Source organism: Heterocephalus glaber, unplaced genomic scaffold (genome assembly GCF_053883595.1).
Source record: "Heterocephalus glaber isolate CG9 unplaced genomic scaffold, H.glaber_assembly_v1.0 deba00000621, whole genome shotgun sequence".
Classification (NCBI taxonomy): Eukaryota; Metazoa; Chordata; class Mammalia; order Rodentia; family Bathyergidae; genus Heterocephalus; species Heterocephalus glaber.
In genome coordinates, this window is record NW_028258153.1 from 8,487,167 (window position 1) to 8,618,058 (window position 130,892).

A 130,892-nucleotide genomic window follows, 5' to 3' on the forward strand; every position below is an offset into this window, starting at 1 on the left:
ATTTGTCTTCAAAAACCTGAGGAACCATCAATTATAATGTGACACATTATGAAAGTAGTTTTCCAAAGTCAATAAACAAAAAGCAAATATGATATACATGCAATAATTATTGCTTTCTCATGTGAACATACAGCAAGGTTTAATGCCAATTCAGTGAACAAAATGGAATAGCAAATCACAAAGGGTTTGGTTTTAATTTGGCATTATTTTTTTTCTTGCAGTGATTAGTATCTATTACTGTGACATTTTGAGAACTGAAATATTTCTTGACATTTTAAGAATTAAAGGCTTTATAGAATTATTTATGATTTAAAATTTAACTAATTCACGTTTTCTATTGTGTAACGATCCCAACTTTCTGAGTGGCCTTGTTCATTGGCATTGGCCTTGTAGATTTTTATCAGTTCCTGATTTTCCCTAGCTAGTGTTCCTCTTAAGTTCTTCAACTTGCTCTTCAAGAACATTTTCAGAGACATCAGTATCTATTTATCCAATGTTTAGTATCTTCATCAGTGGCCCAGAAATGCTGAAAAAGTGTGAACACATTTTTTCCATATGTTTAACAATATAAATGTCCCTCTGTCTCTAGCAATATTTTTGCATTAAAGGCCTCTTTGTCAGATATTATATAGCCTTCCATGGGTCATTGTTTACATGTGGCACAATTTCCTTCCTTTTACTTTCAACTTTTCTGTATCTATATGATTTTCGTGTCTGTATCCTAGTATTTTATTAGTTACATCCAATTCCTTATACTTCAAGTCTTTGCTTCTCACACATTGGGTATGTAATGCAGTTTGTCTTTATCTTTCAATTGAAACATTTAGTCTATTTATATATAATATTATGGACAAATTAATGTACATATAATGTGTGCATAGATGTGTTTAATCCACCATAATATTCTGTGTTGGGCTGGGGATTTAGCTCACTGGTTTCGCCGCCTGCTGCACAAGGACCCAAGTTCGATCCCCGGTACCAAAAAAAAAAAAATACTCTGTGCTACTTGTCCCACCAGTTTTCCTCCCTCTTCTGAGTTCTTTTAATTCTACTTTTGCTGTATTGAGTTATACATTTTCTATTCTTTTAATGATTATCAGGGATTACAACATATATTTGATTTGTAATTTGGTCTCTTCCTGAATAACATACAAATCTTAGAACATTTTATCACTATTTACCCTTTCCCAATCTGTATGCTGTTGTTTTAATACATTTTAGAATTACCTCCAAAGCCAACAGTAACTTGCATTTACTTATTTCCCCTCTTCTGCTGGATTTCATTCCTACCTGAATCTTCATATGTTTTCCATGAATTATTTGTGATTTATGTGGGCGTGCTAAAGGTGGTGTTAGTGGGTTGTTGTTGTTGTTGATGTTGTTTTGAGGCATGGTTTCACTGTGTAGTCCAAGAAAAACTTTAGAATATGCTAGTGGTGGAATTGTAGTGGTGCTGGTGGGTTATTGTTGTTGTTTTTGAAGTAGAGTCTCACTGTGTAGTCCAGGTCAAATTTGAACTTGCTGTATAGCCCAGGCTAGTCTCAAATTCACGACTCTTCAGCCTTGGCCTCCCAAGTCTTGGGATTATAGGTGTGCATCACTGTAGCTAACTCATATGTTGTCGTTTTTGGAAACTGTATTTCATATTCTAAAGGCATGGCCACTGAACATAGAATTTCAGGCATTCTGAAGATATAAACCTATTGTGGTCAAGAAGCCAACTATTTGTCTTTGTTCTGTTTCTTTATTAGCTCTCAAGGCATTTCTTTTTAGTAATTCAGAAATACTGTGACATTTTTTGGTGTAGGTTGTTCTTGGTGTTTATTTTATGTAAGGCTGATAGAGATTCTTGAATCATGCCTCAATATTTTTCATTGATTTTAGTCTTTTCCCTTTTTCTTTCTTGAACTCCAACTGCACATGTATTAGAATTCATCACAGTAGTTTCTGTCTCTTACACTTATTTGTTCTTTCCCATTTTATTTGCTCCTTTTAGGATTGATTGATTTAGAGATAGGGTCCAGTCTGTCTTCAAACTCTTGGTGACCTTCCTGCCTCAGCCTCTCAAGTGCTGGGATTATAGGTATGCACCACCACACTCAGCCTTCTTTCTGGATTTCTTTTGATTTATTTTTCTATTCTGTTAGATTCTTTTTTTTTCTGTTTGATTCTTTCTTAAATTGTATCTAATTTACTACATACATCTATGGAACTCTAATTTTGTTACTGAATTTTTTAATGCAAGAACCATTTTTTAGATAGGAGGAATAAGTACTAGTGTTCTATAGTATCAATTTACAAAAGCTTATTAAATATTTTATAAGGAATTACAAAAGAGGTGCCGAAAAGTGCTCAACACTAAGGAATGTTGAAGGAAATGGAAATGCTAATTGGCCTAATTTGATCATTATACATATGTATGTGTATTATCACACTGTACCCATAAATAAGTACAATTTTAAAAGATTTTAAAACAAAAAATAAGAATTGTGGGCCGGGGATTTAGCTCAGTGTTTCTGTTGCCTGCCTTGCAAGCACAAGGTCCTGAGTTCAATCCCCAGTACCAAAAAAAAAAATTGTAATTTTTTGTAATGAAATTTTCAGTCTCATCTTTTATCTCTCAATTCATATTAAGTAGTTATTTTTAAGTCAATATTTATAACTCCATTATTTGGATATTCTGTGAGTCTATTTCTGTTGTCTATTATTTCTCTTGGTTTTCAAATGAAATTGTCTTGTCCCCTTGTATTCTTGATTTATTTTCCTTGGGTGCCAGACATGATACATGAAAAATTATTATAGCAATACTTCTGTGAAGATGGTGGAGTAGTGAGCAGCAGAGAAAGAGTCTCTCCAAGATTTGGTGTCCTGACACTGGAAATATAGTGGTGTGAGGATAAAAAGGAGGAAAGTGGCTCCCTGAAACCCAGGAAGGATCTGAAATGAGAACAGAAGTCCATAGGGGGAGCAAAGAGAGAGACTTCAATGAAGAGGAGGAAGATAACAAGCAGCACTTTCTCCCAGAGCCCAGACTCATGTCATGGGAACAGCAGGTCGAACCTGCAGATGCACTGTGACTACTGGCAACTCCAGAGACCTCCACAGAGAAACCCACCAGTGGAACAGAGCAGTGGACACAGGGGACTGCAGGGACTCATGAGTTATTCAGGTTCAGACATCGCCCAGGAGAGAGTGACTGGCCAGTAGCCATCTTGGAGAGGGGCCAACCGAGCTCGGAACTCAGAACAGCTACAGGCCGACTCCATCTAGTGTCTCCTCATGTCTTGGTGAAGGTGCCAAGTTCAAGCCAGCAAGGAGCTGAGTTCAAGCCAGCAGGAAGCACATGGACTGTTGCATGCTCAAAAAGCCAGGTTCTAGCTTCTTAGGCAGAAACCAGCCTAAATTTCAGTGGAATTAAAGGTGCAAGCCTACCCCAATGTAAAATTATGGCTGGCTTGCTGGGATTACTCAATTTGCCTTTGGACTCTGTCTACCCACATTGTTTATCAAGTGACAGCAGAGACACACCTTGAATTGGACATATTTTTTCTCTTTTTCCTCTTTTTTCTTCTTTTCTGGTTCTTGTTGATTTGTTTTGTTTGAACATGGCTTCTGGTGTAGTTGTTATTGTTCTGTTCTGTTCTTTTTGTTTCTTCCTCTTTCCCTCCTATCTTCTTCAGCAGTTTCCCAAAGTCTGTACAGTCTTGCTTGGTCCTCCAGCCTTGATTCTAATCTCTTCCTCTTCTATCTCTCTGTCTTCCCCCCAGCCCTCTTAAATCTTCTCCCCTAAGAGTAAAAATCACCTTATTAAGGGTTTATATATTGCATACAATTTTCTGATGCGTTTGAGATTTTGTTATATAACCACAAATCTAGTTCATATGGTTAAAGGTGGCAAATTAATAGTTACAGTTTGTCATTTTCTAGGCTGTATTGGATGCTATTGTTATTGCTCATTATACTACTTTCACCAAGGTGGCATAATTGTGCTAATCAATTGTTCTTCCTGGTACATCAAGACAGAGTGCCTAAGTGTCTTCAGGGGAAAAAAAAAACGATAGGCTGTCAAGGACCAGAGGAGAATTAAGGCCCAATTGGCCTCCTCTGTGAGCACAAAGGACAAAGGCTGCACTCAAGGATGACCGCATATTAGGGAAAAGTTAAGACAGCTGAGGTTGTTTACCAAAGAATGTACTAATGGATACTGGAAACCAGATGAATCTTGTGTTAACTTGATTGCTTGTGGTTGTGTTTGGATGAATAAAAGTGAGGTGAGCAAAAGGCTTAGGGCTACTCTACCTGCTAGAGGTACAAGCCCCTGGCTGCCCACAGGCTGAGCTGACTCTGTATCTCTTTATTATTCATCCTCGTTCACCCCCCAGGTCAGGAAGGAACAAAGCAGTGGTTCTAGGTCCCAGAGCAAGGCCAGCCAGATAAGCCAGCTACAGGTGGCACCCCAATGTGGGGCCAGGGACTCAGGGTTGCCTACAATAGGCCAGTGCCAAAGATCCAGTGGCTGGGCCAAGTAGACAGAAACTTCTCATCCCCAATAAATTGAACAGGTAGGATCTTGTAACAGACTGAAAACCCAAAAGCCAGCTATACCTGGAAAGCAAATCTGAGAAGTAGTGATTTCCTAAGGTTTCAGAATACTGGCATTAAAGCTTCTCACCATAAACAATTTACAAGTATCAACACAGGAATTAAACTTTAACCAAATAGAAAATAAGACACCTAAATGAGATACACCTGCCCCAGACTTGCAGTTCCCCAAAGGTAAGGGGACAATAAGGTGGAAAAATGCAAAACCCACACACCTGGAAGCCCTGAAGTGGTAATAGCAGAACAAAGCAGATGAACAAGGTTCTAGAAAAAAATCAAAGCAGAAATAATTTATCAGGTAACTACAGAGATGGTGACCAGAATGAAAGACATGCTTAGTGACTCTAGAGCAGATACAGATTAAAAAAAAAATACAGGAGCTCAGGAAAATAATGGAAACCATGAACGCCCAGTATAGGAAAGAAATGGAATCCATGAAACAGATTCAAACAAATATCCAGGAGATTAAAAACTACATTAAAAGTATATGCAGGAGAATGAGCCAATGTGAGGACAGAATATCAGATATAGAAGACAGGATCCTAGTTAGCAATCATGAAAAGAAAGATTTCTTAAAAATAGCAAGGAACCATGAGAAATCAATCCAGCAGCTGCTAGATGATGTAAAACTAAAAACATATTGATTCACTGGAGTCAATGAAAAAGCAGGAGATAGTGCAAATGACATTTAAAAAACTTGTTCACAGAAGTAATGGCAGAAAACTTCCCAAACAGGGAAAAAGAATAGTGAGACATATAGAACTCCAAGTGCCCATAATAAAAAAAAAAAAATCCTTCCCAAGGCATATAATAGTCAAGATTGCAGAAATTCCACACAAGAACAGGTATTATAAGCTGTTAGAGAAAAGAAACAAATCACTTATAAAGAAAAGCCCATCAGAATCACTTCTGAGAAGCAGTCTTCTCAACACAAACCCTTAAGTCAAGGACAGCTTGGAGTAAAGTATTTCAAGTCCTGAAGGAAAACAAGCTCCAAACCAGATTGATGCACACCACAAAACTACCTTTCAAAATTGATGGAGAAATAGGACAAAGATCAGCTGAAGAAATTCATGATCAACAAACCAGCACTCCAAAGGGTTCCGAAGGATATTCTAAAAAGATATAACAAGGATTGCAACTCCATAAACCCCAACAGAATGAATCCACTAGACAAGATATTAAATAAAAGAGGAAAGAAGGTAGCCAACAACAGGAAAATAACATGTCAGGGATAAGTCAATCCATATCAGCTATAACCATCAATGTTAATGGTCTCAATTTGCCAATCAAAAGAAACAGACTGGCAGAATATATCAAGAACCAAAATCCAACAATATGCCGCATACAAGAAACACATTTAATTAAAAAAGAAATTCATAGACTTAAAATCAAAGGATAGAAAAAAATACTCCATTCAACAGAAACCCAGAAAAAAGCAGGGGTAGCTATTCTGTTTGCAGACAAAGTAGATTTCAAGCCAAGACTGATTAAGAGATTAAAAAAGGTCACTACAGCCTTATAAAGGGAAGAATCCAAGAAGAGATAACAATCATGAATATATATGCACCAAATAGCAGCACACTCAAATATTAACAGACATGAAAAATCAAATAAGCACTAATATAGCTGCAATGGGGGACCTCAACATCCCACTGTCACAAACAGATATATCAACCAGACAAAAAATCAACAATGAAATATTAGAAATGAACCAAGCTTTCGAACAAATGGACTTAGTAGATGTCTACAGAGTGTTCCACACCACATGAGAATAAATATTCTTCTCAGGTGCACACGGGACCTTCTCCAGAACAGACAACATAGAATATGCTTAAGTAAATGCAATGGAATTGAAATTATCCCATGCATATTATCAGACCATAGTGCAGTGACATTGGAAATCAATGGCAAAAGAAACCACAAGAACTTCATAAACACATGGAATTTAAATAACACTCTTCTGAACAACCAATGGGTCACAGATGAAATTAAAGAAGAAATCAGACAGTTTCTGCAATTAAATGATATGACAATACAACATACTGGAACTTATGGGATCCAATGAAAGCATTCCTACAAGGGAAATTTATAGTAATGAATACTCATATATCAGGAAAACAGAGCAAGCTCAAATAAACAACCTAATGTTGAACCTCAAGCTTCTAGAAAAAGAAGAGCAAGTCAGGCCCAAATCTCATATGAGGGAGGAAATTATAAAAATCAGAGCAGAAATTAATGCAATGAAGACTAAAAAAGCAATACAAAGAATCAATGAATCAAAGAGTTGGTTCTCTGAAAGATTAAATAAAATTGGCAACCACTTAGCCAACCCTTATTGACAAAAGAAGACTCAAATCCATGCAATTAGGAATGAAAAGGGTGAAATCACAACAGATCCTGCAGAAATCCAGAAGATCATCAATAACTACTTTGAGAATCTGTATTCTAATAAGATGGAAAACAGAGAAGAAATGGACATTCCTACCTACATATGAAGCCGAATCAAAAGGATATAAAAATTCTAAATAAATCAATATCATTCAATGAAATTGAAGATGTAATTAAAAACCTATAAACAAAAAAAGGCCCAGTCCCTGACATATTCACTGCTGAATTCTACAAGAAAGTTAGAGAACACCTAATACTACTACTTCTCAAACTTGTTAATGAAATTGAAATGGAAGCAATACTTTCAAATTCATTCCAGGAAGTAAGCATTACCCTGATACCAAAACTAATGAAAGAACCAACCAAAAAAAGAGAACTATAGGCCAATCTCCCTAATGAACATAGATGTAAAAGTCCTCAGTAAGATACTAGCAAACAGAAGGCACCAAATCAAGATTATACAACACGACCAAGTAGGATTCATCCCAAGGATGCAGGGATAGCTCAACATATGCAAATCAATAAATGCAATACACTACATTTAAACAGAGCCAAGGACAAAAACCATATGATTCTTTCAATAGATGCAGAAAAAGCATATGATAAGGTCCAACACCCATTCACGAAAAAAAAAAACCTACAGAAAATTGGTATAGATGGTCTTTATCTCAATCTGATAAAAGCCATCTATGATAAACCAACAGCCAACTTTATACTAAATGGACAAAACCTGAAAGCTTTCACTCTAAAATCAGGAAGAAGACAAGGATGTCCACTGTCACCACTTTCATTCCATATAGTTCTGGAAACATTAGCCAGAGCAATTAGATAAGAGAAAGAAATAAAAGGAATAAGGATAGGAAAGAAAGAATTTAAATTATGATATTTGCAGATGATATAATACTTTACATAGAAGTCCCCAAAAAGCTCCACCAAAAGACTTCTAGATTTAATAACCAAATTCAGTAGCACAGCTGGGTACCAAGTCAATACTTAAAAATCAGCACCTTCCTGTACATGAATAACAAACTCACTGAGACAGAAATTAAGGAAACAACCTTTCACAGTAGCATCCAAAAAAAAATGAAATACCTAGGGATCAATCTAACAAAGGAAGTAAAAGACCTCTACTCTGAAAACTACAGAACTCTGAAAAAGGAGATCAAAGAGGATATCAGAAAATGCAAAGATACCCCTGATCCTGGGTAGGAAGAACCAATATAATCAAAATGACCATACTTCCAAAATTGTTATACAGATTTAATGAAATTCCAATCAAAATTCAAGGAGCATATCTCACAGAATTAGAAAAAGGAACCCTAAAATTCATTAGGAACCACAAGAGACCTAGAATAGCAAAGGCAATTCTGGGCAACCAAGGCAAGGCTGGGGACATCACAATCCCTGACTTGAAATTATACTACAAAGCTACTGTGATAAAAAAAAAAACCAGCATGCTACTGGCAAAATCACAGACCTGAGGATCAATGGAATAGATTAGAAGATGCATAAACAACTCCAGGCATACTCAGCCACCTTATCATTGACAAAGGAGCCAGGAACCTTTACTAGAAGACAGACTCTTTAATAAATGGTACTGGAAAAACCGGCTTTCCATGGGCCAAAGATTGAAACTAGACCCATATCTTTCACCATGCACTAACCTAAAATTGAAATGGATTAAAGATCTAAATATTAAAAGAGAAACACTAAATCTGCTAGAAGAGAGAATAGGTAGGACTCTATAAGACATTGGTACAGGAAAACACTTTATGGACAAAACCCTGATTGCACAGGAACTATCACAAGGAATCAACAACTGGGATCTCTTATTAAAAAGCTTTTGCAGGGCTGAGAATTTAGCTCAGTGGTTCCACCACCTGCCTCACAAGCACAAGGTCCCCAGTTTGATCCCCAGTACCAAAAAAAAAAAAAAAAAAAAAAAAAAAGCTTTTGCACAGCAAGAGAAACTGCCAACAGAGTAGAGACAACTCAGAATGGGAAAAGTTTTACCAGTTATTCATCAGACAAAGAACTACTATCTAAAATATATTAAAAACTTAAAAAAGCCAGATCCTCCCCAAATTCAAACACATAATCCAAAAATGGGCATCTGAAATGAACAGACACTTGGCAGATGAAGAAGTAGAAACAGAAAATAAATATATGAAAAAATGTTCAATAACACTGGTCTTTCAAGAAAAGCAAATTAAAACAACTCTGAGATTCCATCTCACTCTAGAAAGAATGGCTATTATCAAGAAATTAACCACTAACAAAAACTAGAGGGACTGTGGGGAAAAAGGAACGTTTCTCCATTGTTGGAGGAAGTGTTAGACTAGTGCAACTGCTGTGGAAATCAGTGTGGAGATTTCTCAAAAACCTGAAACTAAAGGTTTCATTTGACCCAGGTATTCCCCTTCTTGATATCTTCTTGAAAGAATTAAAAGCATCATACCACAGCAATATATGCACACATATGTTTATAGTGACACAGTTGGTAATAACTAAATCTTGGAACAGCCCAAATGCCCATCAACTGAGGCATGGATAAAGAAGATGTGGGGTTTTTTTTAATATAATGTTGTATTACTCTGCCACACAGAAAGATGAGCTTCAGAAATGTACAGCTAAATGGATGGACCTTGAGACCATACTCTTAAGTGAAATAAATGGGACACACATGGACCACTGCTCCCAGCACAGAGGAGGTAAGCCTCATGGGTACCAACAGCACACCCACCTCACCCCCACCCCTGTCAAAATGAGAAGACACATAAACAAGCCTTAAAACCAGACATCCAGATCACCTACAGCAACCCCAAAGGGAAAGAGATGGAACACTCTGATACTCAACCATTTAGACTCCCTGGCAACAAAAGAGGATCTGGGAAAAATGAAATCAGAAATAATTTCTCACATAACAGCAGAGATTGTGCCCATAGTGCAAAATATGATTAATAAATCTAGAGAAGAGCTGAGGAACATGATGGAATCCCAACATAGGAAACAAATGGAATCCAGAAAACAGATGCAAACAGATTTCCAGGAGATTAAAAAGTCCATTGAAAGTCTACATACCAGATGAGCCGATATGAGGACAGAATTTCAGATATAGAAGATAAGACTGCAATTAGTGACTAGGAAAAGAAAAACTGCTTTAAAATTGTAAGGGACCATGAGAAATCAATCCAGCAGCTGCCAGACAATGCAAAGAATAATAACACAAGACTGATCAGAGTCAATGAAGAAACAAGAGAGAATGCAGATGACATAAAAAAAAACTGTTCACAGAAATGATGGCAGAAAACTTCCCAAGCAGGGGGAAAGAGCTTGACATACAGATAAGTGAGGTACATAGGACTCCAGCTAGCCTTGATCAAAAAAAAAAAAAAATCTACACGTAGGCATATAATTGTTAAGATTCCAGAAATCCAACAACGAAACAAAGTCCTACAAGCAGTTAGAGAAAAGAAACAAATCACGTACAAAGGAAAGCCCATCAGGATCACAGCAGACTTCTCAAGGCAAACCCTCAAGGTAAGAAGAGCTTGGAGTGACATATTCCAAGCCCTAAAGGTAAATCAGCCTCCAACCCAGATTGATGTACCCTGCAAAACTAGCTTTCAAAATTGATGGAGAAATAAGATACTTTCATGACAAAGAGCACCTTAGGAAATTAATGAATACCAAACCAGCACTCAAAAAAATCTTAGACAATATCCTAGCAAAAGACAACAAGGATGAAAACCCCAGGAAGCCCAGCAGAATGAATCCATTGGGCATGACAAGAAATTAAGCGCCAAGGGGGAGAATCCAACAAAAAGAAAAAGTCACGACAATGATAACTCAATACATATCAGTTATAACCATCAATGTTAATGGTCTTAATTCACCAATCCAAATAGACTGGCAGAATGGGTCATGAAGCAAGATCCACTTGATACTGTAATTTAAAAAATGTGTAATTGATATTGTGTAACAGGAAGAAAAGGTCTAAAGGAGCAGGGGAAGTGGGAGGGGTAGGGGAAAGAAAAAAAGGGAAAAGAAAAAATATGAGAAAAGGAAAAAAATAGAAACAAAGTCTTTGCAAATAGGGAAGGGTGGAGGGGGTGAAGGGAGGGCAGGGGAAGGGGAAAAATGAAAGAACCAAGATACTCACGTAATGGTACAAGATCCCAGTGATGTTTGTAACTGTATTTTATACCTAAAATGTACCAATAAACTTAATGGGGAAAAAAAAAAAAAGAAGCAAGATCCAGGGCCGGGGATTTAGCTCAGTGGTTCCGGAGCCTGCCCTGCAAGCGCAAGGTCCTGAGTTCAATCCCCGGTACCAAAAAAAAAAAAAAAAGCAAGATCCAACAATATGCTGCATACAAGAAACACACTTAATTCAAAAAGAAACTCACAGACTGAAAGCTAAAGAGTACAAAACAATACTCCATGTGACAGGAATCCAAAAAAAAGCAGGAATTGCAGATCAAGTGGATTTCAAACAAACACTGATTAAGAGAGACAAAGGACACTATATCCTTGTAAAGGGAACAATCCAAGAGGAAGAGATGACAATCATAAATATCTATGCACCAAACACTAGTGTGCCCAACTATATATAACAAATACTAACAGACATGAAAAATCATATAAGCACTAATACAATAGTAGTGGGGGACCTCAATACCCCACTGTCACAAATAGATAGATCAACAAGACAAAAAATAAGTGATGAAATACTAGAACTCTATCAAACTCTTGAACAAATGAACTTAACAGATGTTTAGAGTGTTCCACCCCACAAAATCAGAATACACATTCTTTTCAGCCACACACGGGTCATTCTCCAAAATAGACCACATATTTGCTCATAGAACATATTTAAGTAAGTGCAGATCCAGAGGATCATCAATACCTACTTTGAGAACCTCTACTCCAATAAAATGGAAAACACAGAAGAAATGGGCAGATTCCTAGATACATATGAATTGCCAAAGTTAAATGAAGAAGATATACAAATTCTAAACACCCCAATTACAATGAGTGAAATTGAAAATGTAACAAAATATTTACCAACAAAGAAAAGCCCAGGTCCGGATGGCTTCATTGCTGAATTTTATAAGACATTTAAAGAAGAACTAATGCCATTACTCTTTAAACTCATCAAGGAAATTGAAAGGGAAGCAATACTTACAAATTTATTCCTGGAAGCAAGTGTTACTTTGATTCCAAAACCAGGGAAAGACCCAACCCAAAAAGAGAACTACAGGCCAATCTCCCTAATGAACATAGGTGCAAAAATCCTCAACAAGATACTGGCAAACAGAATACAGAGGGTCATCAAGAAGATCACACACCCTGACCAAGTCGGATTTATCCCAGGGATGCAAGGATGGTTCAACATTCGTAAATCAATAAATGTAATACACCATATTAACAGAGTCAAGGACAAAAACCATATGATCATCTCAATAGATGCAGAAAAAGCATTCGACAAAATCCAGCACCCATTCATGATAAAAACCCTATAGAAAAGTGGAATTGAAGGTCTTTATCTTACCCCGATTAAAGCTATCTATGAAAAACCAATAGCCAACATCATACTAAATGGTCAAAAACTGAAAACTTTCACGCTAAAATCAAGAACAAGACAAGGATGCCCACTATCACCACTCCTGTCCAATATACTTCTGGAAACATTAGCCACAGCAATTAGAAATGAGAAAGAAATAAAATGAATAAAGATAAGAAAAGAAGTGAAACTGTCATTATTTGCTGACGATATTATACTTTACATAAAAGACCCAAAAAACTCTGCCAGAAGACTTCTAGACTTAATTGACAAATTCAGTAGAGTAGCTGGATACAAGGTCAACACTCAAAAAACAATAGCCTTCTTGTACACAAATAACAGACTCACTGAGAGAGAAATTTGGGAAACAATTCCTTTTACAATAGCATCCCAAAAAATGAAATATCTAGGAATCAATCTAACAAAGGAAGCAAAAGACCTCTACATTGAAAACAACAGCACTCTGAAAAAACAGATCGAAGAGGATACAACTAAATGGAAAGACATCCCTAGCTCCTGGAGAGGAAGAACCAATATAGTGAAAATGGCCATACTTCCAAAACTACTATATAGATTCAATGCAATGCCAATTGAAATTCCAACAATATACTTCACAGAACTAGAGAAAACAATCCAAAAATTCATTTGGAACCCTAAGAGACCTAGAATAGCTACAGCAATTCTAACCAACAGAGACATGGCTGGGAGTATCACAATCCCCAACTTGAAACTATACTACAAGGCTACTGTGATAAAATCAGCATGGTACTGGCAAAGGAACAGACCTGAGGATCAGTGGATTAGAAGATGCAGAAACAACTCCAGACATGCTCAGACACCTCATCTTTGACAAAGGAGCCAACCACCATCATTGGAGGAAAGAGCCTATTTAATAAATGGTGCTGGAAAAGCTGGATTTCAACCTGTCAGAGATTAAAACTAGACCCATATCTATCACCATGCACTAAACTAAGATCTAAGTGGATTAAAGATCTAAATATTAAGACAGAAACACTAAACTTGCTGGAAGATAAGTTAGGTAGAACTCTTGAAGACACTGGCATAGGAAAAGACTTCATGAACAAAACCTCAGCACCACGGGAACTAGCAGAAAGAATCAACAACTGGGATCTCACCTTATTAAAAAGCTTCTGCACTGCAAAAGAAACCACTAACAGAGCTAACAGACAACCTACAATATGGGAAAAAAAGTTTAGCAGCTGCACCTCAAAGGACTACTATCTACAATAAAGACTTGAAAAAAATCAGACCCCCCAAATTCAAAGACCCCATTCAAAAATGGGCATCTGAAACGAACAGACATTTCTCAAAGAAGTAAAAGCAGCAAACAAATAGATGAAAAAATGTTCAACATCACTCGTCATTCGAGAGATGCAGATGAAAACAACACTGAGATTCCACCTCACCCCAGAAAGAACGGCTGCTATCATGAAATCAACCAATAACAAATGCTGGCGGGGGTGTGGGGAGAAAGGAACCCTTCTCCATTGTTGGTGGGAGTGCAGACTGGTGCAACCACTGTGGAAGTCAGTATGGAGATACCTCAAAGAGCTAGGACTAGAGGTCCCATTTGACCCAGCTATTCCCCTGCTGGGGATCTTCTCAAAAGAATTAAAAGAATCATATCAGAGTGATATATGTGCACCCATGTTCATAGCGGCACAGTTTGTAATAGCTAAAGCTTGGAAGCAGCCCAAGTGCCCATCAACTGGAAACTGGATAAAGAAAATGTGTTTATTTTATAAAATAAAGTACTACTCAGCCATAAAGAATGAAAAACTAGTCATTTATAGCTAAATGGATGCATATCGAGGCCATACTCTGAAGTGAAATAGGACACACATGTAAATACCGGTTTCTCTAGTGTGAGAAACTGATAGTGTAAACAAGGGTTAAAATGATTAAAATGAATTGATAATTTGTAATAGGAAAAAAGGTCCAAAGACGAAGGAGTGAAGGGAAGGGAAGGGAAAAGGAAAAGAGGGAAAGGAAAAACTAAGAAAAGAAAAGAAGAAATGGAAATGAAATCTATGTAAATAGGGAAGGGCAGAGGGGGTGAAGGGTGCACAGGTAATGGGGAAAAAAATAAGAACCAAGATATATCATGTACAGGTACAAACACCCAATGATAAATGTAAACGAATTGTATACCTAAAATGTACCAATAAAAGAAAAAAAAAAAAAGTGGGACCTTAAGGGGTGTTCAGACAACAGGGCTTTACGGATTAATGCGGGGAGGAGTGATGTTCCTTTCCCCTTGGGCCCAAAACAAACCTCAGAATTCAGGTTCCTTAGCTTGAACTTCTTTTCCCCAGTGTAATTCACACTCTGGCCATAGGCAGTTTCCTTCCAAATTCCTTCTCCTTTAGCCCTCTATCATTATTCCACCACCATCCACCAAAAACAAAAAAACAGCAGTGTGTTAGTTCTTTCTCTTCCCAGACATAGGGTCTCTAAGACTACAGTATCAGTGTTCTTGGATCCAAATTTATCTACCTGGTTCTGTCGGGGAGGAGGACAGAGACCATTATATTTTCTAGGTGAAAAAAATAAAGAAAAAACTCACCCAACATGACACTATACAGCAGAGTAAAATTTGTACTTCTGATTCTAGAACCCACCTTAATTGCTATGCTGCACTTTCTTGTTCCCTTCTCCAATTGTTATATTCCCAAATAAATTTAAAACCATTTTGTAGTGTTTCGGGAGAAAAAAAAAAAAATCACATTTTGACTGAACTACCTCTTACCAGTTTTCCAAAGTCATCTGTAAGTTTCATGAGGTATGCTACTTCACCTCTAAGTTGTGAGCTTTGAGACCAGTGACCATATCCTATCCACACTGCCAGGTGTGATCAACAGGTTAATTAATGGTCTCTACCTTCAACTAACGCCTTCTTCATTAACTGTGCCCACAAAAATGCCTGTAGGTTTTGGGCATCAATCCTGGAATATTCTGAAGGGTCCTAGCCTGTAAGATTGACTGTGACATGAAATCTGATTCATCACACCCAAAGCACATCATCAAAGTTTCCCTCCCTGTCCATAAACTTTGGACTGAAAAGCCACCTTTAACAAAACAGCTTTTAGTTTCTTAAAGGGAGAAAATATCAACTGTTTTAACTTTGCTCCTTCAGCTTCCAACATTTCACAATTGCTAATGTATTGTTTCCAACTTTATCCCAGTGCTCTAGAATTTGATCTGTGGCTCTCACAATGATAATCCTTCAACAAGCTCCAGTGTAACAATCCCTCAATCCACACCTAAAACAATTTTGCAGTAAAATGCATTTTCTTGGTTTCTGGCTACCTGCCCCTTTATCACAGCATCCACTCAAATATTTAGGATATGAAATAGCCTGTAAGCTTAGTCTAGTAAGAAACACATACCCTGCTCATTTTTATGTCCCAATGCAATGTCCAATATCTTAGAACCAAAGGCTCAGAAAACCTCTGAAACCAGTAAAATGGTGGGAATCATTACAATGGGAAAAGAACATAACGAGCCCTTAAATGTAAAGCAGTCTAATACTGTTAGAAAAACATGGAGCAGGAAGCATGTTTAATTTTCAGCCTTAATCCATGAGCTGCTTCCCTGTGACCCAGGGCAAATCACCATTTCCTTAGCTACAATAATGTATTTCAACCACCTTAAAAACTTTTAAAATCTTTATCAGTACATATTTGCAGTACATGGTCACATTCACCATGCAGTTCAACCACCTTTTAACTGGTGTCACACTCTGGGAGGCTAAGGCAATAAAATTGTAGGTTTGAGCTCAGCCCAGGCAACTTAGCAAGACCCTGCCCTCCTCCTGCCTTGAAGAACTTAAAATGTGCCCAATATGTAACATATCCCTAAACAGTTGAATTAGCAAAAGCTAAGATACACACTTAACCTGTAAGATTTATCACCTTATGCTATATTTTCTGCCTACTGGAAGAAAAAAAAAAATCTCAGTAACATAACTCAAGGCAATTTCCAACTCTAAGACTTAAATTTTCAAATCTTTTCAAAAGGCAGTATTAATGCAATGTAAATAAAAATGTCTAATAAAACACATCAAAAGCAATTTTATTACATAAATTAAGCCATTTATTATAGGCTAGGGATGTCTCAAATAGCATAGCTTTTACTGGTCTTTCAATTCCTTCAGTCTTCTGATGGCCGACTTGACTGTGACCGCAGAAGTGGTACTGTTAAAAAAAAAAAAATTCAGTTTCCAACACAATTAAACATGTTTACACATGAAATGGTAAATCAATCATGCCTCACTGTTATAATCATACAGTCTCTTTCTGAATTTCTCCTGAAATTATATGGAGACAGACTATAAATACTTTGCTACTTAATCCAAAAATTTAACATTAAGACTACTACCCATGCTGGGTGTGGCGGCACAGGCCAGTAATCCTCCCAGCACTTGAGAGGCTGAGGGGACCTGCCATGATTCAAGGCCAGCCTGGAACACAGTGAGACCCCGTCTCAAAAAAGCCCACTGCTGGGTCGGGGATGTAGCTCAGCAGCACAACACCTGCCCAGCAAGCATCAATCTTGAGTTCAATCCCTTGTACAAAAAACCCCCCACTGCTCAGCACCATGTCTTATGCTGGCGTGGAATAGGCCTGTAATCCCAGTACTGTGGGAGCCTGAGGCAGAAGGATCACAAGTTCAAGATGAACTTAGGCAACTCAGCAAGGCCTTGTCTCAAAATTTTACAAAATGGCTGGGGATGTAGCTCGGTATGAAGGCATTGGGCTCAAGTACCAATGCAGGGGGTGGGGGCTATATCGTCAAGCTCTTGCAGAATTAGCAATCTCATGTATCTTATTTTCTTCAATACTTAAAAAGGAACAGCTGCTCCAAGAGCCCAAACTAGCCTCATTAAAAAGAAATGGAAATCTGCCGCCAGCCCTGCAAGCCCAAGGACCCGAGTTCGATCCCCAGTACCAAAAAAAAAAAAAAAGAAATGGAGAATGTCAAAAGAAGCTAACAAATTACCAGAATGGTACAGTAAGATATGAAGTTCTTTTTTGAGACAGGGTCTCACTATGTAGTTTAAACTGGCCTTGAAGTTTTGGCAATCCACTGCCTCAGCCTCCCAGGTGCTGGAATTACAGATATGTGCCATCACGCCTGGCTGAAGGAGTCTTTTTTAAAACAAAGCAGCACATCAAAGTGCCTTTTGGAAATACAAGTATTAAAATGAGAAAAAAAGTTTTTACCATAAAACCAGGGACTTCAGGATGTGATGGCACATGCCTGTAATCCCAGCAATCAAGAGGCTGAGGCAAGAGGATAGCCTAAGTTTGAGACCAGCCTGGGCTAGGTAGTGAGTTCGAGGTCAGCCTGAACTAAATAGTGACACCCTGTCTCAATTTAAAAAAAAAGAACTATACCAGAAAGCCAGTGGATATATACCAAAATGCTCATTGACATTTCCATCAGAACCAAAAGAACACACTTGCCCCCCATTTTCCTTTCTGCTAACACAAAACCTCCCAACAAGGTGCTTAAGTTATATATATGCATATTATTTCATTTCCCATGGTTAACTGTAAATAAACTAAAATTTAAAATTCAATTTTTAAAGCACACTAGCCATTTATCAAATGTGACTAGTACTTTGGACAGCACAGGGATAGACACCCAGACTCTCGAGCTTCAAGGTAAGCAAAGAGCTCCAAGACTAGATTCCTTCAAGGTGGCCATTATTTTCAGAAATGGGTTAGGCTGAGTCAAAGCAAGCAGTAACCATATAAAGGTTTATCTCAGCAATACCATGGTTCCTTGTCATGATCACAGCACTGAGAAGTCCAAACAATACTACAGTATTTAGAAAGACAGGAATGAGTTGGTCCAAATAGTAGTTACAGTTTTAAACAAAGTGACATTTTTTTCTCAAACTATCTCTATTAAAACAACCTGCAGTGCAAATCAAAGTTCAGTACCAGGTCAGATCCCATTAATGTAACTACACAATATAACTTTTATCTCTGTAGTTTTCTATTAACAAGTGAAAATAAACCGTAACTCTGAAGAAGCATCATTACTGTCTTGGGCTTGTGGAAGAATTTAAACTAGCCCACCCGGTGCCAAAACTCTAAATGGCTTATGTGTAGCCCACAGTCCCAAATACCCCAAGAAATGAACTCACTTGTAGGTCCAGGCACCACCAGCCACTGTTTTCATGCAGGAACCACAGTGCCAGATCCCTACAGCCCTTCTCTTCATCTTGGTCTGTAAAATTAGAGAATCCATTTTCATCATGAATCAAGACTAAATTACATAGGAAAACCAACTTTAGCACTTTCTATATGGTAAAACATTAAACAAAAACTTCTACCAAAACAAGTAGGATGTTAGATGCAGACTATCCTCTTGACTGATACAGAAATACCAGTAAAAACAAACTGACAAGACTCATTTCCCCACAAAGCAGGGTTAGGTTAGGCTGGGGGTCTTTACTAGGTCGCTTGTTTAATTCCTTAGTTGTTTTCTTCAAGTTAGGAACGTTTCACAAAATCGAAAGTTAACAACAATACTATCTCGCAACTGATAAGCAGCAGTGTGAGCAACATGAAATCCTCACCAGAATACACATTTCGGAAGGAAACCAGCTCTCCTCCTTTCCCCCCCTCAACAGAGACCACCATACCTTGCCACAGAAGGAGCAGGTGTACTTGGCGTGCTGGCTGATTTCAATTTTTTTCACCATTTTCCGGAGGGAGGCACCATAGCGGGTCCCATATTTACCGACAATGCCGACCTTCTTGGTGCGTTTGGCCTGTAGAGACGCAAGAAAGGTGAAGACCAGCGATGTTTAAGAGTAGGAAACCTGGTCCTGGCATCTCCACATCCCGGTCCCCTACATCACCTCCGCCGTGACCTAGCTCTCAAGTTTAACCCGGCAAAACCAGTGTCCCGGGCGGACCCCATGCTCCAAAGGTCCTGCATTAAGCAGGCCCGGGTGTGCCAGGCCCTGCCAAGGCTCCCCCGCCCCTCCGCCCTGGGCTTCGTCCCAGAGTGCAATTCCAGGACGCGGAGACGGCACGGAGGCTGGAGAAAATACAAGTCAAGGGAGGTGGGCAGATGTAGATGGGGACAAAAAAAACGGGAGGACAGATGCGGATGGATACAGATTTAGGCCATGGACAGATCCGCACTCACCATGTCAATTCGACCTAGGGCCAAGCCCAGAGAGAAAGACACGGTGCGCAGGCGCGGTTTTAGGCCGGCGAGCGGAAGTGACGATAAGGCCTTTCTAGGAACTGAGCTTTATGGTCTGGAGGTTGGTTTGAAGTTTGCCCTACCTAGAGTGCCTCCCTGTGGCCTCCTGAGAAATGTTTGGGGAGGACAAGTCTTTCCCATGGGTTAACCCTGAGTCACAAGCTGTAGCGACAAGCAGTTTCGGCAGTTGTACGTCCACATTATCTTATATATATCACAAAATAAGGGCACACATTTTAAATGACTTGCTTAGGGCACTTGGCTTAGAGAAGTGCTTGTGACTAAATTTCATTGCTTTCCGCGCTACTTTATACTTTCTAATATGGTCAGACCCTGCTCAGGATGCTGGCGACTGGTGACCAAAATCCAAGGCTCCACTCTAAACAAACTGCAGTCTAGCTGGGAAAGTCATGTTAATCATATTGAGTTATGAAATTTCACTGATCAGAGCTCTGAAGGAAAGGAAGATGGTTACATGAGGCCTGCATACAGAAAGCCTGAAATTCTGAGAAAAGTCAGATTCGAAGGCTGGGAAGAAGTTAACAGTCTCTGTGGAATTTGTCTTTCTAGCTTCTTCCTGGGTCTCCGTTCTGATGGCCTGACTTTGCCTCATTGCAGAACCTCCTCTCCAAACCTCAACCTGGGCTGTAAGGCAGGTTCCTGGTTCGGGCCTAAACCTAGAACTCCAACATCCAGACTGTAACCACAGTCAATTGCCTGTCTCCAAGGAGTCAGCAAGAAAGAGTCCGTTTTCTGGTTCAGGCTGGGAAAGGAGTTTAAACAAATGATATTATCTCTTCAGCTAGAACTCACACTGGAAAATTTCATTGCTTTTTTTTTAGGGATGTCCAGAGGACAGGAAGCTCAGAGAACTATTGCTATAACAGTATAAGAGAGAATCCACCACTTCAGAACCAAAAAAGACTGTGACAGGACTGCAAGGCATTGTGCCATGTTTCCAGTCAGAAATCTGGAGAAAAGTATCTGTTAGTTCACAGAGTTAAATATTAACTATCTCAAATAATTTTGCATGTGTTTATTGCTTTTCTCACAATTATACTAAAAGCAACATGTAAACAGTCACACAATTCACACAGTCATTTCCTTGGAGAAGTGACTAATCCAAACTTTGAATTCTTCTTGATTTGAACACAGTGTTGTATGGGAAAATCATGGTGCCCAAGGGCAGCAGAAGGAGCACTTGAAAGATAGTAGGCACAGTCTATGGTTTACATATATGTTCCCATTTCGTTTTTATTATGCGTCTTTAATAATTATTCCCTTCATTATTAAGATAAAGAGAGGAATTCTTTTTTTGTTTGTTTGTTGTTGATTTTTAAAATTTTTTCCCATTAAGTTTACTGGTACATGTTAGGTATAAAATACAGTTACAGTCATCATTGGGATCTTGTACCATTACATGAGTATCTTGGTTCTTATTTTTTTCCCCTTTCCCTGCCCTCCCTTCACACCCTCCACCCTTCCCTATTTCCAAAGACTTTGTTTCCATTTTTTTCCTTTTCTCATGTTCTTTTCCCTTTTTTCCTTTCCCCTACCCCTCCCACTTCCCCTGCTCCTTTAGACCTTTTCTTCCTGTTACACAATATCAATTATACATTTTTTAAATTACAATATCAAGATCTAGGAGACAGTACCACAGATTTTACAGAATTTAAAAGGATATAGAAAGTATATTTCAAAAATCTGTTTTGAAATAAATTTGACAACTTCTAAGAAGTACCTTGGAAGACAAATTAATGAAACTAACTCTGGAAGAAATATAAAATTTGAATAGCACCTATTAAAGAAAGTATATTCCTAGTTTGAAAACCTACCTATATGACAACAGCAGGCTCATAAACATTTTAACTGATAAATTATATCAAACAATTAAAGCAGAAAAAAGAAGGAACACATCTCCCCTCACTTGAGGAATTCAACATTGTGCTAATCCTAAAACTGGATAAAGATAATAGAAGAAAAAAGTATGAACGTGGATAGAAATTTGTTTAACAAAACAATTAGAAGTCAGATCTGGCAGTATGTAGAAAGTGGTTTTGTTATAGGGATGCCAGTGTTGGTTCAGCATTGGAAGATCCACCCCCAAAAGTCATCATTTTAACAGAGGAAAGGAAAAAGCCATATGATCCTGTCACTAGTTGGAGAAAAAGTATTGGACTAAATTCCACAGCTGTTCATGGTAAAAGCTATCAGGAGACTAGAAGTAGAACAGAACCTTCTCAACAGATTAAAGATGTGTACTCCGTACTTCCAACAAAAACACCTTATTTGAATGGAGAAGATACAATGCTTTCTCCTTAAGGTGGGGAACAAAGGCAGATATGCTTAATCTTTATCTGTCCATTAAACTTTGAAACCTAAGCCCCAACAAAATAGTCTGGCAATAAAATGACACAATTAGGATAGGACTGGCAAGGTAGAAGCAAAATCTTTATATGTAGATGAAATGATCATCTACAGAGAAAATACTAAGAAATCTCTAGGAGCCCCTAGAACTTGTATTTGAATTTAGCAGGATTAGAAAACACAAGCCATATATAAAATTCAAGTCTGTGTATACTTGCTATAAATGAAGAATTTAATATTGAAATTTAAAAGTTACGTAGGAGAACAAAGGACCTAGAAAAGTTAAAAAACAAAAACAGTGTTGGAAGATATTTAGTACCTAATTTTAAGACTTCTTCTAAAGCTACAGTAATCAAGGCAGTGTTGGTGTAAGGAAAGACATATAGATCATTTGAATAAAACAGAGAATCTAGAAATAGAACCACACATATATGGTCCACTGAGTTTTGAAAGATTATTTAACATTAGCATTTTATAGAATATAAACTCAATTCAAGAGCCGAGGAAGAGATAGTGTTTTCAGCAAACAGCACTAGAACACCTGGTATCCATATATAAAAAATTAACCTCAACCCTTTATTTCCATACATGAAAATAACTTCAAGGGATCTATGAACCTAAATAAGAAAGCCTAAAAGTATAAAACTTTAAGAAGAAATTATAAGGGAAAATGTTTATGAATTCAGGGTAGGCAAGAACTAACTAGGATACAAAAGACATGATGTATAAAAGAAAAAAATTGAGAAATGAGATTCCATCAAAATTTAGAACTTGAAATGACATCATTAAAATGAAAAGTAGTCCTTAAACAGACCATATTTACAATGCATATAGCCTATGAGCAGAATATGTAAAGAATTCTTAGAGCTCATTAATAGACAACCTAATTAAAAAGTAGACATAAGAAGATGATAAATAGCCAGTATAGCACAAGGAAAGGTGTGCAACTCTAGAATAAGAAAAATACTAATCAGTACAATAACAAGATTGAATTATACACTCATTAGGGAGATGAAGTTAAAAGTTTTAAAAGCCTTGTCATGACTTTTTCTTTTTGTTGGATTCTCCCCCTTTGTGTTTAATTTGTCACACCCAATGGATTAATTCTGGTGGGTTTCCTGGGGTTGTGATCCTCATTGTTTTTTCCTAGGGTATTGTCTAAAATTTTTTGGAGTGCCAGTTTGATATTCATGAAGTTCCCGAGGTGCTCTTTATCACCAAAGTATCTTATTTCTCTATCAATTTTGAAAGATAGTTTTGCAGGGTACATCAATCTGGGTTGGAGGCTGTTTTCCTTTAGGGCTTGAAATACATCACTCCAAGCTCTTCTTGCCTTGAGGGTTTGCATTGAGAAGTCTGCTGTGATTCTGATGGGCTTTCCTTTGTATGTGATTTGTTTCTTTTCTCTCACTGCTTGTAGAATTTTGTTCTTCTGTTGGATTTCTGGGATCCTAACTATTATATGCCTATGTGTAGTTTTTTTTTAATTAAGGCTAGCTGGAGTCCTATATGCCTCATTTATCTGTATGTCAAGTTCTTTTCCCTTCCTTGGGAAGTTTTCTGCCATCACTTCTGTGAACAGTTTTTTTATGTCATCTGCACACTCTCCTCTTTCTTCATTGACTCCAATCAGTCTTAATGTTATTCTTCTTTGCATCGTCTAGTAGCTGCTGGGTTGATTTCTCGTGTTCCTTTACAATTTTAAAGCAATTTTTCTTTTCCCAGTCACTAATTGCAATCTTTTCTTCTATATCTGAAATTCTATCCTCACATTGGTTCATTCTGCTGCACAGACTTTCAATGGAGTTTTTAATCTCTTGGATATCTGTTTGTATCTGTTTTATGGATTCCATTTGTTTCCTATGTTGGGATTCCATCATGTTCCTCAGATCCTCTATTTTTTTTATCTGTGTCCTCTCTAGATTTATTAATCATGTCTTGCACCATGAGCAAAATCTTTGCTGTTATCTGAGTAATTATTTCTGATTTCATTTTTCCCAGATCCTCTTTTGTTGCCAGTTCAGAGAGTCCAGGTGGTTGAATATCAGATTTTTCCATCTCTTTTCCCTTTAGGGTTGCTGTAGGTGACCCGGAAGTCTGTTTTTGAGGCTTATTTACATGTCTTCTCATTTCCACGGGGCAGGGGCAGGGGCAGGGCGGGGGGGGGGGAGGAGTGGGTGCTTCTGGCACCTGCATAGCTCACCTTCTTTGCCCTAGGAGCTTGGGATGCCAGTGGGGGAGCTTCCTTCTGGGTGCTGGAAGAGAGGAATTCTTATGTAATGGTTAGGAACATGGGCTCTGTAATCAGATTGTCTGACTTCAAAGCAGGGCCCTGCTACTTACTATCTATAGGACTCCTGATGAGTTATTTTACTTTTCTGTGGGTCAGTTTCCTCAACTACAGTCTGGATAATAATACCTACACTGAAGAGTTAATGAATTAAATACATGGAAAGTACTTGCTGCAGTGCCTGCAAAATAATAAACACTGTACAGCTGAAACTATTACTATTCCAGATGAAGAATATAAGGCTCAGAGAAGTTAAGAATCTGGCTCCATGTCACACAGAGGTGATAGGACTAGAACTAAAGTGTAGATCTGCCTGGCCCCAAAGTCAGTTCTCTTAATTGCTGGTGTGTACTAAATCAAGTTATTACACTAAAAGAGCAAAGTAGATAAAGTACTTGACTTGGAATCAGGTCCCAGGCACTTGGACCAGGGCTGGCTCTATGACTACCTTGTGGTATCACTTTGGGTGAGCCACAGTCCTTTCTTAGAGAACCCTCTCCCCAACTTCCCAGCAACCAGTATCTTTATTTACTGGGGGGTGTTAGACTAAATGACCTCCAAGTTCCCACTCACTTTCTATCTTCTGTGGTTCCAGGAAGAGCTTCCAGATTTTGTGTATTGTTAGGGCAATGACTGACCATACAATCACATTATCACCATCTTGGGCCAGGGATTTAGCTCAGTGGTTCTGCTACCTGCCTCACAAGCAGAAGGACCTGAGTTTGACCCCCGGTACCAAAACAAACAAACAAACATTATCGCCATCTTAGACATTTTAATGGATCAAAAGCAGTTCTATTTTTAACCCCCACTTCCCATTGTGTTACTCATCCCTGGCTGTGGAAATCCAGGGAAGAGGAAGAGGAGTCTACTTTTTATGGTAACACATAGTAGAAATAGTTAAATTGATTTTTGTCTATATATATATTTCTGCAACTTCTAATTATTTTATAGTGAACTTGTATTTCTTTTATAATCTGAAGAAATTACCATTTCAAAACAATGCCAGCAGTCCCAGTGGCACCAGAACACCAATAAAAGGAACCAGAACTCCTTGGAGAAATGGCTGAGTCTAGGACTGTGGCAGGAAATATGCAAATAAGCCTGAGCATCTTGAAGTGCCAGAAAGTAAGGAAATGTTCAGAAACATAGAAAACACTACATTGATGGGGAAATATCAAGGAGACATGGAAGCCAACTGAAAGACCTCCCAGTGGTCAAAGCTGGAAATTTTTTAAAGCACAACATTTATTGGTACATTTTAGGCATACCATAATGTTACCACTCATCATAGGGAATTTGCACCTGTGCATGGTACATCCTGCCCCTTTTTTCTCCATGCCCCTCTCCTCTCCCTATGTACAAAAGCTTTGTTCCCAGTTTTTCCTTCTATTTTCACTTTTTTCTTGTCCTTTCCTTCCTTCTTTCCCTTGTTCCCCTTCCCATTTGAACATTTTCTTCCATCTCCCAATATCTGTTATACATTTTGGTCCTTATTTCCACTGTCATTTTCTCACACCAGAGAAACAATATGATAGTTAAACATGTGTGTCCAATTTATTTCATTTAAGAGTATGGTCTCAAGGTCCATCCATTTAGCTATACATTTCTGAAGCTCATCCTTCTTTATGGCAGAGTAATAATACAACACTATTAAAAAAACCCCACATCTTCTTTATCCATGCATCAGTTGATGGGCATTTGGGCTGTTCCAAGATTTAGTTATTACAAACTGTGCCACTATAAACATATGTGTGCATATATTGCTGTGGTATGATGCTTTTAATTCTTTCAGGAAGATATCAAGAGGGGGAATAACTGGGTCAAATAGAACCTCTAGTTTCAGTTTTTTGAGAAATCTCCACACTGATTTCCACAGTGGTTGCACTAGTCTACACTCCCTCCAACAGTGGAGAAGGGTTCCTTTTTCCCCACAGTCCCTCTAATATTTATTAGTTGATTTCTTAGTAACAGCCATTCTTTCTAGAGTGAGATAGAATCTCAGAGTTGTTTTAATTTGCATTTCTTGAAAGACTAGTGATGTAGAACTTTTTTTATATATTTATTTTCTGTTTCTACTTCTTCATCTGCCAAGTGTCTATTCATTTCAGATGCCCATTTTTGGACTGGGTCTTTAAATTTGGGGGGGGGTTCTGGTTTTTTTTTTTTAGTTCTTTATATATTCTAGTTAAGAGTCCTTTGTCCGATGAATAGCTGGTAAAAAACTTTCCCATGCTGTGGGTTATCTCCTCGCTCTGCTGGCAGTTTCTCTTGCTGTGCAAAAGCTTTTTAATAAGATGAGATCCCAGTTGTTGATTCTTTGTAGTATTTCCCTTGAAGGCTGGGTTTTGTTCATGAAGTCTTTTCCTATTCCTATTTCCTCAAGCGTTCTACCTATTCTCTTTTCCAGCAGATTTAGTGTTTCTATTTTAATATTGAAATCTTTGATCCACTTCAATTTTAGGTTAGTGCATGGTGAAAGATATGGGTCTAGTTTCAATCTCTGGCATGTGAAAAGCCAGTTTTTCCATCATCATTTATTAAAAAAGCTATCTTTCTTCCAGTGAAGGTGTTTGGTTCCTTTGTCAAAGATTAGCTGGATGAGTGTGTCTGGAGTTGTTTCTGCATCTTCTAGTCTCTTCCACTGATCCTGAGGTCTGTTCTTTTGCAGTACAATGCTGTTTTTATCACACTAAAGCTGGAAATTTTTGATCAACAAAATAAACTAGTATTGATTTATAACCAAAAGTATAAAATAAAGTATAAAAGTGTAAAATAAATATCCATGCAGTCAAGCTGACATAAATACATGATTGACTAAATAAGTAAATGAGGGAGAAGAGGCAAATCTCTTTTGCAGAAGAATTCCAGATAATTTATGTAGATACTATGGGCTTTACATAGCAGCCTCTTTCCAAAGAGGACACCAATACTACTCAGCCAGGTGACTGGAGGTCAGCATCTATAGTTATAAATCATGTTGACAGTATGTGTCTTTGATATGATGTGATGAAAATGGTACTTTACCTTTGTGATGAACTTCCTTCTCCAAACCCAGTCTAGTCATGAGAAAAATATCAGATAAATTCCAACAGAGGGGCATCCTATAAAATACTCGACCAGTACTTCTCAAAACTGTCAAAATCTTAAAAAACTAAAAAAAGCTCACAGAGCTGCCAAAGCCAAGAGGAACCCCACACGACACTATGATTTAAATGTACCTTGGTATCCTGAAACAGAAAAAAAAAGAGACAGGTAAACACTAAAATCTAAGTAAACAGTGAAATTTAGTTCATCATAATACATCATTTCTGTTTCATTCATTGTAACAAATGTACCATACCAATGTATGGGTGGGTGGGTACGTACAGCAACCCTCCTGCTGGGGCAGCCAAGGTGGAACTAACCTAAGTCTGCTTATTCGGAGCAACATGTTTGCGAGTTTACTGGGGGCCGGGGGGAGGAAGAGGAAGAGGAGGAGGAGGAGTACATGAAGAAGAATGCCACAGAGCAGTTGAAAATGAGACACTGTAATAGGAAGAAATTGTTTTCACAGCAGTTTTGTCAAAGCTGAACAATCCTCTTTAAATAGCAAGAGGGTGCACAAATCGCATTCTCGTAAAATCAGCTCTAAGTGACTTCAGAAAAGTATGCCTCTCATAAAGTCTGAATTTGTCTTATTGATGGGCCAATAAACCTCTGTCCCCATTAGAGGACCATCAAGTGTAGAGAATGATCTCTGTAATGAGTCTCCATAAAAGTCTCCGTAAAAATCTCTGAGTTACCTTGTTCTTCTGGAGCACTGAAAGTTCATTTCTCACTTTTAAAAAATTAAGTTAAAAGTCGCCTTCAGAGAGGAGTTCATTTAGCTGTTAAGCTAATCAGTTCTCTTGGAGAATATTGAACATCTTATTCTTGAAAGAAATTGGGAGTACAAGCATGATTCCCAATTCATCTTCTGCTGGAGAGACAAAAGCTTTATTCCAGAATCTCTGGCACCTGCTCTACACAGACGAGCCAGTGGCTGCAGATGGACCAAGGCCTGCTCAGCAGTGCTCAGAGCCCTGCAGGCCAGAGGCCACAGGACAGAGCTGGCTCAACAAGAGGAGGCAAGGCCTCCAGCACAAGTCTTGAACACAAAGAATCAGGGTATCAGGCAAACATATTCTTCCCTATCTTCTTTCTCTCCTCAAATTCACTTTCAAATCATTCTGGTTGCTGTTGTTGATGGGTATTTTCTGGGTCATTTACACAGGCAATGCATCCATCAGGAAACTTTTTTATTTTTTTTTAGGTAACTCTTCAAGGGGATAGACTCAGATATAAAACAATGGCCAAATACAGTATATGAAATAAGCCATTTCAGTATGGTGAGCTTGATACAAGTTGCAAATTACTCCATCCAAAATTATTTATATATCCTCTAGGAAGTATTGCTAGGCGCTAGAGATTATAGGATTTTTCTCCTCAGCATTCTTCTTTTTACCTAAAATTGTACACTTTCAGATTACTTTTTACCTTAATGTGCAATATTGAAAAAAAAGGTGCTGCAAAGCATCTGGTGAAAGAAAAATCTTCTCAGTGTGTTGCTGAAATAACTGTATCTCCATATGAGAAAAGTTAACCTTGATCTTAAGTCATCCAAAGTATGAAAATAAACTCCAGTTGGGTTATTGTAGATCTAGGCATTAAAGGCAAAACAATAAAGTTTTATTATTATTTTATACTATTTGGGTTATGGTTAGATGGACATTTATTTTATAATGTTTGGTTAAGTTGTAAATTGTTTTATGAATTCTTTTATATTTCACCCCCATAAAGAGGTTAGAGACAGACAGACAGATGTACTAAAAAAAAATCTGTTGAATGGGAGTACAGGGGGTAAAATGTGGGCAGAGAATGTTTCAAAGTCAGGCAACTGTTGGCTGCCATAATATCCAATCAACTGTGACTCACAGACTCTCAGTGCTTTCTGCTATGATTCAGATTCCATTTCCTTCATTGAGACCCCGCAGAAAACCACAAAACTCAAACAAAATATGGCCAACCTCTTAACAAGTCAAGATCGTTCTACTAAACCTTCCCAAGCCACTTCTCATGTTGATTGTTCTGAACTTGATGGGAAGTGAAAAGGTCAAACCTCTTTCTCTCTCCTTCACAAAAAAAGGGCAGAGAGCCTCAAAAAGCAGCACCGTTTCAACAGACAAGTGTGACAGGGCAAAAACCAAGATGGCACCTTTCTCTGTATTTCTCCTTCAGTTGAGAAAGCTTAGTGGAATCCAAAAAGGAAAAAAAAAAACCCACCCATAATAAATTCTAGCACAAGTGGATTAAGACAAACAAGAGCCTTTGCTCCTCTTGGAGGTGTCCTGGTACAGCATTAGAGACAGAAATCAACCAGGGCCACTGACCCTGGTGAGGAGAGGCAGAGACAAAACTCCATGGAACCAAAAGAGACTTTTAGTTACATCCTTTAAAGGTACAACTAATGGCAGGGACTGGAATGCGATGAGAGGGCCTACGTTTTCACATTCTAATTGGCACTTCCAGAAAACACTGTTGTGTGAATCTGGACTAAGCTGTGAGATGAGGAAAAGGAGTTAGTGTGGAAATCCTTTTTTTAAACCCTGAAGATATTCACTCTCTAGCTGAATAAGCCCAAGGAATTTTTACTGAATCCCATTCACATGGCTGGATGGCTCTTAACAAGTTTCAGAGGTACATTTGGAATGATCTAACTTAAAATACACAGGCTACATGGCATAAAAAACTTCTTTGGAGGCCCTCAGAAACATCTCAAAGAGAGTTTTTCTCCAGCTGCTGTAACTGAGGTCCTAGGTTGAGGTTCCAGGGTCCATACTTACCAGGACCACAGGGCAAGAGTGGTTTCAGGTATGAGCACCCGAGTACAAGCCCTTCCGTTGGCAACCACTGATCTGACACCTTGCTGAATGACAAGGGCTGCTCTGTGCAATAGGCGTCAGTGAATCACCCTCAGCACCACTGACAGGGATGTCTTTAAAATGATCTACAGTTCTAAACACATCCCTGGAGTAAGGAGAAACTAGTAATAGAAATGAGATCCTAGGAGACTTAAAGAACCAGACCCACATCCAGAGCAGCACACAGAAGAGCTGCAGCAAAGCTGATGAGCAGCCAGTAGATAGACGTGTCTCTGGAGCCGTCTGCGGGTCACAAGTGAAGACTTGCTAAGACTTCTCAAGCTGAGATGTAACTCGTCTCAGAGGCTGTGGACAGGAAAGGACCAGGTAGGGAAGAAATCCTTCTTTCTGAAATTTTCTCAGGATCTGTGATTCCAAAATCTTCCTCCCTCCTGAGCTTAAAATCATTCCAATGATTTCTCCCTGATGGAGACTTATTGTCTCTGTTAATGAGCTGGGTGGAGTGTCTGAGTCTGCCACTGGATTTTGTACCAGCTGAAATCCATTACCAACCTGATTTCACCAGGCTTCCAATCCACTCTTTCTCTTCCTTTTCCTTACAGCCCTGCTCCAGCAAAAAACCTGTATTGTGCAGCCTCTCTTCCTCAAATGCCCCACGGTCAACCCATCTGCAAATCTCACATCTCCCTTCAGAATATATCCCAAATCTGCCGGGAGTGGTGGTGGGATGCCTGTAATCCCAGCATTTAGGAGGCTGAAGCAGGAGGATCGCAGCGAGTTCAAGGCCAGCTTGGTCTTCAAGGTAAGCCTGAACTACACAGGGAGACTGTCTTAAAAAAAGAGTCTGTATCTATATCTGTGTCTCCAAATCTCATTATTTCTTACCTCCTTTACACTACCTACACTTAGCCACACCCCAGCATCAACCCACAGAGGCTGCAAGAACTCAATAGCGTCCCACCTAATTGTTCCCTCTGCTTATCCTTCCTGGTCTGTATTTCACACGAACTGGTGTAAAATATTTTTGAAAAATATAATCAGATTGCCTCAGACCTCTGCTCAAAATCACTCAGGTACTTCTTTTCCTACTCAAAGCTAAACCCACATTCCTTACTGTTACCTATCCTGTTTCACCTGGCATTGACCTCTTCAATGTTATTACATATTATCCTTCCTCTCATGACACTGGACTCCCTTTATCACTCTAACGCTGAGGTGGCCAACAAGGAGCCAATGGCCAGATGGCTACTGAGACCCTGAAACATGGGTAGTCCAAATAAAGATGCTGTCATATGTATATAGGCTCTCAAAGACCTGATAAAAAAAATATAAATATTTCATTTAAAAAATTGGTTTTTTGGTGTTTTTTTTGGTACCGGGGATCGAACTCGGGTCCTTGCACTTGCACACCAGGTGGCGAAACCACTGAGCTAAATCCCCAGCCCTAAAAAATTGTTTCTAAGGTCTGGGGATGTAAGTCAATGGATAGCACCTGCTTAGCACTTGTGGGACTCGGGGCTCAATCCCCAGCAGTAGTAGTGTGTATGCACACGCACACACACACTTATATGTTGAAATTGAAATTATATTGAGTATACTGGGTTAAATGTATTATCAATTTTCTCTTATTTTTCCTTTAAAAAACATTCTGTTAGAAAAGTTACAATCACATATGTGGCCTGCAGTACTCTGCAATTAGACCTCACTGCTCCACACCAGCAGGTGGCGCACTGTGGACACTGTGCAGTGCCCAGTGAGCTAAGAAGTTTTCACATTTCACATTTTTTTAAATAAATCGAAAGAACGGCTTGTGACACATGAAAATTAAAGAAATTCAAATTTTATTGTCCATAAATAGAATTTTACTGGAAGAGAACACTTAAAATTATTGTTTCTCCTGTTGTATAAGCTCTGCAAAGGCACAGGTTTCTTGTCACTGTTGTTCAGCAAGTTATTGCCAGTACCTAGGACAGTACCTGGAATATACTAGGTGCTCTGTAAATACTTACAGTCATTAAATTTTTAAAATCTAGATGTTGGGGTAGTGTAAGAATCACCTCATTATTTAAAGGTTATGAGTTATTACAAGCCACTATCCCCTCTCTAAGCCAGAAAAGCTAAGGTTAGTTCAGACACAGAGCAAGCTCCTACCTAGTCAAGGGAAAGAAAATGCAGTTCCCTGCTGAACTTGGAGACACAGGTACTGCTGCACCACAAGAGGAACATAGGCTTTTATAAACAAAATATCTTACTTTATTTTAATAAATTCTGTGATTTAAAAAAAAAATTTGTCCCCTCTTAGAAGGGAGAGGTAAAGCTGTCCCAATTATCAAAAAATTCAAATCTTCTTTTCGTTGGTGGACTGGCTGACAAACTGCTTTCATCCAATGTGTCTCCCAGGTCACAGGAACTACTTCCTGAGGTTCCTGAAGCACTTCCTGGGTCAAAGGACTCTGCTGCCTCTAGGAGCTCCATGTCAGTTCCATCTTCCTCAAAGGACTTCTGGAATAGGTCATAGATCATCTGCTGCTTTGGGTCCTTCATCAGAGAAAGAAAAGAAAAGATAAGGAAGAATCCAAACTCCAGCACAGAACTCCTCCACTGTGGCTAGTGGGAAAGCTCTAAGGTAAGAATGAGTACATTTTATGCCATCAGGGAGCTACACGATGACACAAACAGACCATCTTGGTAAACCACTAATAGCTTCCTGCTTTAGCATTCAGCATCTTCTCTGCTGCTCACTGGGTTAGAAATGAAAACAAATGTGTGAAAGCAACAAAGCAGAAGTTCTCACACTATAATTCATGCTGGAAATGTTTGCTCCCTTCAAACTTTCCAAATCACCATTTCAGTACTGAATTAGCACGTAAAGCCTTTCTAAACAGCATCTAAATAATTTTTAAACAGCATCTAAAGCCTTTCTAAACCAAAGCATTAGTTAAGCTATAAATTAAATACATAAATTTATAAAATTTTTAAATTTATAAATATATAAATTAAATAATTTTTAAATAGCATCTAAAGCCTTTCTAAACTAAAGCATTGGTTAAGCTATAATTTGACCTCTGACTGTGTCAAGCCATGGACTGCAACTTATTTTCAGAGTAGATATCTCTTCCTGTTTCTAATGACCTCAAAGCTACAAATTACCAAAACGCCCATCTACTGCATCTATCCATTGTTGACAATGGTCTAGTGTTAAAACAAGGCACAGTAATGACACCCATGACAACTCACAGGCTCACTGTCACTTCTGCTGATCTCTCCTAACTCTAAATTTCCAACCTTCCCCAGAAAGCTAGTCATCATATTACAGTAATATACATTTACCCATGTTTATAGCAGCACAAATCACTACAGCCAAACCATGGAAGCAGCCTACATGTCTATCAGCAGATGAATGGATAAAGAAAATATGGTATATCTACACAATGGAGTACTACTCAGCCATAAAGAAGGATACATCTGAGTGATCTGTAAGAAAATGGATGGACCTGAGACCATGATACTGTGAAATAAGTCACAGGTTAAACATCATGTTTTCTTAATATGACCGACATAATTTAAAGAGAAAAATAAGACATGTTAAGAAACAGGAAGACAGACTCTAGGAGACAGGAAAGGGATCTTCAGTAGGAGAGAAAGGGGAGGGTGGGAAAGGGGCAAAGGGGAGTGTAAAAATAATCAAGATGCAATGTGTGTATATCTCTCAATCCCCCAAGTTGAATATAATCACTATGTATGTCACAAACATATACTAATAAAAATTTTTTTTAAAAAATTCCCAACCCTGACCTCTTTTATTCGAGGTACATCTGCAACATCTCCACTAACATCCCATAGCTCCATAAAACTAAGCTATCTGAAATCAAAATGGTCTCTTCATCCCCCCATCTTCCAGCTCTCTCAGCCGCCTCGCCCAAAACCACAACACATCCTGAATCCCAGGCTGATGCAAGTGTGTTTCCCCTGTTCTCTCCTATCAAGTGACACACCTGTTAGGCAACTGCTCTACCACTGATCTACATGCCCAGCCCTTAAGTCACTCCTGTCTTGGGCTACATCACTTGGTACCTACAGGGAACTGCAATGGTTCAGCTCTTCTATCCCAGGCTTCTCTTATCACCATTGGCCCCCAGGTCTTACTCTGCCTGATTTTCTCCCAGGCCATCCTTTAACACAATTTTCCCTGTCCTGTCAATGGACTCCACTGTGTCTACTTCTAAAATTGCTTCCCTGGCTTTGCAGGGCTTCTATAATTAGGTCTCAATCTGAAAGGCCACTATTCTTCATTGTTTCTTCACAGAATCCCCCACACTGGTAAAGTAAGGTTCCTTGATAACTGGGAGCATGTAGCGCAAGAACTTCAAATTAGTCCATTAATCTCCACCCAACATCTCCTGGCCTTTCAGGATCTCAGCCTTTTGCCAGTGATATTAAAGACCACTAAGGTCAAAACACTATCCACGAGTCCTTCTGAAGGATACACTCGTCAGCCTCTTTCTGAACAGGTGCAGTCAAGAAATGCCGCCTCGCAAAGCAGCCATTCCAAGGAGAAAACCTGTTAATGTGCATTTGATTACGATGGTGGCCAGACTATAAGCAAACTGGGAGCATGCATAATTAACCAAAGCAAGTTCCAAGATCAGATTAGTATTTCATTTCCCCTCTCAGAAGGAAGGTTTAGTAAGACGTAACCTTTTTTGCTTTTGTCTCCTGTGAAGAGGGCAACGTTTTCATTTTCTAGTTGTTAATGAAATTTTTAGTCCTATCTTAGTAAGAATAGTTATTAATCACAATAAATATTGATAAGTTTCATTTACATTATCTTGTACTTTAGGCAGAAATTCATAATTCAGAGTAACTGAGGGTAAGGTGAGGATAAGAAAATGAGTTCAAATGAGGATTCTTTAGAGATAAAGCTCTTCCTTCTCAAAGGACATATAAGAACCTATGTTCTATTAGAATATTCACCATTCAAGTGAATTAGAATTCTTTCAAAAGCTTAAAAATAAGACTGTTTTAAACTGTCCATAGTGGTATGTACCTGTTGTCCTAGTACTCTGGGAGGCTGAGGCAGGAGGATAGCAAGTTTGAGCCCAGCCTGAGCAACTTAGTGACTTAGTGAGACCCTGCCTCAAGTTTAAAAATAGAAAAAGGGCTTGGGGATGTAGCTCAGTGCTAAAGCCCTGGGTTCCAGCCCAGAGCCCCCTGCCTACAAAAGGTTGTTTTAAATTTGGCTTACTTTTTTTTGGTTTACTTTTTTATCTAAAAGGATAATTTATAGTTGACATTTAAAAATCTAATCACTCTATCAAAAAAAAGAAAACAAAGATACAAATACAAAAGAAAAAGAAAGAAAGAAAAAAACCTGATCTCTGACTCTTACTGTCCCAATAATTACATTAGAGAAAAAAGATTTAGTTGCTAAGTAAATGTAAATGAATGACAGAATCCTCAGACTTTCGGTCTTAAGAGTCACCTACAGGATGTTGCTGATTTAACTCCATTTCCGAGGCTCAGCAATTCCACAGGAAGAAAAGGTGCCCTGGCACCCTAATAAGCCACACTGAGGCCACCTTCCGGCGTGAGGCTCAGAGCTGCCCACACGCTCTGGTTAGGAACAGCTGCCCCACAAGTCACCCTCCGGGAGGCAGTTCCGCCCAAGCTTTCGCCTTCCCTGTCCACCACCTAACTGGAGAAAGCAGACATGGCTTTGGAAGTCTCAGAGCCCCTTGCTGGATGGCGTCTCACTGAAATGGAGGAGCAAGGGACCATGACAGCAAGTGGGCCAGAGTGTGCAGCCAGGGCAGGCATGGCGGCCCCAGGGCTATCCTCTCCAGAGGTGACCAACAGCCCCCTCAGCACCTCTGACAAAGCACACTTGTACACGGACAGATGTTCACTGGCCGCTTACGCTACTTGATAATGAGGGGCTGATGTCAGAGAAGGAATGTTGGGCTGACAGAGAAGACGTCTGTCTTCAGCTGCGTTCATGAGCTCTGTGACCTTGCACAAGTCCTATTTTCTCCCTTTCTTTCTTGTGGTAATGGAGAGTGAACCCAGAGGCCCTGAGCTACATCCCCAGTCCTTTTTATTTTGAGACAAGGTCTCACTAAGTTGTTCAGGCTGGCCCGAACGTATGATCCTCCAGCCTCAGCCTCCAAGGAGCTGGGGTTATAGGTATGCACTACCTATTTCTGCACTGCCCTATTTTTAATATTCCCCATTCTGTACTGGAGACAAGTTCCGTGGTAGTTCAACAATCCAACAGTCAACACAGGGAGTTTTCCATCGGTTTCTGAGGGCCTGATGGAAGAGGCGCATTTAGAAGGCAGGTTTCTGAGACTACAGGGCATGTGAGCAGTAGGAGTTAACATGACTGTTCCCCATAAAGAGATGCACACATGGGTTGAATGAAAATGATCACAAGTCCATTGCACTGGGGCTGGGGGAGGTTCCTGGAGTGATTCGTACCTTCCCACTCAGGACCCAAGGGCTCGGCAGACAGCTTGATTCCCCCCTCTGCGCCCCAAGCAGAAGCCATGTGCTGTGTTACCTTGTAGAGGTAATTAGTAGCTTCTGTCATTTCTGAGAAATTGGTCTCAGAAAGCCCGGCTTCCCCTAGAACTTTAATCTTCTCTTGAATCAGAGGCCTGTGGGGGAGAAATGAGCTGCATGAATATAATCGGTGCAGAAACAGCAGATTGATGAAAATGAGGCCACCTTCCTCATTCCTATGGGACTGTGATATGTTTAGTGCTTCACATCCTTGCATCTCTCAAGGCACAAACATCCATCCTGAAGTATTTGGCCACTCTTAATTGAAACCAATCTCCAGTTTAGGGCTTTATAATGGCAGGTTCAAAATTCTAATGGAAGATGTGTGGGAAATAAATGCTGTCTCATTACAGTAAAATTTTGAACCTGGTGATGTCATAAGCTGCCCAGGGAACAGAGGTAAGTGGAGGTGACCCACGTGTACTGCAAAGGTCAGGCCAAGTCATAAGGCTGATCATGACGCCAAGTAGTGGACACTACTGAGATAATCAAGACACTTAATACTGGGAAGGGGAAACAGCATTTCGGGAATTTTTGCTTAGTTGACAGACACAGATTCCATGGTAGAAATGTGATCCCAGCTGTGCTGATGATGGTCCAGGGTTGGCAACTTTCTCTGTGTCAGTGGCCCTGTAAGATGTGGCCTATCGTACCACGCATCATAAAAGGGCAAAGGAGGCTGTCCCCACTCTAGCAAGGGACTTCATGATGGGAAAAAGGGTGTTTCATCACAACTAGCTCTTAATTAGTTCTTCCCCAGGTGTGCCTGGGGAAAGAAAAAACCCATCTTTGCATTCTCCAATTTGGCACATGAACAGCAAAATATGTGCTCATATGCAAAACTGTCACACCGGGATTTTTATTCACATGACATTCCGCCTAACTGGGTTTGTGTATGTTTACCTGAGCATAATGGGGGGCAAAATACACCCACACCATGAAAGGAGTCACCTCCCCTTATTCCTAAAGATTGCCTCCTGTAGCCTGCAAGCCTGGAGAATGCTAGTGACGGAGGCCAAACATGATGAAAGCAAGGGGCATTAAATGGGTCTCCGTGTGGATCCCGGAAGATCTCAGCAAAAGGGGAAGCCCATCCTTGCTCAGCTCCACATCCAGACCACCCAGCCAGGCCTACCAAAGGTAGTCATCAGCGGTGCCTCTCGCCACCAGGTAGTGAATGCCCACGGAGCTTGTCTGTCCGATGCGGTGCACTCGGTCCTCAGCTTGGATCAGCACCTGCATGTCCATGGGTCAGGACAGTAAGGTGAAGACCTAGACAGCCCAGGCCACCACAGCAGGTGGCTTCTTCCCCCCAAGTCCCACCTCAACCCTTCCTCCTCAAAGCATCTCACTGTGTCTCAGACCTGCAGAGAACCAAGGATATCCTTGCTCGGGAATCCAGCATCTGCAGCAGGCCATCTGTGAGTGGCCCCCTGGTGCTGAACAGTGTGAGATGCTATGAGTGGGGAGGATGCAGAGGATCTGCCATCAGGCTCTGTGCTGAGAGGCAAATAATGGAAACCTAGCACATTTCTGTTCTTGTGTCTGGGAAATAAAGTTACCTTCCAAATACTCGAAATGTCGCACCCATGATTGAGGGGGTGTGGTGTTTCATATGGTGGTGAGCCCCATGATACACATCTAATATTGACAGCACTGTTTTTATTATGGACCATTCCAATCTTTTTTTTTTTTTTTTGTGGTACCGGGAATCAAACTCAGGCCCTTGTGCTTTCCAGGCAGGTGGTGGCACCACTAAGCTAAATCCCCAGCTCGCGACCATTCCAATCTTGAAGTCTACCCATTATTAGACTAGTCACTGATGTATGGCAGGTAACAGCTATACCACATCAGAATATCAAAGGGGACGTAATTTTTTTCTGAAGTTTAGAAGAAATTTTATGAGTTCAAACAAATATCTTTTATCTGCTGCCTTCAACTGATTATAGTGGGGGCACATAGTGACATTCAAGGAGCACCCAGCATTGTCATTCTGCATGAGGGCCTCTTGGCTAAAGCAGCTCACAGAGATAGTTGATAAAAGGGCCCTGGGCTAGAAAGCCTGAGGCCTGGGCTGCAACCTGGTGCTCCTGCCTGCATCCCCTGGGTACAGCTTCAGTCCTGGCTCATCATTTAGACCCTCTGTTCCCAGTTTCCTCCTAGGACAGATGAAGCCTAAGACTCCTTCTTCAAACTCTGCTCTTCCACTGCGAAAATGGAGTCAATAATGTTCCCAGTCACTGTGAAGACCTAGCAGCCAACAGACATGCAGTGATTAAAGGAAGTGAAAACATGTGAAAATATAAGCAGAGTGATGCGGGTGAATGGAAAGACAGAAGAAAATGAACCTGGCCTTAGGGAAACCTCACAGAACCAAGTCCTTCCCAAGTGCCCCTGGCCCCTCAGTACCCCCTCCCCCCCAACATGAGCATGCCCAGGGCGAATCCAGTCTACTGAGCTCCTTACCCCTGGGTTCCAAAACAGCTCGGCAAACACCACCAAGTCAGCTGAGGAAAAAGTGAGGCCCATGTTGGCAGCGGTGATGGATAGCACTGCCACCGAGTGCCTCTCGGACAGCTGGAACTGCTGGCACAGGGCCTCTCTGTCTGCTGACAGGGTGGAACCATCAATGCGGATGTGGGGCACGTGCTGTGGGGACAAAGGAAACCAACGTGGGCTGTTGAGCAAGGTGCACCAACCACAGATCCAAGGACAAGCCACAATGCTGCTCAGCTCTCTGCTCTCAGGGCTCTCTTCTTCTTAAATCAAAATTGTACTGAGACAATTGTATCCTCACACACCACTGTATGACATAATAGAGATATGTGCATGGTGCCAGTCTCACTCCATGGAAACATTCTGGAAAACTACAGTATATCATGACCAGGAGGCTGACTTTCATAAAATCCACTGATCTTCAAATATTCCATTATGTGGGTATTTTCTATACATTTTATCACTCATCTGGGTTTTCACATACTCTCCTCCATAGTCAAGATACCAAACAGTTCCAACATCACAAGGATCCTTTTGCAGCCCTTTGGAACCCTTCCTTTTCCCAGTCTTTAACTTCTGGCAGCCACTAATGTGTCTTGCACTTCTACAATATCTCATTTCATGAAAGCTATATAAATGCAATCATTTAATATGCAACTTCCTTGGGATGGATTTTATTTACTCAGCATCATTCTCTGAAGATTCACCCACCCTGCTGCCTACATCAGCAGTGTATTCTTTATTGCTGTAGGGTAGTATTCCATGGTGCACATGTACCATAGTCTCACCTCTCACCTGATGGACATCCATCTCACCTGATGGTCTGTTGCAACTTGGGACTATCACAAACTGCTCAGGTCACCTGTGTTCAGGTTCTTGCGTGAATATAATTTTCATTTCTCTGATTTAAATGCCCATCAGTCAACTGGTAGGCTGTGTTAATTCATGTTAACAACATATTTACTTCAGCTGTTTTCTCTTAAGAGGTACTTATTTATTTTTTAAAATGACAAACACCATAAGGAAAACAGAAATATTAGTAGTACTACCAAGTTATTTTTCTCTGTCTCTCCTCTCAATGTGTATGCCATATCTTTTAAATAAAAAGTCTTAGCTGGGAGTGGGGGCACACATCTGTAATCTCAGCCCTCTGGAGGCTGAGGCAGGAGGATCACCTTAAATTCGAGGCCAGGCTGGGCTACCTAGTGAGTTCAAGGCAAGATTGGAGTACAAAGCACTAGTAATTAAAACCGAATCATGCAGATTCAAGAGGTGGTGGCCTGATGGGCAGAACAGAATGAGCAGTCCTTCTGTATGAATGAAAACAAATATATAATCAAGGAACCATCACAAGTCAAGTTTAATTTATTCAACACACAAAGTTCAGACGGTTGGCTAGGTAGTTGAGGCAGGGGATTTACCTCACATTTACCTCACTGTTTATAAAACAAATGATTGATAAACACATACCCAGTGATGGGGAATAGCTTTCTAAGCATAAAAACAATTATAAAGGAAAAATTGCTTTATTATCTAAAAATATGGATTCACTCTGTCACACACATACACAGTGTTTAAGTCATGGTTGTTTTGTGCATTTGGTACATTTTTGCAGGACAATGTGGCATTATCTTAATATATACACGCACTTTTTTTCAATTTTACACTGCTAGGAATTTATGCTAAGAAAATGATCAGCGTACTGCGGAATGACCTACGGACAAAGATATTAGTCTTGCTATTTATAATATGAACAATTAAAAACTTAAATGTACATGAACAAATGTCCCATGAAATAAATTATTGTCCATATAACCATAAAAGATCAACCAAGTCAGTGATTCCTAATGTTTGGGGGATTATTGGACCCTCTAAGAATCCAAGGAAGCTCTAAAATTGAAGTTCTTGGTATCTGGTTGGCATCTATTGGTATGGGAAAATGTCTATAATCTACTATTAAAAAGCTATATGTATAATAATTTTTAAAAATTGTCACGTGGAGAAAAAAAAAAGCCTGGATTCAATACATTAAAATATCAATGCTGGGGGGCCGAGGATTTAGCTTAGTGGTGCCGCAAGGTCCTGGGTTTGATTCCCAGTACCAAAAAAAAAAAAAATTAATGTTGATTATTTGTAAGTTATCTACATTATCTTCTTTAGTTTTTCTGGATTTTTGCAATGAATTTATAATATTTTTATAGTTGGAAAAATTAAGATTTTCTAAACAAAGGAGCACTGGAAAACAAAAAAATTAATATAAGGAAATAAGCTGGGCAAAATAATAGCAACCTATATGAAATACAAATAGTGGCAATTACATGTGAAAATACCACTAACTCCTGGCAGAAGTAAAAAAATAGGCAAACTGTATGAACAGTTCATCAAAGAAGTTAATACCAATGACTAATTAAAAGATAGGAAAAATTTACTGTGATACTGGGGACTGAACCCAGGGCCTTCACACTGAGATACATTCCCAACCCTTTACTGATTTTTTATTTTGAGACAGGGTCTCACCATGTTGCTAAAAATTGTCCAGGCTGGACTTGAACTTGTGATCTTCCCGTGTCAGCCTATCAGAGTTCTGGGATTACAAGCATGTGCCACCACAGCCAGCTTACAACAGATATTAGTATCTGGAGAGACAAATTTTCCAATACCTCTCCGTTTTTTCAACATTGCCTTAGCTATTTCTCCTGCTTATTTTTTGAGATGTTCATTACAATAACAGTATTAAGATTTCATTTAAACAAATCCAGTTGGAGCTTTTATTAGAAGTGAATTAAACTTACAAATTAATTTGGGAAGGACTGGCATTTTTACACTTTTTACCCCTTTCCCAGAGTAGCATGCCTGAAGTTTTCCCAAATCCTCATTAGTTTCCATAATATTTTGGGAGAGATTATTTATCTTGTTGTGAACTTCATCTTCTCCCATTACATGAACTAATCAGTTATGGCTAGTATATTTGAAAAAAGGAATTTATTTTAATATATTTGTTTGGAACCCAACTATCCTACTAAACTCATGCATTCTAAGAGTTTTCCAATCATCTCTGGTTTCTTGTTTTTCCCCAGGGATTACAGGCTTTAATTATATGTGCCCACTTTCTGCATCATTTTGCATGCAAAAATTAAACCCAAGTAGATTAAAAATCTACCTCTACAATTTTCAGATGAAAAATGCAAGAGAAATATAAGAGAAAACCTTCATAACTTTACAAAGGAAAAGATTTCTTAAATCAAGCACAAAAAGCACAAACCAATCAGGAAAAAAAGTAATGAACGTAAAACATAATTCCTGTACTCCCAGCAGTCAGGGAGGCTGAGGCAGGAGGATCCCAAGTTTGAACCTCGCATGGGTAACAGTGATTTATCAAAACCCTGTCTTAAAATAAAAAATAAAAAAGGAAAGGGGGCTGGGAAAGTAACTCAATGTTAAGGTCCTAGGTTCAATCCCCAGCACTGTTTAAAAAAAAAAAAAAGAATGAAAATAAAAATGCTAAACTCCTATTCGGCAGAAACTTAAAGTGAAAAAATAAATGATTTATAAGTGATTAACAGCCAGAATTTATAAAGAATTTTTCTAAATCATTAAGAAAAAGCCTCACAGAAAAACAGGTAAAGGGGGCCGGGGATTTAGCTCAGTGGTTTCGCCACCTGTTGCTCAAGTGCAAGGACCCGAGTTCGATCCCTGGTACCAAAAAAAAAAAAAAAAAAAGAAAAACAGGTAAACAATACAAAACAAAATCCTCAGAGAAGACAGCAAAAATGGCTAATAATTAGATAAAAAGGTATTTTACTAGTAGTCACAGAAATGCAAGTTAAAGCAAGAATGAAATGAAATTTCATTTCATTGGATTCACAAAAGTAAAATGAAAGATAAAACCAAATGTGAATGAGCATGTGGCATAGCTGTGCTTCTTACACACTGCTGGTGGGATCACAAATTTGAATAACCACCCTGGACAGTCAAATTGAAGATAAGTCTATCCAACAATCATACAATCAATATTGTCCCTGGACATCACAAGGCATATAGAAACGCAGACACAATCCTAGGTACATATTCAAAAATACCCACACAATAGCAGAAACTTTAAATAAAATTGAATGTCCATCAGCTGGAGAATGGATAAACTGCAACATAGCTGATAAACTGTGACACTCACCCAATGAGATAGTATTAAGCAGCGAGAGTGAATGAGCTACACATTATTTATTGTATTGAAAAATACCAAAAACAATGTTGAGCAAAATAGCAAATTGCAGGATACTTACACTGTGCTACCATTTATGGAATTTTAAAATAATATATACAAAAGGAGACTGCATATTCTGTAAGGACATAGACTTTCAGAGTAAAGTATGACAATATGGAGGGGAAGGATACACAGTAACCTAAGGGTAATGATATGATCACTGGGGACGAAGAAATGGAAATAAAATTAGAATACTGAGGGGGCCTCAATATCTGATTACTGACGAATAAACCTTAAGGGCGGGAGATATAAAACAGCAGTAGAACATGTGCCTACCATGTTTGAGGCTTTGGGTTTGGTCCCCACGATGCAAGGATAAATAAATAAAAGTAAACTTTAAATAGAGTGCGACTTTAAACATTACCTAAGTATAAAAAATGGAGGAAGACAAAGGGAAATCATGGTCCTAAGCTTACCTAAAACACTTACAATGTGTTTAGCTTTAATGAACATCCTTAGAAAATCTATTTTTGCTCTTTGATGAGAGCCATAAAACTCTGCATGGAGTATGCACATAGTGATGTGGAAATAATAAAGGCACCTGGATAGTTAGAAAGGGGAAAAAAAGAAAAGAAAAAAGGAAGACATTCACATAAATACTTATCTCCCCAGCAGTTTTTGCTATTCCCTCTCTGGCCACTTTCGAAACTATGCAGGAAAATGAAAGACACTGGGAGATGCTCCTACAGCAAGACTCCTGCGATCTCTGTACAGAGCACAGAGGAAGTTAAAGTGACACAGCCGGGGAAATCTTCTGACCCCACTGTGGTTCTACAAGCAAGAACTCTTCTTTACAAAGGCTTCAGTGAGGTTCAGTGAAGGCTTCAGGAAACTATAACCTTACATCTTTGCTTGCACCTGACCTAAACCTGCTCAGAGCATCTTGACACAGCAATAAAAGTCAGAACTCTATGTTGAATTTCAAAGGGAGCTTACCTTTCTTTCCAGTTCCTTGGTAATTGCATCCAGAACCACCTTATGGTGTGCAAACACTAGAAACTTCTCTCTTCCACTTTCCAGGAGGTCCAGGATATATTCACTGTATTTGACAATGATAACAAAATAGGTTAAATATATACTCTTCCAATTGAGGTTAATTATTGAGAACTGACCAACATTTGCGGCAGATTCCTTGAAAGTGTCTCCCCCCTCCCCCAGCCCATCCACTCCCTTCTCTGAGAGCTGACCTGTCTCCTTTTCCCTCACACCAGGTCATGTGAACACAAGCAAACTGAGGAGCTGTGAGGAAGCTATCTTTTGCCATGTACAGAAAGAGTTCTGTACTTTTTAGTCATCTGACATACACAAATAAATAGAAGTATGTTTTATGTGACTCTGCATGCTACTGAAACATTCTTATTAACTGAGGTCACAGAAGATAATTAACAGTTTTCACTTTAGCTGCTCCTATTACTACACTCTGCAATTCAAAACTGAAGTGTCTGTGTAGACCTGAAACACCCAAGTAGGGGTTTAAGGCATTTTTTTTTTTGGTACCGGGGATTGAACTCGGGTCATTGAGCTTGCTAGGCAGGCTGCGAAACCACTGAGCTAAATCCCTGGCCCAAGGCATTCTCGACAGCACACAAATTTCTGGAAACTCGGTACTGAGATATAAATAATTATATTACAGATATTCAGGGAAGGCTCTCCACTGCCCTGCTACTCAGATCTCAGACAACAGAGCCCGCAATCAAGTCAGTGGTGACTGAATTCTTCTTCAAGACAAAGGAATATGGTGGGGGGTTATCTTGTTTGCTTGGTCTTCCTTTAATTTAGTTCTCCATCTACTATTTTCTAACTTATCTTCAAATCCTGGGCCTTATAGGAAGACAACTACTCCCTGGAGTATAGGGTAAGGAGTATTCATCCAGTCAGGAGACCCTTGCTGGCTTCCTCCTGGATCAGCACCCTGCATAGCAGTGGTGGCGAGCCTTTGGCGCAGGTGCTGCAGTGGGCTGTTTATATCATCGAAAGCTCTAAAAGGTTCGCCATCACTGCTGTAGAGGGTTCACAACCCCAAAGAAGAGGTAAGCCTGCAGAAACAAGTGCTGCTCATGGCCATGAGGAAGCGAGCTCCCTCAGATACAGGCACACTTGCCCAGCCTGAGGTCATCATCCCCAGACACAGCTTTCCTTAGAGAAGGACAAATCACAAAGCTTCCTGTCACAGGCAAGTGTTGGAAAGAGAAATGGACTGTCCTCTAAACCTCTAAAAAATATTTTCAAACAACATTGCAACTGACCAAGGTAACAGACTCGAGTTCAACTCATGAACTACTGTACTAAAAGAATCTAATTATTGTGAGACATAAAGTTCACCATGATACAAGTAAAAAAGTTTACTGCTAAAGCATCAAAAGTCATAGGGCCACAAAATTAACCTGGTGAGCTCATAAAAACCTCCATCCCCAATTTTGTAACACCTCTTTCTCCTTCACATCTGATAGTGCTTTACTGTTCTACCCACTAAAAGTTCCTCAGTTACCAGTCTGGAAATATATGCTTAACACAATAACCTTGGCTGTTCTACTGAAAGATGCCCATTCAAATGAAAACAAACAGCAACGAAGAAGGGCAGCTAATAGAGGAAATTGAGGTTCTTGGGATTTACAGTCTAATTTTCCCTTAACTAGATGTGTGACTCAGAGAGATTTTTATGAGATTTATTCAGTGACTGCATTTTTAAAATGGTGCCCAAGTGACTTACTCTACTGAATTCACAAAGATGCTATGAATGTGAAATGAGTTAATAGAGGTAAAAATTGCTTGGAAACCATAAAGCACTACATCATTTATCATAGAATTTAGAAAAAGTATGGTATGGCCAAAGTTTATTATGAGGTAAGAAAATGGGTAGACTTAAAATTCTAAGGGAAATGGGTAGCTATGTGCCCAGCATCCGAAGACAAGAGGGACCCACAGACCCCGAGATGCAGAGGTCCAGGCTGAGGGACAGGGCCAGAGCTCATGCTTGGCCATCTGCCACTCAGCAGCACGTGAGAAATGTGTTGGTGGTGGCAATTTACTGAGAGAGAATTTTCCAGGCCATAAACACCACATCTGGAGCTCATGAGTCCCTTAACAGTAACATAAATGAAAAGGGCAGTGCCCAGAGGGTGAAGGAGAGCTGGCCGACAGTCAGCAGGCTTCCCAGGGGGAGCGTGGGTTTGACTGAGGCAGGGACTTTCTCACAGTTAAGGGTCAGGAGGGACCGAGGTGGGCTACAGGATCCAGGGGCTGCGGGAGAGGGCGGTGCAGGCTGTGTGTTTCTCAATTTCTCCACACATCTTAGTCCCCACAGCCAGTCTGGCACACTCAACCCACACAAAATCCATCTTCATTGTAATTTAATCACTGGGACCATTATCCTGCCAGAGCCTCCCCTGAATGTTAAACAATAAAAAAATCAGGCAGGCAAACTGCACGTCAGTAGAATTGCCTCAAGTTTCAACCGCAGTGATACCTGAACATGAGTGGGTTTTTCTTTCTTTAAGAAAGGCAGACAATTTAGATTTTTCTAAGTCAGTGAATAATTCTAAGAATAGAAATGTTCACTTCAGCTTTAGTTTATAAGGCAGAAAGAGAACTAGATGTGACAGTGGCCATTCACCCACATCTTCTAAACAAACTTTGAGCTTTGTATGCTTATTTAGGTAGGTAACAGCTGAAACCCACAGTCTTTGGAAAAGACTAGAGTAACCCCATAGAACAGCCTCTCCAATGTTTTCCCTAAAGGCAAGTGGTCACAATTCTCCTAGCAAGATGGAAACTCTCCTTTCAGGTGTGGGTCTAGCCCACCCTCCTGTTAAGTCGCAGCATTCCCAGCCCCTGGGGTTCAGACCAGCTCTCTCTGGGCTGTAAGCACAGCTTGGCAGCAGCTCTGGTTACAGGCAGTTTAGGTCTCGTGGGTGGAAAGACCATGGTGCCTGAAACTTATTTTCAATGCAGCTATGATTCTATTCTCTGATTGCTTCTTAGAGAGCAGTAAAGCCATTCTGGCAAACTAAGTTAATAACCATTTTGTTTTATTTTTTAAAGATGGAAAAGAGAGAAAATTCAGGTCAATGCTTGGTGACTACTTACATGACACATGGGATTTTAGCTTCAGCTGTTCTGTTGAAGAAGACAATGAGGGCCTCTTTCTGCTGCTCTTTCTGTGGAAAGAGAAGTCGAGTGTAAAGACTCACTCTGAAGATCTGGGACAAGCTGACCTAACTGTCACTACCCTGAGCTGTACTGATTTTGGTACCGGTCAGAGTCAGGGGACCCAGGCACTGACACTGAGTCACCTGCTCACTTTGGCCACATCAGAGGAACGGCTTCGGCTCTGTTTTTTCCCCAGAGTCTGCATTCTAGCGAACTCTGTCATTCTTTGAGAACAGTGGTAAGAATCTAGTGAGACAAGTGATATGCAAGCTCATTTGTTTTTGTTTTTTTGAGACAGGGTTTTGTTACACACTCCAAGCTGGCCTTGGCCTCACTAGGTTGCTCAGGCTGGCCTCAAACTTGCAAGCCTCCTGCCTCAGCTTCCCAAGTGCTGGGATTACAGGTGTGCTCCACCACACCCAGCTCTTTGGGAAGGCATTTCAGGTGGAGCTTCACCACACACATACCAAACCCATGTAACCAGCTAAAATGCAACTTGACTGCACACATCTATTTACCTCAGCCTGGAGACAACTTACACTTGACCTCAGCCTGTGGGACTTTTGTCTCCCGTTTTTCTTCAATCAAGTAGTGTCTGTGCCCAACTAACCAAGCTCACCTCTTTTCAAACCTTACTGCATCAATTCCATTTGCCTCAACTACTTTATTCTACTGTCACTTCCAAACCATTCACTGAACTAGGAAACTGTTAATCTAAACATCTAAATTAATCCAAATAAAGAAGGCTAACACAGGAGATCCCAGGCAGGGTCCCAGTACTAAGAGATAACATTTCTGATCACTCTGCTCCCCCACATACACTCCTCCTACCATCACTGGTAGGGACTGCTACAGTCTGAGTATGTCCCTCCAAACTTTATGCACTCAAATTTAATCTCCAGTACAGTGGCATGTCAGGAGGTGATTATGTCAGGAGGACTCACGAATGGGATTAGTGCCTGCGTGAAAGAGGCCTGAGAGAGAGACCCCACCCCTTCCACGTGAGAAGACGGCTGTCTGTGAGGAAGTGGGCCCTCAGCTGACACCAATCTGCTAGCCCTTGATCTTAGACTTCCTAGCCTCCAGAACCATGAGCAATAATTTTCTATTGTTTATAAACTCCCAGGTCTATAAATTAAGTTTATAAATTTAAGATATTTTGTTACAGTAGCATGAATGGACTAAGAACGATGGCCAGCCACCTTCTTCCACTATGGAACATAGTTTACAGATTGTTACAGCTTGTATGTAAATGTCCCCCCAAAGACACATGCAGTCATAGGTGAGAAGTTTTTTTTTTTGGTACCAGGGATCAAACTCGGGACCTTGTGCTTTTGAGGCAGGCGGCAGAACCACTGAGCTAAATCCCCAGCCCCTGTAGATGAGAAGTTTTAAAAGGGGCTAGATTAGGGTGTGTGAATGTGAATTAAGGGTGTGACACTGGGATTAAGGGGGTGAGTAGTGGAAGCCCCACTTTGGACATGGGCGGCATCAATCAATAGGCTTGCAGCCTGGATGGAACACAAAGGGAGAGAAAGAAGGCGGCTGCCACTGCTGCTTGCTGTTTTGCTGTCTCCTACCTGCTTTGCCATGAGTTATTTGTCCTCTGTCATGCTTCTCTGCCATGCTGCCCTGCTTCAGAGCCAGCCAACTATGGACTGAAACCTCTACAAACTGTGAACTGAAATAAACCTTTCTTTTTTGAACTCTCGGTGTTAGGTATTTTGTCCTAGCAACAAGAAAAGTAATTAAAACACAGATGCAGCAACCTTTTTGTGCCTGGGACCTGTGAGACCACTGAGTAACATGTGACAAGGAAGTGACTCAACAGTGATGACACCTATAGCCCTAAACTTGTCATTCCTGGGTTCTCCATAGTTCAGGAAAGCAGTCACAGCAGATTGTACCTGATGTTACTGACATCACAGACAGTGAAAAGCTGCACAGTCAAAACAGCATCTTGGCTTTGAATGGTGTCTCTCCCCTAGGACTTCACAGGAAAGAGGATCCTGGGGACCCACAGCAATTTGCAGCGGCACTGCCTGGGTAGTAACAGATCCTTCTGACGCAATAGCCCAGCTTAACAGGTCCAACCTCCTGAGAGCTGGTGTGAAGGCCACACCACAACACTGTTCTAGCTTCTCTCTAGGCAACAAGCCCAGCTCACACACTCCACAAAGCCATCCTTGGGCTTCTAAGGGTGCCCAAGGCAGGTGACGCCCTCTGACTTGTTGTGAGGTCCCTGGGAGGCTGTGCCAGAGGGACAGAGCAGGCTCACTGGTGACTTCCCACAGCAAGTCTGTTTGGTCAGACCACCCGGCCATCCCATTTACCCCTCCACCAGCACACATCACTGCAGGCTTCCTCATGAGAATGGGAGAGGGCAAAGCAAAGAGATGCTCAGAGAATGGTAAAAGTGCTTCTAGAACCCTCACCCCAAGATGGAGCATCTGCTGTGGATGAGGGGGCAAAGTCACAAACACTTTCATCACCTGACTGGGACAGTACACTGGGCTGACCTTTTGGAATGACATGGCAGTAATGTACCAAAAGCCCTTCTTCAGTAATGTGCTGAAACAGTGTAATCCAGGAACTTACTCCTTAAAATTCATCATATGATAGGAGCGGGCTGGCAGAGTTGGGGCTCCTGACGGAACTCTAATGAATCACTGATTGACCAGCACCCTTTTACCACTTGGAATGAGTTATCAGAAATGGGCATAGTGCTTTTAGATCCAACATGTAACAGATGGATGTTACTCTGTGCTGATATATGATATGATATAATATGATATAATCAGATATGATATAACATGTATAATTATATGTATTATATCATATATCACATATATGATATAATATAATATATGATATAACCAGATGTACACAAATTCATTATAAACTATTTTTTCAGTGTGGTATTACTCAGAATAGTGAGTGACTAAAAATAAAGGTTCCTAGAGCAAAGTGTGCTGATGCACACCTGTAATCCCAGCAATCAGGAGGTTGAGGAAGGAGGATTGCAAGTTCGAGGCTAGCCTGGACTACATAGCCAGACCCTGTCTCAAAAAAACAAACAAAAAAGTTTTTTTTTTAACTAAAAAAAAATAAAACACTTAACAATATGGAAAAGTCTTCATGGCACAATTTTGTAATCTATTTTCTTCCCCATTTGATATATTATTGTATGACTTAAATTGTACTTTTAAAAATATGTATTGTTGGGCCGGGGATTTAGCTCAGTGGTTCTGCTGCCTGCCTCGCAAGCACAAGGTCCCGAGTTCAATTCCCAGTACCAAAAAAAACCCAAAAAACAAAACTACAAACCAAAAAATATGTATTGCTTATTATATATATAAAAGTTTTATAAATAAACATTTATTTGATACAGGCACATATATTTTATATAAAATATTTATACACATGTATAAATACATACATACACACATTTTGTTGTACAGGGATTGAACCCAGGGCCTTTGCACTGAGCTACATCCAAACCCTTTTATTTTTTAAAACAATATCTTACTAAGTCACTAAATTGCCTAGGCTGGGCTAAAATTTGCAATCTTCCTGGCTCAGCCTCCCAGAGTGCTAGGATTACAGGAGTGTACCACCGTGCCTAACTTGTATAAATATATTTTAGAGCAAAATATACATACATAAGTAGTACAGGAAAATACCCAAACGTGATGTACCAAAATTATGTGCTATAAAAGGTCTTTTAAAATAATATAGAAATTAAAATAACAGTTAACTTTAGTACACCACATACCATAGGCTAGGCAGGGTTCTAAGAAACATACATGCATTTAATTCATTTAATAACCAACACTGCTATGAGGAAGATACTATTATCCCATCTGTATCCATGAGGAAACTGAGACAAAAAAGTCAAGTGACCTTATTTGTCACCAGACTACTTAATGGCAGAACCAGAATTTGTAGCACTTCTAAGAGTAGACCCCCAAGCCCAAATATCTGGATTGACCCCAGACAGTGAGAATTAAATTACTAATACATATAAGTGCACAGCATGTAGCAAGTGTTCAAGAAATGTTACTTATTATAAATACTTTCGTTTTCTTTTCTTTTTTGAGACAGGGTCTCTATGTGTAGTTAAGGCTGGCCTTGAACTCACTATGTAGCCCAGACTGGCCTTGAACTCACAGTGATGCTACTGCCTCAGCCTCCCAAGGGTTGGGATTATAGGCTTGGGCCACCACACCTAGCTTATTTTTCACATTTTATATAGTAGTCATTTCTTGTAGTGTAGACATCTATTATATTATTATTATCATTATTTTGCAGTGCTAGGTATCAAACACAGGGCCTTTTGCATGCTAGGCAAGAGCCTGACCACGGAACCACATCCCAAACCCTAGTGTATTTTACTGTGTGAGAAATCAGTAGTTTTACCTTAAAAAGGAAAAAAAAAAACCTCTTTCCTAAACCGAGAGTAGATATAATATTATCCATTAATGATGTCACTTCTTTTGTCAGCTATGGCCAGGAAATTTTAAATAACCTGCATTCTTCGTTCCTGCCTCCTAGACTTTTATTAAATTAGATCCACTGAACTCTTCAAATTTACTTTTCTAGGTTGGAAATTTGAATGGATTATCAAATGACCAGGGTGAACTGTTCTTATCACCAGGAAGTCTGCATGGATTTGCTCCATTTTTCTGCTTCTGGTCTTGCTGATCAAAAAATGGTGTTAAATAAAAGATGATTACAGTCTGCCTTCCTTAGCCTGAGAAAAGATACCTATTATTTCAGCTGAAAAAGAAGAAAAAGCTTTCATTATAACATTATATTGTATAAATTGGCAGCTTCACCTTGGCTACTGTGATTTAAAGCTTTTTTCCAAACTGTTTTCCTCCAGATGGAAAGGTGTGAAGGGACAAAGAAAGAATCGGCTCTTGACAGGCAGGTCAGTGGTGCTCGGCGAGGCCACCATGATGTGCAGAACTACAGGAAAACAGGGGCTAAAAAGTAACTATAAAATCTGGGGGGGCAAGGTGCTTTCTGTGGAGACACAGGGCCTCTTTATTTGACTTAAACCTAAAAATATGGTTCTGCATTTTAACTCTTTCAACTCACTCGGTATTTCACAGCTGGTCAGGGGTTAGAAGGGGCATCTACAGTCTGCTAATTCAGCCCCTACAGATGTGGCTCCCTGTTCTGAATAAAGTTAGAGCAATGCTCCTAATCAGATTCACAGCTTAGAAATGCACTGCCTCAGGAGCTTTATTTATTTATTTATTTTTGGTACTGGGAATCAAACTCAGAGCCTGGCACTTGCCAGGCAGGTGCTGCACCGCTGAGCTACATCCCCAGCCCTCAGGAGCTTTAAAGTAGGAAAAGTTTTGATGGCCCAAATTCATTTCCTATTTGAATTCTATACTACAAAAATGAATTTCCAGTAAAGAACACGAAAGGGCATCAAGTTTTCAAGCATTTATTATCTAAAAGAACTGAGTATCTGGCCCCAGGATTATACTGAAGGCCATCTGGCCCAACTCAATTTCCACCTTTCAGGCAGAAATGCTTAATTTGCCTAAGACTCCAGGAAAGCAGGTAGCGACTCTCAAGTGCTGGACTGAGATGAGCTCTGGGCTCCTTCCCAGCTGGATTCTTGAAGAATTATACTGCATCTTCAGCTTTATTTGCATAAGCTGCAAAACAGAGTGGAGACTCCAGGGTATTTATATGACAAAGATGCTAATCATACAACATACAGGACTCTGGGAAGGTGGCACTCTCCTTATGCATTTTTCCACTCTAAGGCGGGTTGTGGCTCCCTTCTCTAGGTACAAAAATACCAAAATGTTTCCCCAAATTTGAGACATTTGTATAGCTACTTAAAGTTATAAAATGGCCCACATTACTAATTTTCATGGTTTATCTTTTAACTCTGAAATCAAAACTTTGGGGCTGCATCTGAAATCATTTTTGGAAAAAAGTCACTCATCTAACTTGAAAAAGTTTCTAAGATAGCAGAAGTTTAACATGTTTCCAGGGGCCAGGGATTTAGCTCAGTCGTTTCACCACCTCCCTTGCAAGCACAAGGTCCCAAGTTTGATCCCTGGTACATAAATAAATAAATAAATAAATAAATAAATAAGAAAAATAAAATGCCTCCAGGCCTTGCTGCACTAAGTATAAAATCTCCAATGTTCCATTTCTGTCATTCTCTTTCTTCTTGGCTCCACCATACAATTCACAGTCACTTCCTAACCAGTTAATGTGATTTTTCCTTCTTAACTCAAAGGCTTACTGACTGCTTTGCAGCCATCTATACTGGATGCTCTCAAACTGACTCAAGAGGTAGATGACATATAGGAGAGGGTGAAACAGACTTACTTCCTTCTCTCATACACAAGGAACAATCTTACTAGCAAAAGAAACATAGCATTTTATAAATATTCAGATCTTTCCATCTAAAAATATGGCACCTCTGAATTTCTTCCATTAATATTGTATCTACTGTCCTTGTTCATTGGTTTTCTTGGCTGATGGTGTTCACTAATAGTCAAAATTCAGAGCCATTAAAGTTTAAAAAAAGTTATAAGGAAAAACTTAAAATTGAGAAAAATTTTCACTCACTATTTTTTTTTTTCCTGTTTTGTTTTTCATTCATTTTCAGAACCCAACATTTCATACAGGCCTGGCAAACACTCTACTACTGCATGTACTACCAGCCCCCATTCACTGAGCTTTTAATCTCTAGAAATCAGAAAAGGACAACCAAAATGGATTTTACTGACAGAGTTCCCTGGTTCTCCTGAAATATAATTCTCAAACTCCGTTCTATATCCTCCCCTTGAAAACTCCATGAAAGAAATTACGCCTGTTTATTACCTTGCAATCATCCAGATTATATATATAATACAGCATAAATTAAATATAGCATGACAATTTACCAGTGCATCCTCTCTCCTATCTCATTTCTTCAAAGTTGCCAGTTAGTCTTATTCATGGCATGGTAAAAGAACATTAAAAACATCACACAATTTGTCTCTTGGCATTCTCATTTATTTTGTCATCTCCCAGAAGGGTGACATCTCATGTCTATTCCTTTATATGGGGTAACAGCAAGTCCCTATAATGCTTTGTGGTATTATCATTGATTGTTACTTTCTTGCCAACGAAAATTACAAGGTTTTATTTGAAGAGGACAGAAATGGAATTGGTGTATATATCATAGCACTTGGAATGGTATGACACTAAAGACAAACACAAAACAAAAATGTTTTGAAGAGAGAAATCCACCATAGAAAAGTGTCCTAAATTATAGGGGCAAGAGACTTGCTTCTAGCCTCAGCTCTGCCAGAGAGCAGCCATGAGACCCTGGGTAAACTTTGATTTCTGTGAGCCTCAGTTTCCCTCTCATACAATGGAAGTACCAACCTCCCCTGCCAATCATAAATAGTTGAGGCCGGGGATTTAGCTCAATGGTTCCACCACCTGCCTTGCAAGCGGAAGGACCCGAGTTTGATCCCCGGTACCAAAAATAAATAAATAAATAAATAAATAAATAAAATAGTTGAAATAAGGATTCAAAAGACTAAAAAGTTTGAAAACTCTGCTTTGTTATATAACAGTTCATTTGTAATTTTGACTAAGGCAAATAACATGGTGTGGTTAGAGGGTTAACATATATCTTGAATAATACAGGACTAATTGGCTAACAACTATTACTATCCTGAGGCATTCTTGAAATACGTATTTCTACTTTCTCAGAGGGATTCAGAAAAAATATCATCATCCGCTCTTTCCCTGGGGTTATTTTTCTAATCATCCATGAACAATTCAAACAAGTACAAAACCCAAGTTAATAAAAGATTTTCAAAACAGATCTGATTGGCTGAAAAATAAACTGAGCTGGCTGGAAGTGGAGAAGGTGACAGAAAGGCAAATTCATAGGTCACAGCACAGAGAGTCTTGTAGGAAGATACAACCATGGGCACATCTGTGCCCAAACCTGTCCCAGTCCCACACTCACAGTTATTTTCCTGGTCATTTCCTTGGCTGCAGCAGCCAGACTGGCTCTGGCCTTGGCGCTGATCCGTCCTGGGGCGACTACCACCATCTTACGCTGTTTGGCTGGCAGCTGGGAAAGGACGTCAGATTTGAGGCGTCGCAGCATGATGGCTTCCTCCAGCAGCAGCTTCAGCTCTCCAAGGTTGGAGGAGCCCGAGTAGTCCCAGCCCCAGTGCTGCTAAGGAGAAGCAAGACAGGCCGTGAGCTGTAGGCATGATTCTCTGTTCATCACATCCTGGCTTCATTCAGAGAAGTGCAAGTGACTTTACAAGGAGAAATGTCCCAGAGAAGACAAATGAGAAAAAGGAAGTGAGAAAAGCCAGGCATGAAATGAACAAACCAAATATCATGACATTTTACAACCTTTCACCAACCTTTATAGCAGTAACTGCAAAAAGTAAAGAGACTTTGTGCTTGTTTTATTAAAAAACAAACTGTTGTTTCTCAGTATGGATTACAGCAATACAATCAAGTTCGGATACAGCAACAGCAGTGCTGCTGTTGTTAATGGGGGTTGGGGTTGGTAGGAGGAACCTAGAACGACAGCTTCTGCCACTCTGGCTGAAACAAGAGGTTTCTCGAGGGCTCAGGGCTGAGGGAGTCACTCATGAACACAGCTCCCGTGCCTCCAGGGAGACAGTGAGCTTAAAGGCCTATTCCCGGTTACACAGCTGGAGAAGATGCTAGCAATTAAAATCAAAACCTTGAAACAAAACAAAACAAAACAAAACCTTGCTAGGGTCGTAGCTCAGTTGTGGAGCACTTGCCTACCGTGCATAAGGCCCCGGGTCTGATGCCCAGCAATGCAAAATAAATGACTAAAGCAAACCCTATCCTTCATCAATAATCTTGCTGGAAGCAGGGCTGATCTGCATGGTCTTACGGAGCACCCATGAGCCAGTGAGTGTGTCTGCTGCCTTGCATTTCATGCTCCTTCCCCTCCTGCTGCCCTCTCCCTTGGACTGTCAGCACCTGAGGGATGGAGCTGGGCTTGCTCACTTCAGGCCACCGGGCCTAGACAATGATGGGGTCAGGGTAGGAGTCCTGTTGGCCTTTGCTGAACTGAGGATACAAAGAGATGGTCAAAGGTGAAGAAATAAAATGACCTAAACCTCTCTCTTCCTTAAAAAATAAACAACTCTGAAATCAACCTGAAGTTCGCAGCAAATGTCTGAAGATAGCTGTAGGGCAGCAAATGAAATTGTTACAGGGTGCCTGCTCTTTGTTGGCTTCTCTTCGTGCATGAAGCACACCAAAAAAAAAAAAAGCATCCTGCCCTTCGAGCTGCATAAAAAAATGCTAGGAACAAGCGGATAGCATAATGAATTTGGATATCATTCTTCTAAATTTAATGTTGTTACCTCTTAATCTTGTAGGTTAAATTCTTAATGATAGTGAAGATTTTAAATTGGACTTTGGAATAATCATAATACAACAAGGTTTTATTAAAAACATACCCTGTCCCAGGCCCCGGGCTAAGTGGCAGGAAGGGAATGAAGAAAGAAAAGAATGGTCTTTGCTTTCTGAGGTGGGGGTAGAGACAAGGGTGCCGAGTGCAGGAAGGAAAGGGGGAGGTCACGATGCCTCGGTTTCTGGTGTCAGAGACCAAGAAGGGGTAGCCTGATGCTGGGAAGACAAGAAAGGGCAGTCTGGAGGGCAACAAAATGAATTCCACCTTCAGCCTATCCCATCACTAACCAAAGGCCCAGCAAGTTGAGGAAGAGATCTCCTCATAAAGGAACAGGAAGAGGTACAAATCATGAAGCACACATAAAAACTATATATAACCAATGTAATCTGGATTGATCCATGGGGAATCAAATAAATCATGTGATGGTTAATCTTGGTAGTCAATTTGCCTAGATTAAGAAACACCGAGGAAATTAGTAAATAGACCTCTGAGAGTATCTGGGAGGGTGTTTCCAGAGATGCCTGGTATGCAGGATAGCCAACTGCAGGGGAGACCTGCCCTGAATGCGGGAGCCCATTTCACAGGGTGGGGGCCCAGACAGAAAAAACCTAAGAAGGAAGAAGCCCTGCAGTGCATTTTCACTCTCTTGTCGCCCGACCCAAGCTGAGGTTAGCAGCCTCTCCCTCCTCATGTTCCTGCTGCCAGGATGATCTGCCTCACCTTGCCTTGCCTCAGGCTCAAAGTAATGAAGCCGGGGCCGGGGATTTAGCTCAGTGGTTCTGGCGCCTGCCTCGCAAGCACAAGGTCCCAAGTTTGATCCCCGGTACCAAAAAAAAAAAAAAAAAAAAAATCAAAGTAATGAAGCCAGAAGACCATGGGCTGAAACCTCTGAAACCAGGAACCAAAATAAACCCTTGCTCCTGTAAGCTGTTTATCTCAGGCCTTTCTCCACAGTGATGGAAGCTAACACAGTCACATTGTCAGAGAGGGGCATGGCGTTTTAGTGTCTGAAGGTATCTCACTATTTTGCCCAGGTTATCCTCTAACTTCTGGGCTCAAGCAACCCTCCAGCCTTAGCTGCCAGAGTAGCTGGGACTACAGGTGTGTGTCACCATTCTTAGCCGAAGTCTATGACTGTTAAATACACAGAACAGCTGAGACCATTGCTGCTTCAACAACCAGCTAAAAAATTGTAATGAACTTTTCAAAGCACTACAATCGACATTTTAAGTACTGTACTTTGTTTACATGTAAGTGCATATTTTTAAAATCTGAGCCTTTTTTTCTTTTTAAAAAGTGTTTTACAAATGTGGCACTTGTGAACTTGCATAGCAGGGCTTTTTCCTCACAAATGGTTTTCGAGTACGCCATCTCTGATGCAAACAGGGGACTGGCAAATTTGTGATTGGATCACAAAACCTTTGCATCACTAAGGTCTGGTTAGTGAGGTTTTATAAATGGAGGTATTGATTGTATTGAACTGTTTCTAGGGCTTCCCTTGCCATCTGTGGAGAAGTGAAGCTGTGAAGACTGCAGGTCCAGAGGCACCTGCTCCACTGGCACTGTCTTCATGAAGTAATTCAGGGGTCAGAGTCTCTGGCACAGTGACCAGACAGGGATCCACTACGAGTCACCACTCACGAGCAAAGGCCCACTGAGAAAAGCCCTCCTGAGGCAGCTCAGATTACACTCCCTATGCTACCTAGCAACCTTCATCACTTCGCCTGCTTTCTTGCCTCCCTTCTAGTTCACCTCAGGGCCCTTCTCTGGGGCCAGCGTCTGGCATGGACTTTCCTTCTATAGCCCCAGCACCGTGTCTTGTGCAGAAATTGTTAGCTTAGGCCAGGGCCACCAGCTCTCACAGCTCACACACCTGTGTCAGCCATTGGCCCCTTTCCTGGACCTGGTCAGCACTATAGATATTACAGCTAAAAGAGAACAGTTTTGTTTTGCCCTTTGACCAGAATATTCCAAGGCCAAAGTCAGGGGCAAACATGAACTAAAATCTCACCCAGTTGCTTGGTCCCTGTTCCTCGGCTGATACCATGGCTAAAGAAAAGGAAAACAAAGATAAGTGTCATCATCAGGGTGAGGGATGGGTAGGTTAGGGAAGGAGGAGAGACTCACCCGTTTGGCATCACAGTAACGAAGTCCAAAGGCATGAAACTGAGGGAAGAAGGTTGGCTTGACTGCGATGATCTGTGTGTAGAGCTCTGCAGGCCGGGACATGGCTGGCGTGCCTGACAGCAAGATCACCCTCTTGGCAACCTAGAAGACAAACAGCCCTGCTCTAAACCAGGGAGGAAACTATGCCAATGAGGTAGGAGCCGGATGGCCCCAGAACCAGAAAAATACCCTGGAATCCAGCAGGACCACCTTTCACTTCCTGGGCACTTTCACTGCTGGTGGTTCTCAAGTTAAAACATCTCAGAAAAAAGGGTAGATCGAGATTCCAAAGATGCCAGAGACGGTCTCACTCTAGAACTCTGTGTGACTGACATCCTGGGATCTCTAGGCAAGGTTACTATACCAGAGCAAAGGACTGTGTGTGTTCCAAGAACTGAATTGTGTTCCCAATGTGAGCAGTTCACAGTCATCTCCTTTTCTTTAATCCTTCCTGCTGCCATCATAGCACTTAACATACTACCCTGAACTCTCTTTTCTATCTCCCTCACTCAACCACCAGCTTCTAAGACCAAGGACTGGGCTGAGTTCCCTTTATTTACTATGGCACTTTGTAGATGGCCCAAAGTAATCAACAAATATTCACTATATGATGAGAAAATTCCAGAAGGAAGCTAGTTCCTGTCATAGGGAACACGGAGTAAAGTCAAAGAATCCACCACTGGAACAGAAAGGAGAGTAATAGTCTAAGCTTCCTGCAGAATAGATTTCCAATATCCAAGTTGAATTTATTATCAGATAAGGACACTGTAAAAACCAGGAGGAAGTGCCAGGGAATGGCCATGTATAAGCCTCCATTTAATTTTCTCTAAGGGAAAAAGAGTCTTCACTAACTTCATCATGGTTCAAGTTTACAGATCCCTGAGTCAAGCATATTTTGCAGTTCATAAAGACTTTCAGTAGTGGGACCTAGATCCATTACCCAAAAATCAGCCCAGGTCTGAGGCAGCCCGATAAGCTGAGGGCAGGATAGATATAAATAGCTGGTTGGCTAATTCCAACGACAAGCTCCAAGTTCTTCACTCGCCTGACACCAACCTGATCCGAGAAGATCAGACCCAAATACCTTGGCTCTGAGTAAGATGGGAAGAGGATGAGGCGACAAGAAGAGACACTCCCTACTGTACTGGAACGTGAAGTTGCCACAAATTCCTGGAGGGAAATTCACTTCAGCTCTGGGAAGGAAACCTATCGTGGAGCTGAGTTGTCTGGAAACAGCTTGTTAACCACTGTAACCTTGAGTTAATGACAGTAATATAAGGCGATCGCATGAACTAAATCTCCTTGGGAAGGAAACTAGGTTTTCAAATGCACACACTGCCTCATAAAAATAAGTAAATAAATAAAGATGTAACAGTGGGAAGAAAGGATGATTCCTTGTAAATACCCAATATATACAATTCTAAAAAATATACTTTTGCCCTCTCAGCAACTGCCAATGCCTAATTCCATTATGGCAGGAGAGCTATGAATTTCTCTACCTGTAATTTTCTACAGTTCAATTACCCAAGCCTCCTAATTTCCTGCACGGTTTAATGCAGACTCATTAAAATAACAATGTGCTTCTTGAATGATGTCTGTAGCATCTCTCTCTGTAGCTTAAGACCATTTCAGCAAAAAGGCAAAATGAAAAGTTCCATCAATAAGACAAAATCTGCCCATCATCCCCAACCCACTCCTTGTGTCTCTGTTTGCCTGGGGATGGAGTCTAGGCAAAACCAGTTCATGAACCAGGTGATCGAAATGAACTCCTGGGTCTTCTGTCAGATATTTCCAGGATGGAGTAACACTGAGTCAGTTCTCCCATACACTTCCCTGACTAAAGTGCGGGGATTGGTGCAAATGGACATTTGTGGATGTTAAAAGCAGTGACAGCATTATGGAAAAAGAAAAAGGTCAGCTTTGAGAAGAAACCAGAAGGGCCTCTCCTGTTATGGAATGATTTAACCTTGTCCCTGCTCAATCCCCACATGAACACACTGTCACCACTGTTATTTCATGAAACCTGCAATCTATGCTGGGTCACAAACAATTGACATGATTTATCTGTCTCCACCTCTGAGAAGTTCCAATCCAGGAAAATATAAATGCAAAAAAACCACATAAACCAACATTAAACTGAACACTTTACAGTTAACTCCCCTGGTTAAGGAAAGAAAACAACACCCAGAAAGCTAAAATTCAGAATAGGTAGGTAGCAGGCAAACCGGTATATAGGATTTGCCACGGAGAATCTGATGTAGTAATCTGAAGTAGATAACACACACACAGGTTGTAAAATTCAGTATGAGCCCACAAAATGTACTATGGTGGAGAAAAGAACTGAGGTTAAGTTCATATAAGAAGCAGAAGTTTTTCATCTCTTAACCAGGTGTGGTGATGCACATCTGTATTAATCCCAGCACTCCGGGAGGCTGAGGTAGGAGGATCACCAAGTTCAACCTGGCTTGGATAACTTCTCGAGACCTTGTCTCAAAATAAAAAAAAAATAAAAGAACTAGGGATGTAGCTTCAATGTGAAGGGCCTGGGTCCAAAAAAATTTTTTTTATCACTTTCCATTGTACCCCCCCCACACCCCCCACCAGCTGAGCCAATAACTTGCTTTATTAAATTATTCTGATTGGGTACAACATGTATCAGCTCAGTCTCACTCTTATACCTATATTATTCTAATGATGACTATTCTAAAGTCTATACAATATACTCAATTTAGAAGTAGGACACATAGAAGGCAGGTAACATCTCAGAGAAGACCTCGTCCACACCACACATACTCAATTCTGAAGAGGCAAGAACATTGAAGCTATTAAATTCTAACTAGTTCAGAAGTCATAAAAATCTTCAACAATAAGGAGAGTAGCCAGCATAGCTCAGAACAAGCAACCAGAAGCACCCAGATCAAAAGAACAAATGCAGGAACCACAGGAAGAAACAGAAGAGTCAACACCTGCAGGTGAACCGAAAGCCTGCAGCTGGGGAAGATGGAGGCTCTGTTCCTCACAGCGCCCCATGCCAGATGTGCTGGTGTGCTAATATAGTCCCAGCTATTCGGGAGCTTGAAGTAAGTGGGTCATTTGTGCTTAGGAGTTCAAGACTACTCTGAATAACACAGTAAGGCCCTGTCTCAAAACAGAAAACAAAAACCACAAATGTCCGAAGTGGGTCTCCCTATGTCAAGCAAGACCAAACAAAGACAAATGGCTTAGGGGCCGGGGATTTAGCTCAGTGGTTCCGGTGCCTGCCTTGCAAACACAAGGTCCCGAGTTCGATCTCCAGTGCGGAAAAAAAAAACCAAACCAAACAAACAAACAAAAGGCTTAATTATGGCCACTGTTGACCAAAGGCTGCCTCTAGTACCAGCCGACGGCCACCTACCATTTTGATACCTGGTAAATGGCCTTTCTGACTCTGGTTTGGTCAGCATATGTCATATAAATGGTACCTTTTATGTCCTTGCTTGTGCTGAAAGTCTGAAGGGTACTGACATTACTTAACCTGCATGAAACACAGTTCTCTCAAGCTAAGCAAGTATCACTGCTCTGTTATCAACAAAATTGTGATGTCACATGCAAGGCAGTCCTCGAGTAAGGACAGAATGAAGACTGCGACCATAGGTGTACTGATTTAAAACACTAAGTTTCTATAATGAGAACAGACAAACTGTGCAATAATCACAGATTAAAGTCATTCAGAGCTTTAAGGTATGCAAACCACCTGTGTATGGGTATTATTAAGACAGCACACATACTAAAATTAAAAATAAGGTAGATTTTTTTCCTTAAGTATCAGACGTCAATAATTTCCTTTTACAGTCTGGCTCTGTAATGAACCTGAGAAAATAAACCAGAATGGCCAGACACAGGGACTTCTGTAGTCTCATCACACCAGGGTAGAAATCAGAACCTGCCAGCTGACACCCCTGTCCCCTCTGGGCTGCAAAAGGCCAAGAACCATCTCTTACAGATGCATAGGAACTAGGTCTTCTGCTCCTCACATCTACATCCTGTGAAGAGATGGCCATTGCAATGTTGTATGGAAGAGCTACAATTCAGCTTCAAATCCATCAAAAGGGAACACAGGCTATATTTTGATGGCTTTCTTCAACAGAATTCTATTTCTAAGAATGAGATAGAGTCATTTGGAATGGCATGTAATGATTTTCAAGATATGTTATTAAGGGAAAAAAGGTTGGTATGAAATAGTGGTTGTAGAACCCTCTGGAAGGAAGAAACACACATTTATACTTACACGGGAATAGGCTGTTTTATAGGAGCAAACAAAAAAAATCTGATAACTATGGCTGTCTTTGGGAAGAGAGAAAAGGGACTAGGGAACCTAAGGTAGGAGAAAGATATATTTTTCACTGCCTAAATTTTTTACTGCCTCTTTTCTAAGAGCTTAAGAGAATAAGCTCTTTTGAGCTTCAATTCCCAGTACTGCCGAAACAGAAAAAGGAAAAAGTGTGAGCTTCTTAGTCAGTGTCTCATCTAGTCCATCTTTAGAGATATGAAAACACTCTACTCACAGAAAAAGAGAAACAGCTATGTATTAGGAAAGGGTGGTGGGAGTCTAAAGGACCTTTGACTCTCAAAAAGTTTAATTTTGCTATTATACTGGTTCAACAACAACAGAAACCAATGTAAACAAACCAACTAAACTGAACAAAAACTCCAAATACACTTATTCGAAAAAGTGATGAGAATCCTCAGAACTGGTATCTTGTGGAGCAAAGGCCCAATAGTGCAAATGGTTCTGCCCAGCTGGACTGGTAATGTGAGATCTGACCCAGAAATTCTGCTGGGAACAATCTGTTCTAATAGGATAAGTGTGCATGGTACATAGAGATGGGTGATGTTCACTTGCAGAACTCCTTATAACCACAAAAAGGGAAAACGACCAAGGGCCTGACTCTGAAGGCTAAAATACAGGATGTGTTTATCCAATGGAATGCTCCACAGTCATTAAAAACAATGATCTTGGCCGGCGTAATGGCACACACCTATAATCCCTGCACTCAGGAGATTGAGTCAGGAGGATTGAGTTTGAGGACAGCCTGGACTACATACAGAGCAAGACTCTGTTTCAAAAACACAAAGCAACAAAAAAGCCTAGGTAAATAATACTACAAGGGAAGAAAGATGCCAGAGTTCACATTTCCCAGGGGATAATGGCATCAATTTCTTAACCACCCGCTCTCTCTCCACTGACTGCTGTCGCCAATTACAAACCCACATTTGCTACACATTATCTGATCCTGCTCTCTTGGATTGTATGATTAAATCTAATTACCTCATGAAGCACACTTGCTAAAAATATCTTGTGATATTAAATTTCAAAAGATAGTTCTAAGAAATGTGTACAATAAGGAACAATCAAGTGGTATTTTTTTAAATTTAGAAATGTTTAATCCACAAGCTTCATATAGCTTTAGTTTAAAAAAAACAAAAAACAAAAACAGTGAAACCAAGACACTATTTCAAAGTCAGAGCCCTTCCAGCCTCCAAATACAAGAGGTCTGAAGATTATATATCCCAACTGGAAAATAAGAAAAATATGAATGGAGCCATGACATTTCAGAAAACAAAAATTTCACGTAACTGAAGGATCCTTCCTGGGAAGAGCTAACTGCCTTTACAAGACGGGACAGGAGAGGGAAGGCAGGGGGCGGCTGAAGAGGCGGGGAGAAGAAAAAAGAAACCCAGAAGAACAGGATAGAATCAAATTCCGGTGTTCCAAATCTACTTGTTACACAGCCACATAAACCTAGTGTCCTGGAAAGCATGCTTTCATTTTTCTGTCTCATCCTAGAGCTTGAATTCTGATTCATTTCAGCAGCAATTCCACAGGCAGCAGGAAAGATTGTGGCATTAGAATATTCATTTATACTTCTGTGGTACTTCAACAGTGGTCTTATTCTTATTTTTGGACAAGCTTACAAACCATACAAGGTTGGAAGCATCACTTAAATGGGAGTGAAGACTCAAAGGAGAAAAAGTAAAAAAAAAAAAAAAAAAAAGTAAAAAGGGGGGAGCTCCCCAGAATAGCCAGAAGTATTTAAAGAAACCATGAAAAGTCCCAGCAATATTTAACTCCCCTTTTTTAAACAAAATATTTACTGGCACTGGCACATTTTAGATATACATAATGATAACACTCATCACAGGGAGTTTGTACCTGTACATGATATGTCTTGCCTCTTTTTCTCCCATTCCCTCCTCCCTGCAACCTCCCCATATACAAAAGCTTTGTTTCCATTTTTCCCATTTTCACTTTTTTCTTGTTCCTTCCCTCCTTCCTTTTCCCCTCCCTTGTTCCCCTTCCCATTTGAACATTTTCTTCCCATTTCTATTACACATTTTAGTCCTTACTTCTAGTTTCTTAAACCTTTTATTTCTTTAAAAAAAAAAAAAGCGGTGTTTTCGGCTTAACAGTATTTTACTCTAAATGAATTTATGTCAGCTGTCAATGAAAGAATGTCACTACTACTCTGTGGACACCTTTTGCAATGTAAATCCATGCCCTCCCCGCTTTTTACATGGTGAATTTCAACCTAGCAATTATTACAACAAATGTTATGGTCTAAAGCTCAAACACATTTTAGCAATTTTGAAACTGAACCGAGTACAAACCGAATAAAACTGACATCCTAACAAACATTTCCACCTAGGACCGTGGGGACACCTGAGCCTTCCGCATGGATCTCAGAGCCTTTTCCCACAGATGCTTCCCTAAGTCATCAGTTATCTTCAGCTTCATTTTTAGTTTCCTCTGTCCGGCTCTGGGGCTGCCTCAGGTTCTTCCTGTGCTGATGTGATTGTGGCTCTGGCAGGAGCAGCAGCAGCTGAAGCCACAGCCTTTTCCTTCTTGTGTTTTTTGTGCTTCTTGTGTTTCTTACCCTTTTTCTTCCCACTTCCTTCTTGATTCAAATTCCTGGCTGGTGACAGGGCTTGGCGTTGTGCTTTTAGCCTTTTCCACCGGCACCACTGGTGACCAGTTTGTAGAGGGCGGCTGAGACTGCACAGGGGGTGGAGGTGCTGGGGGCTTTTTAGCTGCTGGCTCAGGAGGTCCAGAAACAGACAGAGGAGGAAACCCTTCTTACAGACTGTGGACTTGGTGAGGCAGCCTTTTTAGGTTCCAGAGCTCTGGAGACTCTTCTGATGGGCCTGGTACTTGGAGATGGGGCTGCCTTCTTTGAGGTGATGCTGATGTTCCTCTTTTCCTTTTGTTTTCTGGAATTTTTTTTCCGGAGAAGGTTCTTTAGGTTCTGGCATGGGTTCAGGCTTGGGAACTTTCAGGATGTCACTAGTGGATGTGGCCTCTTGCTTTGAAAGTTCTTTTACTTTCACTGAAGGATCAGGGGGCTCTGGAGTTTTTTGTTTGCGGGAGCAGGGGAAGGACTCTGGCTCTTGATTCTGTAACAGGGAGACTGAAAATGACTGCACTCTTTCTCCTGACAGGGGAAGCTCATCCTCTAGGAAAAGGAGATCTGGATTTGCATCTTCTTGGGCTTCGAGACCGCTCCCTTTTTTCTCTGCTGCTTTTTCTTCCTTATTCCTCTTCTCTTTGTCTTGTCTTGCAGTTTCATCAATGCTAATTTTTCTCCTTCAATTGATCTGTTTTAGTTCTTCTTTCTTTAGTTCTAGGAAAGCAGGGGGGATTCCAGCGATGTTTTCTTGTGCACTTAACAGCAGGGGCCAGAGTTCTCCCATAAATTCTTCAGGATTTTCCCCATTCAAAACCCCAGTCAGGTTGATTTGCATCATTCTGGAATCTGGATTCTCCACTTCCAGCTGGTTGAATATAAACTCAATCACAACATCCCCTTCAAATCCGAGGATTTCTGTTATTCGTTTTGTTATCCAAGGTTTATAACCTCCAAATTTACTTTGCTCATGTCCACCTTTTGTTCTAGACATTCTGCAAATTTCAGCTGCCTCAGTAGTTTCTTCTGTTTGTTGCTGAACCAAACATCCTGTTCTGCACTTGGTCGGCGGAAGAACCCTGCAACCATCCTGCTGCCTCGCTCAGATTGCTCCCTCTCCCAGGGTGTACCTCAGTGCCAGAGAGGGAGGGTGGGGCCAGGACAGGGCCAGGGCAGGACCAGGGCGGAAACTGAGGGGGGGGGGCGCCGAGCCTTGGGACACCAATCCAGTGCTATTAAATTGGCCCTTGTGTGGCTTTTCAAATACATATTTTACTTCCTCTCAACTATCTTCCTAATACAAAAGCACTCAGATCCATTAACTTATTTAGATCCAAGGTTCTCAGTGTGGGTGGGGAGTGATTTGTCCTCACAGGGGACATTTAGCATCATCTGGGGACAATTTTGATTGTCAGCACTGACAGTACTACTGGCTGGCATCTAATAGGTAGATACCAAGGATGCTACTAAATGCTCTACATGCCCAGGACAGGTCCACAACAAAGAATCAACCAAAATGTCAACAGTGCCAAGGTTGAGCAAGTCCAATCTAGATAAATATACAGCAGAGGAAGGTGACAGAATAGTACTGAATGCCCCACCCGCTCTTCCTGCTGCCCCACATTATGTGACGTTACAGAACATTACGGAAGAGCATGACTTCAACAGGCCATAATCATCAATCCTATTTTGAAATACTAATGCAGCCAAGAGCTACAGCAAATGCAAAGTAAAGATATAGCAGCTTAAAGATTTGTTTTCAACATGTCACTTTGAAATATGCCCAAAGCATTAAAGATATCTATCTTTATGCTGCTCCCACAGGCCTCACCAGGACGTACCTGTTTCGGAACCCACTATGGACTTCCATGTGCCCCAACTTTAATGATGCAATCTATTATGCAATATTTTTTGTCTAAATAATCACGGGTACAGATTTAATTTCAGTTACGGCCGTAATATTGGAACCACAGTACTAAGGCCTACTAACATTTTTCAAAGAGAAACATATTAAGTCTCTCAAAGATGAGTCACTCCCCCTAGAAAGACAGTTCATTGTGTGTGTCCATCAACGGCTATCACCATGTGGATATTTATAGGTAATATCAGAGAGCCAAGCTTTGAAAGTAAAAGACCCATTTTTCATGTTGAAGCATATGACATAACCTTACCTTGGAAGATTTCTCATGTTAGTTATTATTCCTAAAAATATTAAAACTCGAAATAAGTAGTTATTTTATGCGTGTTTTGTGGAGAGGCAGAAAAATTAATTTTCAAATGCTAAGCTTCATCAACATTTAGCAAATTTGTTCTCTTTAATTTAGGCAAAAATGGAAGCTGCGTTTTTTGTTTTGAGATGGTCTTGCTTATTTAGGCCAGGCTGGCCTAGAACTTGTGATCTTCCTGTCTCAGCCTCCCAAGTGTTGGGATGAAAACTTCTTCTAAGCAATACAAGCTGCAGTTTCAAAATGCTGGTGTGACACAGGGCTGCCTTACTACAGTGTAGGATAAACTCGAACTTGTGTTCACTTGGTCAACACCAACCAAAATGGGTTCCTCCAAAGTCAGATCTCTAAGAGTCTGCTAACTTGTCCTGAGAGACAGCACTACATTTATCCTCCTCCCCTAATTTTGGGGAGAAATCCCTCCAAAAAGATGAATGGGGGAACACAACACATAACAACACACAAGCAAAAGCACCGATGGGACACGGAGCTGCAGTCAGCTCCAACTGCATGCCGGACATGTGCAGATGAAGACTTGAACCCGTGTCACACACCCACCCTCGCCTCTCTGAACCAGAACCTACACATGTCAAAGTGCTCCAAGCACTCAGAGGCCAGTAGAGACCCCACAGAAAGGAACCTGGACGGCTGGCCCTCCTGTTAAGCAGAGGCCTTGGGGGTTGGCTTACAAGGCCTGGCTCAGCTCTGGCAGGGTTACTTCTCATACTCACTGGCCCTGGCCTGGTACCCTAAGTTGGGTTACTCATCACTCTTGGTTCCCAGCACCTTGACATCTCTGCTACAAATGATTCCGTTTCTTGTGAGCTGTCTGGTGGACAAGCTGCTGTAGGTCCTCGCCTGTCCAGGCAGGAAGCCAGAGGAGGATTCCAGAGTCCAGACTCACCTGGGCCTGTTTCTCCATCTGGACTACCCGGCCCTCAGCCAGACGTCAGGAAGGAAAATGGAGCCGGCCCTCAAGCCCTAGGAGACGTCCTCAGTCGATGCTGAGTCCTGTCCATAGCACACAGGCTGGGGCTTGAGCCTGCTCCCCTAAGACCCCTCACACCCCAGCAAATACAATGGATCTCGAGATGCTGGGGGTCCCGAGTCTCCTCTCGGCAGCACTCACCTTTAGGATGGGCACAGCTGCTCGGCAGCGGGCAGTTTTGATGTTTTTGAGGAAGTGAGATTCATCCTGAAAGAAATAGCCACACAGTGAACAAGGCCCAATTCTGAGAGGACAGAGAGGGGACAGAGAGAGGACAGAGCGGGGCCACAGGAAGCCTGGCCCTGGCCTGGCGCTTGCCCTATGGGCATATCCCTAAGCGTGGTCTCATTCAGAGACAGAGCAGTGGGCCTAGGGAAGGAGCCAGGTCTCCAGGGCGGCCTCTGAATCGCACTCCGGACAAGTTGCTTCATTTCTCCGGCAACAGTTTTCTGCTGAGATAGTTGGATCAATGAAACCCCACTGTGCCCCTTGCAGAGGCTGCTTGTGAAGAACAAACCACTGAGGCAGTTGGCTTTGTAAGTGGCATCATGCATCTGCGTGGCAGGAGAAGCAAGTCTGCTCAGCCCAGCCTTTGCCCTGCACTGCCACGAAGCTCAGGGCCTGCCCTTGGGGTCGCCATGCAGTAAGGAAGTCAGACATACTGACACCGGTCAGACACCCCACTGCCACAGCGGTGGGAATAATTAAAACACTATGGAAGGGCCGGGGATTTAGCTCTGTGCTTCTGCTGCCTGCTGCGCAAGTGCAAGGACCCAAGTTCGATCCCTAGTACCAAAAACAAAACCACTATGGGAAATGAAGGCAGCATATGCCCTGTCATCCAGAGACTATTATGTTTAGACCACGGAGCTTGATTGCTTGTTTTTGGTACCAGGGATTGAACTCAGGACCTTGCTCTTGCCATGCAGGAACTGTGCTGCTGAGATACATTCCCAGCCCTCAATTATTGTCAGCTCTGCATTCTGTGGATAAACAAAGAACCTCATATTTTCTAAACCCAAATTAGTAACTAATACATTAATAGGACCTGGGAGGAAATTTCTAGGTTAGCACATACTCCAATTCCTTGCTATGTGACTCTGAGTCACCAACTGACCTCCCAATGGTGCCAGTTTCTCCATCAATCAAATGATACCTCCTAACTAATCGGGCTGCTCCAAGTCTGAAACAGGCTCACCCACAGGGAACCCTTAGCCCAATCCTGTCTCTTTGTAGGTGTTCCGTAGTATCAGCCTCCTATGAGAAGTCCTGGCTTTGTCCCTGAGAAGAATCTACAAGGATCTCATTCCATTTTAGCTACGATGAACCAGGACCCGGAGAGAACAATGGAGGGCCAGGCTCAAGCCCACGAGCCTCGGTGTTACATCCATACTCCTATTTCATGACATGTCCTCATGACAGTCAGGAAAAAGTCATTTATGGAGAAACTGCAGAAAGTTCAAGGATATGCCCAGTGGGGAATAGCGTAGCAGTACTGGAACGTATCACAACAGTGGCTTGAAACTGAAGCCTCTCCTGAGAGGTGCAACATCTCAGAGCTGTCACTTTGTTCTTGCCTACATTTCTCTGAAGTCAGAAGAGGACAGGGCTTTCACTTTACCAAAGAACAAACCAAGCAGCTTGCCAAAACCCACACGGCAGAAACAGGAAAACTCAGATTCTGAAGCCAGACACAAACTGCTTTAATCAGTGACTCTCTGACTAGCTCTGTGCCTGTAGGCAAACGATGGACCTGCTCCCACTGTCAGTTTCATCAGCTGTGAAGCGGATTAACTCACAAGAACAAAAGATAACCGCTCAGGGGGGCACAGGGGAGCACAGGGAAGATCAGTGGTCATACAGGAAGTTCCTGAAGCAGGTAACACACAAGAAATGAAGATATACATTACTCTCCCTAAACCCTGGAGACATCACCATCCGCCCTGGGATATTCTTTTAATGTTCTCGTTTCACTTGGATGCTGGCATTTTTTAAAGCCACACTTGAATTTGTGCCAAACCAGAAATGACTTCAAAGACTTGCTACCCAGATAGCTTTGAGAAAATAGAAACACTTCCATTTGCATATGCTGAGAACACAGTGTGGTTCTCACGTCCAGAACATGATAAGGGATCCCCTGAGGTCAGCAACTGTATTGTCTCCCCTTTTCTGAGCTCCCACATTTTATTAGGGAGCTATGTCAACACACTAAGTACTGGCAGAGCTGCCTGGGTACCAGACAGGAAGCCAGTGATTGAAAGATGTGCTGTTGGAACTGGGATCAGGGCTCCAGCAAAGCCTCCTTTAATAATCAACTCAAGTAAAAGGTGCACAATGCTTTCAGAGGCTCGGGTATCTTCCTATCGGTTGGCAGGATAAGTATCAATTGTTGAGCTGTATGTCTTAGCCACTCTGACAAGGTGGCAGGCACCAGGGTAGACACACGCTTCCTGTCTAGGCTGCAGTCCCTGGACGCCTGGGCCTTCTCCAGTCTATGTTGTGGCCTCCATCTGTTGCCTGCGGATGCAGAAAAGATAGGCCAGACACTAGAGCAATTCATCCAGCCAGTCTTAACAAGCTCCCCAGAAGATTCTAATACACAGCCAGGGCTGACAAGCACAATGTGGGAGGAGTGAAATGCTAATTTCCCATAAAGACAGCAATTTCTATTCCCTAAGAAACCAAAGAGGCTCAGTGAGACTACAGAAACCAACGTCCTTGGAGCTTCCAAGAGATGCCATAGAGATAAAGTACATCTAGATTCTGCCAATCACTCACAATGATGACGACTTTGAAAGAGGTTTTTAGCTGTCTTTCCAACTTGCTCAGAAGGTCAAAACTGACTATGTTGACCAGGCCGGCTGTCAGGCAGCCCTTCCCATTCACCACCACGTTGATGCGCTCTGGGCTCAGAGATGGCAGCCACCGAAGGAAGGCCTGTGGGTGACAGGAGACAACAAAACACCAATGACTGGCCAGCTGTGACCCCCACCAACAGCACTCTCTCAAAGTGGACCACTGAATACTCGTCCCTCTCCCTCCACATCCTCCTGTATCTGCCCAAACCCTTGTCATCTCCACACCTCCCTCCCCTGTCACTTCACTCTCCACTGACCAGATGCTCCCCTCCTTTCCTAGCAGACTCTTGGTGGTCTCTGTGGATTTCATCTCTGTGATCTCTAACTAGACAAGTTTCTGTTGGGGAAGGATTTTATAAAAAGTCTGGTAAACTGAAGGTAACTGGTGCTTATTGGTGGTGACGAAAATATTTAGGTCAATATGTTCCACAAAGCCACTTGGCTCTCTCCAGCAACTATAGGAACCTGGTCCCTGCAGCCAGTGAAGGTCACCTGCGCCTCCACGGCAGCACCCCTCCGCCCTGCCTGGGGTGCGCTCTGCCGCTGGAGTTCTGGCCTTCTCCCAGTCCCATGTGTAACCATCTATCTGACTCCTCCCTGGAGTTTCTGAGGTGCTGAGGGAATTTAACACACACAAGATATGTACCGAATGACTGCTTTCTACAGGGATTGGCAGAAGTCTGATCACAAGGACAGGAAAAGAATGAGGTATTTTTTCCATGCACATCCTTGTAAATGTTTTCACCTTCTCTGTGGTCAGAGAGGCACATCTGGGCAGCAGACTAACCAGCACTGGGCAGAGCTGCCTCCTCTCCACCCTGGCTCACAGAGGTCTTAGGAAGAACTCAAGCTGCGGGGAAGAGGAATGCCAACATCAGTAGCATAAAGCCAGGGAGAGCAGGTGGGCTAGGTCCTCCTTCTTCACCGAGTTCGTGTATGGGATTTGATACCCCCAAGTTCAGATCTGGTTCTTCATCCACAAGGTTGTCAGTGAATACCCCAACCTCTACAGATGCAAATGCTGAGTCCAGAAGCCAGGAGGACATCTTAAGTCCAAACCTGGTCCTCAATAGCACAACACATAGCACTTAACCCCTTTGGCATTCAATTTGCCCACCTGTAAAGGGGATCACTGTCATGTTATGGAATTAAGGGAGATAAAGGAGTTAAACATATTTCGGAAATTAAGCATGGAAGATATGGGGCACAGATACTGGAAGGGCCTGTGATGGGCTGACAAGGTCCCTGGGCTGGTGACTCCTGGGCTTTCTCCCTCTGAGTCAGAAACTTACCAGCCTGCCCTTGGGGCACCAGCTCACCTCTCTTCCGGCCGTTACCTAACAGAACCTTTAAAGATCCCAGGGGCTGTCTCCAAGCCATTATCTTATTACTCTAGCACTGAGGAAAACCTTCTTTCTCTAATTCCAACACAAAGAGAACCAACCTGCTCCCACGTGAAGCGCACAGAGGATGGCACCACCACCAGGAGGGGCCACTCCTTGCGGTAGAAGGTGGCTATACAGATGGCTTGGATAGTCTTCCCCAGGCCCATGTCATCAGCAAGCAGCAGGCGGCCTCTTTTTGCTATGGCAAAACTGCAAACAGACAAGGCAGGGTGAGCAGTACAGTCCACATTCCAGTGGAGTCATTTTTAGCTCACCTGGCACCACGAAAAGCAGAGACACAAGGTTGGCGGTACTACAAGATCTGCTCCTCCAGGCATGGGGCAGAACAAAAGGAAATGAGAGCAAGGGTCAAGACAGGAAAAATGCAGAATGGCTGTCAAGTGGGAGGGAGAAGATCTAGAAGACCAGCAGGTCACATGAACTGAAGGCAGAAGTTTGAAGGAGGGGAGTCAGCCTGAACCCAGCACAGGCAGCCCAGAGGGATGTGAACGAGAGGTGTGAGAAGTCGTCCATGACCAGGCCTGTGACTGTCTTGGGCAATCTGCCTAGGAAGGACAGAAAGAAACAAGAATAAAATGGAGCTTAAAAATAAGGCCTTCTGGGGCCGGGGATTTAGCTCAGTGGTTTTGCCGCCTGCTGCGCAAGTGCAAGGACCTGAGTTTGATCCCCGGTACCAAAAAAAAAAAAAAAGACCTTCTGAGCTAGGCGTGGTGGCACATGCTTGTAACCCCAGCACTCGGGAGGCTGAAGCAGGAGGATTGCCCTGAGTTTGAGAGGCCAGGCTGGGCTACATAGTGAGTTCAAGGCCAGCCTGAACTACATAGCAAGACCCTGTCTCAAAAAAACCCAAAATAATATAATAATAATAATAATAATAATAAAAATAATAGTAGTAGTAGTAGTAGTAAATTCTGAAAACTTAAAAAAAAATACAGCTTTCTAAAGATCAGAGCACATTCTGTATGCAGAAAAGCAAAGCATGGAACTGGAAGAAATAAGAAATGCTGTATACACCACAGGAAGACACACAGAGGAGAGGATGGGAGTGGGGTATGAGTCTAGGAGGAAGCATAACCTCAGCACAGGGTTTTCATTAACCAGCAGCCTCCAAGAGCCAGAAGTCCTGAAGAGCAACAAGCTGGACTAAGCCTCTGTGGTAAGAATGGATTCCATTGTGCTGGAGCCAGTCAGGCCTGAGTTGGGACTCCAGTGCCACTGTGGAACAGTCGTCCATCTTTCCCCTATGCCTCAGCTCCCACAGCAGTGAGACAGGCAGGAGTAACAGCAGAACCTGCCCCAGAGAGTGGGGGAAGGACGCAACACACAAAGCACTTAAAACAGCTCTTGGCACCTTCCTAAGTGCTAAGGAAGTGTTTCTATCATGACTATTACTCCACAAAGAGAAAAGTAATCAAGACACAAACAGTAAAATGACTTACTTGAGTCAAGGACAAATTAGTGAAAAGCTAAGAGGATCCTGAACACCATATGTCTGGTCCCTTAGTCCAAACTCCAGTCTTGCAACTAATTCCTAAAAAATTGATTATCTGCTCAGAAACAAGTGGAATAATAGCTTGTTTTCTTTCTTTCTTACACAATACAGAGAACTTGATCTTTTTTCATCACTGGCATGGCCTGTAAGATTTCTAGGTTGCACAGGGACTTTCTGATTATGGGGGAATAATGTTTCTTAAGATGAGAAACAGAGCAGCAGGTCTCTAGGACCTGAGGACATGCCCAAAGCCCAAGCGCACATAGGACAATGGGCATTATGTCACAGCGCTTCTGTCCTCCAAGCAGTGACAGCAGCCACCAAGTGAGAGGGAGCATCCATGCTTACACCCCTGTGGCCTTGCTCAGCATGTCCCTCTACCCAGAGGGCAAAGGATCCCAGTGGATGCTATCCCCTCTCTTCAGCAGGTCCTGCCTCTCTGAACTCTTCTGGACCAGGACTGGCATCAACCCACAACATGGACAAATGGGGGGAGGTCAGGTGTGAAAAGACTCATTTCTTACCTCACTTTCTGATTTGCAAATTTGGTGGCCAGGGAGGTCAGGCAGCACCCAAGCGATGAAATCCATAGAGAACACCACACCCTTCTAATGCTTTTGTCTCAGCCTCCTCAGCTCCACTGCCCACAGCTTCCAGATGGTTGGTCCATCTGGCCATTCTCAAAGTAGAATGGATCCCCTGAATTTCACATTCTTTCCCTTTTCCCTGCCTCTAAGGGGCCCAACTAAGGAACAGAGCACATCCACCCCGCCACCAAAGACAGCAAGGAAAAGACCTGAATAACAGAGGAACACAGTTAAATACATTTTCTATGGTTTGGTATGACAGGTAAAAAGATGCTACATGCATCATCAAAAACCACAGATTTAAGTCTCAGTTCCCTTTTCTTTTTGAGATAGGGTCTCACCATGTAGTTCAGACTGGCCTTGAACTCACTATGTACCCCAGGCTGGCCTCAAACTCAAAGCACCCTCCTGCCTTGGCCTCTCAAGTGCTAGGATTACAGGTGTGCACCACCATGCCCGATTCAATTCCATTTCTGCAGCCGAGTGACTTTAGGCAAGCGACTCTGATCTTGGACACATTCTTCTATTGAATGGGACCATTTAGACATTAAAAGAAGCTGATATGTCTAAGAGATTCTGCTCTATAAATTTAAAAGTGTGTTCAACTGAAAAAACAACAAACACGGAATTGACAGCCCTCCTAGTCCCTGTATCAAACCTCTACCTTTTCAGAAGTTGAAAGCTAAAATGTGGATTTAATTAGAAAATTTTAAAGAAAGCCTACAAGGACCATAAGGAACTTCAGAGCCACAAAGAGAAAAATGACAAAATTCCTGGCCACGTTCTGGTTCTGCAGCTAAAGCTCTGGTCACATGCGTATCTGCCTGGGGTACCTTGCACGAAGATTCCTCACTGTCATGAGGTGAACTGGAAAGACCAGCACTTACCACGTAGGCCCCAGGATCTCTTAACAGACCAGTAAGGACTTGAACAGAGCAGACAGGCTGCCCAGTGGGAATGTATGGTAGGCAACCCGTCTCAGCTATTGTAAAGAGGCCAGAGGAAGAAAGATCAGAGGGATAAACCACACAGAGGCTGGGGGAAGAGTATCTTAACAGATGAAGCACTGAAATGACAAAGCAAGATGAAATTCTGCAAAATGTGTTATCTAAGACATAGAAGATGGAGCGTGTTTTGGTCCAGAAGAAAAATATCCTCCAAAAGTGTCACTTTCTGAGGTGGGGCCAGGGTGAGTCACAAGGGACATGACCTGGAAAGGAGTATTCTTGGCCCCAGCTCCTGCCTTCTTCCTCTGCTTCCTGGCTTCCTGGCTGCCAGGTGGTGAACAGCTTTCCTTCACCCTGCCATTTCACTATGCCTTTTTACCTTGGAGCCAGCCAACCATGGACTGAATCCACTGAAACCATGAACCAAAACCTCTCCTCCTTTAAATTGGGGCTGTCAGGTATTTTTTCCCAGTGATGGGAAAGTGACTGATACAGAGGGGAAAGGAAAACAGTGGGTGGTAGACAGGACTGGGAACATAAGAATGTAAGCCTGTGACAAGTGGCACACAGAGATTAGGATCCGAAAGAGTAGTAGCCAAGCTTTCACGGGAACTCCATGATCAGGCTTCTGGCAAGCAAGCTCCAGAGGTTTGTCAGCTCCACTGATAACTCAGGTCCCTTCCTTTTAGGCTCTGTCTCCAGCCACACAGCCTCTGAACAGCTGTAAGTCACATTACTTCTGAACAGACCATTGAGACGTCCTCTTTAACTTCCATATTTTCAGTTCAAACCTGTCTGTTTTCTGTTTTGTTTTGGTTTTTTTTTTTTTTGGTACAGGGGATCGAACCTAGGACCTTGTGCTTGCAAGGCAGGCGCAGTGCCATTGAGCTAAATCCCCGGCCCCCAAACCTGTCTGGTTTTTTGATGGTACTGGGGATTGACCCCAAGGCCTTTGCACTGAGCTACACTCGCAGCCCTTTTAAAATTATTTTTAGAGGAGGTCTCTCTAAGTCACTACATTGTCCATACTGGGCTCAAAAATTGCAATCCTCCTGCCCCAGCCTCGCAAAGTGCTTGGATTACAGGTGTGAGCCACCATGCTCAGTTCAAACCTATCATTTGGCTTCTCCCAAGAAACCTGAAAATAGAAGACAGGTCAGGGGAGGAGTTTTTCTTCTGTCTCTCTATACCAGTGGTGCGAACCTATGGCATGTGTGTTATTTGTTTTTCAATGAAGATAAAAATGTTAATGTATGAGTTGTTTTTTCTAACCTAAAACCTCGGCATTAAGGTTTAATTGCAGTGTTGGCACTTTATGATAAATAAGTGGGTATGGGGTTACAGTTTGGGTACTTGTCTCTAAAAGGTTCGCCATCACTGCTGTATAGTTTACCTTGACTTCCTTGTGGAGAGTCATTCTCAGTTCAGGTGGGGCAGCCCCTACCCCCGGCTCCAAGGATGGGCCTATCTCTGGGTCTAACCAGCAAGACTTTAAGACTCCAGGCCTAGACAACTGGCCCAGCATCATCAGATTAAGCCACAGCAGGATCAGATCTATCAGGAAAGAGGTGTCTGGGTTGTGTTGCTAAGCTAGCTGCCACACAGAGGAGCACCTGGCTGAGAACAGTGCAAACTAAGAAGAAAGCAGAGCTGAGAGAGGGACAGAATGTCCTCGTGAGATCTTCAGAGTCGCTGGATTTTCTGTCACACACAATGAGAAATCTTCCTTCAACTGGTTTGAATTAGATTTCTGCACACCTGGGATCCAGAGTCTCAGTTAACTCATGGAATTTGAAATCAATGGTTATAGGAACGTACTGGTATTAGTACACCTGGCTGGTTGTTTAATGCCTAGAAGCTTCCAGCCTTCCATGCAAGATGAGTGTTCATAAAAGAAGAAGCATTTGAGTCCAGTCTGGGATAAGTGATGAAATCTGAGTAAGAAGAAGATCAAGAACCGACTTGAGGGACCGGGGATTTAGCTCAGTGGTTCTGCCACCTGCTCCAAAAGCATGAGGACCCGAGTTCGATCCCCGGAACAACAACAAAAAAAAGAACCTACTTGACTCCATACTAAAGATTTCCGTGGAGAAGAACCTACTTGACTCCTGCTCTCTGAAAGGGCATCAGGTTAGACACAAGCTTGTCATCCACTTCAGAAAGGTCTGCCTCAGGAATATCTGCTGTCAGGCAGAGAGAGGTCTTCTCCAGCTGAGACGAAAATGCCAGGGTGACAGTCTTGGGCAGAGGTTCCAGCTGAACCTGCGGGAGGGAGCGCGCTCTCGTAACTGGAAAGAAGAACAGAGGTGCATGAGGTCCAGAGTTCATGTGCAGAAAGACGTAGGGAAAGGGAAGGCACTTCTATTACACAGTTCAGTGAGTGGAATTCTGGTACCTGCCATCCTCTCAAAAAGGCTACCTGGAGGGCACACTGGGGGCTGACAGCTGGACCCTAACCAAGTACATGAGCCCAGAGAGCTAGTTTTCTCTTTCTGTTCCTTATTTTCTGCAACTGAGAGGCCACTCAGTAAGGCAAACGCAATTTGGGAGACTCCAGGCAAATGCTGGAAAGAATTGTCAAGTGTTTTTGTGACTGATTTTTATAATTTTTTTTTGGAGACGGGGTCTCACCATGTAGTTCAGACTGGCCATGAACTCGTGGCAATCCGCCTGCCTCGGCCTCCTAAGTGCTGGGATCACAGGCCTGCACTACCACACCCAGCTAACTTAAGTAATTTTTTAGTTACTTTAGTATTTTCATTCAAATAAATAAGGACTCATATTATTAAAAAGTCAGTCCAGAAAGGCATCTAGAAAAGGAATCTTGAACAGAATGAATCCTGTTTTGTTTCCTTTCTTCTGTTTTATTTTGACGGTTTTGATGTTTGAGGAGGCAACGAACACTAAGTCACCTACTGTCCATAGGCAGAAACAATGCTCTGTCCAGAGATGCCAGGAGTGTACTCAAGAAAGCCTAGAAGAGCTGGGCATGGTGGTGCACTCCTGTAACCCCAGCACTTGGGAGACTGAGGCAGGAAGATTGGTGTAGATTCAAGGCTAGCCTGGGCTAAATAGTGAGTTCAAGGCCAGCCTGAACTACACAGAGACCTGGTCTCAAAAAAACAAAAATAAATAAAGTTGGTCCACCTGAGGACATAGCACAAGAGAAAAGTATTTGCCTAGGTTTTGTAAGGCCCTGGGTTGGATCCCCAGTAATAAAAAAAAAAAAAAAAAGAAAAAAAAGCAAAGAAAGGAAGGAAGGGAGGGAGGGAAGAAAAGTTTATCAGCATCTGCTAAGCTTAAAGTCAGCCCTATTACTTGGAGTGACCATTACTTGGACTTTTCAATTTAGGGCCCTTTACATTTCTTTCAAGTATGCAGGTCCTAAACTCCTACACAAGAGACACAGAAACCGCTTCATCTGGTCAGAGCCATTAATCTAGGTGGGAAAAATAAATCACTTAAGAGTTACTTGGAAATGAAAGCCAATTAATTGCACGGAATTTGCTTTTTGAAGTTAGCCTCACCTAACCTTAAAATTAAGAAAAAAGAAAAGAAAAACCCATGCTTTATTTAATAAAAAAACAAAATGAATAAATTGGAGATAGAAAAAGATGACAGGACTAGAGATGCCGGTAGAATTATGGTAAACTACTAATCACAACCTGCTGTCCTGTGGGTGGTAGCTTCCATTTTATTACTATGCTTTGAAAAAAATCTAATGAGAAGAGTAACCATTATTTACAGACCTTCAGTTGCTCTTTTTCCTTTATCCTTCCAAGAACTCCTTGGAAGTCATGGTAACTCACCAAGGGGCTAATTGTCCTCAGGTGTCCAGTAAATGAAACCATAAGGAGAAAGTAGATATATTTCATTATACCCAATATTACTTGAAATTCTAAAGCTGTTGGTTTTCTACTCCATGGTCATGAGTGATCAGATGTTTTAATATCCTCACAAGGTATTCCAAAAGTCTCCTACCAAGCCCACCAGTTAGTTACCCTGCAAATACTGTGTGAATGTGGGGGTCTGAGCCATCTACTGCTACATGCATTTGCTCTGCACATTCAATATCTTTAAATCCATTTCTGTCCTTCATTAAATATAGGTACCAGTTATGTCCAGAAACAGTTTCCATGAACAGAGTCACCATGATAGCAAACTAGGTAAGGCTGACAGCTTTAATATAAAAACCAGCTATCCCATATTGATACAGAAATACATTTTATACCTCCAAATTAAATCTGAGCATGCTGATTTCTACACACTTCAGGAGACTGAGCACTCCCTATACTTGCAAAAAACATTTTCATTTTAATCTTAGAGATCTTTAGAACTCAAATACCTTATGAAAGCTCAGGGTTGATGATCCAGCTGGTGTGAAATGCTGTCCTTTATAAGCACTATGTTCTTTCAGCCATTTAAAAGGAGAAAAAAAAAAATCCAATATCCACTCTGTCTCCTACCAGCTACTGTCTCTAAAATCCTGTGCTGCTAGTTCAGCCAACTGGGTGTATTTCAGAGAACATTACCATTCTTTGTCAACGCCTGCCTCTATTGTCCTTTCCCTGGTGCCGAGAGATAACAGCCATGTGCTATCTAGCTTCATGAGTCATCTAGAAGTCATTTCTGTAAAAAGCTCTTTGGCAGAACTGCTAGTAGCCACACAGATGAGAGATGCTAATGTTTTCAAATAGCAGCTGACAAGATGAGATCCTTGACAATCCTTCTGGACTGTGACAGCCAGGGGAAAACAAAAGGCCTCATGCCAATTTCACTGTGGGCAGAAGGACTCTAGTCCCTTAGAAGAGAGGAGGAAAGCTCTTAGATCTGCTTTATTAGACAAAACAACTCTCATCATATCATCAATTAGCATTCATTCACTCAGGTCCTATTGCTATTTCTTAACTAGCTTCATATGCATATGCTCACTAGCTTAGGGTCAATAATCTAATTTCACACACAAGGAAGGAGACCTCAGGCTGAAGAGAGAAGTGCAAATCTCCCAGGTCTGAATCAGAACCAAACTGGAAAGTGTGCTATATTCTGCAGTGCCTTCCTACCCCCGAGTCTTACTTAGTCCATGAAGCTTGCTTCAAAAGTGTCATAATGGCATCCCCTGCTCCTGGGTAGGAAGGATCAACAGAGTGAAAATGGCCATACTTCCAAAACTGCTATATAGATTCAATGTAATTCCAATTGAAATCCCAGCAGTATACCTCATGGACCTTGAGAAAACAATTCAAAAATTCATTTGGAACAAGAATACACCTAAAATAGCAAAAGCAATTCTAGGTAACAGAGACATGCCAGGGGGTATCACAACCCCCAACCTGAAACTATACTACAAAGCTACTGTGATAAAAACAGCATGGTACTGGCAAAGAAACAGACCTGAGGACCAGTGGAACAGATTAGAAGATGCAGAAACAACTCCAGATGCACTCAGCCACCTCATCTTCAATAAAGGAGCCAAACACCCTCACTGGAAGAAAGATAGCCTCTTTAATAAATGGTGCTGGAAAAACTGGGTTTCAACTTGCCAAAGATTAAAACTAGACCATATCTCTCACCATGCACTAAACTAAAATCAAAATGGATTAAAGATCTAAATATTAAAATAGAAACGCTGAATTGCTTGGAACAGAGATTAGGTGGAACTCTTGAAGACACTGGTGTAGGAAAAGAGTATATGAACAAAACCTCAGCTACCCGTGAACTAGCACAAACAATCAACAAGTGGGATCTCTTCTTATTAAAAAGCTTCTGCACAGCAAGAGAAACCACCAGCAGTGTGAAGAGACAACCCACAGTGTGGAAAAAAATCTTCACCTGCTCTTCCTCAGACAAAGGTCTACTATCTCGAATCTATAAAGAACTTAAAAAAAATCAGACCTCCTAAATTTAAAGACCCAATCCAAAAATGGGCAGCTGAAATAAACAGACATTTCTCAGACAAAGAAGTAGAAATAGCAAATAAATACATGAAAAAATGTTCAACATCACTGGTCATTCAAGATGCAGATGAAAACAACACTGAGATTCCACCTCACTCCAGAAAGAATGGCTGCTATCATGAAATCAACCAATAACAAATGCTGGCGGGTCTGTGGGAAAGAGGAACCCTGCTCCACTGCTGGTGGGAGTGTAGACTGGTGCAACCACTGTGGAAATCAGTATGGAGATACCTCAAAAAACTAGGACTGGAAGTCCCATTTGACCGAGCTATTCCCCTGCTGAGGATCTTCCCCAAAGAATTAAAAGAATCATACCACAGTGATATATGTGCACCCATGTTCATAGCAGCACAGTTTGTAATAGCTGAAACTTGGAAGCAGCCCAACTGCCCATCAACTGGAGACTGGGTAAAGAAAATGTGGTTTTTTTAATAAAATGGAGTATTACTCAGCCATAAAAATGATAACTTAGAGAGATAAAATAGCTAAATGTATGCACAATGAGGTCATACTCTTAAGTGAAATAAATAGGACACACGTGTAAATACCAAATAATTTCTCTAGTGTGAGAAATTGAAAGTGTAAATAAGGACTAAAAGGTATAACAGATGATGTGAAATAGGAAGAGAAGGGGCAAAGGGGAAGGGAAAGTGAGAGGGGTAGGGGAAAGGAAAGAAGGAAATGGACTTAATATGAGAAAAGGAAAAAATGGAAACAAAATCTTTGTAAATAGGGAGGGATAGAGGGGTTGAAGGGAGGGCAGGGGAAGGGAGAAAAATAAGAACCAAGAGAGATTATGTAAAGGTGCAAATTTCCAGTGATGACTGTTATTATATTATATACCTAAAATGTACCAATAAAATAAAAATTTAAAAAATAAATAAATAAAAGTGTCATAATGGGTCAGTTATAAATGCAAATGGGAATTTTAGTCTTATTTCTGTCACTGACTTTACTGTGGTCCTGCAAAGCTCCCAGAAAGGAAAGCAAATGTTTCCTTTCTCAAGGCCCAAGCCTTTATCCATATGCAAAATAAGGAGGATTGGTCTTCTCTTCCATGGGACATCAGGACAAGAAAACATGCAAGAATTCTAAATCCAGAATTCCTAACTCAGGATTCATGGAAGTATTAATGTCAAATGCAAACTTTTATATGAGTTCACTATATAAGTTTTTGTGGACAATTAACCTAACCCATGAGATATTTTAAGGAATCTACAGTCCACAAAAGATTCGAAACTACTATTTATAATGCTACATGAGTCATGGTTTTTTGTCATTACATTTGTTAGATAATGGTGTATGTATCCTGCTTTTTGTTATCCCATAAAAATCAAAGCCCTCACAGCTAATATATTTATATGCTTTTTCTTGGTTGAAAGACAAAGAGGTGAGGAAATTACTAACTTCTATTTCTAATAAAAAATTCAGCTTTGGCCAAAGAGTTCCCTCTGAATCACAAGCTCAAATAGCAGCAGCCAGAGAGCTTAGCCTTAGACAAAGATCAGCTATCCTTTCTGCGTCAGACAGCATTCAATGATAGAAAATACCGTCACTTCATATTTACATTTAATCTTGTAATTTACATCAAGTCTTTCTTCAAGGTACCGAAAGCTTTTCTTATATACTTACCAGTAAGGCAAATAGGGATTAAAGATCCCCTTTTTTACTGAAGAGACAAATGGGACCCAGAATGTTGAATTATCTATCTGATATCACACAGTAAGACACATAAGCAAAAGACACAGTGAAGAAACCCAGATTTTCTTTCTTCCTTAAAGCCCTAGCTTGATGGGCAAGATGGTCAATGACACCCAGCTCCCGGGGCTGGGTCAGATCTCTCCTGGGTGAATGGTACCAACACGCTGTCTGATTGGCCCAGTGAGCCCGCCCGGGGCCTGAGTGAACATACACTGTGTTAGCAGCATCCTCACTGCAGAATCACCACAGCTTGGAGGATGGATGAAACTGGCATTCCAGGGCAGGTTGAGATACGACCATGCCCACTTTCTCAGGCATATTAGAATTTACTGCTCCATCCAAGCAGAGCACACAGGAGAAAAATGATGAGCCAAACTGGCTTTTCTTTCCTGTGGTTCCCTCGATCAGCTTCTGAAGTGCCTCACACTGAAATTCCCCAGCCTGGGCTTCTGAGCCTGACAGAATGCATTTCATTATGAAGCCCATAACCCTGAGACTCTCCTACCTTCATGAGCACCTAGTGACAGAAGTGAAGGGAAAGTCTGTTCCTAGCAGTCATCTAAGATAGCTTCCAACTAAGTTAAGCAATCCCAGCTCACCTCTGATTCCCAAAGTCCACACCCCTCATTCTAACACTTATGTGGCAGCAGGAAGGCTTCCCAGGCCTCAGAATTTTAACAGCGCCACCTTCCCCTGATGGATGAAGGGCCCAGCATCCACATGGGCTGTCACAAAGCCACTGTGTCATGGATGTGGCCAAGGCTGCCCAAGAACATCTCACCTTTATCGACCCTGTGCTCAAGTCTCTGAAGTTACTGTGGCAGAGGGAGGAGGAAACTTTTCAAAGACATTAAGTCCAAGACAGACTCTTAACGCTTAACAATAGCACAATAGAACAAGAAGTAAGGTAGGCTTCTCACTTAGTTTATTGTGGTCTTCCAAGAGAAAGTTCCACTTCCTGGTCGTGACATCTGTAATGAGAAGAAAAAAATCAGCAGAGAAGACACACCACCCTCCTACCGTGTCACCACATGTACTCATTTCCTCCCCAGCAATGTGGCTGGTCACATGCTTGGTACCGGGATGCAGAAATGAAGACCATACTTGTCCTCAAAGCAGCTGGAGTACACAGGAAGGAAGGACAAGCAGAGACGGGACAAGCTTGGGTTGTAAGGTTGTGATAAAAAGTGCCACAGGGATGTGACCGAGGGTAGCCCAGGTCAGAAATGTCCTGAATGGCCAAGACACGGATAACAACTGTAGCTCACACTATCAGCACTTCCTTCAATCCAGGCACTGTCCCAGGAGACACTCACACTCTCATCTCCGCTCACAACTCCATGAGATGGGTGCTGCTATCAGCTCCATTTTACACAGGGAAAACGAGCGGCAGAGTAGAGTGTGGAGCTATCGGAGTGGTTAAACTGCCTACATTCAGATTCTAGCTCTGCCTCTTATTAGCTGTGCAGCCTTGGGCAAGTTATATAACGTCTCTGTGCCTCCAGGTTTCCATCTGAAAAGTGAGTATATTACAGGGTTATCCTGAGGATTACATGAGATTTAAATGTGAAAGAAATGCTGATAAACGTAAGCCTGGAAAACAATGAACACTTAAAATGAGCTGGTTATGAATTACTGCTATTGTTATAATTATGCTATCTGCTAATTGGTACACTGTAGCACAAATTACCTATGATATTAACTAAGAGGGGGCACCTGACTACCTGCCACTGGCTAATTATTTGAAGGGGTTTCTCTACAAATCTACCCTTTGAGAAAATACAAAAGCTTGGACTCGACAAATGCTCTGGGCAGCAAAAGTCAACTCCCTGCTGTTAGATCATTTTCAAAGCAAGGTGGTCAGAGAGAAAGTACTATGGACACAGTGAGTTTCAGGAAGTCCATGTGTCACCTGATAGGATGACCGGAGCTGAAAGACAGCCTTGAATCTAAGAACAGCCCAGGATGCTGCTTCCCAACCACAGCTGGTTCCAAGCTGCCAGAGTGGGAACCTAGCAGCATTTTCAGACTGTGATCCTGTGGTGCCCTGACCAGCAGTACCAGCCCAGGGAGCCTACAGGAAACATGATTTTTCTGCCCCACTCTACGGCTAGAGAATCAGAAACTGGGGCCCAGCAACTCATAGTTTAACAAGGCCTCAGGTGGTTCCCATGCATGCTCAAGGATGAAAACCACTGCCTTAGCCAGGTGTGGTGATGCACACCTGTAATCCTAGCTCTGTGGGAGGCTGAGGCAAGAGGATTGCAAGTCAAGCCTAGCCCAGGCAATTTGATGGCCTAGTGAGAGCCTATCTCAAAATAGAAAATGTTTTGCCAGGGATTTAGCTCAGTGGTTTCGCCGCCTGCTTCGCAGATGCAAGGACCCGAGTTCGATCCCTGGTACCAAAAAAATAAATAAATAAATAATAAATAAAAAATGTTTTAAAAGTCTAGGGATGTAGTTCAGTGTGAAGGCCTTAAGTTCAATCCCCATCTTAGCCAAAGAAAGGCACTTATTTTTATGGAAACACTGTTTTTCTGCTCTGTTAAGGCTAAAATAAAAACAAGGGTTTAAATGGCTGAAGTCGCAATTTATCTGCTCCTATGAAAGATGCCACTGACCAGGTAACTGGGGGAAGTTGTGCGGTCTTCTCTCTAGGAGGCCTCAAGACAAACAATCCCCATTACGCGTTTGCTTTCTGGACAAGGAAGGAGTCACCTTTCTACAGTAAAAGAGACAGAACAGGGAGGCTCTACTAAGAAAGTCATTTTAAATTGGGCTGGAGATGTAGCTTAGAGGTAGGGCACTTACCCAGCACAAGGCCTTGGGCACCCCGCCCAGTACCAAAAAAAGTCATTTGGGATATTTGAACACAGAACAGCAAACCTCCCACTCTACATCCGAGGATCACACAGAAACCAAGAACTTGCCATATTTCCGGGAATCCATCTGTTTAAACAGCGCAATCAGGTCCTCTGAGTAGCTGATGTCCACCTCAAAGCGTGCCCGGGAGATGAGCATGCATCGCCCTTTCACGAAGGCAAGGGACGGGGCAGAAGGAAGGCCAATCTGTCCCCCACTGCTGCCATCGACCCCTGCTAAGGGCTGCAGGGTGACTGTATGGAGGCGCTGAGCCGCTTCCACTGCAGAAGAGGAAAGGGATGTAAGTGACAAGGTGGACAACTTTGGGTGGCTTCATGTGGCCCCAGGCTGCTCAAGCAGGCAAAGAAGGGAAAATTAGGACAAAGATAGGAAAGGCACTGTTATATTAGGAAGGCTTACAAATGTCCTTTAATTGGGACTTTAGGAATCTGAACATTTTCTGAATATGTTAGGTGCAGTGGTGCATGACTGTAGTCCCAGCTACAGGAAGATGGCTTTAGCTCAGGAGTTTAAGTCAGCCTGGGGAACATTACAATCTGTGTGTGTGTGTGTGTGTGTGTGTGCGCGCGCGTGCGCGCACGAGTCTCTTCAGACAGGTTCTCCCTGTGTACTCTAGGCTGGCCTTCTCCTTGCTGTCCCTGCCTCGGCACTGCGGGATCACAGGCATGCATCATCACACCTCAGCTAATCGCTGTCTCTTAAAAAATACTGTATATTGCCTTTCTGCTTCTTAAGCTTTTCAAATTAAAAAATTTAGAATCCAGAAATTAACAGGAGAAAAGAAAGCTCACTAGGGCGAGTAAACGTATTGGGTGATTTCTGTTGTTGTATTGGAGAAGCCACAGAAATTAGCACACAATACTCAACCACTTAATCTATCCTAGGTCACTACCCTGTCAACTTGGGAATGAGATACAGGGCCAAAAGGCCACAAATGATGGGTTCAAACATTATTTTATCATGTGCATGTTATGGATCCAAAGATTTGACTACATACAATTAAACTGTCAAAAAATACAAAATGAATTCGAAGCAAAAATTACCAAGTAAAGATATTTACAAGAAACATAAAGCTCCTGCTGAAAATGAATATTAACATCATGAATAAAAGGACAAGATATAATCAAGTCGAAGTAGGAGGAAGAAATGATTAGAAAACACTTAGAGAAATGTTCAACATCACAAATAATCAGAGAAATACTCATCAAAGTAGTAAGATTAACAAAAAATAATAATAATTAGAGAGCCCGGGGATATAGCTAGATGGTAGAGCACCTGCCTAGCCTAGCAAGGCCTTAGGTTTGATCCCCAGCACTGCAAAAACAAAACAAAAAAACAAAAACACTAAGAATAAAACAACAAACAAAACAAAGATACAAAACGAAAATATTAGACATTCACATTGCTAGTTGAGCATAAAACCTTTTTGGAAAATTTGGCAATATATGCACGAGCTCACAATGATTCAACTTCTGAGAATCTATGTCAAGTAACAACTGAAAATAGGTAAACTTGTACTCAGAAATGTTCTGTATAGCTAGCTCTAGAACTGGGAAAACTGGGAACAAACTAAACAGTAAGCAAGTGATTTAAGGAACTTAGGACACAGTCATACAATGAAATGTTATGTAGCCATTAATTTTTTTAATTAAAAAATTTTGGGAAAGAAAAGTACAAAAAATAATATTATGCTCATTAGTATGAAATCATTTTTTGAAGGTCATAATGGTCCATCATAATAACAGACACCCACATTTTCATCATTCAACTGTCAACATTCATTAAAATAAAAATGCTTATGCTGGAACAGTAAAAGAAAAAAATTAAATATATATGTATTTCTTTTAATGTACAGAAAAAAAGGCTGGAAGGAAACAAAATGCTAATAGTGGCTGAGGGAGGAGATTATGGGGCATAGTTTTTCTTCTTTATATGTTAGTATACTTTCTGTATGTTCTACAGTGAATGTTTGGTAGAGTTTAAAAAAACATTCCTGGGCTGGAGGTGGAGCTCAGTGATAGTGCTGGTCCAGTTTACCTGGGTTTGATCACCAGCACAGCAGAAAGAAAAAGAAAACCAAATCCAGATGTGTTACCTAAAGCAAAATGATAGAAAAATTGACAACTCTTTTTATGTTACACTGATAACAGGCATAATCAGGCTGACTCTATAGCTCTAGCTCAGGGGTAGAGCACTTGTCTAGCATGCAAGAGGTCTTGGATTTCACTCCTAGTACTGAAAAAAAGTATCATCTAAAAAAAGACTCAATAATCATTAACCTATGTGAAACTTGCAAATATAAGGACAATTCCACAAATCCAAACTTGCTGCAGGAGACTTCAAAGTTTAGAGTGGAGCCAAACACTATAACAGTAAACTTCATCTAAAAGCTACAAAGAGAATTTTGTGCCTGGTGGAGCACTGCCAAAAGCAACCCTACCACACAAAAAAACCTAAATGAATTTCCAAAAGCAGAAGACATTTAAATCACCAAACACCATGGTCAGAGAGCAGGAGTAAAAAAACGACAAAATAAAATCACTACAATGGAAACCACTAATCTAAAATTATCCACACTGATAATACCAGGTGTCAAAACCCACACTCGTAACCTATAGTACTGGGTCTCCTTCCAACACAGAAAAAAATGGAGTAAAAAAAAATGAGGCTTCCAAAATGCAGCAATGTCACAGGCTGAATTATGTCCCTTCAAAGAGCCCTAAAGCCCTGTACTTCACAACGTCGCTGTGATACAAAGCCTTCAAAGTTCATGAGAAAGCTGGGCATGGTGGCACATGGCTCAGGAAGCTGAGGCAGGCATAGTGAGTTCTAGGCCAGCCAGCCCTATACAGCAAAGCTCTGTCTCAAAAAATGAAAAATAAATAAATAAAGTTAATGAGATCATTAGGGTGGTTCCTAATCCAAGATGACTGGCAACTTTGTGAGAGAGGAAGAAACAAGGGATTTGCACACACAGAGGAGACCCTAGGAGGGCACAGAAGGCGGCCGGCTCCAAGGCAAGTCCAGATCTTTGAAGAAATCAATCCCACCAGCACCTTAATCTCAGCTTTCCTCCATGAACGTGAGGAAATACATTTCTGTTGTTCATGCCCCCAGTTTGTGTCATGGCAGCCTTAGAACTAAGGCACCAGCAGCTACCAAAAAATGGGACAACACCTACTGCTACACATTTCAAGAAGCAAAGCCACACACAATGGAACACACCTGTAATTCCAGCACTGAATGAGGCCAAGGAAGAAAGAAGAAGATGAAAAGAGAAGACGAAGACGAAGAAGAAGGAAGAGGAAGAAGAAAAAGAAGAGGAAGGAGGAAAAAGGAAGGAAGGAGGAAGAAGGAGGAGGAAGAAGAAGAGGAGGAAGAAGAGGAAGAGGAAGGAGAAGGAGAAAAGAAGAAGAAGGAGGAGGAGAAGGAGGAGGAGAAGGAGAAGGAGAAGGAGAAGAAGTACCAGAAGCAGCAGAAGCAGCAGCGGCAGTGGCAGCAGCTAAGGATGTAGCTCACCTCTGGACTCAATCCCTAGCACTGGGGAAATAAAAGGGCTGGGATGCAGCTCAGTGGTAGTGTTTTTGGGTTTAAAACCTAGTACAGGGTGAAGGGATAGGAGAACCAGGAAAGTCTACAGAAGCTGCCCTACCACCTCTGAGAAACTGGACTTGTGAGCCCTGAGAATTCTACCTCACACCCCCTCCAAATCTACAGAGACAGGATCTGAGCATGCATAGCATTTCTCCTCATAACCTGGGCAGGGGAAGAGTGGGCACAGAATGGTCGCTGGCAGAGATGGGTGAAAAGGGAGATGGGAAGACCCAGGACTGTCTCTTTGACAGAGGTGTGGATCCAAGCACCTCGATGAAACCATTGGTACAAGACAGTCGACAAAATCTCAGAAGAGAGTGGTGCCACCAGAGGCAGGAACCTGCCTGGCAATCTGTCCCTGTGCTCTTGAGTTCACCAGCCATGCAGAGACCTGTGGGGATTGGTACCGTTTGCTAGACTGGGATCTTCCCAAGAGCGTGGCCTGGCACAGCTGCCTGTCCCTGCTGGAGCTAGCACAGTCTAGAGGTGAATCCTAATTGTATCACTTGTTGGCTATGAGACCTTTTATTAGTTACTCACCCTCTCACTGCCTCAGTTTCCCCATATGTAAAATGGATGTCATAAGGAATAAGAGAATTAGCATAATTGAGGGGCTTTAAATAGCCTAGCAGACAGAAGGCACCATTCAGTGCTAACTCTTGTTAACATTAAGGATGATTTTCCCCAAAGGAGGGACCTCACTGGGTTGGGTGGAGTGGGAAGGGACACATGGACAATGCTCTGGAAGTTCTCACACATCCGTAAGGACACACATGACACACACAGCACACCCTGGGTCACATCCTCCACTACTCTGAGAAAACGTCAACACCTACGGCTCCTTCCATGGTGGCAACGTGTCTACTTACGCAGGGCACTGTAGTCGGTCAGGCTGAAGTTCCACGTCTTGGTGGTAGGATCTGAAGTAAGACAGAACACTGATGGCTGTTGTTTTATTTTGTACCTAGGCACTCAATAAAAGCTTGTTTTCTGAAAATGCTAAATTCAAAATAGTGGACCAGCAAGTCCCTACTCATTTTCAAAATTCTGAAGAAGACATAGAGCAAATGTACATAATTATTTTGCTTCATATAGTAAAATTCAATTGAGGGCCTGGGAACTTAGGACCTTTCCTAACTGGGCCAAGGGCAGAATTAGGACTAGAATCCTAGTTCCCCGAATCCAGTATAGTCAGGCAGTGACATGAGGAGCAGCAGCTGCGGTATGGCAGAGCTGGCCATCCTGGCTCTCTCCTCCAGATCAATCACCCTGGACCTGTTACTTAACCTTGCTGCTGAGCCAGTTTCCTCACTGAAACTGAAAAAAACATCTACATATTTCAAAAATTGTTTTTAGGCTTACATGCTACAATTATCTAAAACACCCAGCAAAAGAACTTCTTAGTAAATACTCAGTAAATACTCAGCTGTTTTCTCTCTGGCCAAGAGAGAATGGCTCCTAAATTTGGCAGCTGTTGGAGACAATGTCTATTATAAAGGGAAACATTGGCTAAAATAGAAAAACTTTTAATAACTAGATGGACAGAATGTGCCAATGTACTCTCTTAATATTTATGAGAAACTGTTAGATTGGAAAAGACTCTAAAAATAGAAAAAACATCTGCAGAACAAAAGCCTCATTACCATAAATTCTACTGGGCAGACTCTTAAACACAGCAAGGAGTTCTGCATTGTAGCCGATCTTCACAGAGAATCGCTCTCCCTCCCTTACGCAGAGCCCCTTTTGGGAGCTCACTGCTTTCTGTGGTGAGGTCCCCAACTTCTCTTGGAGTCTTCCTTCATGGATGTCAGAAGTGTTCTGCCCTGAGGTGGAAGGTTTTGCAGTCCTGGCTTCCAATTCCAGATCACTAGTGGGCTGGCTAGAGGAAGAAGCTGGTGTCTCCTGGGAGCTCTTTGCTTTGACCAAAAGCTCATCAGTTGTGTTAGCATCAGATGTCAATTCGGTCTGACAGGAAGCCTGAGGATGACCTTGACTGATCTTACAGCCAAACAGCTGCTGACTAGAGACATTGGGAGGACCCTGTGCCAAGGGTGGAGAGAGCCCACTAAGAGTCGTCTGATTCGGTGGGCCCTGGTTTGGGCAGGCTGTGGGCATCTCTTGGTTCTTCCATATCCTCTGTACCTGCTCTGGTGTGCTGAGCTGATAATGATGGGAATTATGTGGTCTTTGGTCACCACGAGATGAATTTCCAAGATTCTGTTGCCCGAAAAGGACACTATGGCTCTTTGGCTTAGAAGGCCCCCTAGAGAAATTTTGGGAAGGACCTTGCTTGGACTGGGAAGGGCTGGCAGCAAAGGAGGAAGCAGAGCCTGTGCTCTGAGGCTGTTCTGCTAATAACTTTCCTGCTCTACGGGCAAGAGCCTTTTGCCTATTCGCTTCAATCTTTTTCTTCTGCTCCTCTGTAAGGGGCAAGGACATTTTAACAGGAAAATGCTTATGCAAAAATGTCAACCTTTAACTGGAAAGTTGGCAAAATCTGTAAAGAAAAAAGACTGAAATAAACATTAAGTTTACCATAATCCTACCTTGCTTTTAACAAGCTTTTGTCCCAGGAAATGCATAAGCAGCAGAAGTAAAGGATATATTAATGTTTCTCTTATAATTCAAAAAAGTGCACACCGGGGACAGTAGGTAACATACAGAAAATAATGATATAATAAATAATAATGAAAAACCAAACCCAAAGCTAAAAAGGTATTTCAGCTGCAATATTTTTCTCCTTCCCATCCCCCAGCCAAGGTAAATTCTCAGATCCCAAGAGTTCTGCAGTGCAACCTAAATCCATCAGATAATGAGAAAGGTGACATTTTAAACCAGAAAGGATAATGGATTAGATGGAAATAGATCAAAAAAACCACATACCATGGCATGACACTTGCTAAAATTGTCTCTTTCCAATCTGGAAGAAGAAAGCAAGCATTAGCCTCACACAGAACAGGCACTAAATTCCCCCCTTGCATTCAGCGCTCTTAACATTCTTGGTAAATTGATTTGCATACGGCCCAGGGCAAGCCAGAACAACTGGCCTTGGAGCCTCACTCCCAAAATACAATAGCCAAGTGGCTCTTTTGGAGGAGTAAGAAAAAAAGAAAAAAAATGTAATGATTGTTTTACAAAATCGAGATGCTACATAAAAGTATAATGCAGAAAAGGATAAAATTCAACTGTAATCTAATCAGCCATAAATAGCCACTGTTAATTAAGTAACGATACAGTTCCAATTTTTTTCTGTCACATATTTAGGAAACAAAGGTATTACAAAGTAGGATCATTATGTACGTTATATTTTATACTTGGGATTTTTTCAATTAATTTATCCCAGACATTTTCTTATGAGCTAGGTCACTTTTATATTAAGATTCAGAAGAAACCTCCACCCAAAGTCATGCCCTGTAATGCCTAAAATGATAACATAAGGGCGTACTTCACTAGCATTGTTGGGCCTCTGAGGGATGTGCAGGGTTCAAAGGTTTTCTTCCCTGCTGGGACTCCCTTTGAACAGGGCGTCCCAAACCATCTTCCCTCCTAAACGTTACACCTCCAACCACCAACACTGAGGAAGGAGTCAGAGAAAGGCTTTGCTCCGGTGCACAGCAGCTCTCAGGTCTTCGTGAGTAACTCACTGCTACCTAACTTTCCAACCGTGGTTCTCCAGGTCCAAGGCCGAGCAAAGTCCCACTAATCAACCCCAAACCTTCAAGCCATCCCACCAGATGGACGACGCTCAGCCTCTATTTCCTGGGACCTCTCCCTACTCCACTTCCGGGGCACGCCTCACCCCAGTTTCCTGCTAAGGACGCCCCCTATGATTTACACTTGGATTCTCCCTTCCCCTTGGCCCGCTCTCTCCTCCGTGGCATTTGGTCTCGTTCGCCTCAGCCACCTTCCTCTCTGTCCTTCTCACCCTCTGAGGCCTAGAACGCTAGCTGCCTTCTCAGCATACCTTCAGCACAGTCGCGTCTGCACAACTCTGCAGAGCTATAGTTTCCTCTTCTAGGTAGATGGTTAAAAGAGCTGGAATTCAAGCACTGCCGGCTAGCCCGCCTTATTCCAGCGGCAAGGCCAGGGAGGCTTGATCAGTCCCGAACTACACTTCCCAGTGGGCAATGCGGCCTAAATGGTACGTCAACTAGTGGGAGAGACAGCCGGGTCCCCGCAAAGTATTCTGGGTCTTGTAGTTTTCTCCAGGAGCGATGCAATGACAAGGGGCGGGTGCGGAAGTGGTGCACCCTAGGAGTTGTAGTTCTGGATTTCCCCAAAGGCCAAGGGCAAGCTCCTGAAAGCCTGGCACGTTGTTTCCAAAACTAGAGTTTCGCTCTTAGACCTGTCTCCAAAGGGTAGTTCAGACACCCAGATTGATTTGATAGCACTGAATAGAAGTACCTCACAGGGTATCCATTCCTAGTAGCGACATTCTTGCACTTTAAGCCCCACCCCCACCTTCCTGGACCTTAGAAGAATATGCATCGTCATTATCATTGTCACTGTCATCATTGTCGTCATCAGTCATTGTGCTAAAAGTTAATATAAGTTATCTCGTTTTATTCTTGCTACAACCTATGGAATACAGATTGTTTGTAGCCCCATTTTACAGATGGGAAAACAGAGGTATCTCCATATCTTTCTCAAGGCCTCATTAAACTAGTTTGAGATTCTGATTCCAAGGCCTCTGCTTTTATTGAACACTTTCAGGATTAATTTACTACCTATTTCTGAGCACCAACATCCTCTCTTATTACACATTGGTGGTAAATATTCCTCTATCAACGCATCCACGACAGCTGCTATGATGCTGTTTTCAAACATGGCTCATTTTAAAACAGAGGTAGATTTCTACTTAAAGATTTGCAAAAACGGCCAAAATATATTAATAAGAAGGAAGCACAGCAACATGTGTAGTTTGATCCACTAAAAACAAGAGAAAGAAAAGCAGTCTTTCCTATAGATGCATATAAACATAGAAAAAAGGTCTGAGAAGGAAACTCAAAAGCTCTCCAAACTGAGAGGGTGAGAGAGACATTTCAATCTGTTAAGCTACATTTTCTGAGTTATTTGAATTTTCTTATAATAATCATATAGAACTTGCATTCCTTGAAATAATCTTTTTTTTTTTCTTTTTAATGGCAAAAGCATACAATTGGCCTACGGGATTTAAGTGAAGCTGATCAGTAGAAAGCATTCAAATCTGAACTCTACCCCTTTTACTGGGCCTGCAAACACAGTGGCTTTGCCTTCATTTCTTATCGGGGAGATAGAAAACACTACTACCTTGTTAAATCTCCTTATCATTGAAGCTGAAGAGAAATAATGGGGGGGGCACGGGGGGGGGGCTTAATGAACTGTGAAATCCCAGCACAGATGGGAGAGGGATGTTGCTATTATTCAAGCTAAATCTTAGCTCTTTCATGTCTCTGCACTCAGCACCCATTTCCTGCTATATACAGTAGTATGAATAGAAACTAATTAATGGACACCTGCCCCCGCCCCTTCTCCTTCTGTCCCCAACAGTTGGCTAATTTGATAAGAAAGTTGGGTGTGGCACACTTCCCCTATGCCTATCATCCATTCATATGACAATCTTTTCTCTCTCTGAGATCTCAGCTGTTTTGCTTATAAATATCATACATTTTGATACATGTTAAGAGGTTGTGTGGATCAGTGAATCCTAATCTTGGAGGCTAGAATGCCTATAAATTCTTGAATCTCACCCTTAGAAATCCCAATTTGGTAATTCTGGAATTGGACCAAAAGACATGATTGCATTCCTAGTTCTAACATTCTAAAATGCTAAGAATAGGGAAATAAAATAATAATGCAGTATTTAAAAATCATCCTCATCAAGTAAACTAATCAGGCCCCATTCAATATTGAGATCTTTTCCTATTCAACTGCATCATCTATTGAGGTCTCACAGTATGCAAGCTTTTAAGAAACTCTATATTTCAGAAGTTCTTCAGGCAACTTAGAATGAAAATTCATTCATTAAAAACATTTAAAGGCCTAGAGGAAAGCACAGGAATCAAGAAATGAAAGTGGAGGGCCAGGGATTTAGCTCAGTGGTTCCGGCGCCTGCCTCACAAGTGCAAGGTCCCGTGTTTGATCCCCTGTACCAAAAAAGAAAAGAAATGAAAGTGGAGGGGAAAATAGTTACAGCAGTTGACTTCCAATTTAACTCTGAGCTCCCTGGCAGCTAAAGCAAAAAAATCCAAGAAGTTGTGTAAGCCCTTCAAGTGAACAGCACAACCAGGGCCAGGGTTGTAGCTCAGTGCATAGCACCTGCCTGGCAAGCACAGGGCCCTGAGTTCGATTCCCAGTACCAAAAAAAAAAGGATAAGTATCAAGTGAACAGCACAGTTGAAGTTCACATACACCATTCAGCTCAGTGGCATCAAACTGGCGTGAAGCTTTACCTGGCTGCCTTAGAAACAAACACCAAAAGGACAATGTGATGAATATTTCACAAAGCTAATATTTTTTCAAATTGTACCATTTTTTATTGCTTTCATCTTAACAGATAGACTTTCTTCATGAATTGTGTGGTGAGTATTACCAGCTGCTTTCTTAGACATTGCTTCATTTCCTTTCTTACTTCTTTCCACCTACCTAGTGTGAAAGCTTTTGTCTTTTTCTCAATGTAGTTAGGAATGGAAGTTAATAAACCACTTACCATTTGAGATGTAGTCTGATTATTCTGTTAATTTTCCCAGAAACTGGTTTTTCTTCTGCTTTTTATTTTTTTCTTTTTAATTTTTATTAGTACATGTTTGCAGTATATAATGATTACACTCCTCGTGGCAGAATTGGTACGTAAACTTAATACATCTTAAATCTTTTACTTCCCCTTCTCCTCTCCTAAATTTTATTATTAAATATAAAAACTCTAGAGTTTATTTTATAATATTGAATGCTTAACTGACTTTTTTTTTCCGGTACCAGGAATCAAACTCAGGACCTTGCACTTGCCAGGCAGGCAGGACACCACTGAGCTAAATCCCAGCCCTAACTGACTTTTCTTTAGTAAAGTGTTGATAAGTACATTTATTTGGCAAAGTAAAAACCTGGTTTTTCCTAAGAGATGGAGGGAGTAGGGGGTAGTAAAAAGAATGAAGATGTGTTATGTACACATACCAACTCCCAGCAATAAATGTAATCATTATGAACTGCAAACATGTACTAATAAAAATGTAAAAATAAATTAAAAGAGATAAAAATCTAATAATGTTCAGTCTATAAATCCAAAATATGGCTGACACTATTGTAAGGGAATCCAGAGATAAGTCAGGTCCAGTTCTGTCCCTTTACTAGGTTGCAGATTTGGAGAATAGAGGTGAAATAGCTAGAATTGCTAGACTTTTTTTTTTGGTACCGGGAATCCTTGGACTCGGGTCCTTGCACTTGCGAGGCAGGTGGCAGAGCCACTGAGCTAAATCCCTGGCCCTAGAATTGCTCGATTTAACAAATGTCCCAAATATTTGTCCCACATATTGCATGGGATATAAGTATAGTACCAAAAAAGGGTTCATTGTTCATCTGAAATTCAACTAGGTACTCTATATTTTTTCTGCAACCATAAAAGCAGTCCACCCACCCCTATTAAAAGTGGCTCAGGACAAAGTTTAGCAATAAACAAATATGAATTGATAGATATTCACAGATATATAGTTATGTTGAATTTTAAAGCTAGAGACTTTATTTTTACATCTATCTGTCTATTTATTTATTGGCAGTGGTAAGGTTTGAAGCCAGACCCTTTTGCAAGCTCTACCACTGAGTTACATGCTAGCCTCTTCCCTTTTTATTGTGGTGCTGGGGATGAAACTCATGGCCTCACACATGCTAGGCAAGTGCTCCACCACTGAGCTACACCTCCAGCCTATGTAGCACTTTAGAGATCTCTGATTTCATCAGTGAAAAAATGGAGACCAGATCCACTGCTAGTCCATATAGCACCTAGGTTAGCCTCCTCAGGCTGCTATAATGAAATACCTAGACTGGGAAGCTTAAACAACAGAGATTTACCGTCTCACAGTTGTATGTTGTGGTTTTTATCAATCTGGGGATTTCACACTGACATACTGAGCTACATCCCTAGCCCTTTTTATTTCATATATATATATATTTATTTATTTATTTATTTTTATTTTTAATTTTCTTTGGCGGTACCGGGGATCAAACTCAGGACCTTGCTCTTGCAAGGCAGGCGCAGTGCCACTGAGCTAAATCCCCGGCCCTTTGTTTTATATTTGGAGATAGGGCCTCAGCATGCTAAGATTGCAGGCCTGTGCCACCACATGCTTTCTTTCTCATAGTTCTGGAAGCTGGTTGTCCAAGATCAGATTTGTTTTCCAATGAGGATTCTTCCTACATGTATCTTCACCAGGCAATTGGGGGAAGGAAAGGAGGGAAGTAGGGAGGAAGAATACATGGTGTCTCTTCTTATAAAGACTAATTGTTCTGGGAGGCCAAAGCAGAGAGATCACGAGTGTGAACCCAGCCTGGGCAATTTAGCAACTTAGCAAGATCTTGGATGAAAATTTAGAAAAAACATTTTTTTAAAGGGCTGGGGTAGTCCCATTTGAAGGAAGGCTCTGGGTTCAACCCCAGTACTGAAAATTAAAAACAGAAAAAAAGACTGTAATCCTATCACATCAGAGCCCCACCTTTATGATCTTACTTCGCCTTAACCACTAATAGGCCCTATCCCCAAATACATTGAGGGTTAGTCACTATAGCCAGGCCAAATGGCAAAGGCCTGTAATCTCAGCACTCTGGGAGGCTGAGACAGGAGGATCACAAATTGGACTGTACCCTGGGAAATTTAGTGGATTAAGGAGAAACTGTTTCAAACTAAAAAAAAAAAAAAAAAAAAAAAAAAAAAAATGGGTTGGGGATGTGGGTCAGTGTGCAGGCCCTGAGTTCAATCCCTAGTACTGCAAAAAAAAAAAAAGTGAGAGGGGGGAGGAAGAAGGGTTAGCCTTGCACACATGAACTTTGGGGACATGCAGCCCTGTGGTTGCATGTGCACACCCGTCTTTGCTTCCTTGGGGAGTAGCCTTGCTCCAGGGCTCACTTCAAGCAGAGTGTGGGTGGTTTTCCCATTGGCATTTACCAGCTGCTAGCAGGGCGCCCTTGTGGAGGGCACAAAGGAGCCAAGTGGCAGTGGCAGCCTTGATGTCTCCCTGAAGGGGTAAAGTGATTTCTGGCTGGGTGTTGTTAGGTTGGTACATAGATTCCACGAAAGGGAGTTGCACCATAAGAGAAAGAAGGCTAATGCTTGAGCCTGAAAAAAGTACTGTTAAAGGTGGGAAACAAATACAAGAGGGAGCCAACGCCACAAGGTATGAAACAGCTCCATGTACCAGACTTTTGTGTTCAGGCAACTGTGCAGCTCCTTGAGTAGAAGGATGTCAGTTTTCTGTCTTTCTAGAGAGTAACCGCCCCGCCCCATTTCATACAGGCTTGGGAGAATGTTAACCCTCTGCAAAGCAGGGGTGCAGGTGACTGGAATCAAGTGGACTCTCCTCCTGCAAGTGAACGTGGAGGGGTGTGTGGATCAGGGGGAAAAACAACAATTGCACAGATGTAGGTCGGTGGTGACTCTGAACATATACTGTTCCTTAGTTCCTGCTCCCAACTTTCCAGTGCTGCCCTGACACTGTTATTCCTGGGTCACAATTCTGCTTGCTTTGTGAACTGCCCTTAGTCTTCTAGAGAAGTCTTTATTTTGGAGGGAGAAGGAGGGGCATAATTTAACCAAAGTCAGTCTCTGTTGCTTACATCCAAAGATGACCAACTCTTATCTCTCATTTTACTCTGGCTGCGCCTTCTTCCCTTCCCTTCCCTTCCCTTCTTCCCTGCCCCCCCCTTCCCTGGCCTTCTCCTTCCCTCCTGTCCTTCCTTCCTTCCTCCCTTCCTCCCTTAGAACAGTTAGAGGAGAGTTTACTATAAAATACAGGCAGACACACAATGGCTATGATTACAAAGAGATCCAACTGGTATGAATTTGTCCTTCTCAGCTTCAATCCAAGTCCCTCAGGATTCCACAACATCATCTGGGTTATCTTGGACTCTGTCTCTTGAGGACAAGCGCCACATCTAAGACATATTCTTTCCAGTCTATAACTCTTAATTCTCCACCTGGTATTCTCTGGGCTCCTCATAGTATCACAGAGGTGTTACTAATACATTTCAGAGAATCTCTGTAATTTTCTTTTCTTGGCTCATAAAGTAAAATTCAGAAGGGACCTTAGAAATCGGTAGTTTCCTCTCTCCAGAGGTAAAGACACAGAAGCCCAGAGAGGTTGGCTGGGTCTAATTAGCCAGCCCAGGCAGAGGCCAGGCAGGAGGAGTGGGGACTGCAGTATCTTAGGGCCCTTCCTGACCTGAATCACACAGACCCACAGTTCCTGCTCGCCTGCCCTTCCTTGACAGGGTATGCCTGGCACCTAAAATGGATTAAAGTCTCCCTGGGGAGCTTCCCTGCTTATGATGTAAGGCTGGGCTTCCCTCTTCCTCCTTTGCTGATTCCCTAGAGAGGGCCTCACAGCATTTGGGGAGGGATTTTTTGACAGCCACCTCAAGGGCACGCCACCACTCAGCTTAATTATACCTGGAGCACTGTGACAAGACTGGGAGAGCCGATGCAGGCTTTGGGTGGATAAGGAGGCTGCTCTCTCCTCGCTGCACCAGCCAGGAAGCCATTTGCATATCCAAGGCACAGAGGAGCAATGTGAAGGTTTATAACCCACAAAATTCACCTTCCTTAGCGGTTGTTCTGTTCTGCTGGACTTAATGGCTTTGCGTCTAACAGTTCCTTTTCTCCCTCCTCTTGTCTGCTTGTCTCTACTCCCCTCCACACAAACTCTAAATGTAGTATAACAGCAGAACCCACAGAAGGATTTCGACACCAGGCAGCCCGTGGTCTGGCGTGAGGGTTCTCTGAATATCTTAATTTCTCTCACTGTTTGGGCTTTGTAGCTGTGATTACTTCACAAGCCTCCCTCTCAAATCTGGCACATTTTCCACTGGGATGACTTTGTACTTTTTTTGCCAAAAGCATCCCCCTCGACACCCTGTTCCAGTTTTCTTAGACTGGTAAGCTGTCACTTTTCTTGTTCCTCCAATATCACAAATTTCGACTTATTCTTGCATTCATTCATATATTCCCTGAACAAAAATTCCAAGACCTAATATGAGCCACACACTGTGCAAAGGCACTGGGGCCACAGCAGTGAATAAGAACCCAAACACGTTCCCTTTTCTTCACAGCGCTTACAGTCTGGTTGAGGAAGAGGACGAGGAAGAGACGAACTGTTAGTGATGGGAAGGACCTAAACACCAGGCCCAAGTAGAGACTGAAGAGAGAAGAACCTCAAGAGGTCAGGAAAGGGTTCCCCAAGGGAAGCACTGAACTGAGACCTTAGGGGGACAGGGTGAGGGGCAGGTAATCTCTGGGTCCCGCAGGCTGTGGAAAGAAGTCTGGATTTTGTTCTGAGGGGAGTGGGAAGCCACTGAAAGGATTTCCGCCAGGGTAGGGTGAGCCGGTGTGTGATGTGCATCTTCAGACTCAAGGGTGCTCCCCAGGAAGCCCAGGAGGAACCATGGCAGGAGTCTGGAGAACAGACAGTGCAGGCAGGGCTGGTTGGTCAGATTGGAAGGCTGTTTCGATGGAGTCTTCACGTGTTTTCTGTTGCTGATTGTATGGTACCATAAATAGGGTAAGTTATAAAGAAAGGAGGTTCAGCTGGGCATGGTGGGGCACACCTGTAATCTCATATTCCGGGAGCCCGAGGCAAGAGGGTTGAAAGTTTGAGCCCAACCTGGGCAACTTGGCAACATAGTAAGACCCAGTCTCAAAATAAAAAAATGGGCTGAGATATAGCACAGTGCAAGACCCTGGGTCCAGTCCCCAGTAACTCCCCACTCCCCGAAGAGTTTCATTCTGGCTCATGGTTCCGGTCCAAGTTCAAGGGCTGCATCTGGTGATGACGATCTCCTTGTTGGAAGAGTCCTGAGGTAGTGCAGGGCATCACGTGGTGGGAGGCAGGATGTATGCAACTGGCCTGTGCAGTAGACTGGCTCTTAGGCTAACCCACTAACTTATTAATACAGCAATCCATCACCTCAGAAAGGTCCCCCTCTTACTGTCTCATACTGAGAATTAAACTCAGCATGAATTTCACAAGGGACAAACCATATTCAAACCATGGCAGAGGGAGTCTCCAGCATCTCCCCTCCATCTCTGCATCCAGCACAGTCCTTGTTAGTGGCAATGGACATGATGCTGGCTTGGAACTTTCCTATAGAACATTGTTTTTTTAATATAGTGTGCAGCTTTCTCTCTCTCTCTCTCTCTCTCTCGATATCAAGCCCAAGTGCCCTCTACTATTGAGCTGTCTTGCACCTTATCTATCTATCTATCATCTATTTATTTATTTTGAGACAGTCCCGTTATACGTAGCCCAGTAGGGCCTCGAACTCATGATCCTCCTGCCTCATACTCCCGAGGAGTTGCACAACCATGCCTGGCAGTAGGCAGCTTCTTTACAGAAATATGAATTAGAATAATTATATTCTCTCATAACTGTTAAGGAAAAATGAAGACTGAAGGACATCAAGTAGCTTGTTCAAAGATGTAGATTACTTTGGAGCCCAAATGGCTAATCCAAGACGCTACTGTAGATCTTACAACAGAGGTGAGTCACCAGCTTTTGCTCAATAGTCCACTTTTGATATAATTTAATTCCTCTGTGAGAAACTGCCCACGTGGTGATACCCCACATGGGTCTAGAGGTGTGAAATTTTACCACTGGATTATTTGTTGGTCAACTGCAATATCCCTGAGGACCACAAGGGGGCAGACAAGATTCCACGAAAGCTTGCCTGGGTCCCTCTGTCCCTCTCGCTCCCGGGCGCTGTTGGGCCTCTTCTTGATTCTGTGTTTAAGCTTTGTCTCTTGTGTCTCTATTTTCCATTTAATGTTGCATTTATTTACTATTTGTCTTCTCTTTTTACCCTCTGCTTCTCTACTTTTATACTCAACCTGCCCAGAGCATGGAACTAAAACTTATTTTTCAGTAGCTTGCTGTTTGCTTGAATTTCTCCTGGTTTTGAGTTTAACCCTTTTTGTTCGTTGGATTTTGTGTTTTAAGACAACATGTTACTGCCTGGCATGCGGATGTATGCCTGTTGCCTCAGCACTCAGGAGGCTGAGGCAGGAGGATCACTGCAAGTTCGAGGCCAGCCTGGGCTACATAGTTAATTCAAATCTCGAAACAAAACAAAAAGACAGGGTGTAGGGGAAGGGGAGAGATCAGGTTACAGGCTGGAATCTGGAAAGAATCCATATATAGATTGTGTTTAAAACTATAGGAAGAGATGTAGATAGAGACTAGGCTGGAGCTCATCAGTGGGTTGGGAAGGAAGAGTCACTGAGATCAAAGGAGAGAAGGGTGTGTTTCCAGAAGAAGCACATACAACTATGTACAGTACACAGTACTCAATCGTGTGATGAATGACTGTTACTGTTTTATGTACTTATCATAACATGCTGTGTTTTTCATCCTTTAGAGCATATTCCTACTTACATACAATACTGTAAAACAGTGTGCTGCTATGCCAGTGGTAGCCTCATGTATCTCGTGTTTAACTGCGTATTTGGATAATATCAAGGGGCCATCACAGATGATTGATGTACACCTTCTCAGTTTGCACTTAGAAGTTGGCACTCTATGTGGTACTTTGCGATACACATGGATGAAATTGCCTAATAACGTATTTCTCAGATTATATTGTGTCACATGACTGTATTGAAATTTAAATTAAAAAAGTTGGCCTATGTGGAGTCTACTAGTTAATTAGAGTTTTTTCTCCAGGCCACTATTTGTCCAATATTAGTTTTGAAAATCTTTCTAAAACAAATCACATCTTCTGATGTCTTGTTAATGCTTGAGGTTTTTTTTTAATTATATGGAAAAATGTTTAAGTACTTTTCAGTTTTGCTTTGGTTGAGTTCTATTATATTTGAATATTATTATAGGTTTTTTTCCCTTGCATTGTTTTCTTTGAATAATTTTAATTTTTGTATATGTGTGGGTTTAGTGAACGGTAATAAAGTTATACAAAAAAAAAAAGACAGGGTGTTACTATGTGGTCCAGACTTACCTTGACTGCAAACTTGAAGCCCTCCTGCCTCAGCCTGCCAAGTGCTAGAATTACAAGCATTCATTACCACAGCTGGCTTCAGTTCAACTCTAAATAAACAAGTGAAATTTTTGTATTTTCCTCCACTACCCTTTCTGCATCCTTATTTGCTTGATTTTTAAGAATTTCTAGCCTTTTCCTTTTATAGTTGAGTGGTCTTACATAGGAAAAGAAAAGAGCAGCACCTGACCAAAATGAAACAAGACAAGCAAACAAGGCCCAAAGTTACCAAAGATTTCAAGAGTAAGGGAAATTTTAAGAGGCATTCAGACAACATTTAGATAACCACCCAAAGTGTGGGATCCGCTGGATTTGGTGGAAAGGTGACTCCTTCTTTTCCTTATTCCAGTATTTCATATTTTTCACTGTCAAAAGATTCCTCTTAGTATCCACTCCAAATTCTCTCCAAGTTCAGATTGGTTTTATTCTCAGGAAAAAGAAATATGAAGGGAGCTGGCCAGCTATTTTATGTTCCTGTTGACCTGGGGGCTTCAGATCTCCGGGTAGTGAGGATGCAAAGCTGGCTTTCTTCAGCAAACACCAATTGATGTCTGAATTTGATGGAGGCACTCTCAGACCAAATCAGGGAGAAGGAACTATTCCATTCATCATGAATGTAAATTATCCTAATTGAGCAGCTGAGAGCATGAAGGCTTTCTAGGTAGTTTACAGTAAGGGACCTCCCACTCCTGGATGCAATAATAGAAAACCACCGGCCATCAGCTCCATTTGGGAAAGAGCATTAGCATCCACTCTGCTTCCCTCCTTGATCCTGAGCACTGGCTTCCAGGAAATCAGCTCCCTCTCAGCAATCAGTTCAATATTATTTGAGTTTTTATTTTATTTTTCTCTTGTAAGCTTCTGAAAAAGCAAGCTCACTCTTTCTTAACCTTATGTGGATAGCAAGCGATGTGTAGCCCAGTAAGTACTCAAAGCCTTTGAGACTTCCAGCGCAGTCTGGATTACGGAAGTGAATCCCCACCTCCTGCTGCCCTGCTTCCATTAGACCTCAATTCCAGAATTCCTTCCCAGTGCCCCTCCAACTAGCTAGCTACTAAACATCCTCGTCTGCTTGCAGATAAGTGGAAACACTTCACTGTTTGCTTTCTGAAATCTTTAAAAGGCCCATTTCATAGTGTCAGGTGGAGAAATTTAAATTCTTTTTTTTTTTTTTTTTTGGTACCAGGGATCGAACTCGGGTCCCTGTGCTTGCGCAGCAGGCAGCGAAACCACTGAGCTAAATCCCCAGCCCCAAAATTTAAATTCTTTAAATATATGAATTTAAAAATTATATATTTTTTAAATATGCAATTCATTTATGTTTCAGACTCCATATACATACAAAGCATATACAGTGAAACGTTTCCTTCCTGTTGGAGACAGATTTAACACCTAAAACTCTGCAAGCTGCAGCTTCTGAGACTCTCATTTGCATATACCCAATCTAAGATCCTGCGCCTAATTCTGTATTCATAATTTTGTGTTATTTTTTCCCTTGACATGGTCCCCCGATTCTATGAGCTTCAGGGACCCAAAACCTTGACTGCTCTTCTCCTGTCTGTCTCCCAGCCATCCTATACCCTTCCAGCAGCTGCCAATAACATCCATTTCTTGTCTATTTTTCCAGAAGTGTTTTATGCACTTTTACATCAAAACATGTTTTCCTTCCTTTTCATATGAATGGCAGAATATGGTACACATGGCTCCGTGCTTTTCTGCTTGCATTTGTCCTTTTTTTTCTTTTCTCAATACTGAGGATTGAATCCAGGACCCTTCATATTGAGCTACATCCCTAGCCATTTTTATTTTTACTTTTTATGTTGATGCAGATTTTGCTAAGTTGCCCAGGTTGGGCTCAAACATGGGATCCTCCTGCCTTTGCGCCCTGCAGAGTGCTAAGTTTACAGATGTGTACCACTACATCCAACTTGTATTTGTCTTGATGTAAGCTGATTTCTTCACATTTTGGTTTTCTCATCTATAATATAGAAATAACTGTACCTGCCCCATAGGCTTTGTTAGGATTAAATGAGATAATATAAAGCACTAAGACCATTTAATGGAATACGGTAGATAATCAATAAATATAGGTTATTTTTCTATTGTTAGTGTTTAAAATATGCTACAAAGGTATTAATAATGAAAACAGTGTGATGCAGATAATAGCAGAGGAATGAAACAGTAACAAGTTTCTGTAACTAAGTCTTTATTATTATTTTGATTTGTTTTGTTTTGTTTTGTTTGGTACCGGGGATCAGGCGGCAAGGCAGACATCGGAACCACTGAGCTAAATCCCCGGCCCTTAAGTCTTTATTATTTATGTTCAAGATTACATGGCCAATAGGTGGAGTACAAACACCAAAAAGAAAGTTTGTCTCAAGGAACTTACTGTCTAGGGGAAGAGAGAAAGATGTCAAAAACATGATACAAATATCACAGTGGAGTACTAATTTGCCATCAAGAAGGATAAACTTGAGTCATTTGCAGAAAATGGATGCACCTTGAGACCATAATGTTAAGTGAAATAAATCAGACACACAAGCTTAAACACCACATGGTTTCTCTTATATGAGAAACTCAAAATATAAATAAAGAGCAAAATAAAAGATAGATGATAGAAAGTAAAGGAGATAGATTTTGTTCAAATGGGAAGGGGATCAGGAGATGGAGAGGGGAGGAGAAGGGGGAAAGGGATGAAAAAAGAATTAGGATGGATTATGTACATGTACCAGCTCCCCACAAGAAACATTATCATTATGGAATGCAAACAGGTTCTTATAAAAAAAGAAAAACAATACAAAACAAATTTTGGATTAAGTGACTCTGTAGATTGATTGGGTTTTTTTTGTTTTTTTTTTGTACCAGGGATCAAACTCAGGACCTTATGCTTTCAAGGCAGGCAGCGGCACCACTGAGCTAAATCCCCAGCTCTTCTGGAGATTGATTGATGATTGATTGATTGATTGATGTTTGTTCTACTGGGGAATGAACCCAGCCTTTGGAGTGAGCGGCTTTTTTATTTTTTATTTTGAGACAGGTTCTCATCAAGTCACTGAGTTGCTTAGGCTGGCCCCAAACTTTCAATTCTCCAGCCTCAGCCTCCCAAAATACTGAGACTATAGTCATGCACCAGCATGCCTGGCTGCTGTGGAGATTTAGTGAGCCAATCTGATAGGGATGCAGAGGCTGTACGGAAGAAGGTAGGTTAGGGGATGAAGTGGCATCTGAACTGGCTTTTGAAGGCTACATAGGAATTTTACATCCAGAAATACTGGGGAAGATGGTGCTTATTACAAGAAAGATGCAATGTGATAGAAGCACAAGTGCTGAAGAAAATTCAGTTAAGTGAATGAAATAATGCTTAGAAGAGTTTATAATAATATTAGTCTCAGTACTGGGGATTGAACTCACTGCCTTGTGGGAACTGGGCAAACACTCTACCACTGAGCTACATCTCCAGCCCAAGAGATTATTTACCAGGTAATTATAGTTTGGGAGGATGCTGTCATATATGACATGATCTTTGGGGTCCTTGCAACAAGCCTGAACAAGTACAGGAGAGCTGGAAGTCCCTTGGCAGGGATACTGTGTATGCACTGATCAAATTTGGTATCTCAATATAACTCTCAGCTGCAGTGAAAGGCGAAAAACTGTCCATGGGCCAGGGATTTAGCTCAGCGGCACACACCTGCCTCAAAAGCACAAGGTCATGAATTCGATCCCCAGTACCAAAAAAAAAAACAAAAACCAGTGTCCATGATAAAACCAATCCTTCATGAACAAACTCAGAGTCTAAATCTTTAACCAGCACTTATCAATAACACAACAACAGGTTCTAATTACATTTGAGACTTTGAAAACATGCCTCTGTATGATAATTTCCACCAAGTAGACCTTGGTCACAGGAACTTTAAATTGTGGTTGTTCCAAAGAAATGGGGAACTTATCAAGTAGTGTCATTTGACTTCAACTGTAGATATTGACATACAATGTTTGGAACAGTATGCCCCCCCCCGCCCCATTTCTTACACTGCCCTTGTGTATCAAGTGTGTACGTTAAGTTACATGTGCAAAATGGTTCAAAGGCCTGATGGTCCCCAAGGCCAGATGGTGCTTTGGGGCAACTGAATGTAAAGCCACATGTTAGATAAAATGAAATTCTTTTTTTTTTTGGCAGCACTGGGGTTTGAACCCAAGCCCTTCACACTGAACTGGATCTGGATCACCAGCCTTTATTTATTTTTTATTTTTTGAGATAAGATCTCACTGTGTAGCCCAGGCTGGCCTTGAATTGGTCACCCTCTTGCCTCATTCTCTGGATTACAGGCACACACCAACATCCTACATGAAACTCATACCTTGATCTTAGAAATTAAAAAGCCCTGGGGCTGGGGATTTAGCTCAGTGGGTCCATCGTCTGCCTCAAAAGCTCAAGGTCCTGAGTTCAATCCCCGGTACCCAAAAAAAAAAAAATTTAAAAAGCCCTGTGGCCAAATCAGCTTCCAGATAAACTCAGGCCCCAGAGAAGAATCAGTTCCCCAAGGCTCTGTCATTGGATCAAATGCATTTCAGATCTGCAGAGGAGGCAGCCCCTCGAGCCAGGCCCACCCCAGTGTGTGTAGGGTGGGCATCTTCTACTCATCTGGCATCTCTTTATCCAACTCCTCCTCTCAGTGTAGATTTCCCTAGGCCCCCAGCCCTCACCCAACCAGGGTAACTGTTTGTGAGATCAGCAAGTCATTTAGGGAAAAGCCTTTTAATTAAGAGGAGAGCAACAAATTATTAAATCAGAGTTATTTATTACCCTGTCATCTGGCCAGAAATGCCTCTGCCCCCCTTCTTCTCCAAGCCTTCACAGGCATAAAAAAATGACAGAAGGAGCTGGATGTGGTGGCACACGCCTGTAACTCCAGCACTCGGGAGGCTGAGGAAGGGGCATCGCCACAAGTTTGAGGGCAGCCTGGGCTACATAGTGAGTTCAAGGCTGAACTATATAGCAACACCCTATCTCAAAAAACCAGGAGACAGAGAGAGAGAGAGAGAGAGATTGCGAATATTATGCCTTATATCTAGATGTCCCCCAAAGCCGCATGTGCTCATAGGTGGGGCTTTTGGGACTGACTGGCTCACAGCTGTGATACTAGATTAGTCCACTGATAGGTTTAGCACAATTCTGGGTGTGGCTGATAGATTTACTGAAGAGGGAGGACCCACCCCGGGTCTGGGTGGCACCAACCAATAGGCTTGCAGCCTGGATGGAATAAAAGGGAAAGCAGAAGGAAGGCTGCTGCTTCCTGCCTGCCATGCCATGAACTGTTTCTCCTCTTCAGTGCCACTCTACCATGCTGCCCTGCCTTGGAGCCAGCAGACTATGAACTAAAACCTCTATAAACTGTGAGCTAAAATAAACCTTTCCTCATGTAACTTGTGGGTGCCGGGTATTTTGTCCCAGCGATGAGAAAGTCAGTAAGACAGAATAGAAAGTGAGGAGACACATGTCTGCTTGGACTTGGAAAGGACCATCCAGCTATTGCTGGAAGGAGGCTGGGGATTTGAGGAAAACTTCTCAATGTCATCTCTATACTCTAGAGCCCAAGCCTGTTTCTTCACCTGTAAATGGGGGCGATGACGTCTTCCCCATTGCTTAGTGGAGGTGCTGGGGGTGGGGGTGGCTGTTGAATCTGAAGCTTGCAAGTGCAAAGCTTTGTTATGGATAATGGTGGTGACGATGGCCACTAACTGTTTCCTCCCCACAACCGCACCCCATCCTCTTTCTGTTGTGAACCCACAGAGGTGTCCTTTGCTCTCTTCCCCCAGTGCTAGGGAAGCTCAGGAAAGCCATGTCCACCTCTTGGCTTACTAGGATATTACCCTAAGGGAAACGCAGCTGGAGGCTTTGATGTCTGGTTTGGGCATGATGAGAAGAGGTGCAGAGGGAGACTTGGAGTAGGAAGATGTAGGGACTCAGCCAGGCAGGGTGGCACAGTCACTAATTTGAGCCCTGCCTGAGTAGGTTAGTGAGACTTTGTCTCAAAATAAAAAATAAAAATGGCTAGGGATGTAGCTCAATGAAGTGCCCCTAGGTTTCAATCCTACTACAAGAAAAAAAGAAAAGAGAAGGTTGGGAATCAAACTTAGGGGTATATTTTAGTAGGTAACAGCCCAGGGAACACAAGGGAAGACATAATGAAATAGTCAGAAAGTATTTCCTAAAAGTAAAGCCACCAATAATGTGACAGCTACGAATGAAAACTAACACAGACGTATTAGAAACTCAATTACTCTGCTGCCTGCCTCGCAAGCGCAAGGTCCTGAGTTCGATCCCTGGTACCAAAAAAAAAAAAGAAACTCAATTAATATGTGCAGCATGGCCTTCAGCAATGTGATTTTCAAAAATAGTGAACATTTTCGGGAAGAATTGAGTAAAACAAAGTACATATAATCTTCCCTTAATTTACTAAGATTTTTTTCACCTCCCTACTTCTTTTTCCAATACTGGGCTTGAATCCAGCACTGAGCTACATCTCCAGTTCTTTACATTTTTTTATTTTGAGATAGGGTGGGCTTGAACTTGAAATCCTCCTGCATCAGCTTCCTGAGTACTCAGATCACAGGCATGTGATCCCGCCTAGAGCTTTCGTTCTTATTGTTTACATCATATTTAATAAAAATCACTTCTAAAAAGTACTCTGTGATAGAGTTCTCTGCTAGATAAAATGGCTCTGGCAGCCCCACCTCCTAAATGCCTCTTCCCTGCAAATAATAAATCACTCAGGAAATAATAACCTAACTTTCCCGCCAGGGAGCTCTCCAGCTTACAGTCCTTCCCACCGAGAAAGTCAAACTTGCCAATGGACTTAAACGTAACCTCTGGCTGCAGCCAAACATCTACCTCTGCTATGCACCCCCATGCCCCTTTGCCCATATACGAGGTCGCCTAGCCAGCCCCTGGCCGCTGCTCTCGCCATTGTTTGAGGCAGCCCAGTACCCCGTTCCCTAATAAAGGCCTCATCTCGGGTGTTCAAGTTTTTGGCTCATTCTCATCCTCAAACTCTGGGTACATATAAAATACACTCTAAAGCTCAGTTTTTTCATATCTACAAATATCTGGTGGGACATTTGAAAGTTGCTTGGAGCCTGAGTCAAATCATGTGCAGTTATCTCACAGACTGCAAAAGATGGAGCTGCCAGGGGGTTTGATCCTCTGCTGGCTAGGAGTGATCACCCTGCACATCCCCAGGCAACAGAACACTCCACATGTTCCCAAGAGGCCTCCTAGGGAGTGGTTCTGGGCCAGGCTGAAAACTAACATGTGAAGCAAACTAAGTTAAGTGGAAAAAGCAAAGGAAAAAAAGCCTGACACAGCCAAGGAATTTTGAATTTGAATGGATAATGATGCAAAGGAGCTTTTGTTCATTCTTTGGGATATGATATCAAAATGGTTATTGATTTATTGATTTGTTTATTTATTTATTGGCTTTTTTGGCTTGTTTTGTTTTTATTTTCTTGGCGATCAGAGTCCAAAGTAGATTAAGTTTCTTAGAAGTCAAAATTGGAGAAGTTCCTGAATTTTATTGCATTTAGATATTCCCTGCAAAAGGAGATGCAGTTGAACTTAGCAAATCATCTCTGCATATATTGAACACCATTGTTTAAGTAGGGTAACTGGGACAGCCAGTCTCAAAGGGGCCCCCACAACACTTGCTGCTTGGTATTCCCATTCTTGTTTAGTCCCCTCCCATATTGGCGATGACTGACTTGTATAACCCGTACGATATTGCAAAACATTGTATATGGAGTGTTATTCTTAAAGCCGTGTCATAAAAGCCATGGAGGCTTCCTGCTTGTTCTCTCTGGGGCCACTCACTGAGGAGGAAAGACTGGCTAAGGGTGGAGTCTTCCATGCAGCCCTGTGGGGGGCCACGTGGGGAGACTGGAGGCTCCTATGGACTTCCTATACCAACCAACCTGCTAGGCACTGGAGTGAGTTGTGCCCTTCGAAGCAGAGCCCTCAGATGAAGACAGGCCCTTTCCAACATCATGATTACAATCTCACGAGAGACCCTGAGGCACTGAAACTATGAGGTAACAAATGCTTTCTGTTGCTTTAAGCCACCATGTTTTGCATTGTAACATGCCAACAGATAAAAATATCCAAAGGCCCAACTCCTCAGAATGACTCAAGGTCTTGCTTTACCAGGCTGTCTTAGAATTTGCTATGTAGCCCAGACTTGCTTTGAACTCTACATCCTCCAGGCTCAGCCTCCTTTGCACTGGGATTTACAGGTGTGCACCAACACACATAGCTATCTCTTTCTTTCATCCTGCCACCATTCACTGAGTACCCTGCTTTTCCTGGAACACACCAGACATGTTGTCTTTGTTGGTCCCTCTGCCTGAACTATTTTTCTCTCAGATACTTTAAATAACTCGCTCCTCCTGCCTCCAAGTTTTGGTTCAAATCTCACCTTCTTTAGAATTAAACCCTTCTCCTCACCTGGCAGTTCTGTCCCTCTCTCCATAACCTGGCTCACCAGTTAACACACTATGTATTTTACTTGTCCACCTTCTTCATCATCAGCTCCATGAGAACAAAGGTTTTTGTGGGTTCTGTTCATTGATTCCTTAGGGTCCAGAATAGTGTTTAGCACATAGGAGGCTTTCAACAATGATTTCTTAGATAAGTGAATAAATGAGTTAATAGAGTTAGCTTAAAACACTAAACATATGGTTTCCTTGTAGAAAAATTTTAGAAGTATGGTATGTCTTAGGATGAAATAAGAACTCCCATCTTGGAAAGACCCAATACCAACATTCTACTGCCTTTCCTTCCTGATGCTTTCACCAAACTCACCTTTGAATTGCAAGTAGTGGAGATCCACTCTGGCCCACCCAGACAAAGTAGATATTTATCAAAGGCTGCAGAGGACTTCAGGGAACCCCCCGAGGTGCATACTCCCTGTGGGCATCAAGGGAACTAATTATCAGCAGACACTAAAGTGCTGTCTCTGGCTCATGGGTCCTTGGGAGCTTCCTCCTATCTCACTTCCACTTTCATCAGTTCCAATCTGCTCTCTGCTGATTCTTTTGCTCATTCATTAGTTCACCTCCAGTCACCATGTCTGCCTTGGGACTACCATGGTTTCTCCATTTCACTGGCCCAAGCTTTCATGGTTCAGTTCACAGCTCCAAGAAGATTCTGATTGTCCCAGCACAGGCCAGGCATTCTGGACAAGGTCATAAATGAGTTTCTAGAGCTATCATAAAGTACCAAAAGCTGGGTGGCTCAAGCAACAGATATTTATTTTTGTTATCTCTTGGTTCTGGAAGCAGAAATATGAGATCAACATATTAGCAAAGTTGATTCCTGCTAGGAGGGAGACTTTGCTAGCTTTTGATGGTTTTCTGGCACTCTTTGGTTTTCTTGGCATCTGTAGCAGCTCCTTGATCTCTGTCTTTATCTTCATGAGGCATTCCTCCTGTGTTTATCTCTGCTCAGATTTTATTTTTTATAATGGCTCCAGTGACATAGGATTAGCCCTCCTGCCATCACCTCTTCTTCATTGAACTGCAAAGACCCTATTTCTAAACAAAGTCACATTCACAGGAACTGGGAGTTAGGACTTCTGCATCTTTTGGGGGGACAGATTCAACCTGTGGCAATCCCATTGAAATAGTCATCAATTTTGTACCTTCAAGTAGTTATGAGTAGTAGGAGCAATGACATTTGTCTAGCACCAAGGTTGTTTCCAATGTAAATATGTATTTTTTTCTTGCAGGACAAGAATCACATTACATAATTTTCCTCTGATATATTATGAAAAATTTTCTATGTCAAGAAACATGTTTTTAATGGTTGCATAGCATTGCCCTATGTGAAAATATAATTTATTTATGCAATCCTTAATTGCTAGATTTCTTTGAGTTTTTTGGTATCATTATTTTGGGTAATACTAAAATAAATATCTTTGTTTCTAAATTATTTTCTTATAATAAATTCTTTCAAATGGAATAAGAGGATCAAAAAATATAACATTTAAAAGGGTTTTGACTATACATTAATCAAATGTTGAGAATACCTTCTCTCAGACTCTTTGCTACTATCTAGGTTTTTGTTTTCTTTTTGCAGCACCAGGGATAGAACTCAGAACTATAGTATCTAGTAATTTTTGGTCAGCCTGAGTTGAAGAGATTAAAAACTATCTTGTAATGGTTTTCATTTCTATTTTTGGAAAGAGGATGGATTATCCTCCATATTTATTAATGCAATTCTTGCTTAGGGAATTATTTGTTCATTTGCTTTGCCTAATTTTTCCTTTGAATTTATTTTTTCTTATTCATTTACATTCATTCTCTACCTTAGTGGTATTAACCTCTTATATATTATAGCTGTCTATTTAATGGTGTAAGCTTGTGAAATTGTCAGAATCAAAATGGACTCACCTTTGTCAGGCTAAACTGAACAGAACCAGAAGCCATGAAGGGAACGTTCTCCTCACCCACCAGTTGCTTCATAACAGGAGCTAGCACAAGAGAACCCACCCACCTGCAGCCTTAGTCAAGGATAGCTGGCTGGGTGTACAAGGACTCTTGCCTGACATGCTATTTCTAATAATGTACTGACATCAACCCTGGTAACAATCCTCTGTAACCAATGTTCTCTTTGTTTCAAAACAATTTATGTGATCCTCCTCATTTTGCCTGTAAGAACCCTAGCTTTCCTCTGCCTCCTAGGCTAATCCTATATCCCCCTACATGGTATACCACAGCACAAGTCCCCCAGATTACAATCTTCTATCACTCACCCCTGAATAAACTCTTTCCTTTGGAGAATCTGTCTCTGAGTTTCTTTTCATGTCAACAAGTTGTTTGTTTGTTTTGAAGTGATGGGGGTTGAACCCAGGACCTTGCACATGCTAGGCAAGTGTTCTATCACAGAGCTACATCCCCAGCTCTTGGGTTGACATGTTTTATTTTGTTTATAATTTTTCTTGAGACAGGGTTTGGTTATGTAGTCCAGGCTTGCCTTGAACTCACTATGTAGCCGAGACTGGCCTCGGACTCCCAATCTTCCTGCTTTAGCTTTGTTTACAATGGTTTCCAAAATACAGAATTTTAAGTTCTATCAACATGTGACTTTCTGGTTTCTTTCAAGAGTTTCTCCATTCTTAGAGGAGACAAATAATCATGGATATTACTTTTATTCCTGCTCCCCCAGAGGTTTTTTTTAGCATTAAAAATATTGATCTGTATGCTCCTTTTGTCACTGTTACATTAAATGATGGCTACAAATTCTTTGCAACTGGACCCTTTGGGAGTTTACTTCCTTTCTCTTGAAACTGGGATGTGACTTGGTACCTTGATTGACTAATAGAATGTAATAGGCCTGATTTCCTGGGATTTCTGAAGCTAGTCCCTATTGTCCATGTAATAAGCCTGACTACTTTAAACTACCATGCTAGAGGGATTATGTGTAAGCACTTGACCATCTCAGCTGAGCCCAGAATTCCAACCATATGCACCAAGTCATCAGAAATGTGAGTGAAGCCCTCCTGGACTCTCCATCCCCGTCTATCTACCAACTGAGTTTGACCAAGTATTCTCTGTCAACAGTTAGTTCGTGGAACAGAAGAATCAAACAGCTGAGCCTTGCCCAAATTCTTGACCCATAAACTCATCAGATATAATATATACAATTGTTGTTTTAGGACACTAAATTTTAGTGTAATTTGTTATATAATAGTAAACAAATGGTTGTTTGTTTTTCTTTTTTTGGTACTGGGGATTGAACTTGGGACCTTGCGGTTGCAAGGCAGGCGCCGGAACCACTGAGCTAAATCCCCGGCCCAATAGTAAACAAATGGAATGCTACCTTTTGGCTGTAATATTCTGTGAGATACACTAGAGTTGCAGGAAATGGGAGACTCAAGAGCTTCAACAAGCATATCCTCATCAATTGGTAATTACTGATGCTACTAAATACAGCAGGGTTTATAGTTGACATATACTTTGAGGCAGAGCAAAAAGGCAAATCATCCTTAACTCCAACAGATTTTGAGAAAAAAATCTTTCTTTTTATAATTTAAATCCATGGAACATTTTTAATGTGCCATATGCAGAACTAAATCCTTGAAACTGATTTTCTTCATTTAATCTTCAACAGACTCCCTGTGAGTAGATGTCACTATTGTCCCCATTTTATAGAAAAGAACATGGAGGCCTTGAGAAGTTCAGTAATACGCCCCGGATTCCAGAGCTAGAATTAGGGCTTGAATCCTGATGTCTGAGCTGCCTCCTTTTGTCAACCTCTGAACAAGTGTGATGCTCCTGTATCAGTTTGCAGAACGTGTCCCTTTTTGCCAAGAGAGAGGTCTGGAACCCTCTGACCTACCAGATCCTACCACTAAGTGTCTCTAAGTTCGTGAAACCCAAGGGGTGAGCCAGAAACTCTTGAACCTTATAAACCTCTGGTTCCTAAGGCTGAGCTGTGGACTTGGTAACACAAATGATGCACAGGAAAGCAAGCAGAACCTCCACATCCAGGACACAGGGGACTCTGGTTCCAGATGCCTGCAAGGACCGGGCAATTACTTAGAAGAAAAGGTCCCTGGAGGAAGGATCATGTGTAACCCATCTCGGTCCCTAAGCCCAACACAATCCCAGGCCCTTTGGGGCACATTGGACATATAAGAGAAAACACATCAAGTCGCAGTGACCTGAGCTGAGACTCTTGATCTCTGAGAGCCTCAAACCATTTTACAGGGCTTCTCAGAGTGCTGCTTCACACATGTCTGGGAACAAGTTCACAAGGGTATTCCTCATCACCTTGTCTCTCAGACACTGCCTCGTCCATGACCTTCTTGACAGTCCTCCTGGGTATGGCTGCCCTCTCATTGCCACTGATTCTACTTCCCTGGCCTCAAAGAGTGGGTGCTGCTCACTGCTCTGCTGCTTGGTCCTGAGTAGGTGTCAGTCTTTCACCTCAGCCGTTACACTGTCACTGAGACTTGGCTGAGATTTTAAGGAGAATTTTCTCTCAGTCTGAGGTAAATGAAAGATATTTATGAAAACTGAGCATTGACAAACTCTCTTCTTCATAATCAGGATCCATCCTCAGGATCTGTTTTGTGTCCGGCTCCTAGATGCCCACATGTGACAAAAGATAGCCCTTCTGTTGCCCTAATGTGCACTCACACTGGAAATATCCCAGGGTTATCTTGGCCTAGGGACCCAAGCTGGAGAGATGCCCTACTTTGGGGAAACTTGTCCTCTTTCTCTCCTTATGGCCATCATCAAATTAAATTCTTGTCAAGGTAACTGACAGTGAGACTATCTATTTGCTTCAAGGGCAAGCCACCCCCTCCAAGGTATGTCTGCCTCAGATAAGATAATCACAAAACAATCTGACATTAATCAGTCCCTTCAACTGAGTTCTTCAGTCTTATCCATGTGTACCTTGTTAATAAATGAAAGAATGACCTGACCCAAATCAAGGTACCACCTTGATTCTACCTGATAAGTCAGTCCTATGCCAACTATATTCTTAAATATTCAGTCAGCTTCCCCTTCACACCAGAGCTTATAAATTCTCAGCACAATCCCCACCCCATCGACACTATCCTCCCCTCCTCTGGCCATTGTCTGCTCTCCAAGCCCAAGATCATTAATTACTCTGCTGCTTGGCAGGCCCTTCCTGTTAGTGACTGTTCCCCTGTGACCCACCCTGTCAATATCTCTCCCTTGCTCCAGCCTCTGACAGACCTCGGCCCAGGCTCCCACCTGTTGGAATGGGGTGGACAAAACCAATCAACAGGGTTGTGAATGCCCCCTATGCCCTCCCATACCTCCCAGTATTTCATTTCTCTACTTCTCAATAGCATGCCAGGTCCTAACACATCTGGTTTTTAAATTTCCTTCTGGAATTGCCCAATGGGTATGAGGAAGTGGGGAAGAATTTGGGGAGAAACAATGACACTTAGATGTGGCCCACTGAAATCTGGGAGCATTCTGATATCTTGCTACCCCATGCATGAGGAAAAGCTCTCCAACTCAGACCCAGATTCCCACAGAGGGAAGAAGCCAAACCTAGATTGGACTGCAGAAGAGAGGCAGAATCTGCTCCTTTACTTACAGGGCCACTATTTTATTTTCTTTGAAGGCTGCTGCCTAATTTCTTCAAGGTCCTGGTCATAGGGGCATGAATGAATTGAGTGACTGGTGTCTCAACAGGAGGAAAAATTGTAAAGCAGGCCACTCCTGTCTTCCCTGGGCTTCTGACAGTATTAGCTCTTTGTGCTAAAAGGGGCATACTCCAGGGCCTCCCTTCTACTCCCTGGAAATCTGCTTTAATGGTGACCTGCTGGGAAACATGTCCCATCCTTTGTCATCGAAAACCATAGTGACACAAGTGGTAGGAATTTCAGGCCTGATAAGAAAGGAGGGTGTCCTAGGCAGGTGGGCAGTGGAAATATTTTTAGGCAGGCAGAGCCTCGGAGAGCCCATCAAATCACAGAGGCCCACCCACCCCACCTGTGTGTCAGCCTTAAATCTGGATTGACTTTTTGGTGGCACAAAAGATTCTATGGCTTCTGCCACTGGGAGGGCCCATTCTCCTATTGTGCTGACTCTGGTTATTCTGCCCTTTCAAAATCCAGCTGGCTTTACTCAGCTTGAAGGAGAGCAGGCTGCCAGACCAGCCACTCCGGACCGTCCATCTGTCCCCGCTGAGGACAGTGGTTCTGCCCATCACAGGGGCTCCCTTGCCTGGAGACACAGTTTCTCCAGGAAGAAGAGTTTAAAATATGTTTCCTTCTGGGTTCCACTGCCTGGGATGATTTTTGAGTACTATGATAGTGACTTCTAGCAGTGCAGGAAAACCAGGACAAATCTTCAGTCTCTGCATGGACCATTCAGAAACTGAGACCCAATATCATACTGGGGAGGTGAGGGAGGATGAGCAGGGATAGGACGGTCAGGAGATGAAGCTTCTGGCCGTGTCTCTGCCACTCTAACTATGTGACCTTGGTGATCACTTCTCTCTTTAGGCTTCCATTTCCTACTTTGTAAAATGAGAAATTTGAAAGAGATTTATATAAGTTTCCTTTTAACTCTTTACTTTTATGGATCCAATATGATCTAATACAATCAAGTATCTATATGGAACATACAGGTAATACCTACAATGATTCAATGGAGTATGAAATTGTGACAAGTGACAAAACTTGTGCCCATACTTTCCTTAATTTTATTAATACTCGAGGCAAAAATATTTTGTTATATTTGGGAAAGGTAGGGGGTTTGTGTAGTGCTTCATTCTGCTTTGTTTGCCAGTATAGAAACAGCCACAGGGTTCAAATTAATTTGAGTATACTGGCATCCAAAGTACTTATATCTCTTGTTTGCTCTAAGATGACTTTCTTGTGCTGGGGGCTCCATTCCTATTCCATCTGTATCAGTAAGATCACTTTTTGTTACAAGGGGCAAACACCCCAACTTTAATGGACAAAAGGAAAGCAAATGTGTTGTCTCATGTATCTGAGCTATTGTCACTTGGATGTATTTCTCATCTCTCTCCTCAGCTCTGCATCTCTCTATTTTCTCAAGTTTTAGATAGAAGCTTCCTCTGTGAATAGAAGAGAACTTGGAGAAACTCCCTGGGCTACATACATTCATATTGAAGTATATGTCAGTTAGGATAACTTGAGATGCAAAACAACAGAAAATCTGAATCAAAGTAACTTCAACACTAAAGGCATTTTTCACTTCATACAACAGAAAATCCAAAATGGAGTGAGACCTAAGATAGTTAATCCAGGGCCTCAACAATATCATCAAGGTGTTGGGTTTTTCCTACCACTTCACTTTTCAGTGTCAGTTCTTCCGTCAAGATGGCTCCACAATGGGCACATAATGGCTGCTGAAATTCCAGGTGTCATATCAGAGACTGGAATGTCCCGAAAAAGAAGTAAAAGTATATTTTCCTTCTGCTCTTCTTACAGAACAAAGCAAATCCCAGAAACTCCTAGAAGATATATCTTATGGGATGGAAATATATCACATCCCTTTTCTCAAGCAAATACACTGTGTTAGTTACTTTTTTCTCATTGCTGAGACAAAATACCCGACACCCAAAGTTAGAGGGTAAAGAGTTTTTTTAGCTTACAGTTTGTAGAGGTTTCGTCCATAATCTGTTGGCTCCAAGACAGAGTGACAGAGGGGCAACAGTTCATGGCAGTGGAAGACAGCAAAATCAACAAGAGGCCTTAACAGTGCCTTTCTGCTCCTTTTATCTTATTCAAAGTACCAGGATCAGGGCGGTGCCAAACCAATCACTCATGTGTAGTGGTTTAGTAATCACATGCCTTTAATCCTAGCATCACACATTCCAGATTTAGCCACCTTGAACAAAGACTGCATGAGGCTTTGGGGGGATATCTAAACACAAGCCATAGCACACACACAAGTGGGATACAATTTTAATGATTACCTTCAGCCACTACTTCTCAACAAATGGAGATGTTACCCCATGGAGCCATTTTCCAATACTCAGGATCATTTTCTGTTGTCTCAAACATGGACCAGGTGCTACTGGAATCTAGTGCATAAAAGACAGGGATGCTGATCAGTGTCAGTAGTGCTTGGTTGGAAATCCTGGTTTGGATCATCACCCAGGGCAGAGTGGGTGGTGGAGAACCATCCATAATGTCTTCTACAGTGTCTAATCTGGGAAGAAAATGGTCTGTGTGCCAGCATTTCTAGCTCAATCTCACTGTGTTTTACTGGCTCTGACTTCTTCACATGTCCATTCCTGAACTAATTATTGTGTACAGAAAAAACAGAAAACAGATTACAGTGTTTGGCTTAAGCCTAGATTTCGTGTTCCACCTCTGGGCCAGGCTTGGCTCAACTCTATGAACTGAGAGTGACGGAAAAAGGGTAATACCGTAGAGAGAACAAAAAATAGCCATTAAGATAAGGAGCACAGGCACTGGGCAGCCAAAATATCAACAACAAAAACCCACTCCTCTCTCTGAGAGATTATGGACAAGAATTGTGTTTGTACTTGTACTCAAAATAACAGGAGCTGTAGAGGGAGGACCTTCTGGGAACACCGAGACTGGTGCCGGGGAATTGCTCATTTCACGTGGCGGGTAGTGGTGCTGTGGCTTTCATTTCCTCCACTTGGGTAGCACTTTTCACCTAAGTAGATGCTCAGTTGACCTAGGAAACTAAAAGCAGTAGGAGCAGAGGAGGGGGAAGAGATGAAGGCAGCTGTAAGAAGAATGAGGGAGAGGGAGAGCTGGGGTCCAGGTGTACCGTTTGTTTCCAACCCAACTGACTTCTCTGCCATGAAAGCGGAATCTCTATGACCCAGAGATGTAAAGCCCTTAGTCCTGTGGCTTTCAGCTGGGTTTGGCCAATGGGTGGTAACATCAGGCCAACAAGCGTTGGGCGTGGGGGGACAGGAATATTTATTTTTCTTGTTTCCTCCCTGATTTGTCATGGTTTTGGCAATGGCCACATCACACTGTGACTAGTACTTCCACTGGGCAGTTCCCCCAAAACATCACTTCCTCCTGCTGCTCCTTCAGGTCTAAATGTGGTATTAAGCCCCTGATGGTACCTTCTTAGATGACTCAATATTCCCCATTGGTTCTCTTAATCCTACTGACTCATAATATAAATGGTTTCTTTATTAGAAAGTCTCTAAGTTGATCTGTCATTTGGTTCCTACAAGGATCCTGGCTGATACAACAGGCACATGGCAGGCAAAGAACCATTCACGCTTGACTGTCATAACTACATGCCTCGACCACACCCAATGGTGTGATCATGAGTCTAATGACTATTCACACCTGTTTTTTAGACCTGGCCTTTTTGAGTTCCCTAATGATGGATTTTAGAGTTCTTCATCCCTTCTTCTAAGCCCTGCTGATCTCTTCTATTATTAAAGTAAGTAAAAAGTGTGTTAACAATGCTATATTTGGTGATGGTGCCTTCCATCTCTTGTACACTTATAATATCCCAGACATTGTACCACTTTATGTTTTATCTTACTCAATGTTCACAGTAAACTATTATGAAGATACTATTGCTTTTCTTGTTAGACAAAGGAACTGAGGCTCAGAGAAGTAACTTGCCTAAGGTCAAATAGCTGGTAAGTAGCTATGGTAATTAACAACAGTACTCACCAATATCTTCTATGGGAGGCATGTGATGTCTTAATGCTCTACTCTTGTGACATAAAAGTCATGGAAATGTATACTAAAATGCAGGTACCATAAGAGGAAAGGCCACTACTCAAAGGCCATTACACAAAGGTCACTCCCCTGTGGAGTCACTTGGAGGCCACACTGACTTGGTACAGTGGCAAAATAAATATTTATTGTGTTAAAAAACTGAAAATCTGGTACTGTTTGTTACTATAGCAAAATATAATCAATCCTTATGAAAACATTAAAGGAACTTGGATCTTTCTGAACCATAAGTTAGTGTCTCTTTTAAATTATTTATATGGATTTTTTGGTTTTTTGTGACAGGATATCACTATGTATCCCAGGCTGGCCTCAGATTTGTGTTCCTCCTGTGCCAGCTTCCCAAATGCTGGGATTATAAGCACATGCCATTGCATCTGGCTAAGTCAGTATCTTTAATCATTGAGCAATATTACTTCTATTTTCTTCTTTTATCCAAGGAGATGTCTTGAAAATTGTGGCCTTGGAAAGGTGAAAGAAAGGGATAAAAGAAAGTACCATTCGTGAGGACTATTATTAGAGAAAGAACAGTTAGGAAAGAGATTAGAAAGAAATCCTTCCTATCTTTCCTTTGCTCTCCATATCAGTAAAAAAAAAAAAGAACATTTTAAAAGAGGGATCTGTAGAAAAATATTTATAGACAGGGCCGCCAGGATTTTGCTATTGGCCAGGAAATTAATTGTGGCTGCTCCTCACTGAAAATAGTTTTTTCAGCCATCTCTAGGGAAGTGTAATTGGGAATACTGTCTGCTTTGGAAGAGACTGCCACACCACAACCCTTCTGAAAGCAGGACAGAACCTCCATTTGCGTCATCATCTCACTGTACGTTTATCTTTTTCTTGATTCAATAAGGACAGTTTGTTGATTTAAGACTTTTTATTAAACTTAGCTACTTCCTTCTTTCAACTCTCTCTTCCATCACTCTCAAGTCCCAAGGACCAACAGACCAGGTCTTTGTATCTTAGTTTGGAAAGAACCCCAATGAAGAAACTAGTGTTCATAGTGCCGAAAGGCACTTAGTGTAATAAATTACACAATGTTATCAAGAAATTTGAGTGTAAAGGGATTACACAGGAAACCAAGGGGTTAAAATGAAAACTTATTCTTTTTTAAAAAAATTTTATTGGCACATTTTATTGGTACATTTTAGGTATACAATTCATTTACATTTATCATTGGGTGTTTGTACCTGTACATGATGAATCTTGGTTCTTATTTTTTCCCCCATTGAAAACTTATTCTTGAGTGAAAAAGAAAATACTTCTATAGGAAAAAAAAGCATTTGATACAAAAGTCAAAAGGTGATATATCTCAGGGCCAGGGATTTAGCTCAGTGGTTCTGCCACCAGCCTCGCAACTGCAAGGTCCCGAGTTCAATCCCCAGTACCAAAAAAACCAACAAAACAAAAGGTATTCATATACCTATGAAAAGAAAATAGAGTGCCCAGTCCTACTCTGATCATAAGTACATGGGTCATCAAACTAGGAACGGCTATGAGAGAAGCTGCTAATTAGCATCGTATTTCCAAATTTATTGTCAACTATAATTACGTATTTATTTAAACAGAGGCCTCCGTGTTTATTACAGTCATTACGGCCTGTCAGTAATAGAGGATAATGTGCTTGGATTTCTCAAGTATGTGCAAGTTTCACAAATATGCCCAGACCTAGCTAGGACCAATTCTCAGTAATAATGCTCAGAGAAGTAATTTCCAGAAAAGTTGGGGTTTTATTTTGGTTCACATGGAGTTATCCAACCAAGTAGAACTGCACCTCTTTTCCAAAGCAAGGAATTTGCAGTAAGCTCCTTATTTAGCACTGACCCACGTTTCCCTCCAGTAGTGTTATTGCCAGGTAGGAACAAACTTACTTCGTATGTGTGTTCTAATTCCCATTCTCACACAACTCTCTAATGCAGGAGCGAATGGTCCCATTTTCTAGATAAGGAAACTAAGGGTCTGATTATCAAGCAACTTGTGCTGGGGACTGTGTGTAAGATCCAGATCCAGATCTATGCCTTTTCCATGGTATACGCACTCCTCACTCCACCCATGTGGTCTGCATGAGTGAATTGGAAGAGAACATTGGCTGGACCCACTTCCCAGTGTACACAATTGGAAAGCTGTACATGAAGGAGAATTTCTGGGAAAGCCAAAAACAGGAATTGGAGTGTCTAAATTAGGAAACAAGAGCTATAACAATATATCAAGCTGAGGCAGCTGGTGATGTGAGGAAGAAGGGCTATGTTCTGGGAAAATTAGAAAACATTATCCCTTGCTGGGGAGATTGAAGGCCCAAATCTATTGGTTTGATTAGTATGGATGGAGTTAGATAACCAGGACATTAAAAATCATTAGATAGTCCTCTGATTACATTTAATCCTTTTTGTTTTTACAGATGTTCTGAGGAGCAGAGGTTGTGGCCCATAACAGGTGCTGTGCACTGAGAGGCCTCTGGCTGTGTCTGCACGGGAGGTAGGGGTGGCGATGTTCACAATGTAAGTAGCTGGCTGTCATTGAGAGTCATGTGCCAGATACCATGCAAAGTGCTTTAAATTAATTTTCTCATTTAATCTTTGTACAGCTCTATTAGCCTGATTCATTCTGTTTGCAGATGAGGAAACAAGCACAGAGGGGTTGAAGTGGGTAAGGTGACACAATCGTGAAGCATCAAAATCAAGACTCAGTGTTCCACTTTGAGTTCTGAACTGAGTACTCTTTATCACTCTGGCCGTGGTATATGAGACTGCATCAGGGATTTCAAGAGACAACTTGTTTTGTCTTACTTTTTTTTGTATTGAGCCATTTACTTATATAGCATAGAGTTCATGAATCTTAGGTAGTTTAGTTGATTTTTAACTAATTATATATTCTTACAATAGTTTTCTATTTTAATAACTATATCCAACCTGAAAAAGTAAAATGATAAATGTTATGGGAAGTGCAGTTACAATTTTTTAATCTCCAGATATTATTTAGATTTGAGTCATATAGCATGCACATATGTGATTACATACAATTCTTGTCATAATGCACAGAATCCAAGTTTTCCTTATCTTGGATGGTGAATGACTTCAGCTATTCAGGGTATACATGATGCATAAGCCAGAATGTTACAGGGTTTTCTTTGTGTTTATATTAATTCTGCTTCACATCTCATGCATAGATAAATTCCTGTGCTCTCTGTACAGGGGAGACTAGACACATCCTGTGAATTTCCCAGGAGAAGAGGGTATATAAATTCAAAGTTTTATTATTATGTAAGTATCTAAAAATCAATATTCCTATCTGCCTGGGTATTGATCTACATGTGCACATTGAACAGCCATTTAAAACAGACTCTTTTTAAAGCTAGCTTGCCTTAAGTGGATCCTCTGTTACAATGGGTCATGTGCACATGGCTGACGTTTATAGGATGTGCATATTATTGTATACACGTAAGCTAGAGGAGTCTGCTGTAAATACAGATGACATCTTATTAAGGATTGCAGATGCACAAGTAGGTATACATCTCAGACACTGCAATTCCACGCATAGTCATAGTCATTCCAACAAGATATGTCATCAATGAGGAATGGTCTGTGGAGGGCTTTGACTTCAAGAAGGAGAAAAGCCCTCACATCCTGGGACAACTTACAGAGTGGACCCATCGGAGGAGCCATGGGAAACATCAGCTCGGACCACCATCCTTTATCCCAGCCTGACTCTAAGCAGGCAGCTGCCCTCTCAGCACAATCGAGAGTCCTGTCCACTGTCTCATTGCAGGCTTATTGAATATTTAATAATAGCACTTGCCTTCCCAGAAAGAGAGCCTACACAATTGTGGGCAGCAGGGCTGATACAAGCAGGCTGGCCTGAGAATCACTCCAGGAATGTCACCAAAGTGGAAACTCCGGAAGATGAGTCTGGGATGGGATGTGTGAGGGAGAGGAGGCTATGGGTGATTTCATGCACCAGTCAGGAGGCCCAGACAGGAAGAGGAAGTGCTGAGCTGATATCAAGTGACCATGACATGTGGTGAGATGGAAACCAGAAACTTATTTTCCACTCAAGCATAAGAGCTTGGCTCAAATTCCGGTTACCACAGTGTACTTCATGGAATGGTAAAGCTAGAAGAACTTCTTTGCTCTAGATCCTAACCAAGTGTTTTACTGATCAGGACACTGAGGCCCTGGTTGTAATCTCTGGAGTCATACAGCTGAATGAACAAATCTTTATATGGCACTTTTTTCATTTTGCTACATTGTCTCTTGTTGATACTGATTTGGAAATTACTCTTTACTCTTGTTTCTGGAGGTAATGCTAAAACAAGGGAGGAGAGTCACCAGCCCCTCTCTTACAATGGCTAATAACTGGAGGGTGGGATCCTGGCTCTGAGCTTATCTTCTAAGTCAGTGTTTCGGAAAGAAGAGAAGTACCACCTGTCTGAACATCACCCAAGGGACTGGTGAAAAATGGGTATCCTAGATCCTACACTAGACACGCTAACTCAGCATTTCTGCAGGTGAGAGTCTACCGAGAAAATTGAACTTTTAACAAGCATCAATGTGATGGATCCTTAATACACATGTCTAGTTCATGAGTTCGAGCTCACTCATTAGACATACCAAAATGCTTTCCTACTGAGTTCTCACATTCATATTTATGAATGGTCAGATTTTTGTCTGAGTGCATGTCAGAGTATCTTGAGGCAGAGTATCTTGGAAAGCATGGGCACAGTGATTGATATTCTGAATGTCCTCATGTATATGTTATAATTGCTGTGTGACAAATTAGTACTACTTTCATTCAGGGACACTTTCTTTTACATTGGAAACTCCTTAAGAAGGATGCGGTAGGGCGACATGAGCCAGGAACAGAAATAAGAGAGGAAATTTTACCTTTATCAATGTCTCAGTGAAAGGCTTGGGTAAAAAGAGGGCTGAGAATATTGGTTAAGAATATTGGCTATGACATTGCTGTGGATTCTTATGATCCATAACTACAAGAGGACTAGACTTAGAGTAATAATGACCATGGTTGTAGTGCATATGTAACCCAGTCAATAAATATTTATTGAGCACTTACTACATCACTGACCTAGGCATGTAGCATCCAAATAAAGAAATTCTCCATTCCTATGAAATTTAAATTCTAGAAAAGGAACTTTTAAAAAAAGGTGTTAGCATTCTCTTTTCCTGTTTAAAACAGCTCTTTACTTATTTCCTTTCTTTCTCTATTTCTTTATTTCTTTCCTTCCTTCTTTTTCATTTCTCTTTTGGTTTTTTTTTGGGGGGGGTTGGTTGTTTTTTAAAACAAGGCCTTGCTATGTAGTGTAGGCTGGTCTTGAACTCACTGCATACCCCAGGCTGGCTTGAGCTCACAGTGATCCTCCTGCCTCAGCCTTCTGAGTGCTGGGATTACAGATGTGTACCACCATGCTGGCTGGAATGTTTTCTTGTTATGAAGTTATTTGGAATTTAGTCTCCACCATGCCCTCAGGTTCCATGAAGGTTTCCCAAAAGTTTATCTCTTGCAGTGTTTTCGGGCTTTTACGTGTTCAAAGGGGATTATGGTTATCTCTGTAGGTGTGTTGGAGGTGGGGGCTGTGGTGGTGCACAGAGGGCTTAAGACAACTATATTTTTCTCATTGCTTCTGCAGGTTAGGAACTCAGGCAAAACTAAGGTGCCTTCATGAGGCTGCAGTCAAGATGTGGGCCAGGGCTACAACTATCTCAAGACTCAACAGGAAAGGAATCTACTACCAAGCTAGCTCACTCACATCACTGTTGGCAAGATTCAGTTCCTTGTGGGCTGTTGGACCAAGAGCTTTGGTTCCTTACTGGCTGTTCACCAGAGGCGGTCCTCTGTCCCTTGAGTCTGTGTCCCTCCATAGGGCATCTCACCACACAGGAGGTGGTGTCCATCAGAGTAAGTAAGTGAGAACCAGAGAGAGCACAAGCAAAAGGGAAGTCACAGTCCATTGCACTCTAATCTCTGAAGTGGCATCCTATCACTTTACCTGTATTCTGTTTATCAGAAACAAGTCATTAGGTACAAACACACTAAAGTGGAGGGGATTACCAAGGGCATGAATGGAAGAAGGCAAGGATCATTGGGGAACAGTTTAGAAGCTCTGTTCCACACCTTAACCTGAATTCTGAACTGTCTGTTGACATGAGACACAGTAGGACAGGCAAATAAATACCTGGGATTCCATGTGGCACCTGGAAGTTTAATTAAAAAGGCAGTGTTGCATAGTAAGAAGACCAGACACTAGATTCAGGGAAGCTTCCATCAGAATCTCACCTTTGGCTGGGCATGGTAGTGCACACCTGTAATTCCAGCTCTCCAGGAGCCTGAGTCAGAAGGATCACAAGTTCAAGGCCAGCCTGGACAATTGAGACTTAGGAGAAGCTTGTCTCAAAATAAAGAAAGTTTAAAGGGCTGGAGATGTAGTTCAAAAACAAAACAACACGACACCTCACATTTGGTTTTCACCAACTGCATGTTCTCAGCCTTAGGTTTTTAACTATCAATTTTCTTATCCAGAAAAATTTGGAAAATAATACCTACCACCTATGGAGTTTTGAGGAGCAAAAAGTCATTTGGATAAGGTACATGCCAAAACATAGATTCCCAAGTTGCTCCTTAAGCAACTCTCACTCAGTAGACCTGGGATAGCACCTTAAAATTTCTATTTTTAGAAAGTATCCAGATACCTCTAAGTACCTATGAAGAGAGTGTGTGGCCCAGTGCCTGGTAGCTGTTAATAATTTTCATATAAATAATGGTTCTGCAACTATTGAGGGGCTATATGTTTGAAGAGACTCAATGAGGGCATAGCAAAATTTGGGACAGCAAATTACCATGAAGATTAGAAGACATATGAATTCTAGCCTTTGTCTGACACTTACTTTGCTTTAGGATCTTAGGTTCAGAACTATAAGGACCACCCTTTTTTTCCAGTACCAGGGATCAAACTCAGGACTTTGTATTTGCCAAGCAGGCGTGGCACCACTGAGCTACATCCCTGGCCCCAGGACCCTCATTTTTTATTTTTAAGTCTCTATAAAATCCCCTCTAGCCTTGGCATTTTCTGTCTAGATAAAGAAGAAGCAAGTACAGCCAGCCTAGAAATCTTTAGAGCTTCCTTATTGGAGAATCAAGTGCAGTGGCTTCCATAATGAGTCTTTTCTGAATCTCTGGGTCTCCTACTATTTCTTCCTGTAGACTATTCCTTAGAGTCTCTCATTCCTCCACTGTTTGAATTCATATAACCCCAGCACCTCTGTAGTAAAGAAATATATCTGAAAACAACCTCATTTAAAAGAATAAATCTATTAAGGAGCTGAGAACTTTCTGGTGTGGAATGAAAAATATTGATTGCTTCCCAC

At 41.6% G+C, this 130,892-nt stretch overlaps 2 protein-coding genes and 1 pseudogene across 6 annotated transcripts; all 3 read right to left on the reverse strand.

The window, feature by feature from the left end:
• Nucleotides 1-16,657: 16,657 nt before the first annotated feature.
• Nucleotides 16,658-19,796, reverse strand: Rpl37a (ribosomal protein L37a). Its single transcript, NM_001267853.2, has 4 exons — nucleotides 19,751-19,796; nucleotides 19,239-19,367; nucleotides 18,738-18,820; nucleotides 16,658-16,776 (listed from the first exon to the last, which is right to left on the reverse strand). The coding sequence occupies exons 1-4, from the start codon at nucleotides 19,751-19,753 to the stop codon at nucleotides 16,713-16,715; spliced, it is 279 nt and encodes a 92-aa protein (NP_001254782.1). The 5' UTR covers nucleotides 19,754-19,796; the 3' UTR covers nucleotides 16,658-16,712.
• Nucleotides 19,797-32,194: 12,398 nt separating this feature from the next.
• Nucleotides 32,195-121,498, reverse strand: Smarcal1 (SNF2 related chromatin remodeling annealing helicase 1). Of its 5 annotated transcripts, none has more exons than XM_087206139.1 (18): nucleotides 121,425-121,498; nucleotides 93,923-93,959; nucleotides 92,683-93,536; nucleotides 91,909-91,959; nucleotides 87,493-87,705; nucleotides 85,483-85,533; nucleotides 79,006-79,192; nucleotides 73,917-74,067; nucleotides 72,393-72,551; nucleotides 69,756-69,821; nucleotides 59,422-59,562; nucleotides 55,846-56,061; nucleotides 47,775-47,845; nucleotides 44,625-44,727; nucleotides 39,398-39,580; nucleotides 38,067-38,167; nucleotides 36,930-37,026; nucleotides 32,195-32,908 (listed from the first exon to the last, which is right to left on the reverse strand). In XM_087206139.1, exons 3-18 carry the CDS (start codon nucleotides 93,476-93,478, stop codon nucleotides 32,669-32,671), a joined length of 2,826 nt encoding a protein of 941 aa, XP_087062265.1. In that variant the 5' UTR covers nucleotides 93,479-93,536; nucleotides 93,923-93,959; nucleotides 121,425-121,498; the 3' UTR covers nucleotides 32,195-32,668. The 5 variants fall into 5 exon arrangements, with proteins under 5 accessions (XP_087062265.1, XP_087062266.1, XP_004864674.1 ...); XM_087206140.1 differs by lacking the exon at nucleotides 121,425-121,498 and adding an exon at nucleotides 95,004-95,187 and having other exon boundaries at nucleotides 55,846-56,058; XM_004864617.3 differs by lacking the exon at nucleotides 121,425-121,498 and adding an exon at nucleotides 95,004-95,187.
• On the reverse strand, nucleotides 65,854-69,742 carry LOC106007767 (uncharacterized; annotated as a pseudogene).
• Nucleotides 121,499-130,892: the final 9,394 nt, after the last annotated feature.

What these genes read in the sequence shown, in the direction of transcription:
- Rpl37a (NM_001267853.2), bottom strand. An exon ending in CCTGCTCCTTCTGTGGCAAG is followed by an intron (nt 18,821 to 19,238) that starts GTATGGTGGTCT and finishes CTAATTTTACAG; the next exon opens with ACCAAGATGAAGAGAAGGGC. An exon ending in GGTGGTGCCTGGACCTACAA is followed by an intron (nt 16,777 to 18,737) that starts GTGAGTTCATTT and finishes TTTTTTTAACAG; the next exon opens with TACCACTTCTGCGGTCACAG.
- Smarcal1 (XM_087206139.1), bottom strand. Translation starts at nt 93,478, where the DNA reads ATGTCCTTGCCCCTTACAGAGGAGCAGAAGAAAAAGATTGAAGCGAAT. An exon ending in TGCGCTTCACGTGGGAGCAG is followed by an intron (nt 72,552 to 73,916) that starts GTTGGTTCTCTT and finishes TGTCACCCACAG; the next exon opens with GCCTTCCTTCGGTGGCTGCC. An exon ending in CAGCTGTGCCCATCCTAAAG is followed by an intron (nt 59,563 to 69,755) that starts GTGAGTGCTGCC and finishes TTTGTCTTCTAG; the next exon opens with GTTGCCAAGAGGGTGATCTT.